Source organism: Molossus molossus, unplaced genomic scaffold (genome assembly GCF_014108415.1).
Source record: "Molossus molossus isolate mMolMol1 unplaced genomic scaffold, mMolMol1.p scaffold_m16_p_1, whole genome shotgun sequence".
Classification (NCBI taxonomy): Eukaryota; Metazoa; Chordata; class Mammalia; order Chiroptera; family Molossidae; genus Molossus; species Molossus molossus.
Genome location: NW_023425344.1, coordinates 236,716,818 through 236,860,996, shown reverse-complemented (window position 1 = coordinate 236,860,996; position 144,179 = coordinate 236,716,818). Strand labels below are relative to the sequence as shown.

Here is a 144,179-nt window from a genome sequence, read left to right as displayed (position 1 = left end):
AAGCAGCCTCATTAGGCAGGAAACCCTGGCATTTGTCTAATTTAAATAAAAAGGTGTGTTTAACAGAGAACAAACCCAAACAGCCAGCCACAGAAATTCCTTTCATCGGATCTATTTGCTTCTCTTTGGTATTCAACATGATCTTTTAAGCAACGGGCAGTTATAATGAGTTAAATGGTCCTCCAGTTTTCAAGTGGAAGTCAGATTTAGAAGGTGTTCAGTTTTTGCAGACCTGCTAAATTCCTTGGCTTACACATTTCAATAGTTAATCATGCAGTAGCTAAAAAAATGTACTCCTTTTTGGAAGTATTACATAACTACAGAGGATGTTTTGTTATTTTAAAACTTCTTGGAAATTGCAATAGGCAAAGCAGCTCATGAATTTAATTCTGTGGCATCATTTTCAAACCAACAGGTTAATAATTGAATGGTGTTGTCAAAAAAGATAGAATATGGAGTAGTTATGAATGTAGTTTCTCAAATGAACGTTCACTGTTGATAATTGATATAAAATGCTGAAATTGGTTGAGTTTAAACAAAAACAGTGCATTTTGAACTCAACCTCTCTCATTGTGTCACCCAGATATCTGCATGCCTAGGGATGCAGGGATTTCAGTGGCTTTCTCTACCCTGGATCAGAGGCTGGGAATAAGGGACCAGCTCAGTTCTACATGGTAGTGATGATGTGTAGTTTCCCTGCTAAATCATCCTAGGGACATTAAAAAAGAGGTTTCTCCCTCTCTGATTTCACAGGAGGCTTTTCCAACTGGAGAAACTAAAAAAGAAAAAGAAAAAGAAAGAAACTATAGATGGTCATGCTTTATTCCAAATCACACATTCTGTATGTTTCATCACGGATAAGTCTGATTGATTCTATGAACAAGTTGAACCACAAATGAAGATCACACTTTTTTAATACTTTCTGACTTGATAATATTTAGGGTCACATATGCAGAGGTTAACCTGCTGGCCCCTTAGAAACAAGGATGGACTTGAGCAGTTTAATTTCACGTGTTCCCATATTAGGCTCTTTACGATTTGCATGAGGTGGGTCTGTCTTTCTACTTCAGCTGAGTGCCTGGTTTGGAGAGGGGTCAGTCTTGTTTCGCTGATCTTTGCCGCACAGAGACATACCTACAGTTAACTTTCTTGCAGCTCTTGTACTTTTCCTTTTGTATCTTTCCTGTTCTGTTGGCATGAACACCTGAACTGCTGGTTTTCTTTTCTCATTACATTTACCAGATTTATAACATCCTTTAACAATAAAAGATAAGTTGGAATCAGCAAGAGGTCATTTCCTTAGAAAAAGAAGGGTATTTGGTTGACACTTACACTAAGGGATTGAAATAGAGGAAATGCAAGGATACATTAAAGTTTTCTTGGAACAATGGGATTCATATTGCTCCATCTCTAGTAAAGAATAGACAGTGGATAGCAGAATCCTATTATCTTGGTGGATTTTGCCCAACTGAAATCATAAAAATTTGATAGTGACCTAATCTGATTTCATGGGAAGTTGTTTATTCATTGAAGAATGGCATTGAACATTTGGGGTCCAGATTTAATACTCAGCAGCAATTGTAATAGAAAATACCACACACCCACAAATTGTTCTAATTGCCATGATCTAAAACAAGGTTGATGTGTTAAAAAAACAAACAAACAACAACAAAAAAAAACAGTAATCCCCCAAACTCTCTAACGGTTCACAAACTATGAGAGTTTTCCAGAGATTTAAAGGATGCTTATTCTTATTCTTCTAGTGAGGTCTTTGAGGCAACACCAAGAACATCAGACTCCTTGAACATCAGCGTTAGCTGACCCGTGCGACTTCCAACGAGGCTGGTGTGGGAAAGTTTTGTTAGCATTAGTAGTCCAGAGTACACCTCTCTGATTTGTGTCCCTGTTGTCCGTCTTGGAAACCAGTGCCCCTAAAATGAAAGATTGATGAGATTGTCCTCAGCCTGCTTTAGGCAATCCCATTTATCCCTCATCATTCTGCCTCCCCAGCCCTGACATTTAGCCTCGCCTCACACTGCTGTCTGATATTACAAATTGTGCTGGGTAATTTCCTGCAGCCAAAACAGGAGATTTAGAAGCACCTGGGAGTTCTGGAAATCTATCCCACCCGTCATGAAGTGCTTCCTGTCCTGGCTCAACAGCCCAAGGGAGAGAAGAAACGAGTCTACGTCAGGGTACTGGGACCACTACGAATAATAGAATCATAAGACTCACATAAGGAGAAAAAAAAAGTTTTCTTTGTATGAATTACTATCTTGACACCCTATAACTAATATAAGTTGGGAAATTTCTTGAACATTACTTAACCTACCTACCTTAATAGGACAAGATTAGTTTCAGCAGAATTATTTTCTGAAAGGAAAAAAAAGAAAAAAAAAAAAAAGGTTTTAGTGGGTAATTGATACTCCTAACCTTGGTATTAAAGAAGTTTTTGTTTAAAAAATAATAAAATAGAGGCCAAGGTGTGGGTGGGAATTAGCTTACTGGAGCCATTGCAATGTACACATAGTACAGTCCTTATGTGCAGGCTCCTGTGTCCCCACCAAATGCTGGAGGAAAGGGATTTATATTAAAGATTGGCTACATACCTATGGGAACTGATTATTTGGCTTGAATCAAGGAACATAAAAAAGGTTCCACTCATGTTTTATTCGCCCACCCTCAACCTATTTATATATTTGAGATTTAAGCTTAGTAGCTTGAAAAAATGATAAACTTTCTTTGGACAGAAACATTTCTTTTTTTTTTTTTTTGTAAATTCTGGTTTGTAGTGAAGTTGTCTGATTCTCCTCTTCAAGCAGAGGAGGCATGGGATGGCAAGAATCCTAACCACCACGGCCAAGGCCCACCTCCGTGTGGCCAAAGTTGAGGATGGTCATGAGTTTCCCAGCATAGGGAGTTTCTTTACAACTTCCAAACGGAGTTTCTACTGGAAACACGCTGAGGACTCTTTAGCCAGCCAACCGCTCAGTGTAGCAGATGCACACAGTGAGTTCTTTGCCTCCAGAAGAATTGCCAGTAGAACCAAGTATTATAAATATTGGGAATGTGGCCAAATTTATATTTCCCTCTAGCAACAAAGAAAATCAAATGTCAAAATGGTGAATGACTTTGAGGACACATAGCTACAAAGTAACATCCACAAGAATGTGCATGGGTTTGAACTACCAACATTTTAAGAGCAATTTCGGAATTCTTTGATGCCCTGTCCTCATTGCAAATGCAGGTTCTTATGCTTTTAGACGAGAATCTAAAACGAGTATTCACACCGAGGCATGAGAGGTAGAAACAGCTTAATGTGTCCCTCTTGATATGAATTATCACCCCCGACATGGACCAGGACTAAAACCAGTTACATATGTAAGAATGTACAGTGAGCTAGCTGACAGGTGGTGATGGTGCAGAGAAAAAGGTCACAAATTCTCTGGGCCCCTAAATTCTCATTAAGCTGATATGCCTCTTGTATATATGTGTTAGGAATAATCCCCTGGAAGAGAAGTCTAGAGGAGACTAAGTCAGAAGTTTATTTATCTTCTTGGTTCTATTAATGCCACTTCCCTACTTCACTTTTCCAGGTCTTCAGTAATAGAAAATTAGAATTGCCAGTCACACATTCACAGGGTGTATGTTATGAATTGACTATCTTCCTTCTTCCTTTCTCTCTCTCTCTCTCTCTCTCTCTCTCTCTCTCTCTCTCTCTGTCTCTCTCTCTCTCTCCTTTTTCTCCTTCTCTTTCTCTCAATGAATTACCTAGTTTTTCTAGCATTGCATAGACACAGTTTTGGCTAAATTTTCATGGGTCAACTTATCTTAGAACTCCCCTGTATGCTTGGCAAATAGAAACTGTGCTGTCCTGGGCTTTGAAGCAAGAAGACATGGACGCAAACCTCTTGATTCTGACACGTCATCACCTTTGGGAAAATTATCTGACAAAGATCATTTCCTGGAATAAACTTCGAGCAATCTCCTCTGAGCTCTCTTTCCAATGACCCCTCATCTTCGGGAGTCCATGACTTTCTTTGCAGAATTTCGCTTCAGCAAGAATCCTGCTAAGTCAGTTTGGCAAGTGTCCCCTTTCATGATATCTGATCACCCTCAATATCTGATCTATTTCCTCATCCCTCACCCTTAGTATCTGATCACCCTGGCCTACCTTCAGCAAGATTTTTTCAAGTAAAGGAAGTTTAGCCAGAATCTTTCCTTAACCCTAAGGTTTCTTCTTAGTGATTTTCTATCCACTGAAACCCCTCCCACATTCCCTGGTCCTTGTCTGCAATTCCTACATGTCTGTGCTGTTTCTGAGTTTTATACTGAGGTTTGTTTTCCCCTATTGCAATAGGACTGTTGTTGTTATGGTTGGTTGGTTGTTGTTTATAAAATGTACCTTCACTGGCTTTTCTTTAACACACTTACTGTCTCTTGCGCATCAGAGTTCTTATTCGTAAACGAGAAATCACACCCTTCATAAAAGGCTTTGTTGAGGCACAGGTGAGGTAATACACAGAAAAAAAAAGCCCTTTAGAAACTAGAAGCCATTACACTATTGTTAGCAGCTATTATCATTGTAGTTTCATAGCCCTTTCAGAATAGCTTCAAATTTTAGACTATTTTGGATTGTAAACGATTCACATTTTTCAGGTGAAATTTGCAGAGGAAATATATCTTAAGTGTTCTCACCACACACACACACACACACACACACACACACACACGATATGGTAACTATGTGAAGTGATGAATATGTTACTCGATTGTGGTAATCACTTCACAATATAAATCTATATTAAATCAGAACTTTCTACACTTTAAAAAATAAAGCTTATTAGCATCCTGAGGAAAAAATTATTCAGTATATATGCTAATTATTAGATTCATTGGCGTCAGGGATAATATCTTATTATTAAACGTGTATTTATTTGTATATCAAAATGCACTACTGTTCCCACTAAGTGGGATCAGTAAAGATTATGTTTACCTTTAAGATAGTTTAGGACAGGTTTTACTCACAACTGAATTACAAAAACTTTCTATTTCAATAGCTTCTCAGACTTTGCAATAGGTGATGAGAAATTGCCCACCTGTATTCTCACAACTTCAATATTAAATGACATGCCTTTGTGATTCGACTTTTAGAGCACATTTACTTAATGTCTTCATGTCTGGGACACTGTACTTACCCAGTTGTGTGAAAAATAGAGGAGCAAAAAAAAGATAAATTGGACTTCATCAAAATAAAAAAGGTGTTTTGTGCACTCAAAGGACATTACAAAGAGGGCGGAAAATAATTGCACATCACGCATCTGATAAGGATCTCGTGTCAAGAACATATAAACAAAGGAAGCCCCGAGAGTCTGAGACCCCTGGACAATCTGTATGTTTGGGCCAATAGACAAATACTGAGTTATCACAACTAGGTTAGCGTGAAAAAAAAGAAAGAAAAGAAAAACAATAAAAATTAAAAGATGAGGAAAAGGAACTGCTCAGTAAGAAATTTCTTTCGTAGCTCATAATTTTGAAATGCCTCGTAACCGTGTCCCGAGTTTACGTCAATTCCAGAACACAGTCATTCATCCTGCAACAACGGAAGCCTCATTGAGTTGACAGGCAGCTCCGCTCGTGTCTTCTCATGGCTCTTCATCTAAGCATCACTCCCCACTTCAGTTTTCCCGGCTTTTTGTGTCTATTGTATACTATAGGCAGCATTTCTAAACAACCTCTGAAGGAAGCCATTTGACATGCTAAATTAAACGAAGCTCCAGAGACATTTGTTTTAGGCAGCAAAGCAAACTCAACTAGACAAAAAAATGCTGAGCCCATCAGATCTGAAACCATATTTCTCCTTGTCTTCCTGTTAAAGGGCCATAATGTAAATGAACGCGAACCGCTTGGTGAGCTGCAAGGAAATAAGCTGCAAATTGCAAAGCCGGTGGGTGAACGTCGAAATGGGTGGGATGCAATGATAACACAATGGGTGGGGAGCTGAGCCTTCATTAGAGATCCTCATTTCTCACTCATTTCATCTCCAGTGATAAAGCCCAGTGAAATGGATCTTGGTAATTACAAACTTGATTGCTACATCAGCTTAGGGGGAATGAATAGGGCCGCTACTTGTTTTTTTCCCTTCTCTCTATCTCTTCTTCCTCTCTGGCTCTTTTGTTACATCCACGGGATTTTCAGAGAGCTTCTCTAAACTATCAGGAGGATCAAACTCTTAAGCGGTTTTGACATTTCTATGCCCTCTGGGTATCAATGTAATTTTCTCTTTTTAAAATGAGATGTGGTAGAACAGCAGATGATAACCAGAGCTGAAGCCTTGGTGTTCTGGATATCACAACTCTTTCTATTGCCTAGACATAAACAAACAAACAAAAACAAAGGGTAAGATTTTCTTCTTTTTATGGCTAAGTAGTTTTCCAATGTATAAATGTACCACAGGGCTTTTAGCCACTCACCTTCTGATGGATACCTGGACTTCCCATGAGTAGACAATTTTACCCTTTGCAACAGCAAGAATGGACCTGCAGAATATTATGCTAAGTGAAATAAGCTAGGCAGAGAAAGACAAGTACCATATGATTTCACTTAAATGTGGAATCTAATAAATAAAACAAACAAACAAAATAGAAACAAACCCATTGATACAGAAAAAAAGACTGACATCTATCAGAGGAGAGGGGGTTTGGGAAGCTGGGTAAAAAAGTTAAAGAGATTAAGCAAAAAAAAAAAAGAAAAGAAAAAAAGGAAAAGAAAACAAACTCATAGACACAGACAACAGTTTGGTCATTGCCAGAGGGAAAGGGGGTAGAAGGAGGAAGAAGAGGGTAAAGGGGGACAAATGGGATGGAAGGAGACTTGACTTGGGGTGATGAACATGGTATAATATACAATTATAAAACTATACACTTGAAACCTATATAATTTTATTAATAAACGTCACCCCAATAAATTCAATTAAAAAAAGAATTAAAAGAAATAAAATGCCTCACAAGAAAAAAAAAACAAACAAAATCTCTACTTATCTAAGTAAAGGCTCTATAAGGAAAAGATGGTGGCATGGAATTTTGTTGATATTATTGGTGACAGAAAATAGACTTTAAAACCATTCACATCACAGGTTTTTTTTTTTTAACTGCATTCAATGCTTTTTAAAAAATTATATATATTAAATTTGATAACCACTCTAAGTAGATATTGTGGAATTGATCCAAATGCCAGTTTTTCAAACTAAACCAAGGGAAAGAGCTATGCTAGGTGTTAACCTCTGTTTTCTATTATGCTAAGAAAGCATGCTAAGGATTGATTGGTTTATGAAAATCAAGGTACCGTTTACTTATTTTGTTTTGTTTTGTTTTGTTTTATCCTCACCTGGGGACATTTTTTTTCCATTTTTTGTTCAGATAGAGTGGGAGGGAGAGCGAGGAAGAGAGAGAGAGAGAGAAACATCGATGTGAAAGGGACACATTGAGTGGCTGCCATCCGCATGACCCAACCAGGGCTGGGGACAAACTGCAACTGAGGTACATGCCCTTAGCGGGAACCGAACCAGAGTCTCTCTGGACCGCAGGCCAATGCTCTAACCGCTGAGCCAAACCGGCCAGGGCCCATTTACTTTTTTCATAGGGAATAGTCAGATTTCAAAATGGCTGTTGCAAACTTCTTAAGATCTATTGGAGGCAAAAAATGGGGCATTTGAAAGGTTACGAGAACATGCATAGATTATGTCTAGTGATGATACTGGTAGACTTCCAGGTGAACTTAGGGGAAACCTAACAGAGTCACGTTGACAGACTAGCTGTCTGGGGAATCCTATTCTTCATGATCAAATTCCATTTTCCCTATGGGATTTGATCTTATATCCAGATTTTAGAAAGGCAAAACAAAAATTCAGGATGACAGTTTATTGCTATAACTCCAAGAGAATTTGACTCTCGTTGGCTATAACAATCAGGTTTAGGACATAGCAAAGTTCAGTAGGCTATATCTGACTTTAGAGTCAAGAGTGATTCTTACGTATTTCAGTTTACTCTGAATTGTGTGACTTCAGTCTCTGGCACTGCTGTCTCTCCTTGCAGCAGGCTTCTCATGAATTAAGTCATCAGCCACACCTGATTCAGGCACATTCTGGCTTTCTCAAATTCTGAGTATCTACAGTTTTGCGGCATGATGGTTAATTTTATGTGTTAACTTGAGTGAGCCACGGGCTGCTTAGATATTTTGCCAAATTTTACACTGCATGTGTCTGGAAATTTTTTTTCTCGATGAGATTAAGTAGATTGACATCCCCGTAATGGGTGGACCTCATGCAAGTGAGTGAAGGTCTGAATAGAACAAAAAGGCTGAGTTCGAGGGAACTCCTCCTGCCCGAGAGATCGAGCTGAGACCATGGCCTTTTCTTGCCTTCAGGCTTTAACTGACACCTTGGTTCTTGCTAGGCCTCCGGTCTGCCAGCTTTCGGACTAGATCTTACACCGTCATTTTTCCTGGTGGCATCAAATGTAGTCCATGCTTTTCCGAAAGGGGTCTCTTCTTTTAGTCACCTTACTTTTTATGATCTGTATCAATAATTAGGTACTTGTAATTAGAACAGTCATCTGGAAGAAGGTATACCAGTAATCCATTGAATTCACTCATTTAATAGAGTGTTTACCTGGTTTATCCAAAATGATCCAAGTTGTGGTAGATGAGAATCAAACTTGGGATTCCAGATCCTTAAAAACTACCTCTTTCAATCATTTTATATTGCTTCTTAATGCTTTATGTAAGCGTTGATTTGTTTTTATCCCAAATCCTGGACTATCAGAGAAATAAATGTGTCTATCTTAATATGATGTGATTAAGAAGAGGATCGGCTTTGACTCAAGGGTCTGAGTCTGAGTCTGTCCTCATTAGATACCCAAACCTTGGTTTCTTATCTGTAAGGTAGAACTAACATTCGTCACATCACTGCATTTTATTTTATTTTGTTGTTGACAGCATTACAGATATTCCTCAATGTTCCCCCTCTTTCCCTGCCTCCTCCCAAAGAACTTATATACATCACCGCATTTTTTATGTAAGGATGAGATAAAGCACTTCACATCGCTTTAGAGCCCAGTCCATAGACAGGATTCCATACATGTTAAGCATAGTTAGTTTTATGGCAATGGCATTGCTTTGAGCCATGCAATATAGCATCATGGTGAGGAATGAGGGCTTTGAGATTACAGAGGGCTGAGTTCAAAGCAGGCGTCATCTTTTTCTAGGTATGGAATGCAGACCAGACTTGTTATCAATACAGGAGCAAGACAGAGAGAGCCAAATGAGTACATTGATGTTTGCTAAATTCACCAAGTTCACTATTGGAAAACTCCCACCTACAATGACTGTGTCATTCTGCATTTAAAGTCTACTTTTTCTTTGATCTTCATAGTCATGAGCAAGAACTGATTTACAGAGGAGTCAGACCTCACCCCTCTCCTAAATGTCAGCATTTGGTAAAAACATTGGTTCTCAGGTACAAGTGACCGGGGCCTCAAGGCTAACGCAACTAGATTCCATTTTTATCATCAATGGACCTTCCTCACTATTTTTCCAATAATAGGTTAATTACCCCTAGAAGTAAAGGGATTTTGCCTATGATTATAGTTGCCCCACGTGTTGGGAGACATTTGCAGGATTAGTATTTGTAGGTACTTGTGAGCCCGGTGAATAATGCTAATTTTGACTTCTGTAATCGCTGTCACACCCCTTATTGTACCAGTCCCCTGTGGGAGGGGCAGGGGGGTTGGAGGGTAAAGGGGAATGGGGCTTCTGTCTTTAAAATTGGATGAGCAAGAAGAATGTGGTGCTGAGGACCTGGGGAAGCTGTACCCCGCAGCCCGCTGTAATGAAGCACTCCTTTACAATTAGGCCGTGCGTCTCTGATTATCTCGCTGACATGTTACAACATTTGGAGGCCCCAGCGAGATTCCCTGGTGTGTTGCTACACCAAGGGCTAGATGCCTAGAACGGGAAGCCTCTCCCAATCCAGCAATGGACCCCTATAGATCTGAGGGGAGGCGCCCCCTGAGTTCCAGGGCTCCGAAGAAGACCCTATTCGGGTTTCCCACGAGCGGCCAGGAGACGCCAAGACGTCCCCAACAAGATTGAAAGAGACCTGGTAGAAGCCTTCAGAGACAAGCTCTGGGTGACCAGTCCATCTGGATGGGAGTGAGAGGGCCAGACGAGGCGCAGCCTCTCCTCTCCTGGGAATCCCCCTAAGACGTTAGGTAGGGGTTCAAATCTGGCAAATTCTGGTTCAAATCTGGCAAATTCTCTTCATTCAGACCCACCACTGGGGTGGAAGGGGAGACTGATCACCTCCCAAGTGGCATAGGTACCACTCAGGATAGGGAATTTCTAGAAGAAAATTCAAATGGTGTGTGAGTGTGTGAATGTAATTGTAGGTGTCCACCAGCAAACCTGATCCGAGTTGGGGGCTTATTCCAACCTGCCACTTGCCAAGAGGCATCTGAAATCTCTGCGAGGGGAGCGGCAGGGGGGATGAAGAGAAAGTTTCTGTCTTGTGTATCTTCCCTTGTTTTTGTCCTCGTCTGCCTCCCTACTGTGTCTCCCTCAACTTTGTTACAGTTAGTCTCACCATGGCCAGCAGCCCTAGTGCCCAGAAGACCTCACTGGGTTGCATAGTAAACATTCTTAGAGAAGGATTTGAGGAAGGTTTGATTAGGGCACAGATACTGGTAGTGGGTCCCAAACTGGGCCCCAAGAGCAACCTGGGCAAAGGTAGGGAAGTGCCTGCGAGGCAGAGGCACAGCGAAAGGCCCGGCATGTGTGGCTCAGTGGTTGGGTATCGACCCAGGCACCAAGAGGTCGCCAGGGCACGAGCCCAGGCTGTGGGCCAAATCCCCAGGGGGAGCATGTAGGGGCTAATAAGGTGGGGAAGCAAGACATAGTGAAAGACCCCAGGAAAGCCGAGAAAGGCTGAGTCCTTAAAGACTTCCCCACCGACTTCCGCTACAGCTCTGATTAATATTTGTGCTTTGAAGGCCTAGAAAGAGCTCCCAACAAAAGAAAATAATTCGCTAGATCTTACATCCATCAGACAAGGGCCTGAAGAGCCATATCAAGATTTTGTAGCTCAGTTGCTTCAGGCAGTTAACAGAGTAATAAGTGATTCAGGGGCCGTCCCAGCCAGTGGGCCGCCCTATGCGTCCTGCATGGCACCGCGCATCGGGACTGGGAAATGGGGGTGGAGGCAGGCGCACAGGCACTTACCCAGCTATGACTAGAAAGAAATCAGGTATGCTGGGGCAGCAGTAGTAACTCAAGACTGTGTCATCTGGTCACAGTCCTTGAATAGGGGAACTTCAGCCTAGTGGGTTGAACTCATAGCCCTAACCCAGACTCTGCTGGGGCAAGGGAAAGTCGGTAACCATCTACACTGACAGCGGATATGCCTCTGCCACAGCGCACGTGCATAGTGTCATCTACAGGGAATGAGGGTCATTAACCCTCGCTGGGAAGGACATCAAAGAGGGAACTTCGTAGAGGCACAGGGAAATCTGCTGCACTAGAAGCTCAAGAAGTAGCCCTAGAGACAGCCGGGTCTCTCCAGATACATTAGGTCAGGAAATGCCCTAGCCAAGAAGAAACAAGTCATAAAGGAAATCAGTGGGTGGTGGACACTGCCTGATGGGAGGTTGTTAGTCCTAGGTCAGACTTTGGTCAATCAGCTGCACCAGACTGCCCACTTAGGTTACACCAAGTTTCCTGAGCTCCTGAGAGGCAGGTAATGTCCAGAAAGGTCACGGGGAAAGGGAGAAGGCGGAGGGAAGCAGGAATGTGTGGGTCTGAGTAGGGAGGAGAAGGAAATCCGGGGGATGTGCAGACAGCAGGTGGACTGAGCAAGCTCTCAGGTTCATGTCAGGGGAGGGACTAGGAAAGTTGCAAAGGGTCTATGCAAGAAATAAAAAGAGAAGGATTGTGCCGAGGAAAGAAAGGATAAAAGAAAGGGACATACATATTACAGGAAGACAGGACAGTGGAGGAATACTCAAGAGGGAAGAAAACAGGACACTGAGAGAGGGAGAGCTTGCCCCTGGTGGTGGGGTAAGTCTGGGATGTAGCAAAGGGAGTAACGGGTTTAGGCTACTCCTGACCCTTGGGTCACACAATGGCCCGCCTTTATAACAAAGAGATTATAGGATATCTCTAAAGGGTTAGATATAAATTGGAAGCTCAACTGTGCTTACCGCCCACAGAGTTCCGGGCAGATAGAGCACATGAACAGGACCTTAAAGGAAATCTTAACCAGATTTACTTTAGGAACCGGTGAAAACTGGACCACTCCGTTCCCCCCGCCCTCTTACAGTTCTTGCAGGCCCTGCAGTCTGCCCAGAAAGCTGTCCATAAACACATCTGCGACGCCCTGCCTGTGTCCACCTCGGACCCTGTGCACCCTTTCCAGCTCAGGGACTTGATATGAGTAAAAAGTTCACCACCCAGGGACTAACTCCGGCCTGGAAAGGACTATACACTGTCGTCCTGCCTGCACCGACGGCTGTCAAGGTCAAGGGCGTCCCGATCTGGCAGCACCATTCCTGGCTGAGGGGGAAAAAGCAAAATGGACGGTTCAGGCCTCTCCAGATAAGACCCTTGCATTTATGGGCTGTGATTTTTCCGGTTATGACTGTTCAGGGCAATCCTCATAGACCTGGGCCCCACTGGAACTGGGAACTTAGAAATGGTCCTACAGAACAGGAGACGATTTGACCTCTTATTTCTTAAGGAAGGAGGATTATGTGTTGCACTGGGAGAAAAATGCTGTTTTTATGCAAATGATTCAGGGATAATTCAAGAAAGTTGATCACTAGTTAGGAAAAATATCAAGGAACAAGAAAGAAAGGGCGATAATCTGAAAATTGGTTTACAACTCTATTATCCACCATTGCCGGCCCTCTCGCTATATTATGTTTACTCCTAGCCTTTGGGCCAAGTCTAACAAACGGCCTCATAAAAACTAAATCGAGTCAACGATTTGACTTGTCAGAAAACCAGTGGGGAATGACCTGGGCCCCAATGTTAAGGTGACCAGATTCCATCTTTATCATCAATGGACCTTCCTCGATATTTTTCCAATAATAACTTAATTACCCCCTAGAAGTAAGGTACTTTGCCTAAGATTATAGTTGCTCCATGTTGGGAGGCATTTGTAGGTACTTGCGAGCCCAGTGAATAATGCTCATTTGACTTCTGTAATTGCTATCACACCCACTATTGTACCAGTCCTCTGAGGGAGAGGGGCAAAAGGGGGATGGGGCTTCTGCCTTTAAAATCGGATGACCAATGAACATAGACAACAAAGCTGAGGATGGGGTCGGGGCGGGGGGGGGAAGGGGAGGAGGGTGTCAACGTGGGAAAAATGAGAAACATCTGTAACAAAAACAAATTAATAAAAATAAATACATAAATAAAGGAATCTGGTGCTGAGGATCAGGGGAAGCTGTACCCCCCAGCCCACGGGTGTAATGAAGTGCTCCTTTACAATTCAGCTGTGCATCTCTGGTTATCTTGCTGACATGTTACAACACAAGCAGCTTATTGCCCTATCTTTTTGGAATAAACTTTATATAACAAAAGTAACAAATGCCAGATGCCCCAGGATGATAGGTTCCAAGGACACTAAACTGAAGGAGATACAAGGGTGGGATGAAGGATGAGGATTGATACTGAGAATTTGGAAGGATTCTGAATAACACAGCCTGCCTATGACTGTATTTCCATTACCAAAATTATGCTAAAAATTCTATAAATTCATGTGGTAATTCAAATCCTCACAGCAAACTTTATTTCTTGTATAGAATTTGTCAAAGAACAACAGTGGAGCCACACAGACCTCTCTGAAAGAAGTGTTTTGCAAGTGTGTAAAAAATAAAATGAAAAAAATCCAAAGTTTCCTTCATTTGATACAGCAGTAAAAACTCATCTCGGCCACAGCCCCACTTTAAGCACGTGGCAGTAACTTGCCACTGTCATCCTGATTCATGGTTCTATAAGGTAGGTGTTATTTAGTCCGTTTTTCAGATGAGAAAGTTGAGTCAAGGAGAGGTTAAGTAATATGCCAATGCTAACAGGTGGTAGAGCCAGGTCTTGCTCCTTAGCCTTCTGAGTCTGGGTTCTATTACCTTTTGCTCTGCTCTAGACTGAAGTCTACAAAATCCAGGAGATCACTTATAGCTGACATCTCTCCTGACTGGTTGAGTTCTGACGGGTCTTCTGAAACAAATGCTGAATTTTAATATCAAAGTCAGAGTCCATCAAAATATATATATATATATATACACACATATGTGTGTGTGTGTGTGTGTGTGTGTGTGTGTATCTTGATGCTGACACCAAAAACATTGAATTGTTGGAGATAAGATAGAGACAACACATCTATTGAAAATGAGTTCCAGATTCATTTCTTTTGCCTCCCTAATTCCTGAACTTTCAGACAATATGTTCCAGACTTTCAAAATTAACTCCAAAAGAGCAAAAGAAATCAGAGAACTAAATCAAGGAGAAAACATATTGTTTGGGAACTTTGGGAAAAAGAAAAAAAAGAGTTTTCAAATTAATTTTCTAGTCCCAAGAACTTAAACTTCTTTCCAAAATTAGTGTCAGCCCCAGATGAGCTCATTACCTCTCACAAGCCAGGAAGGGGCAGGAGACTGGTTTCTCCTGTCCCACCTGTTTCAGAAGCTTGGGACCTGCTTCACCTCTAGGGACATTAGTTTTAACCTTTTGATCTCTTTGATTTTTATCATATAACCATGTAATTAAATTCCAATAGTCAAGTTTCAAGGGCAGAGAAGCAAGGGCTGGGCAGTTGCATTTAGCCCAAGCAGATGGCAGATGCTCTCCTGGAGCAGTGTGCTCAGATTCCACACTGCTAGCAGTTACCTTGAGTCCTCGTTCAACACATGTGACAAAAAGGTAGTCAGTCTGCCTAAAGAATGAAAGCCTCTTCACCTGCTTCCGTGAGATAAGGTGCAATGTATCTTGAATGTACACTTTTATCTCTCCTTGGCAGTAAAGATGGTTTCCACGTGATAGCCAAACCATAAGGTAAGCAAAGCTAATGGGTCTGATTTGTAGGCAGCATATGGACCCCTAGGTTCAAATTCTTTCTTCTTCTGTTGCCTAAAGCTTTTCAAATGTTGAGGAAGAGCTTTCAAGATTGAGTTTAAAGACATTTCTTCAATTTGTTTAACTGTTGTTAATAGCCAGGTGTTATTTCAACATCTGGTGGAAGTCTGTTTTAAGATTTTACCAAGAAGACATCAGCAACATCTCCAGGCTTGTTGAATTAACACTGTGTTGGCGAGGCTGGAATAAAATTGGGGTTTCCTACACTGCAGGTACATCTGTAAATTAGTACAGACTGTGGAAAGAATGTAATAATGTGAAATAATAGCTTAAAATGGCCATACTTGTGTTTCATTTTCCCAATAATTTGAAGTATATAAGCAAGAAGATATATACATTGCCTTGTATATAATATTAAAAGTAATAATCTTAATATTCTTTTTTTTTTTAAACAGAAAGCTCTCTGCTTTATTTATTTATTTATTTATTAATCCTCATTCGGGGACGTTTTTCGATAATTTGTTCAGATAGAGTAGGAGGGAGAGCGAGGAAGAGAGAGAGAGAGAGAGAGAGAGAGAAACATCGATGTGAAAGGGATACATCTAGTGGTTGTCACCCACACAACCCAACCAGGGCCAGGGACAAACTGCACCTGAGGTACGTGCCCTTAGCAGGAACCGAACCCGGGTCTCTCTGGACTGCAGGCTGGCGTTCTAACCACTGAGAAACCGGCCAGGGCTGAATATTCTTTATTGGATGGCTGATTAAATAAATGTTGGTACATCAATAAGATAAAATACTATGTTCTAAAAGTAAAATTTATAAATATTAATTATATTGAAGTAGGATTCAAACCTGTTTAAATAGATTACCCAAATTTCATTTTTCAAAATAACAATTATAGACAGAGATATGAAAATCATGACATTAATTAGCTCTGGCTGGTGAGGCAGAGGTCATTTTTATTTTGTATTTTATGTGTTCTTTAGAGTTTTAACAATACATATATATGACAATTACATACAGAAAGGTATTTACAAATTAATACCATACCATTTTCATAGCTGTCTCAAATCTATGCTATTATTTATAAAATGATAACAACAACAAAAAAAGCTGGTCTCTTTATTGCAGTTATTCCATCAGAAATTCATCAGGACAATATTTGGCACAAATATAAATGTCAATAAAATTTTGGTTTTTATCAGATTTTATTTTAATGTTCTTTGCATTTAGTGAGCACATTCTGATTTTCATCAGCTGACTTTGAATAACATGACAATGTGTGACACTAAGTCAGTTAAAAACAAAGTAACATTGATATGAGATGAGAAATATAATCTCAGAATCACACAATCTTAATACCTCAAACAATAATTAAAGGTATAGTTTGTATTTCATTTTAAAATAAAAATAGGCTTTTTTGTTTGTTTGTTTGTTTTTCTCATTTATTTCTTAGAAAGCTTGCAACACAGGTCAGTGCTCAGGTCTCCAGGAACAGCACACAGAGAAGAGTTCATACATATGGACATTCTCAAAACGTCCCTGCAACAGAGGTTAAGTAGCAATCAAAGTAACTCTGTGGCTGAGCTCTTAACCACATCCCTGTCTGTGTTTCAGGGCAGGTTTCTCCAAGGTGGTTTTGAAGAGAACACAGTGTACTTGGATCTGTGAGTATTTTTCATGTGCTTCTAGGGAAAGGCAAAGAGTTTGAGCAGCACTGTGAAGAATACTAATAGGTCCCCTTGCAGAAGCATTTTTAGCTTTGCTGGAAGTTTTTCTTAAATCTCCAAAGGATACAGTTAAATTGAGATTCTAGAGACCACTTGCTAGGCAGTTTGGTTTAAATAACTTAATGAAGCATTCTCAGTGACTCGACAGAGAACCTCCGGATATTCTTCACCCGGGTTTGACTAGCCAAATGGCACTCTATTGATGCCACCAAAAAGTTTGTCATCTAGGATGACCAAGTTGGTATCATTCTATGTTACTGCTAGCTGTTCCCTGGCAGAACTATTCTGTGTGTGTGTTGCAATTTTTTTTTTAATAGCCTTGTTTAAACATTTCATTTGTGTTTATTTTGTGTGTGTGTGTGTGTGTGTGTGTGTGTGTGTGTGTGTCTGGAACTGTATTCTGCCTATCTATGCAAATCATCAAGTGAATCACCAATTGAAAATATTATTCTTTTAATGTGTTTGAGTTCAGATGTGTCGCTCTAAATGTCTGGAATTTGTTTGTGTCCTATCTTCATGTAAGTAATGACCTTTATTGCAGCCATTACATATCAGCCAACCTGGGCTAAAACCTTGACTTTGCCTCAATTGTTCTCATGTGGTTAAAGTCAACTTCTACTCACAGATTAAAATATGACATTCCTCAAGAAGACCAAATCAAAGGGCTCTAATTTCCACAACATCAGAGTTGAATTATTTTAGGGTGTTTTAGGTCAAATAATAGCCAAAAAACCCCATGAATTTCTCTTTTCTTTCTTTTATTAAAAAAAAAAATTGGACAATTACATACTTTACAAAGAGTTCCCCCTGATATTTCAGTACCTAACTGGCATCATACATAGTTATTATAATATTATTGACTATATTTACTATGGTATACTTTACATCCTTGTGACTCTTTTGTAATTACCAAAACATATGATTGTTTAACCACTGAATGTACACCTGAAACAAATATAAAATAATATTAAATGTAAATTCTAATTGAAAAAAAAATTATTGAAGTTGAAAAAATTGAAAAGCAGAAACTGTTCAAAATAATAAAAAAATGCTTTGATGATTTTTAGGTTTTTGTAAATCACTACAAATACTTTTATCATATTAGTTTACTTAGGTTTTTATTTTGAGCAACTTAATTTGATATAACTTAACATGAACAAAAAATCTGTAATTAGCTCACTAATAGGTGAAGATAATATTTAAGTTGAAGCCTAATAGAAGACATCACTTTTTTAATTTTAAAAATGTTGCATATACTTGATTAGGAGACATAATCTAAAAATAGAGACAACTTTTGTATGATTAATCAGATGATGAACATTGCAAAAAGATATTTCTCAGGAAATATTTTCTGCAGCAACAAAGAAAACCTACTTTAAGGTGGAAAAAATGCACATTGCTTCTAAAATAAAACTTGCTATCTTAGATATTCTTCAATAAAAAGAAAGCATGTCAGGAAATTCAAGTCTTCCCCAGACAATTAGAAAAAAAGTTACTCCCCAGTATAGATGTTACTTCACATCAGAACATTTAAGAGTGCTATTTAAAGATTCTCCAAGTAATATATCAGCACAAATCATTAAAACATCTTCTGAGCCAAGATAATTAAAAACAGAATTCTAACTGACTTAAAAAAATAGGTTTATGAATCTCCAATAACATTAAACATACTTCAATAATATTTTGTTTGCCTCATGTCTAGGGAATATTTGCTATCTTTTGTTCATTGCTTTCCTTATAAACAGCCAATGTAATGATAATTGTCTAATCCAGACATATTTAGAATGTCATATTTAAATAGAAGTATTTTTTTTTTTTAGCTCTAGTATATGTGAGTTCAAAGCGTGTGCAAGTAGACAGGCAATGAAGGGCAATGATATGTTTGAAATTCCTCTTATTATTAAGAAGAAATGAGAAGTATTTATGAAAATATTGATTAATTTTAGAGTTTAAGTCAAATATGCATGATGAAATTTTCAGGGAGTCACTAAAAGGAGTAAAAATAGAACATGTATCTTCCAAATCAATTGAAGGAAAAAAAAGAACTCATAAGAGACACAATTTAAACATAAGAATAGATGGGATAAAAGGAAAAGGAAGAAAAAGAAAATATCAGCTAAAAGAACGTTGGTATTACTCTATTAATTATAATCAAAATAGAGTTTAAGATAATAAAACAAAATATTTCTCAGGGAAATTAAGTGTGACATACATAATTATAAAAGTCGTATCTCATCAAAAATATAACTATCCTAAAATCTACCTATTTAATAACAGAGTCGAAATATCACACAATTGACAGAAATTAACACATGCCCAATTACTTAACACATTATCCCAATAATTAATAGAATAAACAGACCAAAAAAAGTGACAATAAATAAGATGGAGGTAACTTTAGATCAACCTACTGGAGTTACATAGAATTCTGTAGAGAACAATTAGGAAATAAAATACTTGTTTCAAGAATTAATCCAGATGTACTAAACCATAAAACAAATCACAAAGAATTTATACTTTTTAGGCCATATTCTCTGCCTTAAGTGAAAATAAATTAGGAATAAGTAATTAGAAATATATATCTACAAAATCAATGTAGGCACTCAAAATAAAGTATGGATCAAAGAATATACGTGAATTAAATTAGAAAAGTTACTTTTACGTACTAAAAGTGGAAGAAGACAGATAAATTACTACTTAGAAGGAAATATATAGCTATATATTAAAATAAAAAAACAAAATTAAAAATTACTGCAGAGAATACAGCAAGCTAACATTTACTATTTAACATATGTGGAGGACTTGAAGCAATAAAAAAAGTGAATAAAATTCATGAACATATAATAAAAAGAAGCTCAAACATAACAGGAATCAAGGAAATATAAATTAAAACCAAAATGAGAGACCATTTCCATTTCTGAGATAGACAAACATTTAAATGTTTCATAACAGGAAATAGCAAGAATGTGAAAATGAGAACTCCCATATATTCCTGGTGGTAATTAAAATCTGTATAAACACTTTGGAGAGCAATTTGGGAATATATAATAAAGATGAAAATAAAAATTGAATGTTTAATCTAGCAATTAAAATCCTAAATATGTGTGCTAAAGGAATTCTCATACATGGCATGAGATATTAAAAGAATGTTCAGTGAAAGAAATTTTATGATACTGAAAATGTCAAACAGCTGAAATGTTCATCAATATGCTAAAATAAAATTTGAGTTCTTGTGTATTTGTAAAATGCTGTATTTATACAATAAAATATTAACTTCATTGAAATAAATGAATTAAAACAACCCTTCACAAATATGATCTTAAAGACAAAAATATAAAATAAAATAAAGCACAATGCAGACTGATTCATAATTTGAAACCACTTAGGTGTAAAACATGCAAAACCACACTATGTACTATTTTTTGACATGTAAACATAGCAAATATTTAAGAAAGGAAAGAGATTAGTTAGTGTCACAGGTGAGGTGCACAAGAACTTCAACTATATTTGTAATTTTTTTAATGAGTAAAAGATATGAAGCAAATTTAGGGTAATATTCAAGTCAGACAAAGCTAGTGAATGAGCACACGCATGTTCCTGTTACTACTCTGTACCTTCCTGGGCAGTTAATAATTTCTAAGCTTAAATTATTTCTTAATACAAAAAAATAGTAATGAAATAATAAAGCAAATAATTATATAATAACCAGGACAAAAATACTAACTTTTCCTCAGAAAACGAGAAAATATTCCATAAGTGTATCAGGTGTATATTACAAGAAGAAAAATGACTTATTACCTTTGCCCCAAACATAGCGTCTTCTTTAAAATCGTCGATATAATTCAAATAAAGAAAAATGGAGAACTCAAAGTGGACACAAAAATATTAATGATATAAGAAGGCTCATTCAATTTTATAATGAGGGAAAGTGTGAACAATATCAGAAATTGTGTTAGGAAAGAATTCATCTTAAAATTGTTTGCCTAAAACTAACATAGTAGGAACAAGGCTCTTGTTTTGGCTCTGAATTTTCTGTTCGATAAAATCAACTTGACACTATTCTTACACATTATTCAAAAGATGTAATCCGATGTATTCTGTGCCGCTGAGAACAAATGTGGTTAAGGAGTTCATGTGACAACACACTATGTACAACTGGGAATTAAGTTCTTCCTTAAGACACAACGTATCTGACTTGGTTCCTGATTATCCTCTTGTTTTTCCGTTTTCTAAAGTGTGTAAACCGAAAGACCGTTGGAGGAGAAGGGCAGTGACAGCATCTGCAACAGATTTTGTTATTCACTTCAGGCGAGTTCTTTCAAAGAGCCATTAAATCATCAAAATTTGGGTCAAATGATTTCTGCGCAAGTAAATTGTTACCCAAAATAAATACACTGGGGCTTTCTGGAGGAAACTGTAGAATAGAAAATTAGTAATTAGTACATTTTCAGATTCTTACATCATGTCTAAAATGTCTACTTTTACACTTAGGATTCTGAAGCCAGACTTCAGGACCATCATAAGTCACATTGAGGTAATAGGCCTGATGACAGGGACATGCCAAAATTCCCCCGAGACGTGGAATTTCTGTTCACATCACTTACGGGGCACTGTCTGTGGGCAGAGTATTCTACATAGGTGCTATGAGTTCAAAGGAATCAGTAAATCATAAAGGAGAAATACAAATTCTTGACATGGTTGCATATAGTTTAAAATCTATTCACTCAAATGCTTTTTATTTTAGGTCCTACTAGGTGTTACAGTCTCTCTCCATGACTGAACTTTAGACTGTCTCCTCTGAGCCCTTTATTCAACAAAACCTTGTCCTTGGGACCTGTTCTCAAGCCTACCTGGCCAAGTTGTAGCAAAAATCCTGCTCAGTCAGTTTAGAGAGACTCTCCTCCCATTGGTATCTGATCTCCCTGACCTGTCGAGGGGAAGAATCCTGTTCAGTTGGTTTAGCAAGACTACCCCCTATGCCTGACATTTCCTCTTAGTGTTTTCCTGTTACTAAGCCCTCACCCTGATTCGTGGCTATAACTCCCCACTTGCTTTGCTGTATTCTGAATGGGGCCCAGTTCTATCCTCAGGTCTCTTTGCCTCGTGGCAATCATTTCTAAGTACAATATGTTTTTAGCATTTCAGCTATCAGGCTCGATTCTCGTTGGCAGTGCTGAGTATTGTGCTACGTTCTGAACAAAACAACACCTGTCCCTACTTCAATGGATCATTTAGTAGGAGAGCAGCCTACATGACCACTTAGAGTCAGTATCCCTGATGTAGTTGGGGGGCTGTTGAGGAGGAAGACACACTTCACATCTCTATCTAGTCGGAGGTGCAGTTTAAGGAATAAAACTTACCCTGGGTATTTAGGCAAGAAGGGAAATTAGGTACTTAAAGAAAATTGTTGGAAGAATTAAAGGAGCAGAGAAAGGGGACTGAAAATGGAAACATTAAGTTCAAGAGCACATCCAGGTGATTGCTGTCTGGGAGTTGGGTACACACTGCTGCACTGCACAGCCTCCAACCCTGTCAAACTGCTCTTGACACTCAGGTGTCGGTGACCTTGCTAAGGGGATCCTCTGCCTCATTTTTGCCTTTCAAAATGTATATCTAATGGTGAAACCTAATTCCCATCTAGACCTCTAGCAATATACTAGGAAATGCATTTTTAGACTTACAACTTCTTTAACAGAGCACGGTACCCAGAAGGGTATAGAAATGGAAGCTGGGTGCCAATTGACTATTTCCCTTTGGATACTCAAGAATAACTTAAACTTCAAAAATAAAAAATAAAAAAGCAAATTTAATTTTAACATGAACCTGCCTATCAGAGAGCATTCCTTATATAAATAGAAAGAGGCGTATCCTTTCCCCAAATTTTATTAGTCACTGTATTCGTAGCTGGGTTATCATTATCCTTCAACTCCAGTCAAAATTGTAACCTGATCATCTGTAACTTTAGAACCAAATTAGAAACATCACAATTTGTATAAAATTATAGGGGAAAAGAAAGCTGGTACATACATACATGAACAAGGAAGAAAAGAAAATTCCTTATTCTGCACCTGGTCACAAATCCACAATTGTTGTTTATGACACCTTCTGTCCTCTTCCCATTCATGTAGCTATTGACCTCAGCCAAGCACTGTGACTGGCCAGGGTTCTTCGCTCTGTAGGAGACCCAAATGCTCATTCCTGAGGGTCTTACTCTTGGTGATTCTGCCTATATTGAGTTGTAACAGTTTCTCATTTAACTTTTGACAAAAACGTATGGAAGTACTAAGGGATGCTCCTAGAGTTCCACACATACATGTCCTCATCCATGTGGAAATAACTCTATTTCTCCTTGATAATCAGAATCCATTGTATCAGCTGATGCAACTGACGTTTTGCCAATGGGTTCAGTGGTGTGGAAAAAACAAATTATCCATTGATAAACTTAGAGTTCAGGGGAATCACTGGTATGTCCGCTTGGAAGATAGGCCTTTTCTCTTTGAGTAGTAAGACCTCTAAACCACCACAGCCCAATCATATGGATGGAAAGCTAAATATTATAAGTGGTCTTCGATGAAAGACAAATGTTCCCTCTTCCAGGTCTACCTCTTAGTTTCCAGAAATATGTTATGATTTGCATGTTATATTGTTAGACAACGTTCGATTTTTCTATAGAAAACATGAAAACAAAACTTATAAGATGTTTTAAGACAGTTAGTAACATATGAGACATTTTAACCATAAAGTATGTCTTGTGTATAGTAAACACACAGACATAGGAAGACCAAGAATTATCTAACATTTATAATATACTAAATATCCAGGTGGTACCAACTATTATTGTTCCGTTAAATGTACAAAGAGGCATATAAAGTACTCACAACTTATGCAGTTGCAGGTCAGCCATACATTAGTGGCACTCATTCTACGTATGTGTTCTATGCCACATAATAAATATATCGCTTTTCACCCAGTAATTGACAAGCTGCAGCTCTAGCCATGTGAACATTCTCTGTGCTCCCTGGATTAAGTGTGTTGGCCTCAGGCAACTTCTATCTCTTAGAAACCCCTCTTTAAACTTTAACTCTGGTTCCTATAACCATTCTATTAGAGGGAAAGGCTGATCAGTCAAGAGGCAGAACCTTCAAATATATTCAAATCAATATTCAAATACAATGTTCTCTCCAGCCCACTTGCACCTTATTATAAGAAGAGTGTTAACTGATCTCAGCTCTTTCCCCTTACTTCTTATCATGTGTTTTAGTTCAATGAGCCATCTGATGTGAATATTGTTATTTGGTTTGTGAGTCTCCCTGGGATAGTGTAAGGTGATCCCCCACATGGCATTAAACCATAGAATAAAAGTACCATGTATCAGTCCATAATTCAGATTATTTTTCTTATTCTGAAAGACAGTACCCTCAAACTCCAAGTGCATCTTTGCCAAAGTGGTGTTATAACTACTGAGTCTTTAATAGTACAGTAAAAGTTTTAAAAGGCTAGTTGCTTCGGGAACATGTGGCACATGATAACACAAGTGTATCTTATTGATTTCAGTCCATTTTTAAAATATTTTTACTATAAGTGAATCCACTGTTCAAAAATAATGTTGCATGGGTCACTATGATGCTGCCTCATTAAGTAAGTCAACAGATTCAGAGTCATGGTGACGAGAAAGGCAAATCCCTGTGCAGAGTGCTTGTTTGTTCCAATATGGATACATAGTTATCCTTCCCATATGGAAGGAATCCAGTGCCATCAGCTGTCATCAGATAGATTACTACTCTCCTGGTGAGTGGTGCAATGTGAGAATATCAGCATTTGTCTCTGAGGTTGGCGGCTTGGGTTCTTAGTATTGGCTCACCAAATAATCCATGTTGCTGAATCTCTGTTTAACCAATATCCTTATTGCTATGAACTCTTTTGAAAAATATTTTTTTTATTGATTTTAGAGGGAGGAAAGGAGAGAAAGAGTTAGAAACATCAATGACAGAAAACATCAATTGGCCGCCTCCTACATGCCCCACACTGGAGCTTGGGCCCACACCCGAGGCAGATGCCCTGAATGGGAATCAAGCCAGTGACCTCTTCTTGGTGCATGGGTAAATGCTCAAACAGTGAGCCACACGGGCCAGGCATTGCTATGAACTCTTTATTCATGAATCCATTGAGCAAACAAGGTGAGGTGGTTGGTGAAAGCAACTACTTAACATTCATTGTATTCACATAATTATTGAGAGAGTCCTCAGCTAGGAATGTCTTCTTAGGAGAAATCACACATAGGCTCTGCCAGTTCTGAAAGTTTCCTCCACGTATCTCTTCCTATACCTCCCATTACCAATCTTCCAAATCTTACCCATCCTTCCAGAAACGTTTGTTTCTAAAGTAAGCAACAAATGAGGCACTACTCACTTGAAGAGTTCTCTTTTCTAGTTTTTCTGGTAAATAGGTATTGATTGAAGAAGTGGCAATGCAACGAGATAAAATCCATTGGAAGGGTAAACAATTGTTCAAGCAACAAATTGGAGCGTTCAACCTGTCTTATATATACTGTTTCCAAATGTGTTTTGTTGCACAAACTCAAATGTATAGTATGGTGATTAAAAAAAACTAGATTTATTAGCGTGATCACTTTGTAAGTTATGTAAATGTCTAATCACTATCTTGTACACCTGAAATTAATATAATATTGCATGTCAACTGTAATTGAAAAATTTAAAATATATAAATAAACATAATAATTGCCACATGATCACTTAAGGGTCCAATGGGCAAGTGTTTGGCCTCTCAGTATATGTTAGCAAGGCAGAACCTTTTTCTCAAAAGGAGATTAATAATTTCAGGAAGAAGACATGATTTTTTTAAAATCCCAAAGGTCTACATTATTAATCTCCTACTGGATTTGCAAGATTTTCCAAACTGCATGGCCATCTGCGTCACACACTTTGGGCACCGCTGAGTTTGCTGAATCATTACAAGCACCAAGTAGCAGAGAGAACAGCCAGCACCACAGCCTGGATAAGCTGGAGAGTCTACTCTTGTTCTGGAACAAACAGAAAACTCACAGCTGTAGTGATTACTTGGTAAAAGTATTGAAGCAGCACATCCTAGAAAAGTGTATGTTGCTTTCAAACATGCAAGAAGCCCCAAGGAACTGGTACTATTAATTTGAAAGGGATATTCACCTCCACCCCACTGAACTCCCAGAAATTTGAACAAGATGGCAGGTCCTGAATTTTCATAGAGGGTTTTTATCCTACCTTCTGGTATGTGGATTATGAAGCTGTCTATATCATTTATTCCCAGCTCTTCAATTTCAGTCACAGGATGTCATTAAATAGTAGACCTGTGTAATATTCTCTGGTATGGTGAGATAATGAAGGGCCCAGAGGATAATTCATGCTATCACCATGAGAAATATTAATTAAGATGAAAGAAAACCCCTTTGGTGTTATTTGCTTATTGAGATGAAAATAAATACATTTCTAGGTTAAGAGGTTACGGTTTCTTAGCTCCGTCAGTTTTGTTCCAGCAGGAATCACATCTTCTACAACAGTAGCAGCTGGAGTCACCAGTTGATGAAGCATACATTGATCTGATATTTTCCAAAACATGCCAACTTCTTCTTGGGTGAAAGAAGAAAGTGAAATGGGGCTATCTCAGAAATCACCACCCCTGCACCCAACTCTGAGAATTGGGTGTGTATCTGTGACATTGTGATCAATTGTCTTACCAATGTTGTTTCTTCAGGTGTAAAATTTAATACAAGTTAAGTTGAATGAACATCTATCTTATTCATGAAATTTGGAAGAGTAATTATCCACTCCTAGAAAATGGGTCAAACCACTTTCTTACTACTACACTCTTGATGACTATAATCATGTCCTCTCTGTACCTGGCCATAATTGGGGTCATTTGACCCCTGTCACTCCAGGTTTCCATCCTCCCCTCTGAAACAGGAAGCCGATTTCAAGGGTCTACAGCTTCATCTCTGTCCATAAGAGGACAGCCCTCATCAACATATTGCTAAATGCCTTGGTGGAAGAAATACCCTATGGACTCTCTTACAAGACATAATTAGAGATTAAAGCGAGTCATATGACAGATAAATGACTCCAATGTTCTTATTCTCCTAAGTCTCAAATCCTTGATCATGCCAAGGAATTCCTTGCCTCCCCGTTTACTTTGGTGGGACTCTTGATTCAGTCCAGGTTTCAGTTAACGGACCCAGCAAGCAGTTATCACTCTGGGCAAGCACATTAGATGTAAACTCTGGGAGATACAACCACATTGCTTAATTTGGACTAGTATATTTTGATATTTCCTATCTGGTGCAGTTTCCTTCAAATCCAATGCCACCCATATTCCCCAGATTTCTACTGATAAAAACAACAACAAAGTCTTGCCATTTTTTCGTGTGTTAGCCTTTTCCTCACACTTTTCCCTCTACTGACACACTGGAAATCAGTTCTAACTCTGGTTCTGAAGGCAGTGAGTTGGTATAATTAGACCATGAGGAGAAATGGCACTCCTTACAATTAGTTACCTCAATGGAGTTAGTTGTCCAAGAAAGGAAGAATTAACCTTATACAACATGGATGAGAGGTTTTTATTAGCAAAGTTTAATGGATTTCTGATGTTCAGTATAGTCACAACAATTTAAATCCACCATAAATTCACATTCAAATTCTCTGGATTCTTGATCATTCTTAATTTTCACACACCAAAAAAACCTGGTGAGGCTGTGATTTAGCCCGAATTATAATTCAGCAATAAACAAGATTAGACATTGTACCTTTATTGCTTTCTTTCTTTTCTTTTTTTCCCAACAACAACCCTGCAGCAACAAGATATAAAAGACTGTGGGAAAGTTATGGATCCTGCTTAAGTCTCTGAGTTGTATTTAAAACCCAGATCTTGTGGTTTTCTTTCTCTGTACTCTTCAGTTCAGTCATAAAAAGTTAGCCTACCCCACAATTATGACACTTATATTCCCATCATAAACTTTTATTGAAGAAATCACAGTCCACCAAAACCTTAGCTTTAGTAGGTATTTAATTGCATGTGACTTCAGGTAATAATTTTAATAGTTTTTTTTTTCCCCCATTTTTTTGTTCAGATAGAGTGGGAAGGAGAGAGGAAGAGACAGAGAGAGAGAGAAACATTGACGTGAAAGGGGCACATCGAGTAGTTGCCTCCCGCACGACCCAACCAGGACTGGGGACAAACTGCAACGGAGGTACACGCCCTTAGTAGAAACCGAACCTGGGTCTCTCTGGACCACAAGCCGACACTTTAACCGCTGAGCCAAATTGGCCAGGGCAGTAGTTTTTTGTTTTTTGTTTTTTTTCACTGCAAGCCAAAAATTACCAATGTTCCATTATGCTCTAGTAGGTGTGTCTCTTTTTCCATACACTAAAGTTATATCTTTGACTAAATAGACCTGCAACCAGTGTTGATACCAAATATTTTATCTGATGTGATAAAATGCAAGAAAGAAAGAAAGAAAGAAAGAAAGAAAGAAAGAAAGAAAGAAAGAAAGAAAGAAAGAAAGGAAAGAAAGAAAGGAAGAAAGAAAGAAAGAAAATGATTTCAGTTATTTTAGGCAGGAGAAAATTTTATGCAAATATTAGGTTGGACAAAAATCAGTGAAATGGCTAAGAGAGGAGACATCGGAGGCCACCCCTAAGCTGTTGTGTTCAAGAATATTCTGCGATAGTCTTTATCCAGAAATCCGGGCTCTGCTCCTGATCCCCGTGAAGTTAGTGACCAGAAGTTAATAGGCAGATAACCTCCACTGCACTTCTGCCATCAAAATTCCTGCACATGCACTTCTGATCAGCAGAGCCTGATTCACATATGGAACCCTCCTGGCAGGGGGGGCAACAAATACGGTTGATTCTCCACAGAAACGAAGGTATCCAGGAGGAACTGGGAATGATGAGCAACAATCAGCCTTACCTAGGGCTTTATCTAAAAAGTTGACTCTCGCAGCTTGCCACCCCCAACATTAAATACTGGGTTCTCTTCTTTTATCCTTGAAGGTGGTCACGTTTAAAAAAAAAAAGAAAAAGAAAACCTCTCTATTGTTGGTTTTCACTTTAGTGGCATTTAGCAGGAATAAGTCATAGACTGAATACATTGAGGGAGGGATTAGAATATTGCCACCCACTTTATGGCAAACTGCACAGGATGTCCATGATTTCCATGCATTTAAACTCATTTAGTACTTACACTGAATCTACAAGGAACATATGGCTACAGGTGAAGCAACGTGCCTGAGTTTACATGACTATGATAAAGCCAGGTCAGAATTTCCACACAGGCATTTCAGTCGTGCTGTAGAAAAGCCTACAGCAGGATCTGCCCTTCAGAAAGCTTGACACTAATTCTCTCAAGCTATTAGTGAGACAGAATAGAAGGTGGCTTTTGATGATGTGTTTGCCAGGTTGTCTGAGCAGTTTGCTATGTTTTAATCAAGTGGCTTAAAAACAGAGATGCTAGACTCTGAACAGAGAAGACTAAGCCCGGCTAGTGAAAATTCAGCAATGTAAATGTAGGCAGACAGAGTAATATTCACAAGGCACATTTATTAAAATGTAGAAAATTTATGGCAGCGGATGGTTCTGTAATGGCAGAGGTCTTAATGAGAGAACTTGGTCTTTATTTTTATTATTATTAATGAATTCTGCCTCTTCTAATTTGCTTTTGGAGGGAAGGTTCTCAGTGGCTTTCCCAAGAATTAAAAAACTCTCAAGATCTCTAATACGTGTTCTATATACTTTGGTGACTAAATTTTACTTCCCAAGGGAAGTTGGGTCATGACTTGTATTAAAACTAGTAATTGCGTGATTCTAAATGTACTCAGCAGGTTGGTAGGGTCATTGATCCACTGAGTGCCTTGCTAGCCTGATGAAATATACATTTGGGTGAATAAAGTGTTCAGGTTGGTCATTTCCAGATTTCCTTAGCTTTTCTGCAGAATGGCCACCACAAGCTCACAGTAGAGTGAGCGTTAGGTAGGGAATTAGATAATAACAACAACTGCCAGAAAGTCTCCGAGTGAAACACTATGCGGTGCCTGATTTGAAATCCTAAGCCTTGTATTTCGGAACTTAAGCCATCACTTCCTCTCACATCATTCTCAATCCTTTCAGAAGGCTTCAGCTTATCCGTCTTTAAAATGTGTGTACAGCCTGGCCAGTGTGGCTCAGTGGTTGAGCTTCAACCCATACACAAGAGCTCATCAGTTGAATTCTCAGTCAGGGCACATGCCCAGGTTGTGCGCCCAATCCCCAGTGTGGGGCATGCAGGAGGCAGCCAATTGATGTTCTTTCTCATCAGTGTTTCTCTCTCTCTCTTTCTCCCTTCCTCTCTCTCTAAAAGCAATAAAGAAAAAAAAAATTTTTTTAATGTATGTACACTTGCCTGGCTGGTATGGTTTAGTGAATTGAGCTTAGTCTTACGGACTAAGAGGTCCAGGTTCGATTCCTGGTCAGGGCACATGCCTGGGTTGTGGGATCGATCCCCAGTAGGGGGCATGCAGGAGACAGTCTATCGATATTTCTATCTCTCTTCCTTCCTCTCTCTAAAAAACTCAATAAAAACATTTAAAATGTATATGTATAATAAAATGGGTGTACATTTAATGACAGCAAAGGAGTTGATAAGTATAAATTCTATTAACACACGCTCTCATCTAACTCAGATCTGAGAGAAAATTCAGCTGCTGTCCATCAGGGTTGAGACAAATTATTCACTGCTACCATTCCTTGGGCCTAAAGGGGAATCAGAAGTCTCAGCAGCACCGGTGGGCCCCTGTGGCTTACAGACATTATAGAAAGTAAATTTGGCACTTGGAATACCTGCCGGGCTGACTACTCATCGTTTTATCCACGTGGGAAAACTGGTTTCAAGAAAAGCTTTTTATTGTAAACCCATAAATCACTTCAGAAAGAGAATTCAGCTCTTTTACTCCTATCAAGATCTCGTGCACTGAAGGAGAAGACACGCTCATAAACAAATTGCCACCTGGTTAAACTGAATTTGTCAAGAAACGTTCCGGCTGGAGGACGGATGCAGGGCAACTGTGAATGAGAGTGACCATTTCCCCAACTTCCAGCCAACGACTGAGACTTTCTGGGGGTTCCAGCACGTATAATGAAATAACTGGATCATGACAGAAGACTGTTTCGGAGTAAAAACTGATTGACCTGGAACTTCTTTGGGTTTTAATCCAGCCTTTGTCTATAGGAGACTCTTGTCCTAACATACCAATCATTTTAATTGCCTTTTTCTTAGGCATTTTATTTTCATATAGAGCTGATAAACTTGGTTTCACACAGCTTCAGAGAATTGATTATTAACTAATTTTTGTGCTTTGTACTTCAAGTTTTTTTTTTTTTTTTCATGTTTCTGTTTAAGGTATATTAGGGTTATTTTCTTAGAAATTTGACAATCATAAGAGAAGGGTAAAGTTCAATACAGATTAACCAAAATAGTTTTGCCAGAAACACGTAGCAAAATTTAGTTCTGATGTGTGTTCATGTGCGTCATTCAAATTCATAGAATTAAAAGGCCAAAGGTTTTAACATAAAGTTAATTTTCCCTCTCTTTGTTCAATAGTAGGGGAACCTTGGGTCTCGGACTCACGCTTTCATATACTTATGGTCCTACCTCTGATGAAGTTGAAGCCAGCTAGAGCAGAAGGGCCATGCAGGCTGTGGCAGGCTGGGTTCCCAGGGAAGCAGACTCTGAGGCAGGAGTGCAGGAGGTTGATTAGCGAGTGTCTCTTACTTGACACCTGAGAAAGGGACAGGAAGGCAGAAGGACAGGATAAAGGGAGAAGTGAAGCCACAATGAAATCTCAAGAGAAGCCTAAACTGAGCCTGCAGCCCGTTTGCAAGATGACATGACCCTTCAGAGTTGATCCCAGTCGGGGTAAGCTGTCCAGGCCTTCATGCCTCCATGCCCAGCAGGCATCATGCAGGCATGGCCTGGGGAGAAGAATAGAACCTTGGTGAACATTCTCTGCAAACTGGAGCTTTCTGCCAATAGCACTAGGACACTTCCTGGAACACCAACCACACAGGCAAAGCGAGCTGTCCATGCTGCTGCCCCCAAACTGGAGATCCCTCCTGGTGGCGGACCATACTAGTGGCTGGCGCTCCCAACTCTTCCATTTCTCTTCCTGTGACCACACTCAATCTTCTGTTGCTCCATCCTCTACTGGTAATTGGTATATTTTGATAAGACACATATTCCCATCATAATGGCTGGTGAACTTTGCTTCTTGGAAATCTAGACAGCATGTACACATTTTGGTAATGATACCTGAAATCAAAGAAACGGAGATACTGGTGAGAATTTCAAGCACAGTGAAGGATGATACAGCAAAAAGTAAGGACAATAAGGAATGTAAGCCCGTTTTACATGAAATATGTGGGTACATAGAGTTAACCCTACTACTGTTAATGTTGAATGACTACATCATGAAAAATTTATAAAAGTGTGTGCCTCACCAGCTCTTCAAGAGATATGCACAAGAAGCTCAAGAAGAAACTACTGCATTTTGAGTCTTAATTTAAATCAAGCAATACATGAGCAGACCCAGAGAATGGTGGGATTGGTGGTCCACATTCAGAGCTGTGTCACTCCGGGTCCCATGAAAGAACATCTCTTTCTGAAGATCTGTGAGCTGTCTGTACTTTTTATAGGAGAACAGGAAAGTGCATCATTTACCAGGAGTGACAGAGAAGAGAAGAGCTGAGAAAGACAGGAAATACTGGAAGGACTGAGGACAGCTAAGCAGTGGCTATGTGTGCTGGTGAACTGAATGAATTCTCACATCAACACGATGGCACATCTTTTTATTATTCCATTATAAACATAAGAAACCATATCTTAACGTGGTTAGTTTTTTGGCTAGGAACTGCAACTGGTAAGTGACTAAGCCAATATTTAAACTCCAAAGGCAATACTGTTCCCACCCCTATATACCATGAGGATTCTTGAATAACTTTTAATAGCAGCAGTGCAACTTTGTAGTACTTGGAGAGTTAATATTTAAACTACTTGTTAATGCTTTTGATGACTTCTTGGTCTAGATGTAAATTTTTTTCACATATTCTAAACTAATCCTAATTATTTAACTTGTACTCATGCCACAATTTATATATTTAAATGTGTTTATTCATATATGCACAAAACATGTTGCTTATATTTTCCTAAAAATGTATGTCGCACCACAATTTATTTTCCTACAGTTTGATAACTCTTCTGTAAAACATGTTTGTGTGTGTGTTTTATTTTATTTTTAATGTTGGTTTTTTTTTTTTTTTGGCTGTTTAAATGTTGATAATTTTACATAAATATTTTTTTATGTCTCTCTTATGCTAGTTTATTTATTGTTTACTTTTCAGGTTACAGTCATTTATTTAAAAAAAAACATGCTCACTTTACAGTAATTATTTCATTATTCAAAGCTTTCTTTACTAAAGTAAATGATTTCAAAAGCATATCTCTGAAGTTTTGAATTTCCCTGGTTAAGATTACTAAGAATATATTTTTACATCAGATTTCACCTTTGATTTACTTATATTTAAGTACTATTAAAGATGTTTCTGAACTACCTAGTAAAGTTTTAATATTTGGAAGAATACTATTAAAATTTTTTATAATGTATACTTTGATAAATTCCTTTTAATATGCTATTTTGGACATTTACAGAGGTAGCATAGTACTAAACTAATTTTAAAAATAACTATTTTACTAATTTGGTTACATTTTATTAAATTCTCTTTATAAAATGAATAAACTTTTAAAAATTTCACAATAAGCTAACGAATGACTACCATAAATAACAGCTTGTAAAAGAGGTGAATAGATAATAATACCTCAATCTGAGTACCAAGCACTTTCCAACTGCACAATTAAAAGCTATTCATTTAAAATATCACTCTTAAGACTGTTATAAATCATTGGAAAGTCTGTATTATATAAACATCTTATTAAAACAATGTTCATTATAATTTAGGTGTATCACGTAATCAAATCAAGCTATTTGTTAAATAGAGATTCTTAGGCAACAACTTTAAGGCTAAACATTTGGAAATTAACATCCATTATTATCTTTGAAGATAATAACTCATTCTTCTAAAAACTCGTTCTTTATTTTTAAGACTACATTGTATACTTTTTCAAGGTCAATGATAAGAAGTGGCAGAGTTGAGTGTTGAAATCTGTTCTATTTCATCAAAAATAAACCACATTTAGCATTTTTCTGGATATTCTTCTCATAATTCCTTTTCTTTTGAATATTTAAAGCTTAATAGCTATTACATAAAAGCCCTGCAAAGATAGAAAATGCATTCAATATTTTAAGAAACAATTTTGCCTTATACAATTTTTATTGTAGAGAAATCTATCTTTGATACTTTTTATGGAAATAAAGTATTTTATAAACATGTCTACCTAGTAACATGGCTTGAATTGTCCTATTTTGAGGAAACATTAATTGAGTTATTAAGAATAAGTTTTGTTTCACTTGCTTTTCTTTCTACTCATTTGCAATTTTTCAGACATAATGGATTTAAACGATCCTTAGTCACTGCACTGGACACTTGACATAAATCATCCCACTGACTCTCCGCAAGTATCAATGCCCCATTTCACATATGGGCAAACTGAGGCTTAGAAACATCAAATCATAGAACACAGGTACAAAGTGGGAGCTCTCTGTGATCCCACAACTCCTGCTTGTAATGATTGAACATGATGCTTCCCAAACAAATCGAGCTCACTGTTGTGATAAATAACAGGGACAAACCAGTCAGTAGACTGAAGTTAATGAAACTGAGTGTTTGTATGCTTCCTTCTTTCTATCCCATAAACATCTTTCTAAAATTTACAAAAACTTAGCATATAAATCAGTCCAACTAACTGAAGCTAAACTTCATGGAAAATTAACAAGGATGAAACAGATTTAAAGTCCAAAAGGACTTACACAGTCAATCACTCATGTTTTTCACTAGAAGAAACATGCCAGAGAGATGAATCCTCTTACCCAAGATCCAAAAGAGACCTGAGCTATGTAGCCTGACTTTTGGACATTCCTTCCACATACTTTCAGAAAGTAGCTAACATCAGTGGAGCACTGGGTATGTGCTAGACATCATACTGCATTATTTTTGCTGAGGTGAATTTTGTAATTACCCAGGCACAGCAAAAGACACTAAAGCATAAATGTGCCCAAGGCCCCGGTTAGGATGGGTTGCAGCAAGGATGAATCCAGCTCTAGACAGCTTTTATCTCAGAATTAAAGGGCTTCATCATGTTTCCATAATTTAGCTCCCTATCCAATAAATTGTATGAAAATGGCTATTCTCTCTCAGTTGTGATTGACCTCCATTACAAAGCATGTAGTTCCCCCTTCACATACCCTAGAGGAGCCTACTATACTACAACTATGAGAGCTGATATGTAAAATATTTAACCATAGAAATGGCTGGGGGCCAATCTCTCAAAACAGACACTGGCCGAAACAGACTAGAAATTGGCTGTGGACCACAGGAAAGCCAGTATTGATTTATAGCAGCTCTGAAGCCAATTAAACTTAGCAGTCAAGGACTAGGAGAGAAAATAGGTTTTCCCTAGCATCCAAATATCCCATCTTCTGCATTTGTTGAACAACAACAACAACAAACAGAATAAAAAATAATAATAATTCTAACAGAGACCCCAAGGAGTGAGCTGCTTTGAGACTCTTTTAACTACCATCAACAGAAAGTGTACAGAAGAAAAAAATAACACGACCCAGGCAAAGAGGATGCATGTTTCTTAATTACCTTAATTACTGGATTTGAAGATTAAGAATGGTATTGATTGCAGAAAAGTAACTGTGTAACAGCTGGTGTCTATCACATCTGCATCACAGAGCCATGAAAATGTTCCTCCCTTTGGTTGCTCTCATTCCCATTATTTGCTAAACAAATGTAGAGTTAGACCTTACATCTCTGACCATGTAGTAGAAAGAAAGAAAACTCTCATTTTACATTAGAGTTATTGGAAACAAAGTTGTTCTCTTGGGTTTTTTTTAAATTAATTTATTTATGTTTGTTACAGATGTTTCTCCTTTATCTCTCAGTGATTTTGCCCTCCCCCTCCCTACCTGCCCTGTCCCCAGCTTTGTGGTCCATGTACGTTGTTCATGCATCCATGCATATAACTTCTGTGGTTTATCTCTCCCCCATCACCCCTTCTTCTGGGGATTGTCAGTCTGTACCCACTTCCACGTCTCTGGGACTACCCCATTCCTCAGACTGTTATGTTCATTATATTCCACAAATAAGTGAGATAATATGATACTTGTCTTTCTCTGTTTGGTTTGTTTCACTTAGGATAATACTTTCCAGGTCCCTCCATGTCGTCTTAAAGGATAAAAGATCTTTCTTTTTTACAGTTGCATAGTACTCCATTGTGTATATGTACCACTGCTTTTTTATCCATTCGTCCACTGATGGACATTTGGGCTGTTTCTAGATTTTAGCTATTGTAAATAGTGCTGCTACACACATAGGGATACATATATTCTTTCTGATTGTGTTTCAGGCATCTTAGGGTATATTCCTAGAAGTGGGATCACTGCGTCAAATGGCAGTTCAATTTTTAATTTTTTGAGGTAACATCATAATGTTTTCCATAGTGGCTGCACCAGTCTGCATTTTCACCAGCAGTGTACTAGAGTCCCCTTTTCTCCACACCCTCACCAACACTTGTTTGATGATTTGTTGATGGTGGCCATTCTGACAGGTGTGAGGTGATACCTCATTGTTGTTTTAATTTGCATCTCTCTGATGATTAGTGATGTTGAGCATTTCTTCATATGTCTCTTAGCCATTTGTATGTCCTGTTTGGAGGGGTGTCTATTTAGTTCCCCTGCCCAATTTTTAATTGGGTTCTTTGTCTTCCATTTGTTGAGTTGTATGAGCACTCTCTATATATTGGAAATTAACCCCTTATCTGATACATCATTGGCATTTATGTTCCCATACAGTGGGTGGCCTTTCCATTTTGATGATTGTATCTTTTGTTTCTATTGCCTTACGTGATATATCAGTAAAAATTCTGCTGCACATGATGTCTGAAATTTTGTTGCCTACATTTTCTTCTAGGATTTTTAAGGATTCATGAGTCACATGAATTTTAGGTCTTTTACCCATTCTGAGTTTATTTTTGTGTATGGTGTAAGTTGATGGCCTAGTTTCATTTTTTTTTTTTTTTTTTTTTTGCATGTAGCTGTCCAATTATCACAACACCATTTATTAAAGAGGCTGTCTTTACTTCACTGTATGCTCTTGCCACCTCTGTCAAATATTAATTGACCTTATTGTCTTGGGTCCATTTCTGGGTTCTCTGTTCTGTTCCATTGATCTATCTGCCTGTTCTTGTGCCAGTACCAGGCTGTTTTGATTACAGTGGCTTTGTAGTATAACCTGAAATCTGGTAATGTAATTCCTCCAAGTTTGTTCTTTTTCCAGATTGCTGTGGCTATTCGAGGTTTTTTTGATTCCATATGAATTTTTTTTTTTAATCCTCACCCGAGGACATTTTTTCCATATTTTATTCAGATAGAGTAGGAGGAAGAGAGAGAGAGAAGCATCAACGTGAAAGAGACACATTGAGTGGTTGCCACCCACAAGACCCAACCAGGGCCGGGGACAAACTGCAACTGAGGTACATGCCCTTAGCGGGAACCGAACCTGGGTGTCTCTGGACCGCAGGCCAATGCTCTAACCGCTGAGCCAAACCAGCCAGGGTCCATATGAACTTTTGAAGTATTTGTTCTAGTTCTGTGAAGTATGTGTTTGGTATTTTGATGGGGGTTGCAATGAACCTATAGATTGCTTCGGATAGTATGGACAGTTTAATGATGTTGATTCTTCCAATTCATGAATAAGGTATATGCTTCCACTTTTTTATATCTTCCTCTATTTCTTTTTTCAATGACCTGTAGTTTTCTGCAAATAGGTCTTTTATTTCTCTGGTTAAGTGTATTGCTAGATATCTTTTTTTTTTCTGCAATTGTAAATGGGATTGTTATTATAGTTTCTCTTTCTGTGAGTTCATCATTGGTGTATAAGAATGCTGTCAATTTATTGATGTTAATTTTGGATCCTGCTACTTTGCCAAATTCATTTATTAAGTCTAGTAAATTTTTGATGGTGTCTTTGGGGTTTTCTACGTATAGTATCATGTCATCTGCAAATAATGGCAGTTTCACTTCCTCCTTTCCAAACTGGATCCCTTTTATTTTTTCTTCCTGTCTGATTGCTATGGCTAAGACTTCCAGTACTATGTTACATAAGAGTGGTGAAAGTGGGCATCCTTATCTTGTTCCTGTTCTTAAGGGAAATGCATTTAGTTTTTGCCCATTGAGTATGATGTTGGCTGTAGGTCTTTCATATGTGGCCTTTATTATGTCGAGATATGATCCCTCTATTCCCAGATTGCTAAGCATTTTTATCAAAAATGGGTGCTCGATTTTGTCAAAAACTTTTCCAGCATCTACAGATATAATCACATGATTTTTATATTTCATTTTGTTTATGTGGTATATCACATTTATTGATTTGGGAATATTGTACCAGCCTTGCATCCCTGGGATGAATCCCACTTGGTCATGGTGAATAATTTTTTTGATGTATTGCTGGATTCAATTTGCTAGTATTTTGTTCAGGATTTTGGCATCTATGTTAATCAGGGATATTGGCCTGTAGTTTTTTTTCTTTGTAGTGTCTTTTTCTGGTTTTAGAATTAGAATTATTCTGGCCTCATAAAATGAGTTTGGAAGTCTTCCTTCTTCTTGAATTTTTTGAAATAGTTTGAGGGGAATGGGTATTAGTTCTTCTTAGAATGTTTGGTAAAATTCCCCTGTGAAGACGTCCAGGCCTGGGCTTTTGTTTGCTGGGAGAGTCTTGATTACGTCTTCAATTTCTTTTGTTGTCATTGACCTGTTCAAGTTTTCTATCTCTTTCCAGTCCAGTTTTGGGAGACTGTGTGTTGCTGGGGGTATATCTGGACTCTGATTGGGCTGCTAGTAAGGCGGATGGTGCTGGGCTCCAGGCTGTCTGCGGCTTCCGTGAACAGCACCTTGGCAGCTCCACTACTGTGCACTGTGCAGTGGACACAGAGTGTCCACTGGCCCGATGGTGCCAAGTGTGCTGGTGGCTCAGGTTGCTGGGCGCTAGCCGCTCCAACCGCCTCCTCCCAGGGAAGATCTGGGATCTTCCAAAATGGTGGGACCTCCCTGAGGGGCAGGGAGAAGCGCCCTGAAGGGCCGCTTACAGCGGTAGCCGGCTGCTCCGTCCACAGCACAGGGACCTTCTGCTCCGCATCTCTGCACTGCTGGAGTTTGGTCGTCCACCTTCATGTCCACTCACACCCTCTCACACACTAGCTCACTCTCTCACACACTCACCTTCCCTCCAGTCCTGCCCGCTGCCATCCTTTTATCTTTGGGTTTTTGTTTTATTTTAATGTTTCAATTTCCCAATGTGTTTGAACACTCATTTCTAGGTACCATTTGGCACTCACATTTCCTGAATTAATTTTCAACTATAACCACATGTGCATGTGCTCTGCATATCAGAGAGGATATAGAATGCACCGCAGAGATGTCTACTCTTTTTCTGTTCAACAATGCTGGGCAGTGACTACACTCACACGTGACAGAGGACCTGGTGTTCTGTGGGACCTCACTTTCTTAGCGGGGCGGCGGGAGAGACTAGGGAAAATGGTGAACTCCCTGTCAGATCTGTATTGACAATGTCTATACAGATATGTAGGATTTGAGATGCTAATTACCTTTAAATAGATGATCTTCATAAATGATTTTGATCTGAATAGGGAAGAAGTTTAGTTTTAACATGTAAAGTTAGCAGTATGTCACCCTGTGCTTGTGAATTGGGTTTGGCTGAAAAGCAAATGGTGCTGATATCATTTATTCAGTCTCAGCTACTGAGTTAACTGTTCTATGTGCCTTCAATTCTGACAACCACCCCATGTGTTAGACATTGCTTTCTCCATTCACAACAAAGAAATCAATGGCCATAAAGCATAATTTATTAACAAGGCCAATTGGCAGGTGTGTGGCAGAGGCAGCTTTCCAAAACAGTCAGCCGGATTCAAGTCTGAGCTCTTAATAACCACCACTGTCCACGGCCTCCGTTTTTACGGGGATATCATTTCTAGAGCTATATATTCTCATGGTAATAGCCCAGAGAGTACAGTGTAAACCTCTAAATAATAGATGCCGTATTTTAGACATAAGATATACAACACAGTGAATGATGACTGTCTCTTTGGATATGGCTGATAGAAACCAAAAATAATCTACCATTGCTTTTACATGTGAAGAATTCATTTTGACTAGCAAACTGTCAAAATGTTTGACTTTTACCTTTTGTCTACCATACTTCTCATGATTGTGACACTCGGTTGCAGTTCTTTAAGGTATTTCTCTATATGCCTTTCTGCAAGCTGGCTCAGAGCTTGAGCTTGTCTGTGAACTGCAAAAAGGATGTTCTTGAAGTCATTTGAATACTCTCAGCCTTCCCCGTGCGTGTAGACATATCCTGAGTGCATCTAATGCTTTCACGTCAGATAAATGTGTGGCCAGCCAATAATCCCAAACACAAAATCTATACAATAATAGTAAGGGGTAACCAAGAGATTTTTAAGAAAATGTATATGTTCTACTTCTTCTTGTAAAATGCATATTGTGGTGTTTGAACAAGGCTTATTCCGCAAAATTCAGAATTCCACAGCTTTTTCTGAGGCTTATTTTGAAGTCATCCAGCCAAAGGGATGGACAAAATAGCTGTTATTTGAGCTGCTGCTGTGGGTTGAGACCTGATCCCACAAGGAGCCTGTAGAGCCAGCGTGCTCCATTTACACTTCCACCAAAAACATGGGCTGGGTACCAGCCAGGGGCTGAACACTACACTCAGCAATGAATGAGACACAGTGGACCAAATGTGTGCCCTGTCTCCAAGGGGCCCAGAACGGGCATGAAACAGACCCATGAAAAATTATAACACACAGGTGCTATAAACAAAAGTATTTTAAAGTTACGTTAACTGCACCAGAGGAGTCAGATAATTGACATGTGTGATTCAAGGAGCTTTGGTGGTACACAGCCAGTGTGGCTCAGTGGTTGAGCATTGGCCCATGCACCAAGAGGTTCCCAGTTTGATTCCCAGTCAGGGCACATGCCCAGGTTGTGAGCCTGATCCCCAGTTGGGGGCATGCAGGAGGTGGCCAGTCTATGTTCTCTCTCATCGATGTTTCTATTTCTCTCTCCCTCTCCCTTCCTCTCTCTCTAATATCAATAAAGAAAAAAACATTTTTTTTTAAGTACCATGCTGGGTAATTAGCTGGGTTCCCTGCCAGGTCTGTAGGTGGTGACATCACGGTGGATCAGCTGAATCACAGGGTATTATTCTTTGGAGAGGTCGAATTGTGCCACTGACTGGGACCACTGCAAACTCTCTGAGTCTTTAAGCCAGACGATGTTCTCTCTCACTGATGTTTCTATCTCTCTCTCCCTCTCCCTTTCTCTCTCTCTAAAATCAATTAAAAAAAAAAAGTTTTGGTGGTGGGTGGGGGTTGACATTTGAATTGTATCTTGAAAGAGGAACAGTCACAAGGCAAAGAACAAAAGACCTTGAGCAAAAGTACAGCAATATGAGGATCTTGTGTTCTCTTGGAGATAACCTGAGCTTGTTTATTCATTGTAAGTATATATCTCAAAGAAAGCACATAATGACTGAGGAAGATATACTAGTAAGAATGCCAGGGAGAATGTGTGGGATGACATATATGTCACGCAAAGACTTTGAATTCTGTCTTGAAAATAATAGCAATGAAATAGTCTCTGAAACAAGAGAGTGTTGTAATTGGGTGTTCTTTATAGAAGACCTGCTGCCCCACAGTGTATAGGAAAGGTCCAAGTGATGACAAACGAGGGGGAGGGTCTGAACCAGGTCAGAGCTGGGAAATAGAAGCCAGAACACACGAGAGAGGCTGTAGTGCTGGGACCGTGGCAGTTGGCTGACTAAAATGTAGGGGGGGAGGGGGCGCTCGGGGAAGGCAAAACAGCCCAACGACCAAGGCCCTGTGATTGTTGAATACCAGTGGCTTCCAGAAAAGAGTTTTGATGATACAAAGTTAACTCTCCTTGGAAACAGTCTCATTCTGCTGCAAAGTTTACCTGGCCTCAGTAAACATTTGCTGAATGAAAAAAACAAAACTAAACTAAACTAAGGCCCTGCAGGTTGAGCGTCAGTGGTTGAGGGTCATCCCTTGCACCAGGAGGTCACTGGTTCAAATCCCGGTCAGGACATGTGCCTGGGATGCAGGCGTGATCTCCGGTGCAAGAGGCAGCAATCAATGTTTTTCTGTCACCAATGTTTCTCTCTCTCTCTTTTACCCTCTCCCTTCCTCTGTCTAGAATCAATAAAAACATATTCAAAAGAAAACTAACAAAATTTCATACTACTTAAACCAGGGAGGTTAGCAGACTAAGATAGAACATTTTTTTTGTATCTAATTAACAAAGATTGACCCAATATGGAGGTTTAATATATCATTGAAATAATAAAAATCCTTCTAAGGGTGTATTCAGATTTTTATCTAGTTTAGCCTTCATACCAAGATAATTAACAAATGGGATTATCAGTTGGTGTGCATGCTGAAATGACATCTGATGTGGAGTATAATATTAAAAATGCTTTATCCCTAACTTTCTATATAACTAATGATTATAAAGCTTGTGTAATATCCTCTAAAGGATACATTCTCCATTTGTGCTGCAAAAATAAAACAGTATAGCCCTGGCCGGTTTGGCTCAGCGGTTAGAGCGTCAGCCTGCGGTCCCGAGAGACCCGGGTTCGGTTCCCGCTAAGGGCACGTACCTCGGTTGCAGTTTGTCCCCGGCCCTGGTTGGTCATGTGGGTGGCAGCCACTCGATGTGTCCCTTCACGTCGATGTTTCTCTCTCTCTCTCTTCCTCTCTCTCCCTCCCTCTCTATCTGAACAAAAAATGTCCTCGGGTGAGGATAAAACAAAACAAAAAAAAAGAAAAAAAAAAAGAAAACAGTATAAATCCAGAAACTGATCGCTAATGCCCTAATAGATTCTGATGTGTGAGCATCTTCAGCAGGATCTACAAAATACTTAGAGCAACCTCTCAAGTATAAAACAAATTCATTGCTAAAAATAACCTGACTCAAGTCCTTTTAATAGTTCTCTCCGCTCACCCTGTGGGTGTAGACAGATCTGCATTCCATCTGAAGCTGTCAAATCAGATAAATGTGTGGCCATCAAATAATCACAAAAACAGCATTTCTATTAAAATGTGGGAATAAATTACCCAGGGACTGCAAAGACATAGCTATTTTGAGGTTTATAAAAATGATCCCTTGACTTGTCACAAACAATAATGAATATGTGTATCCAGAGTGAAGTTATAATGATGTCCATCATCAAAACCTTACATGTTGACTACAAATTTATCTTAATGGCTAGTCTTAAAGCTAGGAAATTTATTAAGAGGTAAGAAAACAGTTAAAAAATCCATGGAGTCATGCTTGGGGTTAATTTCTGACTCTGCCATTCTCAGGAAGCTGAGTTTTAAAATCTGAAAAATTAAGAGACTACACCTTACAGGATTGAAGACAAAATGCAATTACGGGTATCAGAGCATTCAGAATACAGTCTTACATGTACAGAAATGCTCAATAATAGTCAGGTGCCATTATTACTATTTTCGTTTGATTCCCAATCTGGCGTTCAATAGAAATTTAAGAGGTTGCATGTGTAATTACCAAATACAATTCTTACACTTTAAATTACTTGGTATAAATTTCAAAATTTTAATTCCAATTGAATTCTGAGTTTATCAATCCACTATCACTTTGTTTCATCTATTACACACCAAGAACATCTAATATATAAGACAGATGCACCATCAAATTTGCCAACAAGTATGTATGTCTGTTCTGTTACCTTAGATATGCTGTTGAGTTTAATGAGAGATTGTTAAGTCATTACATGGGTTGTGAGACACTAGAATGAATTAGAACATGAGTTTATTACATGATCTGTGAGCTTCTTAGCAGTAGGGTCATATTTTTCTCTAAATCCCCCATAGAACCTAACACAGTCTTCTATAGAAAGTGGATGAGAAGTAAATACATTTAATTAACAAACAGATTTCTTTAGGAACATTGTGGGATAGGATGTATGCTTGATTTGGCTAAAACTGTATTTTGTTCACCTATGAGACCTCTAAATTCAGCCCAGTGCCTGGAACAGAGCTGAACTTTAAGAAACTTTGTTGAATGAATGATATTCCTTGACTAAGGGTCTGGTCTTGATAGAATAGGGTATGTAACTCTTGATAAAATTAACCAAAGATGCATGAACATTATTTTGCATGAAATCTCCCAAATGTGATATAAATCATGTTACCACTGTCTTTCATAGTCATTTTTCCAACAGAGATCCTACAAAGAATGAATATGAGTTAACTGAAGTGTCATGATTTTATTTCCTGATTTAATCTCTGTCAAATATATTATTAGTGAACTGGCCAAGAGGGGATTTAAAGAAGGGGGCTGAGGGTTCTGGAGTATCGTGAGATTAACCCAGAGTCGAACTTGGGTACAGGAATTGATACTTTTTCATGAGTGCTAATTAAAAGTATAGGTGGACCCTGGCCGGTTTGGCTTGGTGATTAGAGCATTGTCACGCAAACTGAAGGGTCTCGGGTTCAGTTCTCAGTCAAGGGCATGTTATTTGGGTTGCAGGTTTGATTCCTGGCCCCAGTTGGGGTCATGCAGGAGACAACCAATAGATGTATGTACCTCTTTCACATTGAAGTTTCTCTCTCTCTCTCTCTCTCTCTCTCTCTCTCTCTCTCTCTGTCCCTCCTCTCCTCTCCCCTCCCTTCTATTCTATCTAAAATTCAATGGTAAAATATCCTCTGGTGAGGATTAACAAAAATAACAACAACAACAACAAATGTATAGGTTGATGAGTTATAAAAAATTCTGAAGTAGAAAAGGACCAAAAGAATTCTTAAGGAAAACTGACATTTAAAACAAATAGTATATAAGGGGAATGACTACACTGATCAAATAACGGCATCAGCATTCATCTATATACTAAACAACATAGATTTTACATATACAAAATAATATGCTCAAGGTATGTGTGTATATTTAAAAGATATTTGTAGGATCACACAATTAGGAAATAGAAAATAACATGAAATTCCATGTAAACCCCTCACATCAAAAGAGTCAAATGGTCTTAAGACACCAACGTTGTCTTCAAGGTAGGAGAAAACGAAAAATCTCATTACCTCCTTCTTCCCTGCCCTCCTTCTGTGTCCGCAGGAAGCAACCCTTAGTTCTCTGTAACCTTAACAAATATCGGCTATGACCCAATAAACTTACTCAGATAAACACAATGTGGTTTTCTTTTAAAATAAGCCTTTACTGAATATATCAACAAGGTACTGTATAGTGTAGAGTGAGTTTGTCATTAACAAAGTGTGCGACGTGATAATCTCAGAGGATGAGCGACGCAGAATCTTCCTCGTGGTCCCTTGTCTGCGAGAACGCGCTAAACACAAACCAGAAGCAAATCAACATGTGATTCAAACAACAAATCATCAGGATTAACTTTCAGTGAAGATACACGGGTCCTCCAGGGACACGCAGGGGCAACGCCTTCACCTTGCCTCTGACACGTTATCAATCTGACATCCCGCATCTCTGCAAATGCCCCCGAGCGTGTTCGTGTGTGCACACATGTGGGTGACAATTCTTTAAAAATGCCTGCTGCGATGGCCTTGCTTTGTGCTCTTCTGGTGAGTGTGCTGCTAGAAAAGCGAAACGCTTGGCAAAATAATCTGATAGGCGCGCTGTAACAACAATGTCCTACGTGTACAAAACCTCCTCCCCACTCTCAGCGACAAGCATCCCCTGTCACCAGCCTGGTCTTTCAACCCTGCTGAGGAAACCAGAGAAAGGTGTAAACAACAGCGTTCTGTATTGGCATGGGGACTTAAAAATAGGAGCCTCTGGCAAGGTGTGAAGAGAGGAAGAGGGGTCTTTTGTTTTGTGTGTCTTTTGACCAGTTGGGTGCTCTTTCTCGCTTTGCCTTCCCACGCAGCTGGAAAGGTAAGTCATGAACAAAACCTTTATTCTGGTCTATTCTCAACTTCTAATGTGAAACCCAACTTCTCGTTGTGATGGGTTAGAAAAAGGTTACGAACAAAGAACTCAATGGAAATTAACCACTTCATTGTCAGAAGTTGCCAGGGCCGGTCAAGGGCCACCTCTGCCCCCGTGGACTGCAACAAAACTGCGGAGTTTGGAATGGGTGCCCCGCTCAGGCCAAGAGCGTGTCCTCCTCAGTGGGGAAGGAGGTGCTGACTCCTGGAAAATGGCTGAGACCACTACAATCCTAGTAGGAAAGGGAGCTGTGATATTAGCTACTTTGTTAATACTTCTTACCAGACTGGTCACATTACACCTTTTTTTTCACCTCAGAGGAAAAATAAAAACTCTAAAGTGTTTTCAATCAACATCCAGAGAATTAGAAATTGCATTATTTCTCACGGGGTAGGATGAGGAAAACGCAGTTCTGTCTCTGCCTATGATTGTCCCATGTGATGGGCCACTAATGCATCAGATAGTTTCAGGGAAATCCCAGGGTCTCACCAGGATCAAACACATCTCCCTAACCAAACAGGTATTGATGACAACCCTCGGCCTGAATGATGGTCAATGACATCTCTATGATCACGACTATGCCTTTTCCTTATAGAAGTTCCTCTGCACAGTGGTGGCCTACTATCTGAAATAAGCATCAAGCTCTTTATAAGCCAGCAAGTCTGGCTTTGTTCATGGTCTGGGCCTCCGCGTTCAACCTTGACTGTTGGCTAAACACCTCAAAATGCATAATAATGCCAGCAAGGCAGGGCCAAACACATCAAAGCATAACCCGCCACTGCTGGTTGTTTAGCAGTTTCTTAAACCACATAAGGCATCACAAATCTCATGATGTGCTTTCCGTCCTGGTGTGGGCGAGAGCCTTGGGCGGGTTATTACAAATGGGGCCCTGGTTTTCATTCTAGCCATCTTTGTCATGCTGAGCCCAAGATGAAGGGACAGCCTGTACCCGGATTCCATCTCTTCAGGAACACCTTCTAGCGAAGGAACCTTTTCCCATCATTCTAAATATTTCACATGCCTAGATCCCCAATGGACCACTTATGCCCCAAATTATTCTGTGAATCCCATAAGACGTTAGAGACACTTCTCCATCCTTGGTCTTCTTGGCCCAGAGTAAATTATTTCAGCAGCCAAATATCCCACTAGGGGTTATACACAACACAAATAAATAAGACTGATTACTTTGTGGATAAAAGGGGGGGAAAAAAAAAAACACTTCTAAAGGCAAAGTACCATCATTTGAACACATAGCTTTATCTACACAGCCAAGGGAAAGAGGGCGGTGGAAGGAATTATCCAGTTGAATACACAAAACCCATGTCATTGTCCTGAAATTTTAGATGGTTCACTGCTTCACTGATCACCTTCACAGACTGTCTCATCCCTTCACTGTGTGGACCTAGCGCTAAAAAAGCAATAGCCAAAACTCACTAGTTAATCGACTAAAACAGAAACCAAAATCACTGTAGAATTAATTAAATTAATTCAGTTAATTTTGGCTCAAAGGACTGCACAGTTTCAATTCTTGTGTCTAGAACATTATATCTTCAGTTATATTTTCTGCTTATTCTGAGGGACAAGGGAGATTAAAACATATAAGTTGGGGCTATATTATTAAAGAAAATAAAGCTCTTACTATAAAGAAAAACTTGCATAGCATTTTACACCTAAAATTTTACAAAGAAGACACATCACAGTTCTATTTTGTTAAAAGTGAGTGACAGAGAGAGAGAGAGAGAGAGAGAGAGAGAGAGAGATTGCAAGCACACAATGATTGTGACATTAACTTTATGGATCCCTAAAATAATGGCCAGTGGTAGAGGAAATAGGCAACACAGAGTGAAATACCTAAATTTGACTTTAAAAACAATTTTCCAAGGGTGTAATTTTTAGATAATATATGTGATCTATAGCCCTTCTAAATCTAAGGGATGGGAAGGAGGAAATTATATATGCTTTCTGAAGGTGGGCATTGCCTCAAAATGATCTGGATTGAAGCCTGAACATCCCTCTCTTCTCTATGCCCTGTGCTCTGTGCCCAGCCCTACCAAGATTAGGGAAACAAACCTGGGCTCTCTGACTTGTTCATTTTTCATCTGTTATCCTGTGAACGTAAGATTGATTATCCCTCCACAATTCCCAAAGAAGAGGAACATCCAAGATTGAAAAGGAATAAATAAAATTTCAAAAATGGGACAGGATCAAAGTCAGTCCAAGGAGGAAACTCGATATTGCTTTAAAAAAACAAAAACAAAAAAACATTATTTTGGCCAGTGTTGATGTGTCCTTATAGAATTGTTAGCAGTGAAAACTAGTATACATTTTAAAGCGTAGATGGATATTTTTGTGCAACCAAGACTGGCGTCCATAATTTTCTTTTAAATTTTGAGCAGAGGGGGGAGAAAAACAAACACAGTATAAACAGCTAATTACGAAAATATATGTGAGGTGACTGGAAGACAAGAATTTGCGAGGGGGGTAAAGGTATTAATTCAAGCTATTTCAACATGATACTAACAAAGGCAGTTGACGGTACAGCAGAACCACCGATCACTTGATTTGTCTACATGGTATCAATAATTTTTAAATAACAAGTTGTTTGACTATATTCCAGACTTGATCTCTTGTTGGTCTTTGTATCATGTTGACATAGCTGCAATGAATCTACCCAAATAATTCTCATTATCAAAAATAATTCCATTCAATATAATCTTCCCATTATTTTTATTAGCCTCTTCTAAAAAAAGTATTCTAGCATATATCTCTGTTGAATGTGATTCAACCTGACATTTAATTTGAATAGCAACACTTTTAAAGGGAATTTTCTTGCGGGGACGTCACACCTGTCCCTGAATCAGACTCGGGTCCCTAGTTTGTTATCACATAGGGCCAGGGAGGCAGTGGAGTGATTTCTAAGTTCCTGGTCAGACACCAACCCCCAGGCTGAAGGGTCTTTACAAAACTCGCCTCACTTTCTTCATTCTGCCAGTTTAGGTTAACTTATCTCACAGGAACTGACTTCCTTGTGATGCGTCCTCCATGTCCTGTTTGGGGTCAAATCAGGGTAACTACCTCCCTTTCTTATAGTTTGGCGTTTTTAGCTTTTCTTCCAGACCAGGAAGAATAGAAATAGCATAAAGATCTCTGGGCCATTCTTTGTGTGGACCCATCATTTACCTGACCCCAGTGAGTCCGTCTTCATCTGCCCTGTCACCTGAACACCAGCTCTCAGAAAGGAATCTATCCAGACAGCTCAACTGCAACGTGGTGCATGTGTATCATAAGGAAGAATCACTGGTTCTTTCGCCTTGGCATTGGGTTCTCATTGTACAACCCTGTACAGTACTTCAGCAACTATTTTTTTTTTTTAAGATTTAAAAAGCAAAGAGTTACAAAACTGTTTGTAATTAACTTGAAATAGAAAAGATAGCACTTTTTTTAAATCCCATTATATAGTACACCGTATAAATTACAGAGTATTCAAATGCACAAATGCATCTGGGTAACATTTATCAAATGTAATCTGCGTGTCTTTCCGGGCACACACGAGTGCTCTCTCGGGAGTGTCACTGTCACGGGTGACGCCGGGCCTCGCTGTCACGTGTGGCAGTGCTCTAGGTCGGGCACGCTGCTGTTGCAGTATCGCATGTTGTTGGGGATGTGGCAGTCTGTGTAATTAATGCCCCCATTTGGGGTGTAAATGGGCTGCAGTCTGAAATCTCCTTTAAGGAGCTGATCGTTATTTAAGGAGACGATCTGAAAGCTGGTTTCTGTCATCTCCAGGATGGAATTGTCCTTCTTGGTGCCCGCCTCGCAGTAGTCGTCTTTCCGCCGGCCACGGTTGTATTTCCACTTCTGGGAGGTGTAGCGCCCCTTTTTGTGCATGTGCCAGCAAAAGACGCCCAGCAAGACCACGAGCACGAAGATCACGGCGCCCCCGATCAGGCCCGCCAGCAGGAAGGGGGAGCCCATGCTGTGGGACGTCGTCTGCTCGTGGCTGGAAGCGGTGTTGCTGCCATTGTTCAGGTAGGAGGCGTGGGTGGTGGCCTCGGAGCAAATGGTATCCTCCACCGCTCGGTAGTTAAACGCATCCAGCGGCACCAAACAAATCCGGTAGGTGGACCTGGGCTCCAGGTTCACCAGGCTCAGGTGCTGCTTCTCCCCGCTGACGATGCGTTCCTGCACGATGCCCCCCACCAAACTGTGGCCCATTTTCACCCACGTGAGTTTGTACGCCATCACGGTGAAGAGCGACAGCCAGCTGACCTGAATGGAAGTGTCGTTCACAAAGTGGACAGACAGCTGGATGCGCTCAGAAATCGGCGGGGTCGCTCTTTCTCGGCCGTCCCAGTCGGGAATCGTGGGGCGTCTGGAGGTGGTGGGAGTCGGAGGCATATAGCTTTTGCTGGGGGTGGGGACAGAGAGCGTGGGTGGCTGGGTTGTGGGAGCAGCTGTAGTTGGGGCCGGGGTGAAGACAGGCAGGCCGGGGGTGGTGGTGGGACAGGACAGAAGATTCATATTCAACTCCCGGACGGCCATGCCCCGGACTTGCTCAGGACCTTGGCACATGAAACCTCGCACATTGAGAGAGGAAGGGATGTATTTGAGCCATTCCGTGACCCATTTAATACTGCAGTCACAAAACCAAGGGTTGTTGCGAGCGGTCAGCTGCTTCAGGTTGGAGAGATTATCGAAGACCCCTTGCGTCAACACGCGGAGTTGGTTGTTGGATATATCCAGCCGTTCCAGCTTACGGAGGTTAGAGAAAGCGGTCAAGGGGATGTTGTTTATCTGGTTGTCCTGCAGATACAACCGGAGCAGATGCGTTCCTGGGAGATCAGGCGGCGGGTGGGAGAGCGAATTCCTCACGATGGAAAACTCCTTGAGCTTGGTGAGGTGGCTAAAAGTGCCCTCGGCGATGCCCTTGTTGTTCAGGAGGTTCCCGTCCACAATCAGACGCTCCAAGCTCGTGAGGTTCTGAAAGGCCATGTCTGAAATGACAGCGATTCGGTTCTCATCCACTCTCAGCTCTTGCAAGTCCACAGGAAGCCCCACGGGCACACTGCTCAGATGATTCTTGGACAGAAACAACAACTTGAGGCTGACAGCCTCCCGGAAGGCCCCGTCTTCCACCCCCACTGTGGATATAGAGTTGTCATCCAGGTGTAGCTCCTCAAGCTTCAGGAGCTGGGCCAGAGCCGCCCGTGAAATGGTCTGAATGTTGTTTTCCTGCAAGTGGAGAACTCGGACGTTCTTGGGAAGGTTCATGGGGAATTCATCCAGTTGGTTGCCATACAGGTAGACCGTGTGCACCGACTGTACGTTGTGCAGTTCTGCAGGAAATCCAGCATTATTAATTTGGTTGTTGTGGAGGTAGAGTACGGTTACGCCCTCCGGGATCCCAAGAGGCACTGAGGTCAAGCTTCGCTCGTTACAGTAGACAAAGTTCCTGTCGCAGCGGCACACGCTGGGGCACCCCAGGAGTTCTGACACTTGTGAGTAGAGCCCCAGAGAAATGAGAAGCCAAGATTTGAGGAAAAAAGCCCCATGGCTGGGCCACTGTGTGGTCTGCAAGCCCATCTCTGAAGTACAGAAATAAAATACAAAGTAGTGGTGAGAAGGGAAAAAAAAAAAAAAAAAGACAGCAAAACTGAAATGATTGGATGGGGTTCTGTCAAAGTCCAGAACGCCAACTAGAGGAAAGTCCCAAAGGCCCACGGTGAAAGAATCTCCCTGCGGTCTCTGGTCGTATCAGCCTGCGTTGCCCTCCTTGCTGTTGTGTTCCATGTGCAAAAAAGGAAAAAATTCAATAGAGAGAATTTTCTACACAGGCAACAAAAGAAGCCAAGTTATCAGCGCTCAACAGGGGGCCCCGATGGGCAGGCAGAACACCTTTCTTCGGCTGTAGGTCAGGTCAGCGTGTGTCAGCCTATGGACTTCTTGGTTAAGCTCAGTCAACAATCTGTTGGAGGGAAGCAGAGAGAAAAGGGTCAGTTCAATGCAGTAATGGAGGAAGTGTTGCCCTGACTACACACCTTTCAAGAGTGATGTGTTAGGGAGTTATTGACTAGAGGCAGGTGATCGGCATTAAGTGATGTAACAATAATTTAGTTGAAACGGTGGTCAATAAATGAAAATGACTCAATTACCTTCAATTACCTACACGGTTCTCTCTCACTGTCAGTGACCATATTGTGCATTTTACAGTCCCAGTCAGGACCTTCTCCTAAGTACTGTTTGCATGACCAAAGAGACAGACTGTTGAAGCCACCAATTGAAAGAACGAGATAACCTACAAATCCAGCTGTTTGAAGCGTCGTTTCAAAGTGAAAAAGGGGACCGAGGAACTAATAAAATTTAAGGGGAAAAGATGTGAATCTCTTTTGAGATATAACTAATGCAAAATGGAGACTGACAAAATCATTTTAAAAGATGTAGCCTTCATTCCCTGGCCGGTTTGGCTCAGCTGTTAGAACATCCACCCGCAGACCAGTCGAGGGTTCGATTCCTGCCAAGGCCACGAACATCCATTGTGGTTCATCTCCAGCCCTGGTCAGGGTCATGCGGGAGGCAACCAGTCTATGTGTCCCTCTCACATTGATGTCTCTCTCTCTCTCTCTCTCTCTCTCTCTCTCTCTCCTCTCTCTCCTTCCCTTCTACTCTATCTGAAGAAAAATAAAAACAATATCCTTGGGTGAGGATTAAAAAAAAAAAAAAAGCCACTTTTGCTCTGACACTGTGATGAAGCGCTGTAAATGGAAGATGCAGAAGCCTGTGTGAAGGCAGAAAGAAGACTTTCCTTCCCATTTCTTGCCTCCTCTCATCTTTTCTCTTTCTCCAAAATAGCTTAAATCCAAGCTACCAGGTAGAATAACCAAACACGGTCCAGGATGCATTTTCACTTATCCCCTTTTGGGACCTCCACGTACAGATAAGACCTGCCGCTGGGAACCCTTTGACAGCCGCACGGCTCATGACTGGGAATACATTCATTTTCAACATCACAACCTTCTTGCCATCTGTGAGCTGTTCCTGCTTTTAAAGGACTTCCGGCAAACCTTGAGAGAACGAAGACGCAGTTGCCACAGTAAAGGAAACCCACAGACAGCAGTCATCTCCGTGCCCCAGAATGTGTCCCATCTGTTTTTAGATTAGAGAGATAAAGAAGTTCATTGGAAGGTGCCAGATTTGATTTTCCTACAAAATAAGTTAACATGACGGGACATGGAAAGCTATGAGTCTCTTAATTCTCACCAATACCCGGTGATTGAAACAGCTTATATCAAAAAGCACAGAGGAACCATTTGAAGTGGCTCCCTTAGCTATGTTTATAAACATCATTTACAAAGAAAAAAAATTTAAGTGCTATTTAATGGTCAAGGATATTGTAAATTTGTTCTACAATTTAAAAGATGGTGCACCATCTAAAAAAATGCCTTTAATGACCAGAAATGGTAATATTCATTACTTATTGTTCAGATATCTTTTTTTAAAGGGGGGGGTGTGTGTGTGAAAATCTCTTTCCAGGCAAAAACAGGTGGTTTTTTATAAAAATAAACCAAACATTATTTAATTTGTTAAATTTACAAATATATGGTTTGCCATGGAATAGGATCCATCCCCTTAGCAAAACCCCTCTATGCTTACAGAACAATTCATAATACAGCAAAAAGCAGTATGGGAAAAACAAATTTAATGTAATAAGCTCGGTGCCATCCTTAGCTCCGGGTTCAAATTTTCAAACCATCAGTGTCCTCTAAAAGCTCACTACTCCAATGTGATCCTTTGCCCAAGAGCATACGCCTGACCTCAGAAGTGGCTGGAAACACAGAATCTACCTGTTAGCGAGAGCCTCAGGTGTGCATTAACATCTAAGAAGCACCGCCCTAAACAGTGTCATCTTACTTAATCATTCAAATGGCTTAACTCATGACATGAAAAATAAATGTAAGAGCATGATGTCAAAGGACTGTTTTGAGAAAAGTAAAGGCATAAGACACACTAGCCACTTCTGTCCCCAAGAGATAGCCTGAAATTGTATCTTACATGTAAATGACATTTTCCAGGGCAGAGCAGTGCCCTGCCTCTATATGTCACCTGGCCTCAGTGGACTCTTGAAAAATATTTATCTAAATGACAAGCACTAATGTCTGGTAAAAGTAATTTGTAGTCAGAGGAGACCACTTTTATGAAGCATGGTTTATTTATGAATAAAAAAAACTGTTTGGTGCTATTAGCATTTATTCTTCAAAAGAAGTAGAACATGGAGACCAAAATAATAGAATCTAGTATATTTTTGAGTACTCCACAGGAACCTTCAAAGTGTGATAGTAACACACAGTGAATAAAATTTCCTAAGGGGGAAAAATAGCTGCTCCGGGTAAGTTCCTAAATCAAGACAATAGATGTGCACATGCCAAGATTTTAGGGCTGGAAAAACAACAAACCAATATTTAAGGAGGACAGAATTTACTTGAAAAGTTCCTCAGCCAACAGCCTCTAGGTAATAATCACTGGGAGTTAACAAAGTGCTCAGGGATGGACCGGGGACTCTCATTAGGCATCCAAATTGTAAAATTTCCACATGCCTGCTGTGTCCTCTGGAGAAAGAGGTGTAAACCCCTCTGACCCAGGCCTTGAGCCCTTGCAGTTACAGGTTGCTTACGAGTGCTTCTTGCCTAGTTACGTAGGGAGAGGATGTGGTCCTGAAGAGGACCTCACAGGATTGCATGGGGCAGACCATTACTGTCTATCCACCTTCCTAGGAGCAAAGTCCCACCTAGATCACCATGTGTTGATCAGTTCTGACAAGTGCAACTTGGACTGACAACACACTCTAAGGGTTTTCTCTGAGCTACCTGGGAATCCCACAGCATACCAGCGCACAGATGTGTTCTCACCTCTGGATCAACCACAGCCCACAGAGTATGTCAGCCAATGCGCTGTCTCTTTGTTCAAAGTAGCACAAGGGCAAAATCACAAACTCAGAAAAAAAAAAATTTGATTTCAGTAAGCTAAAATTGTCCTCTGTATTTTCAGCTATAATTCCTGTCAATTACTGACAGCAGAAATCCTTTCAGACCTGAAGCTGGAGACTCTATTTACAGAGAAACTAGAACAGAGTCAACAGTCAGAACACTGAGTCCTGAGTTCTCAACCTACCTCTGACCCTCCATGGCCGAAGGACTCTGGATAAATTAACCTTTTTATTTTTTTCAAAAAAATTTTATTTTTCCTTTATTGATTTTTAGAGAGAGAGGAAGGGATAGGGAGAGAGAGATAGAAACATCGATGAGAGAGAACATGATTGGCTGCCTCCTGTACGCCCCCTACTGGGGATCGGGCCCACAACCTGGGCATGTGTCCTGACCAGGAATCGAACCAGCGACCGCTTGGTGCATGGGTCGATGCTCAACCACTGAGCCACATCGGCTGGACTGATCAATTAACCTTTTAAGTCTCAGTCTTTTCATGTGACAAACTAGTTCCTAATGCATGGCTCTCTTGAGAGGATTAAATTGGGTAATATTGTTACAAGCCTATGTGGTGACTGACAAATGGCAAAACATGATACTATAAATGGTTATTCCCTGTGTACTTGATATTATTAGTTCTGTCCAAAGAGGTGACCTCCAGGACGTAAAGCAAAATAAAATCACCTTTGACCTGCCAACGTCTAGGCCTTTCACTTACCCCAAAATTTCTCAACCTCAGAATTATTGTTATCGACACTTTGAGCTCGATAATTCTTCCATTGTGGGGTTCCCATAAGTACCTAACCATGTCTGCAGACACTGCCATATATGTGTCCCCTGGATGGCAAAACCTCCCCAAGTTGAGAACCATCGACCTGCTCCATCTTACATGCACCTAAGAAGGTTGACATTATTATTCTGATTTTATAGAGGAAGCTGAAGATAAGTTTCTAATAATCAGAACCTAAAAATGCTCTTTGCCAAGGACACAGAAAATGTAGTATGTTTTTCATTTGTTTCTTCAACCAATATTTGCTGGGTACAAGACTGAGGGTAGAGTTTTTTGCAGAGCTGATAATGGATTTTGGCTTTGTGAGGCTTAAAGTTTTGTGAGGGCAGAACACTGAATGAGCAGGGAATTACCATATGGTGTAAAGAGCACTAACCTATCCCATGAATTATCAGGAAAAACGCTGCAGGAAAAGAATTGTCTATGGGACATGCTGAAGGATAAGGTGCAAACAAAGGAAGATTTGAGAAGTTCTACCCACGGATCCAAGCTGGTTACAATGTGCATCAACAGCCCAGTTGCAAAAAAGAACAAAACTCAGGCTGCAGAGTACCTTGCCCAACCTCGTCTGCCCTCCCTGAGGGGGTCCCCTTTCTGGAAGATTATAAACAAGCCCATGTTTCACAATCACTAACCATTTCACTTGTAAGTTTCTACTGTGGGGAACAAGAAGATTTAGCTTTACAAGACGAAGTTCAAATACTGAGAGCAAAGGGGAGGTTTTCCCTTTTTCCTTCCTGTTTGTGTGAATGTGCATGGACTGCGTTTCCTCTCCAGGAAACCAGAGATGATGAAAAACAGCTCCATGGAAGGCGCTAGGTAAAATCAGAAATTTTTACTCCAAAGCAGAAAACGGTTTCAAAAGCCTGGGTGTAAATCAACATGCAGCCACCACTCTTTGGAGACAGCAAGACCTGGCCCTGCCAGTCTGTTGGAAGTGACGGGAACAGCCCACCTTCTTCCAGGCTACTTGACCTCTTTTTATCGGACTGAGCAACTCAGAGCGCACAAATCATGGGAAGCTTTCTGCAAAGTGTTTCTCTCCTAGTACTGCCTAAGGATAAAAAAAAAAAAAAAAAAAAGATTTTAAATTAATTCCAGGAGTGCTAAATAAACCCAGGCTATAAAAACCATAGTTCAGAAAATAAGAACTGTCAATATGCACTGTCGACTGCATAAAAAAAATGATCCTAGGACAAACCTAATGACATCTTAATGCTTACGGCATTGGCTGGATTGTGACCAGACAGCAGGAAGTGGCACCAATGTGAAATGTCACATGAAGAGAAATTCTAGAGAAGCTTCCTAGGGTACATCACAGCCAGAGCTTCTGGAGTTGCGGTGTGTGCTTAAAATCAGACGCACGCAGGCTCAGGGTCCACAGCCCTCACTACACTACAAATGTCTTTGTTGCAATCTGGAAACAGTAAAGTAATTTTAGATCTTGTGCACATTTCCACATTCCTGAAGACAGCTTATAAATACTGTGTGTACAACAATCAGGAGCATTCTATAGTTAGTTGGCCAAGATGTGGGGATTAGCAGAGGAATTTGGGGGGGAAATAGAACAATAGCCATCCCCTAACTTGAAATCATTTTTTCATCTCATTCACTAAAACGCAAATAAGCCCCTTAAAGTTTCTCATTAGACAAATATTTTCTCTTTGTTAAAACAAAGAGAAAGAAGGGAAGAAAGAAGGAGGGAAGGAAAAAAAGGAAACACTTTATTTAAACAGTTGACAATTTCCTGGCTCTAGTCCATCTAGAATTGAAAACATTAAAATTGGACCAAAATAAAAAAAAAAAAAAAAAAAGAAGCTTTCTCCTGGCAAGCATAAAACTCTCTAACACATTTCAAGAGTGGTTCTCTCAAGATTTCCAGTGCGGTTGGTTCAAGTAATAGGGATAAGTTTAAAACAAGCAACCAATGTTACAAACTCAAATGCATAAAAACTTGGAAGACAAATTCATTACTACCATTGGCTGCTTTAAATCTCTCAATCCACCAGGGTGCTCCCACTGACCATCCCTTAGGTCCATTAAAATCTGCATAATCTAAACTACAGACTGGACCTTCAGGAATTCAATAAAGCCAGTGGTGAACAAACACTAAAGAATTTTATTGAGACAGCAGCAATAGAATTAAAGGAAAGCCAAAAGTACATGGTCCATAAAAAATGGACCCCCTATGGTTCATATCTATACACTTTTAAACCATTTCAAAAGGTTTATTAAAAGTTCGTGTATTGATACATTCATTCATTTGCTGGAAGATACTGATACTGAGTACCTTATGTTTTGGGCATAGAAAGGGGCTAATTTCTTAGATTCTCAATTTGGGGAGAGATTTTTCCTACCATCTGATCCAGCGATTCCCCAACCCCGAGAGTCGTTCAAAACATGAGGGGAAGGTAATGAAAAAGAAAGCTGGGCGTGTACATTTTGTCAACTTTCCCCATTTAGGTCTGATGATCAGCCCCTGTAAGGTTCACTATCAGAAATTGCTTTCGGGGCATTGAGACAACTGGTCCTTCTTTCTTCTGGATCAAACCAACACGTGAGAGGTGTGTGCAAGCAAAGTGTCAGGCGTCCGAATTTCGCTTTGATCACAGCTCAGCCATTCATCAACAGCATGACAATGAGCCCTTGACTTAACCTCTCTGAATGTCACATTTTTCCATCTCAGGAGAGGACAACAAGCCTTGCTTATGACATTGTTGGGGAGACTAGTTACAATGCACGTAAAGTAACTAAGAGTGCCAAGCAGGGATTAAATAAACTCAATAAACTGTAATTTAAGGGAGGGGCAGATGATATCGGGAGAAGAGCTGGTTGTGAGGACAGTTGAGCTGAACAGCTTTCCCACGTTTCAGCTACGCTGACCTGGGCCAGCTCCCTGAGCCCAGTTAGCTCACACGTCAAGTGGAGACAATGGTAGTATTAGTCTCTCACTGTTGTTGCAGGGCCATAAATCACTTAGAATATCTCCTAACAAATGGAAAACATAAACTAATTATGTGCTGGTCATTCCTGCTATTGGCTTAAAAAACAATAACAACAACCATGGACTATGGTTTAGCCATTAAAAGAAGAATCTTGACATTTTTGACAACGTGCTAATAAATCAGACGAAGACAAATGTCACGTGATGCGGAGTCAAAAACATACTCATAGATTCAGCGAACGCTAATGGTCATTGGTGGGGACAGTGCTGGTGGGAAGAGACAGAATGAGTGAATGGAATCAACCCTATGGTGAAGATGCTGAGTTGACTTTCTGTGGTGATCACTTTCTCATGCATACAGATGTCCAACGAAATTTATATCATGTTATATACCAACTTTACCTCAGTAAAAAATAATGAAAGCCTCCTGCTTCAGGGAGCTTTTGTCTCTAATTTGGTAGAGAGTTGGTTTGTCTGAATCCTTTATATTTGACTGTCCTCTAACTTTTATCCATTGCGTTGATCATAGTTCTTCCCTTTGGAAATGCACACATATACCTTGCTCTCCATTAACCTTGCAAATACATGGAGATGTTTACCGGGTCTCTGAAATCTTCTTTCCTGTGTGAATGTCCCATTCCATTCATGTCCTCCAGACTCTTAGCAATACCAAAGCCTTCACTGATAATACCTTCCTTGCTATGTGTTACCCAGAATGGAAAACAAGACTTGCAATGTGGTCTGACCAGCACCAAATACAGCCCAGCAAATACTTGGGGAATGCCCACTTCCTGCCAGACATGGGGCTAGTTACTAGAAAGATAACTACTGTACAGCCCCTGGAAGAGGTTCATCCAGACCAGATAACTCTGCATAAAGCTCTTTCAAATCCCCAAATCATTTAAATGTTTCATTTCACTTAATCCCACAACAACCCATAATAAATCTGTATATCAACCTTGAATGAAGTCCACAGAAATAAAGTAACATGCCTGAAGCCATACAGATGGTTTGGGTAGGGAATAGTATTATAAATTTCCTGTAAGAAAATAGTAGCTTCAGGTATGATGTTATGAAGGGTGTTAATCATAATGGTATTAAAACCAACAGCTACTTCATTGCAAAAAAAGAAAACCCCTCCCCACTGCTTAAATTTATAAAACTAGCAGTTGCCAGGGACTCGAAGTGGGTAGCACTTCCAAGCTAGGCCTGTGTACAGAGGAAGAGTAATTAGCCAGGGAGTCATTACCCACTCTCCTCACACCATTGCAGGGCTCGGCAGGAGTGGGAAACCAAGTGGCTGCCAAACTGATGGGCAGCATCGAGGAGCCAAAGAACTGGGGTGATTAAAAGATTTGATGGCTATTTTACAGGATGGTAGCAGACAGGCAACAAAGTCCCCTTGCTACTTCAGTGTCAAAGAGTCCCAAGTCCTCTGCCACCACCTTCTACAGCTTGAGAAAGTCTTTGAGGCCACTGTGGAAAAGCTGTTGAAGGTGAAACTATTCGCCAACTGCCCAATGCATGGCCACCTTCTGTGTACTGATCACATGGGATGAGATGCTAGGTACCATGAGTTCTTTGAACTCCAAGGGGGAAAAAAATCTGTAGAAATTGGCATCAGTAACCCACCAAATAGTGCATTTAGGGAAAATCCTGCTAGATCTGCTTTCTTTCTGCAAAAGACAGTGTCCCGGCAATCCCATTAAGAGCACTAAACTCCAGAAAGTCTGAACAGTTTCTTCTTCCATGTTTCACCCTACAGTTCAGACATAGTGGTAATTCTGAATGTGAATGTCTCCCTGTATGCTGTCCCCCAGCCGATCATGCACCCAAGCGCCATCTCCCAGAATTCACCTGGAGTGGGGTAGGAGAGAATAGTCATCCTGCCTCTCTCTTTTTCTCGCCCTTCCTTTGTTGGAAGGCAAGCTATGCTGGCAGATAGAATAGAGATTTGAGCTTAATGTTCATATCATTATTTTTCTAAATGCATTTTTATTGATTTTTTAGAGAGGGAGAGAAATAGAAACTTCATGTGAGAGCGAAACATCGATCAGCTGTCTCCCGCACACCGCTTACTGGGAATCAAGCCCACAGCCAGGGCATGTGCCCTGACCTGGAATCGAACCTGGACCTCTCAGTCCATGGGATGAGGCTCAATCCACTGAGCCACTCCAGCCAGGCTATACGGTTCTTGATATTTAAAAAATGAAATAAGTAACTATACTCACATGATTCATCCCTAAGCTCCTGTACAATTTTTAACTTAATTTCAGATGCAGCTAAATATTCAAATATCTGTTGAGCATTAGCCACAGCAAGCAATGTGAAAAACAGAATTACAATGAATAAGAGATAATTGTCCCTAATTTCAAACGAGGAAACAACCTGGGAGAAATTTGACTTACTCTAATTCAAACAGTAGACAATCCTAGATGTAGAATTGCAACTCACTTTTCCTGGTTTAAAAAACAAACAAAAAAACACTCAGTCCTCTTCCCACTACATCACATTTCTCTCCTTTTTGGTTTAGAGTTCACAATCCATCATTTCACAGATTCTTCAACCCCAAGGTTCCTGGCCTTCTGTTCTTTCATTGCACTTATCAATCAAACATCGCCCACCCAGTCACAAACCCAATGTCCCCTCTGCTGCTCTGAGTCTCAAATTCCCAATAGAGAAAGTCATCTAACAGCACAGACTAGGTCTACCTGAAATAAGAAATCATTAGCCTAAAGTGAGACCTCCCCCATCTAGCAATCCTACTGCACTTCTCTGGAAAATCTCCACTCCCATGCTCCTCAAAGATGGTGTCAATCTTCACCCTCATAAACCTTCTTCCCTCACAGTAGTCAGCTGGTTTGAATCAGCAGATAACTAGAAGAGATCAGATAGCATCTTCCATGTCTTTCCATTGCCAAACAGACGAGTCTACCTGCACCTGCTCCCCACATCGTTTCTTCCTTCGAGCTTGCCCCTCAGGCCTGTCCAGAGCCTAATTCTCTCTCTCCTCCTTCGCTCTGTGCACAACCTCTCGCTCTCAAACTGGATCCACTTTTAAACCTTCTACCAAAAATCCCACCTCCAGCTGTTGTCACCGTTCTCTCCTCACTTTTAGCTAAATTCCTAAAAAGAATAGTGCATCATCCACATCTCTGTTTTTCCACCTCCCACCCATCTCTCACCATCACAGTTCACACCACCACCACAGTGCTTTCCCAGAAGCATCTCTCACTGACACCAACAGGCAACCCCAGATTGCCTAATCCAAAGGGTTCTGCCTGCCTTCCCCCTACCTGAGTTCACAGCACCAGTTAGACTTGTGCTTGCCCTTCTTGAAACATTGACATTTCTTGCTTGGTTGCTATGACATCAGCATGTGCTGGCTTTCTTCCTATTCCTCCTGCTATTTCCTATTCTGCAAGCTTTTCCTCTTCAATTCTAGCCATTCAGTGTGAGTCCAGTAAGCTTGAGTCCCGGCACTGGTCTGCTTTTTCCTTCAGGAAATGGCCTCCAAGCCTTAACCTTAAATCATCACCTTACGCAAAGGAATCAGACACGTACATCTCCATCCTACACTGTCCTCTCAGCAAGTTACCCATATATCCCAACACCCCTTTGACTTATTCACGTTGTTATTTCAAGATCACTTATAATTCAGCATTTATACTTTCAGAAACATTTGAGAACTTTCCATGCATTGACTCATATTAAGCAATGCATTATTTTAATGCTATTATTACCCCCAGAGAAAGAATGAGTTGTCTAAGTTAAGTAGCTTCTCCAGGGACACTCAGTGATAGGTGACGGAGATGGGATTTGAACTTGGGCGTGGGCTGGAGAGCCTTGCTCCTAACCTGTGTCCTGCATCCCTGTAAGCTCCCCACAGCCAGAGACAGCTCTGCTTCTGCTCACTGTTGTTCCCCCAGCACCTGGGGCAGAACGTGGCAGGCATTCCAGAAGTGTCTGTAGAATAAATGAACAAATCACAAAATGACCTTCTGATGATTACTTTGTTTGAAGAGGCCATTTGTAAAATATCATTGACATTTCAGTCTGATGTCCCATAAGGAATCATCAAGATAATATTTCAGAACAGACTTCAAGGGGCTTAAGCTACTCTAATCTATTCAGAGAGACTGAGGGGCAAATGGAGAAATGGATGAATAGTCCCCAACCTCAAAGCTCGATGACCTTAGAAAAAGGGGTAGAATTTGCAACTGGAAAGTAATTGCAATTATGACAGCACTAGTCTTGTTTTACAAAATCACATCAGGTTATGCGCCTTGACTGACCGACAGTACTGCTGACATGGGTCAGTCTGACCCACTGTTTCAGACTGCACTTGCTGACCGGCATGTCTGATCACACTAGACACCTCTCACTGCAGTTCTGTGATGGTTATGACCTGAATTCAGGTAAGTGCTTATGATGCACCTCACAAAAAACTACATGTTTCTGCTCATATAACACCAATGACATATATTTACAGAGATTCACCGTGACAGGTGAACTGTGCTTTACCACTTGTACGGCTCCACTGGGCTAGGATCAATACAACATAGGCCAGCATCTTTGAGAGCTATACAAACACGTATGCACTCGCTTGGAAGAAGGTATGTACCCCTCTGTTCATTGCAGTGTTATTTATAATAGCCAAGATTTGAAAGAAGCCCAACTGTCCATCAGTAGATGAGTGGATAAAAAAGCTATGGAATATTTACACAATGGAATACTACTTGGCTGTAAAAAATAAGGAAATCTTACCCTTTGTGATGGCATGAATGGACCTGGAGAGTATTGTGCTAAATGAAATAAGCCAGTCAGAGAAAGACAAGTACCATATGACTTCACTTATATGTGGAATTTTTTTTTATCCTCACCGAGGACATTTTTTAATTTTTTGTTCAAATAGAGGGGGAGGGAGGGGGGGAGAGAGAGAGAGAGAGAGAGAGAGAGAGAGAGAGAGAGAGAGAGACATCAATGTGAAAGGGACACATCGAGTGGTTGCCACCCGCACGACCCAACCAGGGCCAGAGACAAACTGCAACCTAGGTTCATGCCCTTAGCGGAACTAAACCCAGGTCTCTCTGGACTGCAGGCCAACGCTCTAAATACTGAGACAAAGAGGCCAGGGCTAATGTGGTAAAATAAACTAATAAAATAATTTTAAAAAAAACAAAACAGAAACAGACTCATAGATACAGAGAACAGAATGACAACTGTCAGAAGGGAAGTCGACTGGGGAGGGCTGGGTGAAAAAAAGGTAAAGGGATTAAAAAAAAAAAAAGAACAAACACCTCATAGATAACAGTAGGGTACTTACCAGAGGAAAACGGGGGTGAGTGGAGGTACAAGAGGGTAAAAGGGGATAATAAGTGATGATGGAAGGAGACTGAACTGGACTCGCAGTGTTGAACACACAGTGCAACATAGAGACAGTGTGGTATAGAACTATACACCAGAGCCTAAATAATTGTATTGATCAATATCACCCCAATAAATTCAATTTAAAAAATAAATAAAAATATGTGTTCATAGCTGAAAAAAAATGCTTATGGAAAAGACAAGCTGAATGCCAGAATATAAACATGACCTATTTTCTTACCAAAATATTCCACTATATATAAAATATGCATAATGAAACAGAAAGTCAGGTGTCTCCACACAAAAAGACAGATTTCAGTCAGCAGTAATGATTGGTACACGGGATGAAATTACACAGTGTGCATTTGCAGGTGAGCTATCTGATGTTGAGTCTAAAATATGAAAAATGTATTGCTGAAGCCTATTTCGGTGTCATAGGGTTGGTTGCGAATGTAAATGCTATGAAAGTTCCTCACAATAAACAGTTTTATAGTGCACCTTCTTGTCTTGGAATACCTGTTGTGCTGCCTGTCAGGCTATGTTCAGGGTACTATTTCTGGATTTAGGGGATGACAGGGGACAAAAAACAGAGTAAAAATAATTGTTTCTTATCCTTGACCCTCTCCTTCTCTCAAGGACATTTCTTCTCCCTGAAGCAGGATCACATGTAGGTTAAAATAAAATCAAGTGATTTCTAAGACATACTATAAAACCCCAGATGAGAAGTATCAGTATCATATCCAGTGTAGCTACACCGAGCACATGAGGAATAATTCAAAGGAAAACTGTAAAAAAACAAAATAGATTTTAAACACTGTCTTTGGAAAATCTATACCGGTGGCCTTTCTCATTTGAATGAATCTCGAAATATGTTCCCCAAACACAGAGGAGTTTGAACAAATGAGTGCATCCTTTCAGAGGTTTATTCACCATGGACTCTGCAGGTTTCAAACCTCACACAAATGCAAGATACTTGCATTTTCTTTTGAGCATCATCCCTGGGACTGGGAGGTCTCTGCTGTATTCCCGGGCAGGGCACATACCCAGGTTGCAGGCTTTATTCCCAGCGGGGGCCTTGCAGGAGGCAGCTGATCGATGTTTCTCTCTCATATCAATGTTTCTATCTCTCTTTCCCTACCTCTGTCTCTGAAAAGTCAATAAAAACATACTAAAAAAAAGAATATTCTGTTTCTTAAACAGAGCTCACACACACACACACACAAAAAAAAAAAAAATCAGAAAAACAACATTTTTTTCCAGTAAAGCAAGCTCCAGTATGACTCAGTCCCTGCCACTCAGGTCTCTGTGCACATAGCTGCCACCAGGGGGAAGCAACACAGTGGAAAGATGGTCCCTTAATACACACACACACACACACACACACAGACATGCACACACATTCGTACATACACCCACACAGACATGCACACACACACTCGCACACACACACAAGTCACAGGAGCAGACAGTTTTGACTGGCTTTTCGTCTGTGTCTCAGCTACTCGGTGACTGTCTGAGAAAAGAGTTCTAATTTTCACTTGTGAATAAAACTGAAATCTGAAATATTAGAGAATAAAGTGAAGTTTGGGGTGATTATCAGATTTAAAATATTGAGATTGAAAAGGGGAGCATCATCTGTTTGAGATCAGATTGGGTAGCTTATTCCTTCCATAGTTAAAATCACAACTGACTGACATGCAGGTCCCCCACCTCAGGAGTACTGTAGTGGGGCTAACACCATCCAACCTCCCAAAGAACTACATGGAAATGGCAGATCTGCTCTTGGAAAAGACTCAAGAAACAGGTCATGAAAAAGGCCATGTGAGTCAGCAAGTACGTCCCAATGGGCCTCTGTGCCTCTGAAACCTTCTTTCACCCATTCCCTGACACTTACAAAAATTTATAATTATAACCCAATTCCTCTGGATTACGGTGCCACCCTCTCTAAACAGGCACATATTCTTGGCAGGCAGTCTAATCAGGGGAAGCGTATCAGACCATTTCCGAAAGCTAGGACTCCACATTCATTCATTCATTCATTCATCGCACGCTCGTTGAGTGGCCACTCTGTGCCTGATACAAGGCCCTTGTGCTGCAATGTGAACAAAACAGATCTCCTACCACCAGGACGGTGATCCTTAGAAAGCAAGCCTGAAAAAATATTAAATAAAAACTACAGACTTGAGACTAAAAATAATAAATGTGTGAGCCATGTCATGAAGGATATCACAAAGCACCACAGAATATTGGGAGGTCATGGGTGTGGGTTTAGATACAGTCATGGATGGCATCATGGACAATGGGATTCCCAGAGAATGAGGAACTGTGACTGGGGGACCCAGGACCAGGGAGGCAATGCATGGGAGGAGGGAGGCTAACGCAATAGTCAGGACTTAGTAGAAGCAGGTGCACAGGTGCGAGGGAAAAAAAAACCTGACCTCTTCCCGCAAAGATCAGGATGGCTGGGGACGTCCTGTGCGGAATGGGGTGCGTGGAGGACCAAGGGTTCTGATGGGCCTGGTCAAGAAGCCCTATGGCTTTGTCAAACCCTTGGGTTCATTCTAAGGGCGGTGGACAGCCTACACTGAAATGGACTACAGCCAGAAAGGTGTGGTGAGAGAAGATACAGATCAAAAGAAACCACCCGAATCAGTACAGCGAAAAGCTGAAAGATGTTGGGGCGGGGAAGTAATGATGGACTTGAGCAGGACATTTTATCAAGAAAAGGAGCTTGAGAGGAAAAGCAGGCTCCAAACTCATGCTGACAGAATGTCCTGTCCTCAACTCATGTCCTCAAATGTCCTGTTTCAGAGACCCTCCCCAATATACCACACACACACACACACACACACACACACACACACTTTTCCAGCTGCCGCAAATATTCTTTGGAAATAAAGGTGTATGGATAGTAAATATATATATATATAGCTTTGGTTAAGCAAGAACTTTAACAACAAAGTGAGATACCCACACTGGGTAAAGACAGCCATGTAATTCATTAGAAAAGTCTGTCCCCTCCGCAGGGAGAGGTGAAGCTGGCCACCCTGCTTAGCAGAATGTCTCTCACCCTGGCAAAGGTGCAGACGACCGGCTGTTCCCTAACAAGCATACTGGTCCCTACCTATAAATTATTCTATGAGGCGAAGAAAAGCATTAGCTTTTTTTTTTTTTCCTGAAGCTATAAGCAGTCTGGCAGACAACCATAGACAGTTTGAAAAAGCGGCTTTTAGGGACCTAGTGACAAAAACTTTGCCAGTGCTGTGCAGTCCAGGGTTTGACAGGGCTGCATCATTTATGAGCCTCTGTCCCAACCCCCTTGCAGGTGAGGGTGGGCCTCCCTCAAGGGGTTCAGGAGCCCACCCATTACCTGCTTCTCCCTGAAACCTGTTCACACGTCTCTAGACCCAAGTCTCCTCACAAGTGATGCGGTGGTCTTTGCGGGGACTCATCGGTGCAGAAACTGTGGGTACCTAGGTTCAGGACTTGATGAAGTAAATTCTGGTGAGACGCTGCCTCTGCGAGCTGCCTTTGAATGTGGTAAAGCCCTGATCCATGTATTTTCTCAGAATGTTCCGTCCCCCCGACTCTCTCGCTCGCTCTTTAGGGAAACCAGAGCGTGGGATTAATCTCAAAACAAGTGGGAGCTCCTGAAAGAGCCGAAACTGACCACAGTACCCCCCTCAGACCTATGACCACAGCCTCCCATCAGGGCAAGGTTGCACAGGGCTAAGGTGGCATGCTCGTCTGCAGCCTGAGAGTCCCTTCCAGGCTGTGCTCTAAGGAGCCAGGTTCCAGACTTTCCTGCCCCAAACCTTGTCCCAGTGCCTAAGTGGACTTCTCCCCTGGGTCCTTCCTCCCAAGGTTAAGACTCCTCGAGTTCTGTGTGTTTAAGGGAGGGGAGTGCAGACCTGGTGTGTGTGTTCAAGCCTGGAGCCCCTGTGGGGGAGTGGAGGTTTGGGACCTGTTCCCTCGGTGCTACCAATTTCCATGCACAACTCGGTAGCGCGTGAGAATTCTGATGTCAAACCTGCCTGGAACGTTCTGCAAGACAGACCAGTCACAGGAGAGCTGTGCACACTGTTTAAACAATGTGTTGATAAGATTTACAACTTTTGGAAGATGAGACTTATGGTGGGCCTCTCTCTAACCCTTTCCCAGGACCCTACCAATGCCTGGGCAGTCTGCTGATGGTTGTGTCTCTTCATGGGATGAGTCACTGAGTAAATGAGAATAGCACCATGGAATTTTATCTCCTAAACATATATTTAGGCTGAAAGAAATATAAACATGTCAAGAAACTTATTAATAACACAGGTCTTGGTAGAATTGCTAATTTAACCAACTTAGCCCCCAAAATCATTCATTCATTTGTTCATTCATTCATTGTTGAATACCCACTACAAGACGGGTAGTTACAGACTGAATTTTGTCCCTCCAAAACTCATTTGTTGAAGTCCTAACTCCAGTACCTCAGAATGCTACCCTACATGGATACAGAGTTTTTAAAGAGGTGATTCAGTTAAACAAGGTCATTAGGGTAGGTCCTAATCCCATCTGACTGGGGTCCTTATAAAACTACAGAGATATATGTTAACTTCTGTAGCTCATTATACAGTGGAAAAGAAAAATATGCTGCAACTAATCATAAGACAAAGTGATTCAGAAACAGCTCACCTACATCCAATTCTTGTTCATAAACTGAGGGGAAGTCTTCCTTCTGGATGTCCACTTTGACCCTAACTGCAGTTTCCAGCCGCCCCGGAACCACTCTTGTTCTTGGAGCTGAAAATCTTTCCCTAGGTGCCATGGTCATACCCTGAGTAGTTCCAAGAATCCATCTGCCTCCTACTTTTCAGGCTAATGAATAATGACTTCATATCATCAATGACAACCCATTAGCAAAAAATGAAAACTGCTAAGTGGTTATTAAGAAATGCAGTAACCACTGACTCTAATTGCCTTCTCAGACTCTAAAAGTCATTGATGTGCCTCAATCCTTTCCTGGGTCCTCTAAGTCATTAACTCCCCAATCTAAGCATCTGTCTCAGGAGGAAAACATGCATGCGAGGAGAGAGCTTTGACTCCTAGGTCAAAGCTTGCTCTACCTGTATTGTCAAGAGCCAACCCCACTCTAACATAGTGCCCTGATACTTTGGGTGGGGGGTATACCATCTGAAACCCAGCAGACCATGCATTCTCAATAAGGGCAATATCTTCCCCAAGGGGTAAAAAACTGAGACTTAGGGAATGGAGAAGAATGTCTTAAATATTATGAGAGTTTATGGTCCTCCAACTGGTCACAGTACATTAACAGACACAATATTTCTACGGTATTAAAATGTCAAGCGTGGCCTGGCCAGTGTCGCTCAGTGGATTGAGAATTGTCCCAGGGACTGGGAGGTCCAGGTTCAATTCTCGGTCAGGACACAAGCCCGGATTGCAGGCTCAATACCCAGTAGGGGGCATGCAGGAGGTAGCCGATCAATGTTTCTTTCTCACATTGATGTTTCTATCTCTCCCTTCCTCTCTCTCTAGAAAATCAATAAAAACATATTTTTTAAAAAATGTCATGAGTGAAGGGGATCTCTAGGGAAAGAAATAAGCAACCTCTTTATGAGGGTCAATAATGTAAAAGGTATTTTCAGGGCACTGCCATAGCCTACCAAGCACGGAAGTAAGAATAATAGCTAACATGTACTATTATTATTCCTATTACTCTATGAAATGCACAAGGCCACATGCAGAGATATGCCAACTCATTTAATTCTCATGGCAACTCTATGAGATAGACATGCTTATCATATTATCCTTTTAGTAGAAATTGAAGCATAAAGTATTTAAGTAATTTTCCCAAGATGACACAGCTTAGATATATAGTAGCTGTCATACAGGTAGCAGAGAGTTCCTTACCAGTATTCCACCTGATCAATATTTTGATCACTACAGCAGAAAGTGCTGTCTCTCATGCCCTGATGAGGTACACAGACTGTACCCATGGTGTACACATTATAAGCAGCTGCTCAGGTATTCTGACACCTTCACGCATGCTCTTGATTGTCAAGTTCTACGCTTACCAAGACATCCAAACCATCTTATGCCAGTTATACTTTTGTACTGTAATTATATAATAAGAACACATTTATTGTAAAGCAATAAAATAAGAGTACTAAAAGAGAGTTACTTGTATGGAAACATAGTTGAAAGGTTTAGAAAAACATTAATGGCAAATCAGTTACAGTTGCTGGCAAATTATGGGGGTGGAGACAGCAGATGGAGAGGACAGAACCTTAACAATCTGTTATGATTCTACATACAGATTCCTCTCCAAGAGCTTCAAGGTTTCATTCCAATATAAGAAAGCAGGGAATCAGAATTGAAGCATTTGGTGGAGAAAATAATATTAATTCAATCAATGTTTCCATATGCAGACAATTACCTGGGCACTACATCAAAAGCTTGGCAAATCCAGGTCCACTTAAATGCTGTGTGTGTGTGTGTGTGTGTGTGTGTGTAAGTTAGTATTAAATATTTTAAATAATTTTTTTAATTTAACTAAAATAACTTCCCAATTATGTCCAAATGATATTAGATGACTTGCATGTTATACACATTTTCAAATGCATATTATGATTCTACCAGCCTTAAAACCTAGAAAACCTGTGGCTTATTGAGACAAAAAGTCATGGAAACCATCCAATGGAGAGAGCTACCATTACTGAAATAAAGACTGCTCCTTTATTTCCAACTCTCTTTTTGAATTATTGAAAGCAAATTGTAGCAGAGAGAAAACAAAACACTGGGCTCCCCAAGTGGTATTTCTTGACAAAGGAGAGACAGAAACAGACAGAGACAGAAAGGAGAGAAAGAGAGAGGGGGAGGGAGAGACAGAGGGATCCCTTGGGAAGGGGAGGTGTAGGTTTAAAAAGATTCAGATGGAAAAGCCTAGATCGATATCAAAGAGAAAGAAAGGAAAGCATTGTTGAAGTATTCTAGGTCTAGGCACTTCGGACTACCTGCAATATTTATCTGGTGCTCTGTAGTTAGACCCAAAGAACTATGGGTTCTTAGCGGCGCCTTCTTTGTGACCTGTGACGATTCTGAACGCTTCATGTCAGAGTCCAGCTTTTGCTAACCAGCACTGACAGCCAGACAAGGCTGGGAAGGCTGCTGCCGGTCTTCCCATTTCCTCCACTAATCCCTACATTCCAATGCTTGGGAGCTCACGCAGCAGGAAAGACTAATTTCTCCCGCTCTCTAAGCCCTCTTTGAAGATATTTCCTTAGCACTGCTCTGAGCTGCAGCTACTTGGAGCAATTTGGTTTATCTGCATTCTTCATTCCCTCTACCATTCGTCCCATCTCAACAACAGTAAGAACAACAAAAATTATTCTCCGTTTTAAAAACAATCTTTGTCTTATTTATCTTGCTTCTAATGTTTTCTTTTTTCTCCTTTCAAGTGAAGTTTTTGGACTCTCCATTTCTTCACCCACAGCAATTTGTGCAAACAAATGCTGCCCACAGCCATCATTAATCTTTAAAGTGTGACCTACTGTGAATAACAATGTTCAAAGACTTGGGCTTGTTTGTGAGAGATCCAAAGAAGTTAAAAATATGGAGTCCTTGAAAAATTTACAATTTAGTTGGGTAAATAAAATGTGCACATTAGAGAAGATCACCAAGCAACAGATAAACATGTGGAAAAAACTTGAAATAAGATACAACTAAAGCAGGACCTGGGTTTTGGAAGCATTTCGCTCCTGAACAGTGCACTGAAACAGGCTCACCACTTAACTTTCCTGGGCTTCCCGCCACACATCTCTTTGGAAGAAGATGGATTAGACTATATCTAAGCTTTTTTCAACTTTAAAATAAGTGACAATTTGCCACCCTCCCACCCCGCAAAATCAATAACAAAAATATCCCCACAAAAATGTTTTTTTAAAAACTAATAAAATGGAGCGGGATTAATTTATCAAGGATAGCACTTGAAGTTCTTGAGTTCATAGAAATATCTATAAAGAAAAGCAATACATGCAGACTTCAATGAAAGTGGTTCATTTTAACACATCAAAATGGTCCCATCAAGATGCAATGAAAGGTCACTCTCTTTGTTGCCCAGAAATCTGTACACTTTTAGTCTCTAAACTTTTATCTGTTCTTAATTCAAGTCTCAGTTACCTGCAAATATCCTACCAGAAGAAGAAGAAGAAGAAGAAGAAGAAGAATAAGAAGAAGAAGAAGAAGAAGAAGAAGAAGAAGAAGAAGAAAGAAATAAAGAAGGAGCCCTTCATCTTCTATCAGAAGTTATTTTTATCTGTCCTTATCTTGTCCTCAGCAGAGAGCTTCAGTCATCAATGAACAATAGACAGCATGATTCTCTACATGCTGTTTTTGAGCTATTCAGTTATTCAGTCAATGTCATTATCCTAGAAAGCATTATGACACAAGTCTTTTCCCCACTTTGAAAATCGATGCCCAGAGCCTCAACTTTCCTCTTCCCCACAGACACAAGCAAAGGGGTCCCTATCTATTGTTCTCTAGAGTTTATGTCATTGACCATCTAATAGTTACCAAGTCAGCACATACTAAATGGAAGGCTCCATACCAAGTGCCTTCACGGAATTAACAAATACATCAGTTCAAGTCCTTGCCTGCAAGTTACTTAGGAGAGAAGAAGACAAGGAAGATAAATAGATGAATAACTGAAGGCAGAAAGTCATAAATGTCATACATATAGGTATCCACAAAATTATATCCAGACATAAAAGAGAGGGAAGATTTGATTGGGAAGATCCAAAAGACTTGAAAAAAAAAAGTATCACTTGAGCTGTAAAAAATAAAATCACCTCAAGACTTCCCAAGCCCCCATAATAAACCTGAGAACAGAAAAGACCATTAATCTGGGGTTATGGCAGATCTTCTCTGCAATATATCTTCCAAATGGTTATTAGTTGTATTTTATACAGAAATGAAGGGACCCAACGCAGAACTCACATGCATCAAAAGATACACTGTCCACTTATGACATTCTAGCAGCTTGGTTCCTAATAAATAATTTGCCAGGTCCACACCAAGCAAATTGATCACTGTTGTGAATGAAATGACCGAAAGCAAAATGACGCCTACCCTTTCCATTTCCTTCTTCACAGTAACGGATGTTTTAACTAATCACAGTCGTCTGTACTGAAGGCAGAGCCCTCTTAAGCTATTCTTGCTCTGGAAACTCTAACTTGGCTTTGACCAAACCCTGACAAAGACAGAAGTAATCAATCCTGAATTCTCCAATTTGTTCCCCAAGCTGCGGGGTGCTCTCATGAACTCAGACATTCCACCTCGCCTTCCAGTGAAGAAGCTGGGTAGGGAAAAAAGCCGGGAGCATACCAGGAACAATTCCGCAATGGCCACTCCAAATTGGAGCAGAGACAGGCTGTTTGAGCAAGCAGCTTACACTGAGAAACTGGAATAAATGTTTCATCACTGGGAAAAAAACAGTTTTATTAGGAGTGAGCAAGGGAAATATGGTAGTTACATAAATATGTCTATGTAACACACATGTAGACTTTTATATGTATTTGTGTGAATATGGGACATATATATGCAAATACATTTATACCCACATAGTAAATTTTTTTACCTTTTACTATAAATAAGTAGTTAATGACAAATTTTAGATAGACTTTAAAAAAAAGTGCCTGTTGTATAAAGAACCTTTCCTCCATGCCAACCAAGAAGCACTGTTTGTCATAGACGATAAACTCTTCCACCTGTCCTGCAGGAGCAACCACTCAGTTAGCCTGGTACTCAAAACATTCCATGGTGGGCTCCAGGATACATCTTCCGCTCCCCAGTACTGCATGCCACATACCGGGCTGTCCTTTGCTAGTACTGCTTCTTAGCAATCCACATCTCTGTGGCTTTACCAATAATAATAATTACTAAACAGTCACTATCGGCATACAATTTACAATGGACAAAGTACTCACCCATACATCTCTATAAGGCAAGTCTTGTCACCAGCATTACAAAAGTGACAAACAGGCTCAGGCAATTCAACAGATTTGTTCAAGTTCATCTAGGTAGTGAGCAGAGCTGGGATTTACATCCAAGCAATTTCAGGGTTGTGCTCTTTCCTTTGGGGTAAGATCTTGAGGGCTTTTCTCCCCAGGCCATTAATTCACCGCAGCTCGCCATTCATCAGCTGCTAGGGCAGCCCGCTGCCTTCCATTTTCCAGAGGCTTACAGTCTCTCTAGGAAGCTGGTGATGTTGGGCAGAATCTTAGTCTTGGCAGCCTGGCTGTGCTCCAAGACCTCTTTATTAGGATCACGCTGTGTCATTTAAAGTTCAAACGGGCTTGTAAGCAATGCTGAGACAATGGCTCAACAATGGTCTGAGTCCACAGGGAGTCCACCCAGCCCTGGTGGGTTTGGACTGCCCTTTTACTGCCTGCCTTGCGTCACATTCTAGCAGTTGGTCTCTTCCACATTTGGCTTCCCTTCAATCTCATCCTGTACCTCCATCGGCACGTTAGCCTCTATCTCTGCATCTTTACTGCCTTCCTGAGCCTTAGCCCCTGCCTGGCCATCAGCTGAACCTACTCTTTATGAAGTTAACCTTGTATGCTACATTCCAACTCCTCCTTACCCTCCTACCTACCATAGGACATAATCTCCATTTGTTTATTTGATTCCATTTTTGATATATAGAATGAGGGTAATAGCTATCTTTCTGGACTGAATAAAATTAAAATTAGTCATTGAACAAACATCTACTAAGTACCTGGAGTAGATCAGGTGTGCAGCATATGCATAAGTCAAAGACTTGACCTCAAACTAGGACTTCCTTGATGACAAAGACCATCAGGTCTTCACCATTTCAAATCTCTTTCCCAGCACTTGAAGTTCAAGCTCTCAGTCCATCTTTCTCCTTGCGTTGATGTAAATTATCTCTATTTCTTACACCCTGGCTCTTTATAATCTGTCTTACAATGTTCTAAAATATTTTTATGACTCCTCCCAAAAAAGTCCACAATATAATTTCAAAATACAAAATACATTGGTCTGTTTCAACCTTCTTCATGTTGACTTCTTTGCAAGGACTGATACTCCTGACCACTTATCCTGTCCCTGACCTCTGCCCCTCCACCAGTTTTTCTGATATCCTCTCAGTCTTCCTCTTACTCTTCTGACCACATCTGTTTCCTTCCCAACTCCCATATGTGGACAGTCCTCATAGTTCTAGCCTTATACACCTCCGCTTCGACACATAATGAAATGCTACTGCTTTAATCTTACAAAGCTGGACCCCAAATCTTCAACCCATTTCCAAAGCCTAATCAGAAATTCAGCCCTACATTTCTATACCCATGGACATTGTCAGGCATCCATCCATCTGGAACTTTAAACCAAATCTCTCAGGCCCTTCTTCTGACTTCTCCATTTTGATCAACGGCATTGACATCCTCTCTGTTGCCCACAGTAGAGAGGTCATCAGTCCCCCTTTGTGCTGTTAACACACCACCCAAATGAGTCACTAGTGATGACAATTCTTTCTAGACAACTCCCTCTTCATATATTTACTGCTTCCTCCATAAATGAGCTCAACTTGCCTTTGCCTCATACCTCATTGTCTCCAGTCTCTCTTTCCTAACTACTCTCAACCAGTTGCAGGTAAACATCCTGACAGGATCATTGTACTGCCTGACTCAAAATTTTATTTCTCCTGCCTGAAAGGATAATGTCATCTAACTGTTCTATTGCTGGATGCAGCCGATCTTTTTATTGGGGTCTGGGATTTTTATCCCAGGTTTACCACTTCCTAGCTGTGTGACTTTGAGGAAGTTACTTAATCGTCCTGTGACCTGGTTTCTTCCTTTGTAAAACACACATGAATTTGTTAACTCACTGATGAAAGAAAGGAATGATTAAAATAAATGTCTAAGGTACAACAGAAGAAGGAGATAATTTCATTATGCATAGTATTGTTAGACCTACTTGATAATTCTTTAAATTTAATTCTTTAATTTTGTTAGTCCAATGTGGTACAGAGGGAAATATGTAAGCTTCATAGTTAGAGAAACTAGTGTTCAATTCTTGAATATTCTAACGAGTACTGTATGACATTTTGAAGTCAACTTCACTGAGTGAAGGTTTTCTCCTGATAACTAGGGATAACCATACGTAGCTTACATGGTTATTTTAAAAACTGGGATTAGCGGCTGGGCTTATGTGGCTCAGTGGCTGAACACTGACCTATGCACTGGGAGGTCACCAGTCCAGGTTTTGGACCAGGTCCCCAGTGAGGAGCATGCAGGAGGCAGCCAGTCGGTGTTCTCTCTCATTAATGTTTCTCTCTCTTTCTCTCTCCCACTCTTTTCCTCTCTCTCTAAAAATCAATGAAAATATTTAAAAAAATTATTTTTTTTTAAAGAAAAAATTGGGAATAGCAGCACATTGTATCTATGGTAGCCACCAACTCAATGGTAGCCATTAAGATTATTCTTGAGCATGGTTTAAGGACATAGCAGCCATCTTTGACATTGGAAAGTATTTTTAGCTCATTGGGTCAAGAGTGATTCATGGGGCCAAAAACTGTTTGCATTTCTCATCTGAATTTAAAACAAACAACAAGAAGAAAGAAAACAGTACCCTTATTTCATCCTAATGCATAGCTGCATAAAATACATTGTATATGATTAAATCTATTACTCAACACTGCTTTTTAAAGAGAGTCTATCTGAATAGTAGAAAGAAGTAAAACCATAGATTCCAGAGACCTGGGTCTTTGTCTAAGTTTTGTCACTGAACAGACGTGTGGCTTTGGGGAAAGTCATTTCTTTCTCTGGACATGAATAGAGAAAAAGTCCCCAAGTTTCTTGCAGCGTGGAAACCCAGGAGTTCCAGAAATGGAGTGCCACCCACTGTATCCAACTGAAATGTGTCTGTAAGATTTGAAGAATTCAGTGCATCTGAATGTCACCATCAGAAGCTAAGCTGTATAAGGAATAAAGTGGACATAAAGCATTGATGATGATGACAGAGAAGACTTGGTTTCTTGAATTTGCTCCCAGTATCTTGTTTCCTAGAGGTATCACTTATGAACTGCAACCTAAAATCACATGAAAATCTAAGAAAATGTAGAATTCCAGTAGAATGCCTATGCTCAATTAAAAACAACCACCACCACCACCACCACAAAAACCCTGTTTAATTCTAGGATGAATAAATATAGTCAGATAGACTTGTGTATCCAAACATTTTCTCTGCCATGAATGAACTATGGGCAAATATTAAGCAAGTCATTTAACTTCTTTAATCCCAAAATTTCTTACCACATGGTTATGAAGATTAAATGAGGGCACTACACAAAGCCTTTACTTAGTAAATGATCTGGATGAACTAAATGTCAATACATGGTCATCATTAGACTTGAGCTTTGCCTATATCAAGGAACTAGATTAAATTTTGAAGGAAAAAAATGAAGTGAAATTGTGAGGAGTGTAGACAAGCCATAAAGAGAGTCTAAAACTGGGGGAATCAAGGGTTTATTTCCCAACTGCAGATGATGATGTTTGTGACTGTAAATAAGTCAATTTTGCTGGTGTCAAAAAATGCTACCAGAGCACGTCATCACCGCAGTTCCACTCAACTGTAACATCCTGTCAGTCAGTATGTAGTTTTAAGCCCATCTCGGACTCTACGGTTCTCCAACACCTCTGGATTGCTCAAGAACAGAAATGACTGACGTGCAGAGAGGCATGTTTCTCTGTGAACAGACCAGTCTTCTCATGAGTCCTTTACACTCTCTAAATGTCTCAAAGTCAACTGCATTTTGTTATTTCTAGCATTAAGCTTTTAACTATAAAAATGGTGCAGTTTAAGGAAAAATAACCTCATAGACTTCTGTTGTTTAGCTGAGAGTGGCAGCCAACAAAACCAAGTAGAATACATTAAAAAAACCCAACAAACAAAACAAACCTCATAATGGCACCTCCATGATGTCTTCCCTCATGAAGAGGGCAGGTACCTCCTAATGGTTCACCTTCATTACTCGCATATTTCTCTCAGCTAGTAAGAGACTACGTGATGAGTAATATATAGAAATGGAGTTCATGCCTAAATCGCTCATATTTTCCTTCATTTTTCTTTCATGCCTCGACATGTTTTCACTCATTTTCCAGCTCCCTGAACTACATTTTCCCTTATTATATTTTAATTGACTTTTCATATTAGATTTTTCTTGAAAGGATGCTTTGAGTGCAAAAGTACCACAGTAGTCATTCGCTTTGAGCAAAGCCTTACGTCATATTTAATTTGATCCAAATTTCGATAGCAAATTCCGATTTGCCTCTTTATTTTTTCCTATCAACACAATACAATATAATAAGGGCATAGCTAAAAATAATAGAGAGAAGAAAATAGTGTCTGTCATTCAAACACTGATTTCACCTTGACTGACGCTATCAGGAAACTCAATCATTTTCAAATGTCTGTTGCTTTTTTAGAATCCAGTGGTGAAAGCCATATGCTACCTTCTAGTCCTGCATCCTCCTTACCATGTAAGTTGTGCTTAAAATCAACTGACTGTCAACACAGCACATAACAAGGCACAGTTAGCGTGTTCTGATCTGTGCAGTAGCCAGTTAAATGCTCACCAATAAGAATCTAAATTCTTCCAGGTACCGTGGTGATCCCAGGCAGAAAGAGCTTCAACAGTGAAAATGTTAAAAGAGAGAGAGAGAGAGAGAGAGAGAGAGAGAGAGAGAGGGAAAGGGGGGGAAAGTCCTTTTAAAGACAATGCATTCAGCTACCTTACAATTTCTAAATCTGAAATTCCTCTATCTTCTTGCACATTGGACAAATCCAGAAAATAAATTCTCACATTAAAGTATTTTTTTTTCACAGTAAACAAGAAGAGTTACTTAAAAAAAAAACAACCCTATTTTATGTTTGTGTCTAATCTGTAATTTAGTCCATGATTTAGATGGTGTAGGTGTGACAAATAACAAACAAAGGTACTGGAGCATTTCCAAAAGATTTAAAAATCTGTGTTAAAAGGCATGTGTCTAACTGTTTTAATATTTACAGAAACACTTTGATTCATTGTAAGTTTCTTATGAAGATGAGGGCTGGTGGCTAGTTCATGGACCCCACCTAAATCCGTGAGGACAGGTTCTATGTCATTCTCCAAATCAGGAAGAGAAGATAGCGTGTGAAAACAAACAACTGTGAGATTCAAAGGAGCGTGTTTCCTGGCCCCCGGGTGAGATGTGTCCTCTCTGCCCTGAGCAGAGAAGGAGACTGCTTGTTGGCTGGACACCAGTACTCTAACAGGCTCTTCCTGAACAGTCAAAAATGAACTGTAGTTTCCTTAAAGCTGCAGCCACTATCCCATCCAAAGACAAATGAAAAAGAGCCTGATCCCTGATGCAGAAATCTCAAAGACTTCACAGCCCACTCCAGGGGACTTGCAGAGGTTGACTCTGAGCGATGCACCAAGCCAGGAACATGCTTGCTGCTTGCTAGTTAACTGAATCACTGTTCTAAACCTTCTTCATGGCACCAAGAAAATATATATGTGAAACAGGAAAATACAGTGAACCAGAAATTGCCTCATTTTCCCACTGAGCCTGTTATTTGACATAGAGAACTTATCTCCCTATTAAAATAGCTATGGGTGTTTACTTGCAGGGTCTTCTATATTAGAACTTCAAAGAAAATTCTGGATATTAATCCTACTGATGCCCTTTGAACACGATAGACACTTATACCTTGGATAAAAGCAAGACATTAATGCCTAAGCTCTTTTCATATAGACTGCAAAAGGCTCCTCCATATCTTTGAAAGTAATCATGATTTCTCATAGCTATGTGCATATATACATACATAATAAACAAACATAAATGCACATTCCAAATGCATGCTCACCAATGAGCATGTTCTCAATGCCAAGTACATTGTTAGGCACTTCTTTACATCTTATTACTAATGCTCACAAAACATTGGTAGGTCATTATTACCAATCCATTTTTCAGACTTGTTTTCAAAACCTAAATTTAAGAAAAGTAAAATAATTTGTTGACATTCACACATATTTTTTTTTTAAATCAGCTCTTGGCCTGGCCGGTGTGGCTCTGTGGTTGAGCGTCGACCCATGTACCAAGAGGTCGCCAGTTCGATTCCCAGTCGTGGCACTTGCCCAGATTATGGGCCTGATTCTTTTTTTTTTTTTTTTTTTTTATCCTCACCCGAGGATATTTTTCCATTTTTTGTACAGATAGAGTGGGAGGGAGAGAGAGGAAGGGAGAGAGAGAGAGAAACATCGACGTGAAGGGACACATCGAGTGGCTGCCACCCGCACGACCAACCAGGGCCAGGGACAAACTGCAACCGAAGTACGTGCCCTTAGCGGGAACCGAACCCGGGTCTCTCCGGACCGCAGGCCGACGCTCTAACCGCTGAGCCAAACTGGCCAGGGCATGGGCCTGATTCTTAATGAGGGGCATGCAGGGGGCGGCCAATGGATGCTCTTTCTCATCAATGTTTCTATCTCTCTTTCCCTTTCCCTTTCCCTCTCCCTTCCTTTCTCTCTTAAAAAAAAAAAAGAAAAAAGAAAAGAAAAGAAAAGAAAGAAATCAATAAAGAAAAAAATTATAAAAATCAGCTCTTGAATTTCAGATTATGCAATTCCTTTCACTGAGGGCAAACTTGAAACACAGGTAGGAGCTGAGCAAGATCCTTGCATCATCTCCAGCCGCTCCATCACGACCTGCATTTCCAACCTCCTGCCAAACAGGCACTTCCTTTCATAGACTTGGAACTTTCCTTAGAGTCAAGGCCCTGCCTCGTGTGTCTATGGAATTCCGTCTATTATTCCTCTGCTGTCTCCTCCTTGAGTCAGATGGATTGTTCCATCTGTCTTCTCCTTTCCCCAGACACCTTTCCTGGGCCTATTCTTATTCTAAGTCAGATGTCAACAACGTCCCATTTTAAGCGATCATTAATATTAGGAGACCCTCTCTAATCAAGATAAATTATTTTAAAATGTATTCTTATCTGCAGAAAAGCCCTGGGGATGCAAAGGAAGGAAGCCATGCTGATGGGTAACAGACAGGGGGGTTGGTGTTTGGGGCATGACAGGCAGCCCATGCGTCTCCTCCCACCCGCCCATGCCTCATGTTCTCAGCCACAGGAAGGTGCTCATCTTGGTCATGTCAAGACAGAGCCTAATCTGTTTTTCACATGACTGCTGAGTTATCTGGGTCTAGCGATTGCAATAGGAATTTTTCTAGAGAGACTGGATTGGGGAGTTTAAATCTAAAGTTGGTTCATGAAAATATTCTGAAGACCACAATTTGAGCAGACTTAAAATCTCATCACTGTTGAAAATGTAAAAATTTAGCTAAAATTATTTTAGGTTAAAAAATATTTTTGGTCATTTGGTTTCAAAAGTTTAATATTTGTTTAATATTGTTTAAATAAAAATGTTTACATATAATAAAGGTATATTGGGAATACATTAATAATAGATACTTGGGACATGAATATTCTAAATAAGCAGACAAATGATGGGATCCACAGAATGCAAAATGAATAGGAAATGTAAAAACATTATTTTTAACAATCAGATGCTGAGTACTTTTAATGCTCAAAGCCAGATGTAAAATTATTACAATTCAAGAAAGAAAAAAAACCCACAGGAAACTAAGAGCTGTATAAACAATGCTATACAACCAAAAGAAGTTGTTAGGGTTGGCAATGACGTAAAGAGTTCAGGATCTATAAAACATCATTAATTGGTTCCCAGGTAGACTATAAATACCCAACAATATCCCTTGGTTTCAGTCCCCAAAAAGTACATGACATATTTTAAATCCTACCAGCACGTACTAATTTTGGCTCAACACGTTTTCAATCAATTTGAATCAACAGGGTTTCACTAGTACTTAAAAAGAAATCATATGAAAGGTAGGACAAGCCTTAAATTAACCTACTAGCTATGGAGACAGAAGATGAAGTACAAAAAAGAACTGGACTATCATGAGGAAGAGGCTGCCGTTAGCTTCATGGAATTTCAAAAGCAACGCAGAGTGAAGCTACAAAGAAATCATAGAAAAACTTAGACATTATAGGAAAAGTTTAAAACTCATTAATTAACCATTTGAAAACCAGGTTCAAAGTAATGAAAAGTCAATCTAGAGATATTATCTAGACATCTAGTAAATGATCTTTTTCTCCTTTCTTCTGAAGTTAGCCTAAATGTACTTAAAGAATCATAGTCTAACTCAGTGGCAATTATTTAGCACAAAACTGAAAGAAAATGTTATACAGATGTGAACTGAGATTTAGTATGTACAGTGGATGAAAATGTACTTTGTGTGTTTTCCACACACTAATTTAAAATATTAAGCAAAATATCCATGTCATTTGAAAATATTATGAATTGACTACAAAGAAAGCCCTGTGCTCATGAAACTGCCAATGCAGAATGTTCTCCATCTCTGGATCTCCCACGACATTGTACACCTGCATGCCAGGTACAGACCTGATGTGCTAGTTGTTGACTGAGCAAGTAATGCCAATACTTCTTTGCACACACCAGACCCTATTTATTCTCAGAGCTGATACACTTTTATCACCAAAGAGACAAGGGTGTACCGGTTCTCTTATCCAATAAAGAAGGAATGGCGGGTCTCCACCTACCTGTCTCAATTGTTACCAGTTTGGGAAAGAACCCAGGGATGTGACTACTGGGATGTAAGGAGCAGAAAAAAGGAGGAACTACTCCCTCCCTTCTCATTTCCTTCCTTTTCTGTTCTGTCTTCCATCATCACAAAATATATTGATTAACATTAAGAAATATAAAAGCCATCTTTATCCTATTACTTGCTTTTTTTTAAATTTTATAAAAGATTTATGTTCTCTTCTTGTCACATCTATTTTAATGATCCATCTCAGAAGGATGAAAGAAATTTAATTTGACACTTTAAATCAATTTGTAATTTACGTTATTATTTAAATCTAGCACAGTGAATCATTCATTTCTTACCTGTTATATGTGTTTAAAACAAAAAGATAAATGCAAATTAAAGTTATATGGCATTCCATGTAAGCATAATGCCCCTTTATTTCCCAAACCCATAAGCGTGAGGGCTTAGCTCACAAAATATTTATTAAGTAATAAAAATGCTATATATTTAGCAGACAGAATGCCAACTCATTTATAAATTAAATAGCCATGTACTTCTGTCACTCAGTAACGAAAAAGCAATTAAGAAGAACCATTCAGTTGCCTACTAAAGTAGATATATAAGAATTCATTTTGTGCCCAGCAAACTATTTTGTACTAATTGGCAAAAATATATATGTATGTATGTATGTATATATAGATATAGGAGGGCTGTTTTGCAGGCCCAATGTGATGGGATTTCTGATCACTTAAGTATTCTCCTAAATTATGTTTCAAGTGTTTAATCAGAACCAGGACTTCCGCAAGCAAGGGAAAGGGCTGTGGTCTGTCCTCTGCCTGTGTGTCTTCAGGTCTTCAAAGTCCAAGCTCTTTTCTTTTTTTTCTTTTTTTTAATCCTCACCGGAGGACATTTTTCCATTTTTTGTTCAGGTAGAGTGGGAGGGAGAGAGAGGAACAGAGAGAGAGAGAGAAACATCAATGTGAAAGGGACACATCGAGTGGCTGCCACCCGCACAACCGACCAGGGCCAGGGCCAAACTGCAACCGAGGTACACGCCCTTAGCGGGAACCGAACCCGGGTCTCTCGGGACTGCAGGCCGACGCTCTAACCACTGAGCCAAACCAGCCAGGGCAGTCCAAGCTCTTTTCTACTGCACACTTTCCAGCCCGGAGAATGGATTACCATAGGACAAGGCACACAGACTGAGAGAAAGCAAGGTGTACCCTCAACTTATGTGAAATGAATGGATGAAGCCAACATCAAGGCACCATTGATGGGTGCTATCATTCTATTTTCCGAAATGTTTTTCGTTCTTTTTAAAATATGTTTTTATTGATTTTTTTAGAGAAAGAGGAAGGGAAAGAGAAATAGAAACATCGGTGTAGAGACACATTGACCGGCTGCCCCCTGCATGCCCCCTCACTGGAGATCGATCCCACAACCTGGGCATGTGCCCTGACCAGGAATCAAATGGGATGATCAATGCACTGAACCACTCCAGCTGGGCATGTTTTTCCAAAAGGTTTGTATTTCTAAAAGTACTCGGTGACCAGAAAGGCTGAGAAAGTATATACCACTGAGAAAACCGAAACCAACGTGAGCATGGCTTGAAAACGATTTGTGTGTTCCCTCCTGACTGTCTCATTACAGTATTTTGTATATTGATGGCTGACCAATGGAATACTGATCAATTTCATCTCAAAAATTAATTCTAATGAATAATATTTTTTTATTTTCAAAAATTATAATTACTTTTCAGTAAGTGGAATGCCTTAGAATTCCTCTCAAAGTGTTTTGCCATTAATACCCCTGCCACTCTGCAGTCAAAAGTCAGAAGGAAAATTGATTCTCATTTTGTCAAAAAGAAAGAAGTAACACAGATGATTCAGTGACTTGCTCAAGGCCACTCACAATTCAGAGGAAACAGCGAAGGGACATCTGCCTTAATGAACACATGACTGTGTAACGCAAGGACTTATTCCGCAAGGGAAGAAGATGAGCCATTTAAAAAATGCTTACTGTCTGCTCCCTCATCCATGGCACTGTTCATGAGTGTCATTGTCACAATGCACAGACCTCTAAACCAACTACACCCACAAAGATAATAGAAAGGCATTTCTCAATGCACTTAGCTCTTCTTCCAGATGAACAAGCTGATGGTGCTGATCACTCATGAAGGGCTAGAATTCTCTGTACAGAAAAGAGAGAGAGAGAAAGAGAGAGATGGAGAGATAAAAGAGATGATAGCTGTAGCTATGACTGTACAAACAGAGAGAGAGACAATATCAAGAGTTAAGAAGAAGAGAATTTGTCCAAGGCAAGCTGTGCCCCATAACTAATGCGATGGCTCTCAACAGAACCATTGGGGACATTGGCCATGTTGGAGAAATTTCTGTCACAACCGGGCGTGCTACGGGCAGTTAGTGGGTAGAGACCCTGAGTGCTTCTCAGTCTCCTACAAGGCATAGCACAGCACCCCACAACCAAGAGCTACTCAGTTCAAACTGCTGACATTGCTGTAGGGAGGGACCCCCAAACTCATCACATGACACTGAACAAGTTACTGAACTTCTGGAAGCGCTAGTCTCCTTCTCTGTTTAATATTAATAATAATACATCCATGCCCTTCTCAAAGGCTGGGTGAGGGCACCGCAAGAGACGATTCAAGCAAAGCAATGTATCCAGTTCCTGGGATGCTGACTGAGTTGCAATTATTTTTATTATTTTTACCACTAATAATGCCCATGTTCTTCACTGAACAAATACATGAAAAATATAAGACACCCCAAGAATAGAAATAGAAAAGAAAAGAAATAGAAAAGAAAAATATAAGACACCCCAAGAATAATCACTTGTTTTACATTGACCATAGTACTAAAAAAAATAAAATTCGCTACTCAAAGAGTCACATTTGGTTCATTCTAGAATATTTAATCTAATCTCATCATCACCAGTGTATGTGTGTGTGTGGGGGGGGGGAGGCTAAAATAAAAGCAATCTTCCAGAACATTCCCTCATCATTCACTGTGGGAGAGCGCCGGCGATCTCAGTAGGGTGACAAAGATAATACAGCCTTGTGGGTAGTTTAATCAGGAGAAATGTATGCTAAAAGGAGCTGTTAAAAATTATTATCATTTTAATAGCTTTGAAATGTGAGCTCTCATTCCAAGGATGAGCTTTTAGTTCAAGTCTTGCGAGTTTTGATTTTGCTCTTTTGAACTGTCAACTGTGACGGCCACTTCTAAAGGGGCAGTTTGCATTTGTCCGCTGCACGTGTGGTAGGATTCGAGTCACGGCAAAGTGTTCCCTTCAGGGGAAAAAAAAAAATAGAATGTCCACACTCAGGCCCTTTGATTTGTTGAAAGAGTTAGAACTTGAAGAGCAAGTTCCAGTTCAAACGACTGAAAACCGAGTATGTTTTTCTGCTTTAGGTGGTGAAGAGGGCCAGAAACCACGAGATCATACATGAAGTGAGCTAACAAAACAAACGGGGGAAATCGAGGAGGGCAGAAGCAGCCCTGCCACAGGGATTCTTTGGAACGGCTGGCACACTGGGGTCTGCTGTCCCTGCCGATTAGTGGGACCTCGCTGAGACCTGCATTTCCCTCTCCAGCCAGCTGCAAACTGATGACACAGCAGTCTCAAGGCTGAAATCGACTTTCGCCCATTTCCTGAAACGCGGAAAGAATGTAAATGTGGTAAGTTCCTGTTTTAAAATACCCTTTAGAAAACAGACTAAAACTGAGCTTCCTCGTCTGATGGAAACACTGGAAGTTACAACACGTAACCGAGATACTGCTTATATTTAAAATGGGATCGATTTCCCTATGGCTAAACCAGAGACTACTGAGCAAAGCCAACTCCAAACTTTTTTTTTTTAATGTCTATTATTTTTAATGTTCGCATGCCATGTGGGAGTTTCTTTGACTTACCTTAACTTTGTGAGAACTAGCTGACCTCCCTGTGTTGACCTCTCAAGGCGAACCTCTTTCCTGTGACTTTGAGAAACATGTCCTCACTGTGCAGTCCTGGTCATGACAATTTCCCTGGCTGGTGTTCTACCTTCAACTGATTTTTTTTTTTAATTTATTTTATTTTTTTTAAATGATGTTAAACAAAGACTCCACTTTATCTTTTACCTTTTATTTTGAGACATAGACCAAACAGTCTATTTCAAATTCCAAAACAGGTGAGTTTTATCAGGATTATGAAACACCAATCCGGGGCGTTATTTATTTTCTTCTTTTTAAAAATTTTATCGTTTGGGGTAAGAATACTAAGATGTAGTCTCTGAACACATTTTTAAGGGAATAGTGTTGTTACTACAGGCAGAATGCAGTGCAGCGGGTGTCTCGAATTCGTTCATCCTGTGGGGCGGGACATCTGGCCTGGGACCGAGCGGTATGTCTCACCCCGCACTGTCTCTGCAGTAAGCAGAAGAAGGCCCGAGGTCTACAGCCCCCGGACGGAAGCCTGGCTCCTCTGTTTACTGGGACTTGTAGGCAATTTCTTAACCACTCCGAGCTGCATTTCCTCTCCTATGAAAAGAATTAAATAAACCACTTATATGTTATATATGTCTATGTGTATATAACATAGATGGTGTATGTATGTGTTATATGTGTATGTGTGGCACATCTCACCAATGCCGGGAAAATACATTATGTAGAAATAGTTGCTGTCATTATCACTGACAGCCAGCAAACCTGAAGCGTTGGTTCTGAAGAACATTTAAAAACATGTACATACAATTACATGTGTCAATTATTCCTCAATAAAGTTGGGGGGCGGTAAAGAAAAATGAAGCACTCAGTTTGGTTTCCCAACCCTTTACCTAGACCCTCTGAAAGGTGCAAGGACCAGGTGGAATTGTCAAATCTCTTGTGATTTAGATATACCTAAATATAAAGAAAGTAAAACCCATCCATCCTTAACCCCAAAAACCTTTATTTTGCAGAACCCAGACCTACGTAATATATTAAGTAATATAGTACATGTCAATCAACTCTCATGCATGTATAATACAAATACATATATACAATGATTCGTTGTGTACTGAGATCATAATTGCTGGTTATTTTACTCTTTAACTTCGGATTTTCCCGATTATCTGCAATCAGCTTGACTTACATTTGTGATCAGATAGAACAAAGGGTGTGTTTTTAAATTTTAGCATTTAGGAGATGACGTTAGAATCCTCATGGTAACTGGGCACCACTGACCCTCCTCTGAGTCGAGGAGGCAGCAGGAGCACACTGATCACATAAACGAGCACACTGATCACATAAATACTTCCCTGAGAAATGACAGTCTGGAAACCAAATGTAAAAAAGATTAGCAAGAGAAATAGGACATTTGAGCAAACAGTCTTGTTCTTTCCGCTCCAAGGGCAGACACCGGTGCAGTCAAACCCAAGCAGCGGTGGCCACAAAAGGCTTTGGGACACTTAGTAACTGTCAATGACAGCTGACTTGACAAGCGTCATCTTCCTTCATCTCATCTCCATCTTGTAGGGAGCTCTTGGGACCCTCATTTTGCAAATAAGAAAACCAGCGTTCAAGGTCACCCAGGGAATCAGCAGTTGCGGGTAGAGGGCCAACCACACTCCCAGGCTCTAGGCTGAATATCCCTTAGCAGGCCTTTCCCTGGCCCTCTCCCATCTTTATTCATTGCCTCTACCATGCTCCCCTTCACGCCCACCCCCTTTCCACGTCTTTTGGATGCTGCCCCACTTGCAATGGAAAGTTACAAAAGCCTCAGAAGGCTCCGCACGAAGGCCCGACTAAGGGAGGGCCAGAGACGCCTGAACCACCAGCTGCAGACAGGCACACCGACCAGCACCACTTAGAACCCAGTGTGAGCCGGCGCCGGCGACGCACAGTCAGGAATCTTAGCTGAGCCCAGGCAGGACTGCTGTGCCAGCAGAGACAGGGGCACGGGGCCCAGAGAAGAATGTCTGTCCTCTGTGGCGCGGGAGGGCATCTTGTATGTCCTGAAAGGCAGGGAGGGAGAAAGAGCTGCAGAAATGTCCAGATCTTCCCCGTCTGAGCGGCTGAGTGTCCCAGCTGAGGCACTGCATGTCTACTGCTTTACGCATGCAAAGAATGAAGACATCCTAGGACAGGCCCTTCAAGGCCCCCACATAGTTCTCATTTATGCTTTTCAGCATTTTTTTAAAATGTCATTTCCTCTGCTAATTATTTAAACAAGAACTAAGTGCAATGCCCTGAGTCAATACTCTATAGTCTGGTATGTGCTCATTTCATTCCTAAAAGGCATTTCCTAGTTCTGTGCAAATATTAATCGACTCTCACATTTCATGAGGCAGGTAGCTGAGGGGGACCTAGTTCACCAGTGCTTAAGTAGAGAAGTTAGGACAGCCGAGCAATGGAATTGCAGAGCCTTCCTGACCTGGAGAGATAGCTCCCAGGTGACAGCAAGGGAGCCCATATCCCCTGAGGAATGAAGAACCAAATCCTATCGCAGGGATAAAGACAGTCTACTGCACCACAGGAGGCAATCAATACCAAAAAACCGGTGGTGATCACCACCTGTTCTTAAAACAGCCATGTAATCCTCACCAGTTTCTGATGGGCTTAGAAAGGCCTATTTTCTCTTCCTTCTCCCTGATTTCCAGGAGGTAGCTGTGTTACCAGAGAGCTACGATCAATATGCAGCACTCATGGCTAAGAACACGAGCTGTCCTTTCTCTGCGCACCACGCGGTAAGCAAGCCGGGGTGAGACCTAGTCTGATCCCCACAAGGATGATTTCAGAGCTTCTCCCCTGTCTCCTACTGCCTGACTCTGCATATATCTGGGGCTTCAATAAGTGTTGCCAAAACAGGGGTATTCTTCTAAAGTTTGTTGCTGTCACCCACATTTGAATTAGGTTCAGGGGACAGAGCGCCCAAGCAGTTGCTCCAAGGATGAACTCCTTGGTTGCTGCTGTTGGGGAACTCTGCCCACCCCGGCTTCTCAGCTGCATGGATTCCAAATGAGTTAAAAATGTTTTTCTGTGTTTCTGCTCTAAGGAAAATGGATGAATCTGATATAGTCTTTCTCCTTACCTCTGCTTTTTTTTTTCATCCTCATCCAAGGATATTTTTGCATTTATCTTAGACAGAGTGGGAGCGAGAGAAGGAGGAAGAGAGAGAGAGAGAAACGTGGACGTGAGAGAGACACATCGATCAGTTGCCACCCGCACAACCCCAACCAGGGCGGGGGACAAACCGCAACTGAGGTACGTGCCCTTAGCAGGAATCGAACCCGTGGCTCCCCTGTTCATGGGCCACACTCTAACTGCTGAGCCAAACCAGCCAGGGCCACCTCTGCTTCTTTAAGTAGTATGACATAGCAGAAAATGAGTTATCATACATAAAGGAAAGTGCATTCAGTATTTACTGTTGGAAGTATTGGGAGAGATGGTCTAACCTTCAGGGTGGACCTCTCTCAATAATGTTCAGCATCTTACAGAGATTACCTTTCAATCATTTTCTGCTCACAGTTTCTAGGGCTCAAAGCCTTCACAAGGACAATGTCATTCCTCACGTGGGAATTTCCTCTGGGTTCTTCTCTTTCAGATGGCTTTCTATTTCAGATCAGGGCAGGGAGAGGGGCCTGGGTGGAGAAGCTTATTTAACATCCAAAGTTGTGCAATGAAACCATGTGAACATTTTTATTCTAAAACATTCTAAAGAATATTATAGAAATGTATGGTACAGAACTAAGATATATCTAACATACACAGAGCCCTATAAAATGATGCCCTTTTTCTGAGCCACTACTTAATATCTCTCAAAATTAGATGCTTTCATCACAAGTTACCAATAAAAACAGCTAGATTTTACTGAGCACTTGCTCTGCAAGACAAGTCTATGTATGAATATCTCATACATAGGACTATTATCGCCATTATACATATCGTGGTAGGATCATAACAACAGCTATGATTTACCTACTGAGTGCCTAACTGTGTGCCAGGCACCTTATTTAAGATGTTTCATTTAATCCAAGCATTATACTGATAAAGAAACGGAGCCCGCAGAGGTTAAGTAACTTACCCAAGATCAATACTAATGCATGCTAGGATTTCATCCCAGAGTGACCTGATTCTAAACCTCCTAACTACTTTGCTATGCTGCTTCAAACAAACACTAACTAAAATGAAAATCAGGAAGTGGGGCTGAAAAATATCTCTAAGATATTGGGCAAATAATTTTTAACTTTAGGCCCAAATTCAAGCTTTCTAGTCCTTTCATGGAAATTCCTAAATTGAAAGAAACCATTAGTACATCTCTCTCTCTCTCTCTCTCTCTCTCTCTCTCTCTCTCTCTCTCTCTCTCTCTCTCTCTCTCTCTCACACACACACACACACACACAAACACACACACACACACTCATAAGGCCATATTGCATATGTATCAAAATAATGCTCCTCTATCTATTGAATAGAATGATGTCCAAACTCCATTTATTCTGCCTTCCTATCAGCCTATATATCTAAGAGTTTATGTCTTAAACCTGGTATGTCACACAGAATATGGAGTGGTGGGGTTATTATCTTCCATTGTTAGCAGTACTCTTCCCTATAAATACCCTCTCAGCCAACTCCATGAGACACAAAAGCCTAGATTCAGAAAAACAAAATCAAATAAATATTTAAGATTAGTTCTTTCTCCAAAGCCTGTGCTCTTTCCACAGACAGACTGAACCCACGCTGCTACCCACCCCAAGAAAAGAACAGCCAGTGGAAACTCTGAACCCCATGAAAGGAGAGCCATAACACACGAAGTTATACCACAGCCCATAAAAGCAAACACACGAGTCAATGCCAAGCTGTACCCATCTCCGCATATAGAGCTGTCAACTATAATCAAGACTTCATCTCCTCAAGGCTATGACTCAAGCTGAAATAAAGACCAAATCACATTTATCATACATCCTAATTGCACTGCAAAATGACCCCAAATATTAGACCCTTTTTTTCATTCAAGTAAAATGTAGAAAAAAATTTTTAGGCATTATCCCCATCGCCCCCATAAATAAACACACTTATTTTCTGGATAGAAAATTTTAAATCTATTTCTATAAACTTTTAAATAACTGAGAGTATAAAATGAACTTTATTAAATGGATGTAACGTCACCGTTGCATGGGAATGTTTACTGTTTTATTCCAGAAGAACATGGAAGACGTCCTCCTGGGGTCAATCTCCAATGCGAACGTTATTGAACTCGTGATGATGGGTGCCCCTGAGGACTGGGGCTTTGAACCTCAGGGAAAGGAACAACTGCCATTTTGTTGCAAGTGGAGACGTGGAAGAATTTTCTAAACTAGTTGAACGAGAATTCATTGGTACCGTCAAACTACTGCTTTCCTTTCTCTGACCACTAAATACAGAGGCTGGTCTTTTCTGGGGATAAGTAGCATCCTGTAATGAGTCACATGAAGCCACAGGCTTGTCATTCAGAACACTGCTTGCTTGGTGCTGGAACCTGAAATACTGGGTGACTTCTGCTGCCTCCTGACCACCTCCAAACAAATGGGAAGCTAATTTGCATGAGCCTCATTTTCATTTTATTCATCCTCTGCCCAAATCTAGATCTGGATGTTTAACATCATCTCACCGTGGGAGGTTGAGGGAATTTAAAGGGCATTTGTGGTCAACAATCAGAAGGCATGGGTTAGACCGTTGAGTTTCTTGAAATTAAAAGCTGAAAGAACTTCTGCCCTGGCTGGTTTGGCTCAGTGGTTAGAGCATCAGCCTGCAGACTGAGGGGTTGTGGGTCCAATTCCCCTGGTCAAGGGCAGTACCTGGGTTACAGGTTCGATCCCCAGCCCTGGTTAGGGTCTACATCGGTGTTTTTCTCGCCCTCTCTTCCCCTTTATCTAAAAAAAAAAAAAAAAAATCCATGGAAAAATATCTTTGGGTGAGGATGAACAAAAAAATAAAATAGAAATAAGTAAATAAAAGTTGAAACAAGAGAAAGCCTATTGCAGGATACAAAGGAAGAAGAACAAAAGATCAGCTCAAGTATAGACAGGGAAGAAGTCAGAATCATCACCACGTTCTATTGCTACCAGTGAGCTACAAAGCCACTACTGAAGGAATGACTACGTGTACACAGACCTTTTATTTGCTTTTCCACATGTAATCTTTTTTTTTTTTTTATCCTCTGATATACAAGTAAAGATCCAGAAGAAAAAGAAAGTCAAGAGGCAGGTGGTTTTTTCAACCTGAAACATCCTCTAAGCAACAGAGGCGAGGTTCCTGCAGCAGTGTCTGCCTGCTTGGACCAGTGCCCTCCCACCTCTCCAGGGGACCGCCTTCTGCTAACCGCTTGTTTTCTGAAATCAGCCCTTTGTGTCACAGAAATGTGTCCTGGGAAGTGTAAACAAAAACTTCAGCGATTCACTCAGCACTTGAGTGTTTTCTTCTCCTTGAACATTAAACAGACTGACAGAAACTGTTACCTTACACTGAACTCTATCCCGGTTTATGAGTCAGATTTTTCGGTGTGTCTGAGTATTCTTTTCCAAGAATAAATTGGCTCAATATCATAATAAACGTATACACACACAAACACACGTGTGTGTACTTATCCATGAACATGTATTTCTCGAGCAAGCGTGATCCCATTAGCAGAAAACACAGTTACTTCTGAAACGCTACCAAAATCCTGCAGTACACAGAGCACCTTCCATGGCTCATTAATTCTGGCCTAAATTTGCTCCTGTCAAGCAAATCAGAAGACTGGCCAGCAGACACCCACCTGCTATTAGGCTGAATGTGCCTGGCATCTTGACATGCTATTGATTCCAATCCAAAGGTTATGTAAAAAAGGCAGCTCAAAGTCCAAAAGGAATTTTAGCCACAAATACTTTGGGAGAAATCCAAACAATTAAAACAGAAAGAAAGACTAGATGCAAACCTGAGAGATCAAACTGAAACAACCCCAACCAGACTGACGAATGTTCAAGGGCAAATCTACACATGATCCAAGCATCCTCCTCTGATAACTAATTATTTTGGGAAATACCAATAGGCTACGCATTAGATGACCACCCCTCCCTAATTTGGACTATAGTGTATATGTTCACAAGAGTATTTGTTATTAATCCAGCACTGTTGTCTTGAAAGAGGACCCTGTCAATCTTTGTGCTCTAGACCATGCTACAGATTCAGAAACATGTTATACTATAAATACAGTCCTGGTCATGAAAAAGGATTCCAATGAAGCATTTAAGATGAACCAGAAACTACGCACAGTGCTTAAGAATGTTGCATCCTCTCATCTTCAAAACAATCCTACCAGCTGAGAGTTTTATTCCCATTTTAGAGGTGGGAAAGTTGAGGTTCTGGGAGTCAAGTAATTTTCTCCAGGTAGCTGGGGATGAAACACTAAGAAGTGAGAGCATCAGGAGTCATTTATAGAATTTCTGACACCTCCCAGTCCTTCTCCTCTCCCGAATCACTTAAGCCTAAATGAAATGGGTATACACCCCATTTCCAAATCCAGACACTCACGGCCTTGGCAGCTGCCTATCACTGTCAACTCTGAATACACAGACTGGCGCTGGAGGTGTTCTTAAAACCAGACCAATTATCTCCGTCTTACTACAGTGAAGAGAAGGCATACATTTAGAAATAAAAGTGAACATACTGTTTTTTTTAAGGAGGAGAAAGAGAAACCTGTAATCCTATTGAGCAGCGTGAAGTTCAGCTGCCCCCCCCACTCCTCGCCTCCAGCTCCCCACTCACACCTGCCCCGCACAGCTCTCCCCGACTTCAAAGACAGCCCAGGAGAGAGGAGCATGAGGTCTGTCAGCACTCGCTGGAACGAGGACCTGGTGCCTGGGAGAGGGGAGGAGAAGACTAGAGATACACCGCAGACACCAGTCATCTCAAAGAAAGAATGTCAGTGTTTTCAAGAGCTGATTTCTATCAGGGTTGCCGGGGAGGATCAGAAGGCGTGAGGATCTAACTGGGAGGGTTGTGCTTCTGCTGCTCAGATATTTCCCAGGTTTGCAAGACGGTTCCAGGTTTTCGAGTTGCCAGTCTGGGTTTGAGGAGCAGAGACAGCCATCTAGAAGTCAATGAGACTCAATTTACCCCCTTCACCATGCCAACACAGCAGTATTTCACCGTCCGAGAGTCTTCTGTGACTTTGTGCATTTTTATCATTTGAAGCAATGCTCTTTTTCTGAAAGAAAGCTCCTGAATTGAGCCACACAAAATAAATATGTCAGAGAACCAAAAAGTTCCTGAAAATAGTTTGTTCCATTCCCAACCCCCATGTGCCCCGCTCTGTGGCCATGTCTGTTGTCTTTGCCTGTAGTGGGGGGCGGCGATGGGGAGGAGACAGAGGCTCTGCCTGGAGGGCTGGCCAGTGCGTCCTTCCCTCTGCCTCTGATTTACAAGGTGACTTTCTGGGACACAGCCACTTAGCCATCTAGTCTTGGTTTATCATCCATCGGTTATCATTGTTACTGCTGCCATTATTATTCAAAATGATTATAGACTTATAAAGATGTTCCCATCTGATGATAATGTTTGCAATATGCTTTCACACTGCCGAGTTAACAAGTTAACTCAGTGTGCTCGTGGTCTTTGTGCCGCCACAAGTCACAAAGCGGATAGAGTGGAATGCTGGCAGTTTTCTGAATGGTCACACGAAGAACTGGGGGTGGGGTGGGGACAGGTGCCAACGCACTGTTTGGAAACAGAAAACTGGGTGTCCTTTTGTGCAGAAATGACAGCAAAAAAAAAAAAAAAAAAGCAGCAATGCACACGACATTTACAATATTGGGCTCTTTGCTCCTCAACTCGCAGTGTGACCAACTTGCTAAGGGAAGTGATTGCCATTTGCAGAATGGAGGCCCAAGTCGGCCCTTGACCTTCAGCCTCAAGTCCTACTGACAGTAGGGGAAGTAGAACACACGCATACTGAAGTCAGGGCATGTGTGGTCCTTGGAGGTGAATGAACTGACCTAGAGAGAGTACATGCCCAGAAAACGGGATATCCAAGTGGAGTGAGGCTGCAGAAAAGAGATGAAAACCCACGCTTCTTTACACCCACAGGCTGTGAACCTGTGACTACACGCCTGCACTCATCCCTCCTTGACACAGACAGGAGTGCTGTAACGGCACCGCGGGGCCAAACGGAGGCACACCACACTGCAAACGAATGCTCTCCTCCATCTGCATACGTGTTGACAAAATATAAAAATACATTTTTAAGAAATCAATTCAGCTTTGTAGTTTTCTACTCCAACAGCAAAAGCAGACATCAAAATAAGATCCAATAGCCGCGGAGTCATTATTTAAATGGGGTCACCCACAATAGGTTTCCAGGGACCTCAGATTTGCCAACCCAAAGTGAACAATGCAAATGGCAAAGTGTTGCAAATCGCTTGCTCCTTATTTATTTTGAGGTTTCAATCTCCATTTTATTTTTAACGAGAGCTTCACAGTTCGCTGACAAATGTCCAGAGCTATATTTAGAGGGGTAACGGTATTTAAGATCAGGAGCACACATGGCTGGACCTGGCTTTTCGTTCTTTCTTAAAAGAAACACAAGCATGCGCACACTGGGCACATTCCACGTCAAGGATTTGGGTCTGCCCTCAGAATCTCCGCTCCACTCTGAGCTGGGGTGGCATTGCTCTTGGGGGAACATCTGGAACTCCTCCTAGGTATGCCTGTCATGCTCTTTCTCCAGTGCAAGAAATGATTTCCACCATCAGCAAGCAGTTAGTTTTAACATGGAGAGCTAAATCTGAAATGAGTTTCAAAACAGAAGGACAAATGGCTTATTAACCTACCCACAAAAGGTACAACCAGTTTGTGCTGCCATTGCTTGAGGAATTAGGTTTTGAGAAATTGGAAAACACAGTCTTTTGGCTTTCCTTGAAAGAAGGCCAGAGGTGAGGAATATGCTGATTATTTTTCAAAGGAGGAAAAAAAGGTGTTGAAAGCTCTTAATAGTATATAAAGTTCCCAGTTTGCAAGTACCAAACACAAAACAATGACAATGCATTAGTGCTTTATAAACGTAAGTCACTCTTCTATTGTTTGTCACCCATGGTGATAAAAATACATAGTTCTAGTCCTGAAAGTAAAATAAGAAAACACATACAATTAAATAGCAAAAAATCTGCTAGAAACCTGAAAAACTGAGAATTTAATCAGGAATTTCTTAGGCTGCCTCTAACAAGCAGAATTTTAAATATAGCATAACCAACTCCCCATTACAAAATAAATAAGTTATGGGAATGTAATGTACAGCATAAAGAATACAGTCAATAATATTGCAATAACTTTGTGTGGTGACAGATGGTTACTAGACCTATCGTGGTGATCATTTCATAATGTATATAAATATTGAATCACTCTGATGTACACCTGGAACTTACAGGATAGTGTATAGCAATTATACGTCAATACAAAATTTTAAAAGAAATGTTAATTGCAAAAAAAAAATTTATTCTTTGTCTCCAGTGTGTGTGTGTGTGTGTGTGTGTGTGTGTGTGTGTGTGTGTGACATTGTTTTAGAGTAAAGGAAGATCATTTTATCTCAAGATTGGTCATTGGTGAACTCCATGGTAGATTATCAATCAGAGGAAGCACAGAAAATAAATAAACAAGTCCATGAATAATTCCTTAAAGAGTTAGTGTAATAAGCTTCCTTTCCAATTCTAGAATATGCCCTCACAAATGGCGTTTTACAGCAGGAGGGAATTAAGGTTTACTGACCTCCTTAAAAAGTCATGTCCTTCCCAGACATTGTGCTAAGCACTTAACATATATTACTTGCTTTAATCCTCTGGAATAGCGCAGCCAAGTAGGTGGTATTATCACTTCTTCACAGATGAACAATTGGACACTCAGAAGGAAAGTGCTTCGTAGTGGAACTATGGTTAGGAGGTGGCTGGGGGGGACAAAGGTGGCCCCTTTCTGCCTTCCCTCTTGCACACCCTCACGCTCTGCAGCTCTTGTGGAGACTTGAAATTGCTGTGGCAGGTTGTTCATTCACTAGCCCCGTGGCCTTACAGGAAGAAGTACAGTCTAGGGCAGGGTTTCCAATACTTGTCCACAATGTTGGTTTGGGGGCTCCAGGTCCGAACCGTTTGTCTCCGACTATTCCATTCAGCTGCCCTTGGCATGAGATCACCTTTGGGAGGCTATTTCTTTTCCCTAGTTCTCACTTAGCATGTACTTACTAAAAAGGTGATTTGGGGGCACTTATAATTTATTTCTTGAGCTGCCAAACACTTAATTCATTCTAAAAAAAATGTTCTGAGTCTAAGTCAGACTCATTTATTCTGCTGACCCACACTCCTCTTCAAGGTGCTGAGACATGTCACACACACCTTCTCAGTATTTACCTGCCGTGTAGCATAGGGCCTGTCTTAGAGAGAAGGATTATGAAGGATGATCTGGGTTCAGGTTTCAAGAACTCAGTGAGATGGTTAAAGTTTGGGGGGACAAAGGCTGGGAATAAACAACCATCAGACAGATGATAAGGTTGGGTCCGATTAGCTGAACTTGGAAATCTCTGCCTCCTAGTACATGCTAGTATCTACTACAGTCACAAAACAAGTGTGTCCATTCAGTGCATAGAAAATTCCAGCTATAACTTATTAATAAAAGCCAAAGCCAAATTATTGCTTACTAATAGCCACAGGGCTTTTCTGCTGAGTCAGTTTATAATAAACCGAAGAGGTAGGTGCCCAGAGATCAACTTCGGTGGAAATGAATCTTAGCATTGTTAGTGCGGACCTGGTCTGCTCTTGAACAACGGCCCATGCTTCTGTTTCTTACCTTCCCTGGTATGTCTGCGTAAAGGTTTTCCAAAGGAGACTAAAGAGATGTGGTTCAATGCCAGGGGAAAATATTCTACTTGGAGGAATAACTATTTGGGAAGACAACAAATTGGTCAATAGGGAGGTCTTAGATTCCACATAAAGCTTCACATCAAAATAGAGTTGTGTAATTTAGGAGAAGGTGGCTGTACCCACAAGAGAAATGCTGGAACAAATTTCCACATGAAGTGATGGCTTAATAGAAGCCATGTGGCTAAATTCCTTTGCGCTCTAAAAAAAAAAAAACTCCCTTCAATTTATTTAAGAAATAAAAGTGAATGCAGTCCTGGCAAAATGCAACATAAAGGGAAAAAAAAAAACGAATGAAAGATGTAAAAAAAAAAAAAGCATCTTCGTATTCCTTTCTAATATAATGGTCCTCAAAAGGATCAAAATACCATTAAAGGGCAGGACCAAAGCCTCCACAAACATCTCTTTGTCTCAGGATCCGTTCTGACCACCCCCCCCCGCCTCTTGGTATTAACACTGTGAAAGAACCAGAGACTGTCCTGGCTTCCAACAGCATGAAAGGTGAGAGAAAATAAGACAGTGCATGGGAGATGGGTATGTAACCCAATATGCATTGTTTATCAGAAATGCAGAATTGACTGGGTATCCTACATTTGTATTTATAAAATCTATTATCCCTATAATAGAACAATCAAGCAGTCATGAGCAAATTTCGAATGAACTATTTTTGACCTGGTTAATGGTGTAACCAGAGGTCTTTAATCACGAGTGTACTTCATGGTTTCCTGGGAAGCTCTTTGAAAATACAGACTCTTGGGACCTTCCCCTCAGGGCAAACATCACTGTGTTTACAAGCTCCTATGCGAATCTTAATACACACATTCACGAATGACTGTTTTAATCCAGGGTAATAAAAAGAAATGAGAAAGACACAAGAAGTCAGATTTCTCTTACGGCTCAAATTACTCCATTTAAGCCTTTAGAAGGAGTTCAGATGTCTTAAATCTTAACAGGGTGTTAACTTGAGAATGTCAAAAAGAAATAATGTAAAAACTCAAATACCGATTAACCAAGTACTGTCATGGACCACTTCTCCATTACCCAGACGAGAACGCTGAGGGACAATCACTCACTCTAAATTAGCAATCCAGAGGCCCAACCAAAAATAGAATCCAACACCTGATGCCGAATTCACCCCATGCTGTCATTTCTAAACAAGTCCTCTTCACATCCTGTTCCTTGAACAGCTGAAAGAGTTGGCACACCCAGCAGAAGGAGCTGAGACATTCTTCTGCCCTTAGCTAGTGGGTAAGCCCCCCTCACTGCAAAGTAGCTGTCTAAAATACAACACGAAAAAATCCACAGTGCATTGGGAATTACCTCAACAGATGTAAGTTGCTTCTTCATGGTATCAGTAAATGCTAATGATATAGAATTAAATGTGAATAAAGAAAAATCTAGTTGCACTTCACTGAAAACAGAACTCAATTACTTTTTGCTTCCAAGGCTCTGTGTGTGTGTGTGTGTGTGTGTGTGTGTGTGTGTGTGTGTTAAATAATGACAGAGAAGGGAGTTTTTTCTTCTCTTATCATCATCAAAAGCTCTTCTCTGCGATATAGTAGCCATTTAAAATAACTCCCCACTACCATTCCATTTACAATTGATAAGAGAACTTCCCTCCCATGGAGGCTATGTTTGACAATTCTGGGTTGCTAACTCCAAGGTCTAAATGTCCAAAAGGATGACTCAACCAAGGAAAGATGTTAACACAGAACCTGTGGATAATCATTGATAAAATAAGCAAGAACTGGAAAACAAAAACTGATGCTTGGGCCTATATGCAATAGGATTTCAGCAGAGTAGGGGACCACTGTGTGTGTAAAGTACCTACCACAGGGTACGTGGCTTACTACATGGGAAGAATGAGAAGCAAGAGTGCATTTCTGGGGGCCCAACAGGTCAGCAAGCCACCATATATTTGCCAGTAACGAGGTACAAACTTACTCTGTGTCTAGCTACGTGCAGAAAAGATGAGCTATAAAAGAATAACAAGACCTACTTACTGTCTGCACATAATTGTCTTATAATCACCTATCCACTTAAGCAATTAACCAATGCATGCTTAATAATAACCCCTGCCGTGATCATGAAATCTGATTAATTGATATACATAATATAAAAAGTTCTAAGACATGGCCTTGCTCCCCATGTCTTGGTTGAAGAGATAACACATACCTGCTTCAGAAGCTAATGGAAATGATGGTGAAATAACAACGAAAGGACACATAAAAATGTAGGTGACAGTTGATGAATAGCGACTAGTCAGAGAAGATACTGCCTATAAGCTCAGAAGAAAGGCAACCACCTTACGTTAAAGCAGTCTGGGAATTCTTCACAAAAAATAAGTCACTGGAGATTGGCCTTGAAAGAGGAATAGAATTTAGATAAGCAGAGAACAGGAAATCTTCAGTTTATGACACAAGTAAAGTCACAGAAATGAGAAAACGGAGTAAGTGATGACTTAGAGTTACAGGGTATATTATCCAGGTCCTTTGTAGCATAGAGAACCAGGCACAAAAGTTGCACCATTGCTATTTAGGCCCATAGTTCTCAATATTTTATTGTTTGTCTCACCATTATGGAACTATCAGATAATAACAGTGTTCATTACCAAGGGTCCACTCCAAAATTTGGGGGATTGCATAAGATTGGTTGTAGAGTATGTGAAATCCTAGTAAATCGGCACTAACACCCTCCTCCCTCAAGTATTATCAGTGATCATTAACAAGGGTCCACTCAAAACGTGTGTGTGTGGGGGGGTGCATAAGATTGATTATAGATTATATAAAATCCTAGCAAATTGGTACTAACATCCTCCTCCCCAAATACACATACATACATACTTCCATTTGACTAATTGCAACACGATGGTGTCTCCTGGCTGCCTTGGGAAACGGGAGCCACTAAGAGCTTTGGTAAGCCAAATCAGGAGATAGTGGAAATGGAAAAAAGGTGCAGTGTTCTTCTACAAGTGCAGTATGATGTATCTCCTCGGGCTCTGCCCCAGGGGCCTTAGCCCAGCCCACCTTGTGATTCCTCCCACTGCACCCTGGTAGGGGAGTCAGGACACATTCAGTACTGGATGAAGACTGATTACTTCTGAATCCATTTATTGGAATCAACCTTCAATCTAACCCCTGCACATTTCAATGGAAAGGAAGAGCCCAGAGACTGGACAATCCATTCTTCCTTTCTCATGCCCACATCAACCCCCAATCTGTTGGGTTATACCCTTTTAAGCTGCCCATTTTGAACCGTTAAATAAAAATGTCATAATATGCACAAGTGGGCCACCTCATAAATCCATATCCTTCCTCCTCCAGAATGTTCTTTTTGCTTATAGTTGGTTAAAGTTTCTAAAACTAGTATATGAGTGTGAAAATTTCCATTTAAAAAAAAAAATTCCAAAACAGAAAAAGTTTACAGCAGACCCAAATATAAAAACATTATAGCTATCAATATAAGAAACATTTGAACCTGTAGAGAACTTTTGTAAGAGTGTATTTGAACCAAATTGATAACATGCTGGAGAGAAAGTCCCTAAATTCTCTGGAGAATAACAGTTTTGCGGTTTCTTTTATACATTAGAAATTAAGGAGGTAATGTAAGGAAGACTACAGGAGATGGGAGAAAGCAAGGTGGGGATTGAATCACAGGAAAGTTAACAAGGTTATATACTTTCTTGAGGGGAGTCATGCTTTAGGAGAAGAGGTCTAAAAAAAGGCATCGCAAAGATGTGTTAACCTAGATACACAAACAGAATGGTTACGGCTTGCCTAAAGCAAAGATAAACCTTTCACTAAAAAGTTTTATGCCGAGCCTGGCCAGTGTGGCTCAGAGGACTGAGCATCATCTCATGGACTGAGAGGTCCCGGTTGGACTCCGGGTCAGGGAACATGACTGGGTTGTGGGCTCCAAACCCAGTAGGGGGCGTGCAAGAAGCAGCTGATCGATGTTTCTCATCAATGTTTCTCTCTTTCTCTCTCTAAAAAATCAATTAAAAAAAAAAAAAAGTTATATGCCTAGGATATGACTACCCACTACGACCTGCCCAGTGAGGAATGTATGATTTATTCAGCACCCTGTTTTCATCCACATAGCTGACCTAAGCAAACACCATGGTGACTCTTAAAATGATGAGATCTTCTACAGAAACACATTAACAGACAGCATCCTGTGCTGGAGTCAAGAACATCCATTATAAACCACTTCAGCCTTGATTAAAACACATGAAGCAAAGCCTTGGGTTTCAAATCCTTCAGATGTCATGGAGGCTCGAGACACACCATTATCACCTTGCAGCACTGCAGCACCAAACCATTGAGAATCGCAAGCACAGCGCCTTAGACACAGGTCTACAGACACCAAGAGTGACACATGCTTGAAAATCCACTCTCGACTCACTGTTGAGTGCAATGAAAAGTATGATGGAATAAGTAAGCTACCAGAAATCTTCTTAAAGAAATAATGACAATTTAAGGAAAAACAAACATAAAGAATCCCTTAAATCCGGCCGGTGTGGCTCAGTGGTTGAGAATCGACCCCTGCACAAAGGTCACTGGTTCAATTCCCGGTCAGGGCACATGCACAGGTTGTGGGCCCAATCCCCAGTGGGGGGCATGCAGAAGGCAGCCAATCGATGCTCTCTCTCATCAATGTTTCTATCGCTCTCTCCCTCTTACTTCCTCTCTCGCTAAAATCAATAGAGAAAAATTATTAAAAAAAAGAAAAAAGAATTTGCCCTGGCTGGTTGCTAAGTGGTTAGAGCATCGGCCCATGGTCCAGGTTCAGTTCCTGTTAAGGGCATGTACCTCGGTTGCAGTTTGTTCCCAGCCCTGGCTGGGTCGTGCGGTTGGCAACCACTCGATGTGTCCCTTTCATGTTGATGTTTCTCTCTCTTTCTCTCCCTCTCACTCTATCAGGACATACAAATGGCTAAGAGACGTATGAAGAAATGCTTAACATCACTAATCATCAGAGAGATGCAAATTAAAACAACTATGAGGTATCACCTCACACCTGTCAGAATGGCCGCCATCAACAAATCATCAAACAACAAGTGTTGGCGAGGGTGTGGAGAAAAGGGGACCCTAGTACACTGCTGGTGGGAATGCAGACTGGTGCAGCCACTATGGAAAACAATATGGTGTTACCTCAAAAAATTAAAAATTGAACTTCCATTTGACCCAGTGATCCCACTTCTAGGAATATACCCTAAGAAGCCTGAAACACCAACCAGAAAGAATATATGTACCCCCATGTTCATAGCAGCACTATTTACAATAGCTAAGATCTGGAAACAGCCCAAATGTCCATCAGTAGAGAAATGGATAAAAAAGCAATGGTACATATACACAATAGAGTACTATGCAGCTCTAAGAAAGAAAGATCTCTTATCCTTTGAGACGACATGGAAAGACCTGGAAAGTATTATCTTAAGTGAAACAAGCCAAACAGAGAAAGACAAGTATCATATGATCTCACTTATTTGTGGAATGTAATGAACATAACAGTCTGAGGAATAGGGTAGTCTCAGAGACATGGAAGTGAGGTACAGACTGACAATCCCCAGAAGAGGGGGTGGTGGGGGAGAGATAAACCACAGAACTTATATGCATGTGTGCATGAACAATGGACATGGACAACAAAGCTGGGGACAAGGAGGGGAGGGAGGGGGAGGGGGGAATCTGTGGGGGGAAAAGGAGAAACATCTGTAACAAAAATTAATTAATTGATTAATTAATTAAACAAATAAATACAAATATCAAAAAAATAAAATTAAAATAAAAAGACAAAAAAAGTTTAAAAATAAATAAATAAATAAGTAAATAAATAAATAAATATAATTCCTCAAAACCACACACTTCCCTCTTTGTTTTTTTCATTAGGTATACAAATCAAAACACATCTATACAATGTTTGAAAATAACTAATTGGCCTCTAATCATTTATCTGCTTCCAAAACTGTGGTCAGATTGAGGAAAGAAGGTAACCCCAATGCCGGAAATGAAAAAGAAGGTGAATTGTTCCATGTCTAATTTTTGTGTGTGTCTACTGAGTTATTTACAACATTCTCACATAAATTTTAGAGTTGGAATGTTGGAATTTGAAACCTAGGGAAACAATGGCTTTCACCTTCAATACTCAGTGCAAGCTTGACAAAAGAATGAGAGACCATCCTTGAAGGAGCTAACTTATAATTTATGTGTCAAAATGACAACCTCTTGGGTGATGGTTGTCAATAATGGAAGCTAGAGAATGAGGGTGGTGGAGAGGCACAGTCACATTTGGTGTGAAAGCCTGTCACTTTCTGCCCTTAATTTTTTTCCTAAGGCCGAAAGATGATATACCCATTTGGAGAAAACGTGTTTAAAGAATACTGTGGTGAAAGAAATGGACGTACCAACATCTTATAACTGTCACTAAGACTCAATGTCCCATTTAATTAGCATGAGCCCCAAAACTGAACTGGTCAAAACTTATAAAAGAAATAATCTTATTATGGCTAATGTAAAATTGTTATAAAAGCACAAGGGAAAAAAAAAACAAAACATTTTAATAACCTTTCAGGATTGGTATTCTGCCATTGTGTCATTGATGTTTGGCTAGATAAATTATTTTTTACTAACTCTGATAAAACCAAAACAAACCATGGTAACCAAAGAGCTTGGCAACAAAACAAGCCTCATCTGAAATTCTTCAAGCACACTCCTTCTGTGACTGTCTGCAGACTTTTCTTAGAACTCTAAAGTGCACTCACAACGTCCTGGTTCTAATGGTTCCTTGTCTAACCTTCGTCTCTAAGGGCTAAGTTGAATGTATCCAATGCTGTGTTTGCTACAGGAAATGATCTCTTACTCTTGCTTTCCCTCCTTGCCCTGGTCCCACAGTCCTGGCACAGAGGATTCCACACTGGGTTCCACACTCCTGTTGTTCCTGATGGCGTTTCCTGGTCAGCCCAGGCCCAGACGACCTCCAATGTCCCCTTCAACCCATCCCAGGCAAGGCAATGGGAGCTTCAGCAAAAAATGGTCAGCTGCCAAGAATGTGGGGTAATGACAAAGCTGCTTTGGGCAGACACATTTCCTCTTTCCTTTCTAGGGGAAGTCAAGGAGCAGTGCCCAAAGGCAAAATGAGAATAAAGAGTAGTGGTTAAAAGGGCCCTCCATTGGCCCCACAGAGCCACCACTAGTTTACCACAGTGCCCCACGAGTCCACAGGCCTTCTTTTCAGCGAAGGCTGTAGTTGCTAAGAAATCACTGTTAAAATGTTACTGTTGATCATGAAAGGATTTACTGATCCATAAGCATCATAGCCTGAATCCCTAAGGTAAAAGATAGACTGGCCTGCAATCCTTAGAAGAAGAGGAGATCAGAGAGAAAGGGAGATCGAATGAATGGCAGCAGGGAGAGGCTGCTAGAAATGCTGGGCACCATGCTGGACACACCCCATGCCCATTAACCTCCGAAGTCAGTAAAGGCATCTCCATTCTACAGAAGTGAAACTGAGTTTTGAAAGGTTAAGGACCAGACAGGAGGAAGGTAAAGATCCCAAGAATAAAAGGAGAACGCCACCGTGAGATGTCTTCATGAACTGGGAGGGGAAGCAAGAGGGGACGCTGGGCCCCTGATGCAGGTCACGGAAACAAAGAAGAAAAGACAAAGAAACTGCAGGTGAACAGGGTGTGAACCCTAATCACCATTTCGGGGTCCTTTGGTCCACAGATGCTCCAGGCTTCCTGAAAGTGAGCACGTTTTTAAGGAGAATGCCCATCTACATTATTTAACAGAAGGAAAATTAGATTCAGTTGGAAATATACCAGGCAATGACCATTGTCTTGATACTAATGCTTCACACAGGGTCGTTAGGTTCTCGAGTCATTTTTTAATTTGTGCTCATTCTCCTTACATAATCTTTTCCACTGAACCATCAGGGCAGACTCTTCAGGGAGGAACTGAGTGACTTGTTAGGGCAGAACCGGAAAAAAAAATGTGTTCTGCCTCACAGACCCATGCTCTTCCCCCAGGACCCTCCTTCCCACAAGTCTACAAGCTTCTCTGAATAGAGGCAGTGCTGATTACCCTTTTTTTGTCCCCTTATGTAACAGGAAAAGGGACAAATCCTCGAGACCCACCATAAGAAGAACATGATAACTAATTTCCAAATAAGCAGTAAGACTCCTTGCTAGGGGGCTCTGTGCACTGTGTAACTCACCTGCTGGGAGGCGGGTAAACCATGCTGTCCAAAAGAAGTTCATCGAGCTAAACCTTCTACTGATCTCCAACAGAGGAAAATACATCTCACCGATCATTTCTTTACTCCGTGCTAGGCCTCATTCCAAGCCCTTTACAGACATTAACTCATTCAATCCTCACAGCAACCCTATGAGTAGGTACTGTGTCTGCATTGTACAGAGAAATCTCCTGAGGCAGACTGATAAAGGAACTAGCCCAAGCTCTTCAGTAAGTGGCAGAGCTGAGGTCTGAGCCCAGACTGTCTGGATCTGAAAACTGTGCTCTTAATGGATACAATATGGAAATAGAGCAAACACATGACCTACACAGACTATATGTTTTTCTAGAAAGCTCCATTTTGGTGCAAGAGAGTAAATGTGCAGAAGGAAGTCTAGAGGATCCGAGTCACTTGGGCATTTCTGTTATGTGCAGACAGCATGGCAGTGATGAAAATATCTGGGTGTTCAAGCCACCACCCATGGGGTTTTTGAGGCACAGGTCAAATGTGGCAGCTGACCTGGGATAGTTCCAACCATTTCTGCAAAGCTCAAGTCTGCCACACCGCCCCCAATATATGGATATATCTGCGCACACCTTTCCCGACCCCACCTCTTAAAAAAAAAAAAAAAATTGGCCACTGAGCCCAAGCATTATCCTATTTTCCACTGAGATAATTTCCAATAGCTGTGTCCTTTCTCCAACTTGCAATGACACTGGTTGAATCATGAGAAATTCTGTGTGACCAGCAGAAACTACTTTCATTACTGTTTAGTCAGAACACAAATATCACTGCTATTTGAAAGTTCTACCCTTCATCTGGCAGGAATGGATTGTTTTCTCATCGTGAGTAATTCACAAACGATCAAACTGAAAAATATTTACTTTTGCTTCATTCCTGGGAAGCTGATACATAGAAGGAATATGTTCCTTGTTATTCGTGCCAAAGATTTAATAGTACTCAATACTGAGAGTATTTTTTTCAGCCACCAGATGACATTCTCTTTCCCTGCAACTAGGCCAGGAATACAAACTCTGTGTGTCCTGCCATACATATTTGGATCAACTATTGAACAATACCAAATACTGTACTTTCCAAAATGTTTTCATCAAAATAGAAGCAGAAATTTACATCTTTCTTTTACACACACACACACACACACACACACACACACACACACACACACAGAGTGAGCATAGCTTCTTCAGGATCAGACATGAGAATTTTCCAAGTATGATCTTATGCGCTGATGAATCAAAAGGATCCTCTCGATGCCTTTAAGAAGACACTCTATTCTCGGAGAAAAGTTCCTGGTTTCAGTCTTGAATGGAGTAATAATGCATTACATTTATTTCTCAATGAAACTTGCCTTGTACATTTCTATAATCACCCAATGATACCATCATTCTTGACCCAAGCATGCGAATCTGGTCAGGGTTACTTCAGCCACAACAGTGTTGACTTTTTTTACCCTTCTAACACATCTGGAAACTATAGTTTGATGGCTCATGGCCACTCTTGAAGGCCCTCAACCATTGTGAATTATGCCAGTGAATAATGGGAGTGGGTTTCCCAGGTCTCTTCTACTGTGTCCTCCGATCTCCATTGCAGGAACCCTCAGGATGACTCATGTGAAAACTGCTGCTGGCACAAGAGCATCTTCAAATTTCCCTAAATGTGTCATCTTCCTATTCTGGCTCATCTGTCAGCATATCCTAGATTTGGCCGAGGACAAAACCCCACCTTTCTTATTCTAACGATCGGGGGGAGGGGAGAATCCTACAATCACTGGTGCATTTGGCTTGTTCATCCTCTACTGAAAGGCATCTCCACGCAGTGAGGTTTCTGTCTAGAGGAATGACCAAGAAATGGCTTTTCTGTCTTAAGATATGGCCTGTTGGTAGGCATTTTGTAATAAATTCCATTATCGGTTCTAAACCTTCCCAAGGCCCCATGGATTCATGTAGGTATGAATACATCAGTCACCTCAAATACATTTCCCTCATGAATTAGAACAGCTCTTTCAGTCTGTGAGTCTTTTTATGCTATTTCCAAGTGTCTTTTAATCCAAAAATAGCAACTTTTTTTTAAGCTAACAACCTGTATTTTAAAACAAAAAGAGCACAAGGACTCTCAGGCATATACATCTTAATACATATTGATGCCTTTGGTTCCTGAAATATCTTGAAAAACATTAAAAATAAATAAATTTGGACACTGGCCATGTATGTAATAAAGAGGTACTGATATTTCTATTAATAAGAGAAACTACTGGGGTTCCAGAGGCTACATATTACTCTGAATAGATCCATCAAGGTCATTATTTTTACAGCCAGCCCATTAAAACAAATGCAGAATCCACTTGTCTCATATCTTTATTTTAACTTAAAATAAATATGACAGATTTCTTATGAGAAAAGTAACTGCACACAAGAAATATTATGACAAAAGCTATTTTTATGACTCCATATATACTGAGGATATTAATATCACTCTTCCTATGGAAAAAAAAAGAAAAAAATATATATTTTTTGGGTCAGGAAGATTTTTATTATTCCCATCCTGAAATAAAACAAACAAACACATAATAAAAACAATTTCTAAAGTAAGATATTTCATTCATTTTTCTTAAGATCTCTGAAAAGCATTGAGATGAGAGAATTGAAGTCCAATTTAAAATAAAACTTTAGGATTTCTGGGGCTTTGTACTTTTACTGTTCTGTATAAGAGCTTACAAATTTTGTTCCTGTAACTGACGTTGTACATAACAACAGTCCTCATTTCTTGCTGTCATAAAAATGGTAAGACAGAGACAATATAAAACTAGTGATTATATGATAAATACATCTTCTTACAGACCAACCCATGTACATTCAAGAGCTCCCCTTTCAATATTATATATAAATTAGGTAGAACTCATCAATTCAGAAAATTTCATTATCTTTAATACTGAGAGAATAATATTTTAAAATCCCAAAGACTTCACTGAATTATAAAATTAAAAATTTTGGTAAGCTCAGAATTGCACTTGAAAACTGATTCAAGGCCATACAGGAAATATGAGTGAGTCATTTATTGAAACAAAAGGAAATACATTTAAATTGGTTATTATTATATACACTAAAGATATGACAAGATAAGCCACTTGAAATATGGCATAATGTATGAACTATCCCACCGAATCAGAATAATAATCACCACTAGGATGTACACATGAATAGTAGCCTTCAACTTGCAAATTACTTTTAGATATAGTCTCACATCTGATCACTGTAAAAAAAACCCTTTGAGATTAGTGCTATTATAATCCTCATCATATAGATGAAGAAGCTGATTTGCAGAAAGAATGTAGAGTGGCACAATTTAAGGACTATTACATTAAATTACATGTCATTTGTTTCAAGCTTCACAGGCACAATAGTAGTTTTCTGTAATAGTATTACCCATGTCTATAAAAGACAGAGAAGATGGGTTGTATGACAAGACCTTACTTTCAAATACTTTCTTTTATGTTATCCATGAGTCTGATGGCACTCGCGCAAAACCAGCCTTTTTTTCCAGTCAAAATGTCTTCCCATAGATCCTCCACAAATACATCAGGAATGGTCTTGATTGGCCCAACAGAGTTGGAATGATTTAAGCTTTTAAGTATCTAAATATGTTTCTAACTTAGGTTATTAGTAATTGCTTTCATTTATTTTTTATTATCTTTTTTTTTCTAAGACAATTCTTTGGTAAAATGAGAGAAACCAGTGTTTCTTTTAACACTACACTCCCAGTTACTACTCACCATAAATGTTTAAAAAAATTGAGTGAAGCTTGTGAACCTATCCAGACAATTCAAGTAATATGTAGTCATTGGTGTAATCAATTCATGAGATTAAAAAAAAAAAAAAGTCAATTGACTAAAGTATCCTCCACATAGAGCCATAGAAGAGCAGGCAGTTGGGTACCACTTTGGCTTCTGCCACGTAAAGATTGAAAGCCACTGAAGCATGGAACCCCCTGCTTGACCTACACTTCCCTGGATAACATCTTCTCATAATAAATCAAAACAATGGACCAATGCCCTGACTTTTGGCCAATGTAGTCCAATGTAGGACAGCTTTTTAAGGGCCTCTCCATGCCAGGATTTTATACATACACATATCAACATCATCACCTTTTTAACTCTAGTATCTTCAAGGAGAGTTAGAGCCAAACAACTCTCATATCTACTAAGTTATGGACATACATAAGACACATCCGTGCTCTCTACCTAGGAGAAAATGGATACAACATTTCATATTTATTTTAGAAACCTTTTCATCTGTGTCTGTTTTTCTTCCCCAAGATCACGCCAAGTACTGGGGTTTGGAAATAACAGATCTGAGCCATGTCAGTCGTAAAAGTCATGGCAGGAGAAGGGGCATTCAATGCAGCTGGCATTTGATAAATAGCATAAACTTTGGTCCTGTTCCCATCTTGTCATCACTTCCTGGTTGTGTGACCCTGCTGGTAGGGACAACTGCTGTACTATTACTTGGGCATAACCATGATATGATGTATACCCATAAGGCTTCTGCAATGATCAAACTATGTAAGGCAACAGTGCTCAGAAAACTGCAATTCTCAAAAATGATGTTTCTTTTAAGAAGTGGATATTCTAAAGATTCTGGATATCTAACATTATATAAGAAAAGGCACAGATTTTAGAAATGCATTCCTTTAGTGTTTATCTTCATATTTAACACTGTGGAGCCAGTCATGGAAAGCAGAAAAGAAAGTCTGGCTCTAGGGCTCACGGATTCTCAATCGCCTCTAGGTCTCTGGGGCTCGAAAGCCTTTGCTCTTCCTGCATGGTCCTATTACAATCTATCGATTTTTCCTCACAGTCTAAAATTTCCTTAGCTTAATTTCATTGGGTTGTTTCCCCTGAGTCATTCTGACCAATTATGTTCCTTGTTGTTTACACTGTTCAACCATCAAAAGATTTCATTTTGAAGAACATGATGCAATCCTGCGAGGGCATTCTTTCCTGTTATTGAACTTGTGTTGCCTGAAGAATGACATAAGAACAAAGATAATTGATGCCCATGAACATCGTAACCTTTAAGACAATTATGAAACAAATTAGGATAGTTGGGAATTAGCCTCAAGTAGCTGATACTGTATACCTGTTTACTCTCTCCCTCACTCCAAATACTGACCTCACTTGATCCTCAGAATAAGCCCATGAGTTATTATTACTAAGCTCAGTTTACAGAAAAGGAGACTGGGTTTCCAGGAAGTCAAAGAACCTAAGTCTTCACAGCCAATGAAATGATACAGAGAGCATTCAAACATGGACTTCCTGATACCAACTGTGACACATCTTTCTTAGAAAATCCAGAAACCAAAACAAAACTTAATTTTCTTACATAACAGTCTGATTACTTTTACTTGAACTGAAGAAAATATCTAATATCTGTGTGGCGTGAAATGTCCTTTGGAGAACCTAAGTCAGATGGCCTCAACAAGCTGAGCAAACATACAGTAAACTTTCAGAAGAACACGATGACTTTCCTTTGATGAGAATTCTTCCCAGTTGTCCTTTAGCTGCCAAACGTTCCATTTCCGAAACTACTTGCGTTGACTACAATGCCTCGCTCTTACTTTCAAAATGTAAATACTTTCAGAAAACTAACACTTAGCATTGGTGGCAGTCATATTCACTGTAGTAAGAAACAGTTTCCCACTTCTCTTGAGACCAGTTTTATTTGTATGACAGCTGGAGGACAGAAAATAAATGTGCTGACAGAGGTGTCCCATAGATGTGAGGATGGGGAACAGTAGGGACACTGGAGCCAAACAATGAAATACAAAGACAACAATACCAACAATAGAAACAATTTCATGATTTTGCCAAAGGCTGGGGCTGTCTCAACAACTCAAGATTTTAAGGCTACATTATTACCCATTTTAAAATAAGGGAAATTTATGATTCTATTTGGAAAGACTTTGGTTTTATCTCACTTCTACTCCATCACTGTGTACTAGGCAGTCATTCCGCCACTTCATTGGCTGTCAACAATTTCATCCCCTGTAATAATGGAGGGAGGATTTCCACGCAGGCAAGATCATGCGTCAGGAGGTTTTGTGGTCTACCTGCCAGGGTTCTGTGAGTGTGCTAGTATATTTCCAGGCCTCATTCTGTAGAATTCATAATCTAACAGATGGCACCATTAAACAAGTGTCCCCGGTAGTCAGTCTTTTTGAAAATAAGGGCAAAAAAAAAAAGCAGAATAAAATGAAGTTGACTAGAATAATACACACCCTCATTCCTTACAGTATGTTGACAACGGCTGACAAATTTCTAGCGGATGTAATCTCACAGAACATGCACAGTAACGTTTTACAACAACATAAACTGAGATTGTAAGATACCTTGATAAATAGCTACTTTTTCACCCCAGGCTGTACTCTACACTCTCCAGATACATGCACAGCTCCCATTACCATCAAACAGCCAGGGGAGAATTACATACTGCTCAGGAGATAGCTTCTGAAACACTGAGGAGATGTTAAAAAGCTGCAATTCAAATCACGGGGCGGTGGAATACAAACATGGTGTACAGAATGTAATACCATTTTCCGAAGCAAAGAAATATACAGTACACCTTGCAACAGAAAGGTAATGGGGGAAAAAATGTAGTGTTCTCCGTGCTGACAGTGAGCCGTTAACAAGGTAGAATTACCCAATATTGGTGCAATTTGGAGCTTGCATTCTGTGTTTGGGGAATTATGATAATGTGACAAGGTTATCGTTATAATTAGGAGAGTAATTAAAGTAACGGAGTAATTGCTCTTCTGCATTTTTCTTAGTCAAAAAGATCGCATTGTAGATAAAAAAGAAGAGAAAAGAACATTCTTCTTCTTTTTTTCTAGTTTCTCACGACCATCACAGAAACCAAAACAGTGAGACTAGTCGCAGTGGTACATAGCACCTTTCAACTGCCTTCTCATGAACAACTTTTTTTTTAGATATCACGGATTCCTTGTCACACTGCACAGATTCTATGTGTGAAGACTATTACGAGTCAGTCTTCTTTTATGCGATAGTTCTAATTCTGATAGGTTAAAATATTTTCCTCCTTCAGGCCTCCCGGTTCTGGACTTAGTTTCAATTAATTGTATGTTCACACTGCCTCACTGGGAAAATATTAGGAAATGCAAAATTGTTTCACCCGGGTCAAGTATAAATCCACACACAGACAAGTACCAATGTAACAATAAATAAATCAACCTACCCCGCCCTGAGGAATCGAGCTGGAACAGACAAAGTCTGCCTGGCAGAAACGTTTTGAAGAACAGAGATGAGTAGCACGGAGAGATTTGTTTAAACTGGGGGATTCGGGGTGGTTAACACATAACACAATATACAGATAATATATTATAGACTTGTGCACCTGAAACCTGTATCATTTTTGAAAATATGTTTTTATTGATTTTCGAGAGGAGAAACACGGATGAGAGAGACACATCGATCGACTGCCTTCTGCACGCCCGTTGCTGGGGCTGGAGCCCACCACCCAGGCAGGTGCCCTGACCCAGAGTGGAACTGGCTACCTTTTGGTGCACGAGATGACGCTCAACCAACTGAGCCACACCTGCCAGCGCTGAAATCTATATAATTTTATTAATCAATCTCACCCCAATACATTTTTTTTAAATGAATTCAATAAATAAATAAATTCTTGAGGCAGGAAGGAGCAGACCTGGAAGAGTTGTGAGAACATCCACATATTTGTTCAAATTGTATGGGTTTCCTGAAACAGATAAAAAGCTCCGTCCACTCAACAGGAAGTGAGAGTGACTGAAACAGGCCCAGATAAGTCACTGACTAAACACTGCTAGTGCCCAGAATGATCCTGGGGTCAGATCTCACCTGTGAACAGCCACCTAACCTCATGTGGCAAGGACAGCAGAGACCCGGGTCAGAGTGGTGAGTCCCAAGAGCATTACTGGAGGGGGACTGAGCAAATGACCCTGAGCAAGTGTTGTTACTTTTGTGAGCCTCCCTTTCTGTACCTGAAAAATGGTCTTGTCCATCAAACTGGCTGAGCTGCCATGAAGTAACGAAAGAAAATGTAAAAGGGCTTTGTAAACAACACACATATTACAAGTATTCATATAGACCTATAGTGCGTATCGTCACCATTACCGCACATAACTACAGTTCAGCTCCCTGGCTCCCTTTCTTCTGGGTGGTAAGAACAGCATCATCAAAGAATACCTAAACTCTTTGGAGACAAAAGAACTCATATTCACCTTAGTGTAACTTCAGCCCCAAAGTGATTATTTACTGCACCTGGTAGACTTTTCTTGGCTTATCTGCTTATTTCTGTTCCTTTATCAGGGGCCATCTCAAAGGTTACCTCCTCCTGGAGTCTTCCCAGGGTTGCAGAGGGGGAATGAGCCCCATGTCTACTCAGCTCCAGGCTGCTGCCAACACCCCCACCATCGCTGCTTATGACATGTGCTCCCTTGTCTGTCCACTGCCAGAACATGAGCAATATGAGACAGGGCTGAGTCCTCTGCACCCCTGTACCCCTCAGCTGAGCACGTGCTCAGCAAGGATGTGTTCACTGGGCTGAATAGCAAAGGCTTTGGCATGAGTAACTCTGACAGTAAGAGTCTATACACATGTGTGTGTATATCTACTTGTATGCATATGCTTACACGTTCATTTATCTGTCCATATGAATATATTTTATTTTATATTTTTATTCCTTTGTTTTTGTTTTGTCTTTTTGTCTGCTTCCTCAAGTTAATTTTTTTTTCCTTTATTGATTTTTAGAGAGAGAGGAAGGGAGAGGGAGAGAGAGATAGTAGCATCAATGAGAGAGAACATTGATCAGTTGCCCCCTGCACGCCCCTTACCAGGGGTTGAGCCCCAATCCAGGCATGTGCTGTGACTGAGAATCGAACCAGTGACCTCTTGGCGCATGGCACTGTGATCGATCCAGTGAGCCACACCAGCTGGGCATATATAAATATATTTTAAATACAGTTTCCTCTGACTAAGATACTAAACCCTGAGGAAGCCACCACACCAACTCGCATTACCAGATCCAGACAAGGTGATGTGGATAACTGTTCCCTTATCTCAGAATTCATTAGTTCCCAAGCAAGCCTATTATCTGCTACGGCAATGGCAGAATCACAGCAGACCCTCTGAAGAAAAACTGTGTCCAATAGGCACGGTACAAAAACACTGGAAAAACAAAATGGAAATCTAGAAAGAAATCATGCAGCAGGAATTCCCTGGTGAATAAACACCTGGACGCGGATGCTACCACGGCTGTTCTCTCGGCGACTGCATGTGCCCCTCTCTCTTGTGATGCGACTTTAAACCGAAAGCATTAGGTAGGAAGGAGCACTGTAATTAAAGCTTCAAACAGAGAATGATTGAATACTGAAAGAGCCTTCTCCTTTGAAAGTGCATTTCAATTCTCCCCATGTCTCTAGAAGAAAAATGCTTCTGACAGTCTGTATTTTACCCTTTTCATTTAATAATGCATATCGACATTTATCCAGGAACATCGGCCGGTGCTTTACTTCTCCTTTTAAATCAGCTAAGCATCAGCCAAACCCATGACTCCAACTCTCCATCCTCCCGCACCCACCCGGTTTGTTTTCTTTGTTTTTTCTCTCTTTTTTTTTTTTATCCTCACCCGAGGACATTTTTCCATTTTTTGTTCAGATAGAGCGGGAGGGAGAGAGAGGAAGAGAGAGAGAGAGAGAAACATCGACGTGAAGGGACACATCGAGTGGCTGCCACCCACACGACCAACCAGGGCCGGGGACAAACTGCAACCGAGGTACGTGCCCTTAGCGGGAACCGAACCCCGGTCTCTCCGGACCGCAGGCCGACCCTCCAACCGCTGAGCCAAACCGGCCAGGGCTGTTTTTTTTCTCTTTTTTAAAAATATGTTTTCATTGATTTTTTTTAAAGAAAGAGAGATAGAAATGGATGTGAGAGAGAAACATCGATCTGCTGCCTCCTGCGCACGCCCTACCAGGGATCACACCACAATCCGGGCATGTGCTCTGACCAGGAATTGAATGGGACCTCTCAGTCCATGGGACGATGCTCAGTCCACTGAGCCACACTGGCCAGGCGTCTCTGTTCTCTTTACTTATTTTTCAAATTAACTTTTGAAGTAAGGATAACTGTTGCAGGGTGAAACATAAATTCCCTGAAAATCTTAAATGTAACTCGGGGGACAAATGAGAGCCCTTTGCCTCTTGTTCTGCTTATAAAATGACAACGTCGTAACCCAGCTGAAAACAGACACACACAGGACACATGTACTGTACTCCAAGGGCAAAGCATGCTCCGTGCTGAGAACATCCTACGAGACACTCTCTACAGAGTTCCATCGCTTGCCTCCCTGAATAACCCGGTTTAACTTCTGTCTCTACATCCCCATTTAATCCCTTCTAATAGGAATGAATGCCGTGTGCAAAATCGTTCTCAAAATGTCTCTTTTTGTTTTGCTTTTATTTTTTTTCTTTATTGCTTTTAGAAAGAGGGGAAGGGAGAGGGAGAGAGAGATAGAAACATCGATGAGAGAGAATATCAAATGGCCGCCTCCTACATGCCCCTCACTAGGGACTGAACCCATAACCTGGTCATGTGTCCTGACCGGGAATTGAACTGGGGACCTCTTGGTGCATGGGTCAACGCTCAACCACTGAGCCACACCAGGCGAGCCTGCTTTTATTTTGATAGAGTCTGTGTAGGGACAGTGCCCTACTAGTCTGCCTCCCTTTTGAAAATTGGGGTACCCTACTCATGAACCCCACACTCATAATGTAGACTTAGAGGAGAAGTTGTTCAAGCAGGGTTATCTTGCACTTCGTTCCATACTCTGTGAGGAGCTATGGAAGATGACAATATGATATGAACCTTGCTCTCAAGACATCTGTAATCTAGTAACATAGTTACCTAATTAAAAAAAAAAAATGCTGTAAGAGCTCGTGAATTAGAGCTTTAAGCTTCCAACTGAATGAGAGGGTCTGTGTTTTGGGGGGTCTTTCACTTAGAAAACAGGAAGAATTCACAAAGTCGTTTACTACAACAATTACATATAGAACAGAAACTGTGCTGGTAAAGCATCATGTATAGCTAACACCTGCTGTGCACATTGTATGTGTGAACTTGTTCAATCCTCTAAACAACTTTCTAAGGTAGACACCACCTCCGCGCTCCCGATGAGAAGACGAGGCACAGAGAGGCATTCACTTGTCCACAGCAGCTGAGGTCGGAAGAGATGGTATTGAAACTCGAGGCAGTCTGGCTCCAGGACACGCTTAACCATTTCCTCGGGGTGCAGGCACCCCCTCGCAGGGCAACATTGCCGGGTGGAAGACAGATGCTCCTCAAGGAACACGTGTGGTCCCCAGACCAAGCTCAGGCTCTGATTCCATTTTTAAAGCAACAACATTTTTATCAATAGAATTTTATCACCAGCTTTTAAAAATCAATAGAGCACCACGTGTCGGTGACATCTGGAGAAAGAAAGCAAGGTATTTGGGATGCAAAATAGTGTTTGTCAATAGGTAAGCAAAGCCATAATCAGCATGTTTGGCCATACCACCCTGATGTAAAAAAATATAAGTAAATGTCTAAAATAAAGTTCCTACCAAAGAAAGTACCCTGCCTTGCGCATGCCCTTGGCAAGGCTCGGTGGGCATTGTCACAGAAAGGCAAATACTGCAGGAGAATTATATGTAATTGTCTCTAAACTATCAAACCTTTTTGAAATTGTAAATATCCAGACAGCATTGCTTATTACTGTTGCTTTGATTTAATTTTAAGGGAACCATCTGTATATTCCAGACGGTTTTATGTGAGAACAAAACGTCTATATTCACAGAACTAAATTTATCAACTTAAACGATACATTTCTTAATTACATACCTTCTATCCATATTTTGTTAATATATCACTGCTAGAAAATACAAATGTGTTCATCTTCCTCTAATTGTTAAACATTTTAACAGTTACCTCTTTTCTAATTTTTATTTTATTCTTTTATAGTTTTAAAAAATTTGTTTTCTCTTTTATTGATTTTAGAGAGAGAGAGTAAGTGAGAGGGAGAGAGAGATAGAAACATCGATAAGAGAGAAGATCGACTGGCTGCCTCCAGCATGTCCCCCACAGGGGATCAGGCCCGCAACCTGGGCATGTGTCCTCACCAGGAACCGAACTAGCGACCTCTTGGTGCATGAGTTGACACTCAACCACTGATCCACACTGGCCAGACTTCTTTTCTAATTTTTAATATAGTTGGCTTTCTTGTCATTTTCTTCTATTCTTACCAGATCCATTTTAAGATTTCAGATAGGGAAGACATAGTTATGTTGCTGATCTGCAGCATTTTATAGGAATCTAGGCATATTCTGACATGCCAAGGAGTCATTTCTGAAGGTATTAGCAAGATTATTAAGGCTGCTAACTTCCTTTGGCCCCTTAATCAGGATCTCAATCTACTATGAAATTTGATGTGAAAAGACTGTAATACTTCACCACCTGTAGACTTTCCGACTCTCCCTTCCGATAAAGACAGCTTTTACACGAGGGGTAAAATCGAATTTCTAACTTGCATACCAAATCTCTAAGGACTCAAATTATATTGCCAGAATGATGTCTATGTCCATTAGATAGACATTATTAGATGATGTTATAGCTCTTTAATTCACATTGGAGCCTTCTGTGGGGCGTGATGTATACCCAAGGGGGTGGGGGGAGCTGGCATGTGACAGAGTGCCACCTCAGGGAAAAGCAACCTCAGAATCAGACTAAAAAGGTCACCCCGTAGTGACAGAGAACTGTTCAACAAAACAAGAGAGTGTATTAAAATCCATAGCAACAACTCTCTATTTTTCCAATAGCTAAAAGGGTCGTAAGCATTCCCTGAATGCAACACTTTACCCATATGCACAATGCTAATTGTTTAGGTCAAAGCTAACAAGTTAACTTTTACAAATAATGGTTCAAGTAGTCATCTGTATGCCATTGGCAAGCTTCAAAAAAAAAAGAGAGAGTGTTGACATCCTGGACTGCATTTCTCAGGTGTACTAATATGTCAGGAAATGAAGCACAGAATACTTCCCCTCTGTGGGAAGGGCATTTGCAGCCTGTGATCATTCACTGTCAAATGTTTATCTTCTCCAGTGTCCTTTTGCAACATGACAGTTTATTAAGTCCCTTAGGAAGGCCACTAAACTAGCACTTAGGACTTTCTAGCATTTGGGACTTCGATAAATACTTGTTGATTGCTGGCCCAATGATGAATCATTTTTACTTAAATATATGTGGTGTCCTGCAGAGTGTAATGAAACTCTTTAATCAGTTAAGCTCTTTGAAAAAAACAAACAAAATGAAATGTTTCCCCCTTTCTTCTTCTATATGAGAACAAACAGGGAAGAAGGCTTGGCTTTCCATTCCTGATGAGACGGCCTTTCTAATTGAAACCCTCAAAATCACCTTTGAAAAGTAGCCACCTCACCCTGTAAGTTAATGAATATAAAACTGAATCTATTCTGTTTTTATAGTAATCTAAACAACTGTGTCCAGCACACAGGCAGAGATGAGTGGGTTTCAATGCATTCCTCACCTCATCTGTTATGCTATTTCTTCAATTGGGACAAAAGGGCTCTGTCCGCTTCCAAAATTGCAATTCAGAATCACCAACAGAGAAACTAGTTACAATCACCTATTAGAGGTAACCTGAAATCTTCCTTTTATCCTTCTTTTCGCTCTTCCCTTCCCTTCTGCTCCCTCTCTCCCTACTTCTTTCCATAAATATCTGTTGAATCCCTACTGGGTACCCGATCAGTGCTGGAATCTGAGGCTGAAGGTATGAATCAGATGGCTCTGGTTCCAAGGGGTCCAGTGAAGAGAAATGATCCTTAGATGATCCTACTGGCATAGCCCCTTGGAACAGAGGAAAGAGAGAGGTAGAGATAGAGTTAGAGACAGAGACAGAGAGACAAAAGATAGATTTAGAGAGGGGGGAGGAGAGAGAGACAGAGAGAGAGAGAGAGAGAGAGATGTGTATTATGGGGGTAAGGCATTTAAAAGTTGGCCACTACTAAGTACTCTGCATTCTGAGAAGATTTTTGTCATCACATCTGTCCTCAGCTCATGTTTCTTGGCCTCTCATCCTTTACCACTGCTCTACCCACTGCATGCCTTTGCTCTCTCTAAACGTGGCAAAGAGAAGGTGTTGAATGTGTACGGAAGAGATGGTATTGACACGCGAGAGTGGGTGTGCATTTCATAGCAAGGGCTCATGCAGGTACCTAACAATCTTACCCAAATCAAAAAAAAAAAAAAAAGAGCCAACGGTAGAAGGCGGCCACTCTCTAAGCATCCTCTGCCTTATTCATTGCATCTGTTTGCCTGCAAGTCTTGAATTTACAAGAATCCCACAGTTAAAATCTAAAGTGAGTGTCCTATACTGAATACTGCATATAAAAAGCAAACAAACAAACAAGCAAACAAAACCCATTGCCCCTGTAGTCTTCTGAAACTAGATCCCAGTGGTTAGGCTGTTAAATATCTCAGAGACTTAATGCAGTGGAAGGAGCATCAGATATATGAGCAACAAGAATCCTTATTTACAGTCATGTAGGCCTCTTGGAAGGATTTCTGGAATAGCTCCTTCAGATTAAAGGTTTTACAATCAGCCTTCTAAATCCTGTCAATGAGCCAAAAGGTCTGCTTGCCTTACCTGTCTACACCAGGAAACTTCATGTCATCTATAACAGAATCATTAGTGTCACCCTGCAGCATTTCCTGAGCTCCTAGAGAGACCGCCTCTCTTTTAAGAGGCCTGTGGGATGTTCCTCTGTGATCGTCTACACTTGGTAGCTTTGAAGCACATGACTCAGGCTGTTGAGTCAGTAATATAGGGTCACACTGACGTCTATTACTTTCTGACAACATCAGTGATGCCTTACCTATTTTTGAATAACTCATGTTGGAAGACTTGCTAATATTCATTGAGCCCTTAACTGCACCAGGTACTATGCCAAATGCCTCACAGGGGTACCCTCACTTAATCCTCATGGCAACTCATTAAGGAGATTTTGATGTGGCTATACCCACTGCACAGATGGAAAAAGTGAGGCCTGTATGATTAAGTCCTTGCCAAGATGGCAGAACTGTAAAGCTGTGAAGGCAGCTCAAGCCCAAGCTGACAAAATCCAGAGTCAAGCACCTAACCATGAATGCTAGCTTCCTAGATTCTGATCACTAAAGAATCACTGGAGATGCTCAGTCTTCACCAGATAAAGAAACTGAAGCTCAAGAAGGTGGAGGAGATCGGCAGAAATCAAAACTGTCTGAGGCACACTAAAACCCAGACCTGCTGCCCAGCAACCTACTGATCTTTTACGTACCCCACACCACGTGTCCAACTCAATCCATGGCATCAATTATTATAAGATGACTATTGGCACATAGCCCCACAAAACAGAAAGGAGCATGACGTTGAGCATTTCACATTCCTCTCTGGGAACGTATGAGACAGGAATAACTAAGGGCACGTGCCCTACCTACCATAGGAGACAGGAACGTAAAATGGTAAACCCAAAATAAAAAATAACAGAAACGTGAGTTACCAAAATGGAAAGAATTATGAAAAATGCTTCCCATCTGCAAGTTCCTCACTTCATACCATATTTTCTCTCTGGCAGTAATTAAATTAGACACCCCCCCTCATTAGGGTCTACTGCAATCTTAAACAAAATGAATCTTTTAGGTATGTTAGGGCAGAATTACTATACATATTTATCCATTCCACTTGTGTCTGCATGCATGCATCCATCCATTTGTTAAAGAGTTTAAAATTCAGTGGTAATTAGCCTAACACACCTAAAACAGTGAACGAAGAACATGCTATGTGTAATATCTTCCATAACTTATCTCACTTCATCTTTATAAGAACACTGTAAGAGATTAATGTCTTCATTTTACAGAAGAGGCTGGTAAAAAATGCATAATTTGTCCAAAGCTCTACAGCCAGATAACAGCAGAGCTGGGATCCAAACTCAGTTGCACCTCATGCCACCACTGAACACCCAGGCAGTACTTGAGAGCCCATCGACTTGGACCACAAGCCCCTGACCTCCCATCCCTTCCTGTTAAACAGAACGAGTGAAAGTGACATTAGAACTTTATTGTATCACTGGGGCATTAGAGTTAAATCGTGAGTGACATGAAAAAAGGAAACACACCCTTTTTTATGAATCCCCAATAAATACCCTTTGGAGAAGGGTGAGAGACACTGCGAGAAGAAAAGGAATCTAGAAGGTTGTCTCTACCAGGGGCACTGCTGCACCCTTCTTCAGCTTCTACCCCACTGACACTTCTTAATTTTCCAAATAATCCCATTGCTTATATCGGCTCCGTTATAACGTAATGGTCCTGTTCACATTTCACACACGCCAACCACCACTCCTCCACCAGCAACGTGCTGTGAATTTTGAAGACAGAAGAAAATGGGACTTGAAGTTTAAATCCCTTCATCTTTCTTGTTAAGTGTTCAGTACAAAAGGTAGAGTCAGAATCAAACCCAAATACCAGTTCAATTAAATTACCTAGCCAGTGTGGCTCAGTGACTGAGCATTGACCCCTGCACCAAGAGGTCACTGGTTTGATTCCTGATTAGGGCACGTGCGCAGGTTGTGGGCCAGATCCCCCAGGGAACGGGGTATGCACGAGGCGATCAATTGATGTTCTCGTTCATAGATGTTTCTATCTCTCTCTCTCCCTCTCCCTTCCTCTCTCTCTAAAAATCAGTTTAAAAAATTTTTTTAAATTAGCCATGTCTCTCTAGATTTCATTATTTAGAAGTCTCTCCATCACTTAAGGACAAAGAGTTATCTGAATACTCTTTTTCTCAGGAAGCTACTTGCTATATATTTTCATAGTACTTTTTTTAATTACTTAGAAATCCACAATTGTGGAACAGGAAAAGGCAATGACAAGCCATCTTGGTCCCATGCCTGTCATCAAGACCAAATTTAAGCTAAACCATCAAGATAATTATTTTTGCTCTTTTTAAAAATTGCTAATTGTGGCAATGCTGCCATTATCCCTCGAAACCCTTTCTAGATCTCCAAAGCATTTTATACAAGATTAGTATTTCCACACATAGAAAAATATAATCAAGGAGAACCTCTAGTATCTGTCTGTTAAAGGGGGAAAAAATCATGCTCTATCTATCCTTTATGTTTCTAGACTATGGATACTCCTTTAAACTGATACCTGAATAGCAGCTAAAGCAACGCTGACTCTTCACCAGAAGAACAGCCCATAAATATAATTGAGCATGACTGTGGGGTTTTGATATGCAAAATACCTTCATCACTTTAGATGACACTAATATTATGCAGAAAAAGGAAAAAAAATACTCATTAGCCAATTATAATTACATCCGTCATTCATGCTAAATGAAATGTGTCTCGTATCACTTCATTTTTTCCACAGTATGTTCTGCAATGAAATCATTTACTTGATGTGCCTTTCTGCGCCCCTTCTCCGTAAAGGCTCTCGCTTGTTGTTCACCTGTTTCCCAATAGACATTCCCTAGGGTTCATTCAGAGTAAACGCTCATTCTTAGAAGCTCCTACTTGAGAATGTCACCCAGTGGAAACACTCACAGCATTGTCCCCGTAGAATGTATCATGAGCGTTGCAATTTTCATGTTTATAAGGGACAAGTTAAAATTCAGCAGGAAAAATTCCTTTGTGCTTGTTGATAAGTCAGACTCCTCTGCAGGCAGTTGTTGTTAAAAGCACTTTCTTTGGGCGACTATTTTCTAATGACTCGTGATGCCCACTGTTTTCGAGGGGATGAGACTGCTGGAAAGATTGCCTTTTTTCCCAGAAAGAGAAATGATTTTAAGAGTTCTTCAACAGTGAGTGTCCTAATTGAGACAGAAAGATGACTGTTTCTAGGGTAGCCTATCCTCCTCTGGACCCCAGAAATACATGATGTTATGGAGAAATCAGGCAACAGGCATCATGGTCCCTCAGAGAGCTCCTTTGGGGAAACAGTGACACAGTGTTACAGATCTGCCTTCTCCATGCAGAAATAACCAGCCACTTATTTGTTTGTTTGTTTTATATTTTTTCTTTATTGATTTTATTTTATTTTTATCCTCACCCGAGAACATTTTTCCATTTTTTGTTCAGACAGAGTGGGAGGGAGAGAGAGGAAGAGAGACAGAGAGAAACATGGATGTGAAAGGGACACATCGAGTGGCTGCCACCACACGACCAACCAGGGCCGGGGACAAACTGCACCCAAGGTACGTGCCCTTAGCAGGAACAGAACCCGGGTCTCTCTGGACCGCAGGCCACGCTCTAACCGCTGAACCAACTGGCCAGAGCTTCTTTATTGATTTTAAAGAGAGAGAGATAGAAACATCAATGAGAGAGAACATCGATTGGCTGCCTCCTGCGTGCCTCCCACTGCGGATTTGGCCCACAACCTGGCCATGTGCCCTGACCAAGAATCGTACTGGTGACTTCTTGGTGCATGGGTTGAAAGCTCAACCGGTGAGCCATACCCGCCAGGCTAACCAGCCCTTTATAAACCACAGCATTCATGTTATTTCAAGGTGGAGGGCAAAGGAGAAGCGAGCCGATGCTTACTAGTACTTGACATGAGGCGGGAATCACCTAATCTATTCGCCACAGGGATGCTATGAGATACATAATATTTTTCCTCTCTTTAGAACTTGAGAAAGAAGACAAAAAGACACAGAAACATGCTTAAGTTACCCTAGTTTGTTGAGGCAGAACAAATCCGGTCCATCTGAATCCAAACTCCATGGACTTCCCATTCTCCACACCCTGCATCTTTTTGCAGTTCCTTTTTTTTTTTTAATGCCATTATGAAGATAACAAAAAGCAAATGATTTCTGTATTTTTCAAAACATCCAGATGTCTTCAAAGATTCCAGCAAGCCAGAGTCTAGGGTTTTGCAATGTTGCAAGCCCTCTTTCAGTTTCAGTGTAAGCTACCAAGCCACTCATTCTTGCTATCAAGCCTCAGTTATAAGAATCCGATTCAACACGATCAAGTTCTAATGCCTGTGATGATTTCTGTTTGCTCTTGCCTTGAGGCCTGGAGAGACTACAGGATTCACAAACATAAACAGAGGGCTCGGGAGGCTGCTGGAATGCTCCACCCTCCTGCTGCCCAAGCAGGGGTGCTTGCTTCCACCCAGGGTTCCACAGAGGGAACAAAGGAAGCGTGGTCTTCTGTAAGCTCATCTTATGATTCAAATACTTCAGAGTTATTTGTGCAAAGTTTGTTAATGTTAGCTTGCTCAATATTTAAAATCTGGGGGAAGTAGCATAGAGAGAGGAGACAAAGACTTTTGCTGTGTGCGCCTTTCGCAGAGGAGGTTGGAGTCAGAGACGGGAGTTCCACTTAACTCCTCAGACATTTATGGGGCATGGCCTCTGCCCGAAATGAGCTCACCGATAGGTGAGTGAAGACAACACATTTGGTGAAACGTTACACCCCCATGAGACCACTATAAAGATAAAAGTAAGGACACACCCTAAATTTAGTTCCATAAGAGAAGATAAACTTTGGTGGGGGGAGAGGGGAGCTTGGGAAAAGGTATGGATGGAAAGGCCTAGAGTGTCAAGCTGACACTTGATCCCGTAAATAATGGAGAGTAATCTCATCAGCACAGGAACCAGGAACGAGAAAGAGTAACAGAACTGTGGTGTGAAGGTCAGGAGCAGAAAGACATATGAGCTCGACTACTATGGACACAACACAACCAAAGCGTAAAGGCAGGAACAGAATTTTTTTTTTTTCTTTATTGATTTTTTTCTTTTATCCTCACTCTACGACATTTTTGCATTTATCTTCAGATAGAGCGCATTTATCTTCAGATAGAGCAGGAGGGAGAGAGGGAAGAAGAGAGACAGAGAATCATCAATGTGAGAGAGACACATGGACTAGTTGCCACCCACACGACCCCAATTGGGGACAAGGACAAACTGCAACCAAGGTACGTGCCCTTAACGAGAGCCGAACCCAGGACTCTCTGGTCTGACTACCCACTGAGCCAAACCGGCCAGGGTAGGAACAGAATTTTTAAAGGTGCATAGAACTAGTGTTAAAAGATAGTAAGAAGCCAGGAAAACTCCAGGACAAGTGAAACTGGGAAACAGACAGATAGTTAAACAGCAGTTTGCAGCCACCTAGTAAATCCTGTCTTCCAGAGAAAATGGAAGACATGTCTCTCCAACCAGAGGATACATATATAAATCACCCGACTCAGGGAGACAAATAACAAAAATCAAATAGTGACATTTTCCAACCATACCCAAGGACAGACAAATTAAGAGAATAGATCTCACTTTGGTATATCAGCATAAAGCTGATGAATATTCTATTGATCTTACCCTAAGACCTCCCCTAAACACTCAGCCCTTAAAACCCCTGGAAATAAAGTTCCCAGGGTGCTCTTTCTCCAGGGAGCATGCCCATGCCATTCCCTTCCTCCTTTCCTTCCTCCACAGGCACGTGTCTCTTAACATCTAAGTGACCATGGGAGACTTGCAACCAGGGGAGCAATGGGCAGCAGCAGCTCGTCCAGGCCTAACCCGCTGAACCTGTCTCCAAGGCCCCTTGTCTCTGACTGCCCAGTGAGCCAAAGCAGCCCAGCCTGGGCTCTCCTATTGCTTCATCTGTGCCCTTCCTCGTTCCACTGTCTTAAGTGTGTTTTTGCTGCGGTCAATAAACTTTTGCTTGCTTTTCTATACTCTGTCCCTTGGTTAAGATCTTTCCTTCAAGAAGACAAGAACCGAGGTCTCATTTTACTGCTAACACTAGGAATAGAACAGCTGAAAATGAATGAAGGAGTGTAATCAAGATGATTCAAAGTAGAGGTTCTAGACAACATATTTATTTAATAGAGGAATATACTATAAGCAGAATGGGACTTTGTTGGGAATGATTACCTCCTTCTCACACACATAAACGCTGAAGTCCAACAGGAAGTCCAAGCGAGTTCAGCACTCGAGTGGAGAAGAACGAGTAACACTGGGTACCAGCCTGATACTTCACAGATGCGCGTGGTCCAGACACACCAGGCAGCCATTTCCAGTTAAAGGGACACTGGCATGTCTAGGTTTCTTTCCCATGGCCTCATCACGTCTCAGTTGCAAATTACAGAGAGACATGTTTTGGTTCCACCCAATTCAGCTGGACTCCTACTGCCATAGACAGAAACACCACAGAATTCACTGGAGGCCACACGGAGCTGGTGTTTTTATGTGGTTGTGGAGCTGGCTGGCTGTGGAACCATGTGGAATCTGCTACCACACCTGGGCAGAGCCTGCTTTTACAAACAACTACATCGACAAACCCACCTAGACAGACCTAGATCAGTAGAAATCTTACACCACCCCATCCACAGCTGCCGCGTGACAGATCGTGGGCATAAAATGACAAAGGGTCATAGAAATAATAGTAGCGATGGTCTAGCAGCCTCAGAGGAATGAAGAAACTAAGGAACGGGTCACTTAATTTTGACAGCATCAATAATAGTTACATGGAACTAGGAAGGACAAATAATTGAAGGACCTCAGTCATGATCTCTGAAGTCATAAAAATACAAAAACAGACCTTCACACATGCAGAGACAAATGCATCAACAGAAAGTGAAAAGAAAGAATGATGCTTAAAAATCAAATTCAACAGAGTGAAGACCTGCAAGCACATATTGTGCTTCTTTTCAAGTTATCGATGCGGAACAGCGTTCTCCAGCCCATCTCTGGGTCACTTTTTCATCCATAAAATCTACTGCCTGAGCAATTACACAGATTTAGAAAAGGAGGGACTCTGACCTATTTATAACACAGTCAATTCTCCATTATTTCCAGGCGCTCTCTGAGGCCACTCACTTTATGTTATTGTCTCATCTCTGGTCATTCCATTGTGCGTTATCACCTCCACAGGGAAAAGGAAGTGCATCTTAAATCCATCCATCTAACTATTTCTTAGTAGTGCTGGTAAAAGGGTAAAGGCAAAACATGGCAAGGGTTCTCTACAATCAAGGCACTCCTCAATCATTAGGCATGTATCCACAGACTTTCATTAATACTGAAAACATGCCAAAAATTGTCACATTTTATTTTCAAAGCTGTGATTCTTCCATCTTCTCATTTTATAGAAATACATTGAAAGACCCAAGAATCTTTTTCACTCAAAAATGGCAGAGAGCAAACAATGACTTTTAGATTATTACCTATTAAAAAGTCAAATATAAAAAGCTGGACCGTCCTGGCCAGTTTGGCTCAGCGGTTAGAGCGTTGGCCTGCAGTCCAGAGAGACCCGGGTTCGGTTCCCGGTAACTGCATGTACCTTGGTTGCTGTTTGTCCCCGGCCCTGGTTGAGTCATGCGGGAGGCAGCCACTCGATGTGTCCCTTTCCCATCGATGTTTCTCTCTCTTTCTCTCCCATACTATCTGAGCAAACAATGGAAAAATGTCCTCGGATGAGGATTAAAAAAAAAAAGCTGGACCACAGGTTACCCACTAGACAGTGAGCATTCACCGAGTTTGATTTTTAGAGAGTGGAAAATAAATTTAGAGTTGATTTTGAAAATTACCAAGTACTCACCTAGCCTATAAATATAACTAACAATAGTTACAAAATAAGATAAGTAACCTCAGGCAATTCTCTCTACTTTAGTTCCCCAGTGTGTAAAATGGGGTCAGTAGTAATATTACTAAACAGAACCTACTTTACAGGGTTTTGGTGAAGATTTAAACGTGATACTATACATGAACTACATAAACAGCACTCTAAATGAACCTTCTCTGTGATCAATGCCATTCATTTCATGATGATGATGATGGTTACTATTACTCCCCCTGGAGGAGAATGTGGCCTTGCTGATACTCAGTGCACTTCAAGAATCAGGAGACACAGTTTCTAAACAGTCCTATAAATTAACATTATAAGCTCTGCTGGAGTGGTGGTGTAAGCCCCTACTATTAAAGCACAGTCACTTATCAGAAATCATCTCAGATGTTATTCCATGTGTTTCCTGTTGGCATGGAATGTGCTGCCTACACACAGCCCAGAGGGCACTAGGGGTTAAGGTAGAGATTTATCAAAATATGCTCCACCATCATCTCTTTTTCGCCACTGAAAATTCTGCTGGCAAATGGGATGAAGAGACTAGGGTGTTACATGGGTACAATGGCCCCACATGCACACAAATCATCTCTGTCCATCACTGATAATCCACCATGAAAGCAGCAAGGTGTTGTTAAAATGCTCTTTTGGAGAACAAGAAGGATTTAAGGTCCAACTCAGGCATTGTCACGATCACATTAAACCCTATATGTTTAAGTTGTTGTGACCTTCACGTGATCGTTGCCGTATTCGATGGCAACCTGTGAAAACTAAGGGGGATCCTGTCTTGCAGAGACAGAATGATTAGGGGGTTATTGTTTCTAGTCTTCTCTTCTCCTCTCTGGAGGGCCCTGGCAACTCAGATATCTCCATGAGGAAATCACGTGCCTAGGATAAAACAAACAAAATAAAAACACAGAGCAAAAAAATGAAAATAAAAAAGAGAAACCGCACACATTTTTTCACGAGTTCTCGGCTCTCTAATTATGCCAAGATACACAGAGCTAATGGGATGAGTTAAATGTTTCGTTCCATGAAAACCACATCTGCATGAACATCTCCACTGATGGCTTTGTTCGATGCCAAGAAAGATACATCATCCAGCACAATTATTTCTCCTTTAAACAGACCCTCCAGTATGGCACCGGAACTGCCTCGTGTGTGGTTTGGAGAGCGTGATGCTGATCTGGGTTGGGTTCCCCAGCAAGCGAGTTTGCCTGACCAACCTGCTTAGGGGAAGATAGAAAGGCGGCAGGTGTATTTTTTTCTCCATACGGAAGGAAAAAGCCCTTCTGAGGAAACACTCCCTATCACTTGATTATGAATCTTCAGGTCTTCCAGGACTGGCCACCACAATTACTCACTCGATTACATTTGCGCGGAACCTACTGCTGGCGCTGGGAAGGATGAATGAATGTGCCAAGGTTCCTGGAGTCTAGTGGGAGAGAGGCAGACAGACACGGGGCAGAAACATTACAACACAACACAGACCAGGGACTACTAACGGTACAAACCAAACGCTATAGGAGCCCAGAGAGAGGGATGATTAATTTTGACCAGGAGGGAAGGTGACATTCACGAGGGTCTTAAAGAAAGGAGAAGGATCTGCCAATGGCGAGTAAGCAGATAAGAGGCTACCCGGAGGGCAGGCAGCAGGGCAAACGCTCAGGAGGAAGAGGGGCATGCTCTCTCATCGTTGGCACATGGCTACACAGGACGAGTGCTTGAGAATGAGGCTTGAGTGAAGGTTTGAGACCCAGGCTGTCAAAGATCTCATATGTCATAATAACAAGATCAGATGGGCTTTATCCAGATGGACAGGGAGTAAGGTGATTTGTCTTTTTCGGAAATTAACTCTGGGGACACGGAGAACAACAGAGTAAAATGGTCTAAGAGATACTGATGGATGACGATGACAGAAAGATCAAACAGAGGGCCGTGGCTACCAAGGGTGAAGCCAGCCCTGACGCTGGCCCCTCTGAAGCTTCTTCCCTCAGAGTATTCCTCTGTGGCAAAATACACAGGAAAAATACCCTCAGAAATTCACTAGTGACTGTAAACCAGATGACTATAAAAGCATGGAGTCTCTGGGTAAGAAAAAATTCTAAAAATTATCTAAGTTAGTGATCTCCCATCCTGGGAGCTTTTTTAAAAAAAAGTATGTTTTCAACCCTGGCCAGTTTGGCTCCGTGGTTAGAGAGTCGGCCTGCAGACCAAAGAGTCTAGGGTTAGATTCTAGTCAAGGGCACTTACTTTGGTTTCAGTTCATACCCAGCCCTGGTCGGGGTCGTGCTGGAGGCAGCCAGTCAATGTTTTTTTCTCACATCGATTTCTCTTTCTCTCCCCCACCCACCACTCTATCTGAAAATAAATGGAAACATATTCTGAGGTGAGGATTTAATATATAAATTTTTTTATATATATATATATATATATATATATATATATATACACACACACACACACGCACACATATTTTCATTGACTTTTTTAAAGAGAGAGGAAGGGAGAGGCAGAGGTAGAAACATCCATGAGAGAGAAACATAATTGGCTGCCTCCTGCACGCTGCACGCCCCCTACTGGAGATAGAGTAGCAACCTGGGCATGTGCCCTGACCAGGGATTAAACCTGACTTCTTGCTGCATGAGATGGTGGTGCTCAGTCCACTGAGCCACACATCCTGGGCATCCTGGGAGTTCCTGAGCATCCACATTCCCAGGCTTCATTACAGATTTCATGAGTCAGAATCTCCAGGCCGGAGCCCAGGTACCTGTTTCTTAAGCACTCCCTCCTGTTGATTAAGAAGGATGAGTTAAGTTTGGAAAGGATGACTATGGGCCAACCCTTCAGACTTCTCAGTGATCAGGAATGAGTTCTTCTTTGAAAGACTATCCCAAATGTCCTACAGGAACTTAGCACAGAGCTGGCACAGGGTGAAGGACCGATCTCTGTCCAATCCCCGGTTCCAAGCTCGTGACTTGAACGGATGTCTGCCTTGCATTCCTCTGGGACTCAGAGATTATTAGAATTGAGTTTTAAATTCCACTGCTGTCAGCACTGTTGGACTTGTTCCTTACCTATTTGAGTAAAAAATTCTAAACCATTTTCCAAAGAATTTTAATCTCTCCTACATGCTCTAGAAAAACAAAATAAGGTCTTATTGTTTTATGTTGGGGAAAATGTTGGTTCAGAAGCTACTTCCTAAGATGTTAACAATTTTCAAAATACACACTAGCAACTGCTTCTCTTCACTCCAATTGATGATATATATGTAATACATTACATTACAAATTATGTGATCTTAACAGAAAAAGTTTCTGTGCTAATGGACTTGGAGGTCTGGGACATACCTTATATCTTGTTAAACTTTCTACATCAATAAATGCACAGATACATAGTGTCAAAAAATAATCACATTTCAATTGGTGAGTAGAAGGAGAAAATTATATCATATCTACATGCAATTATAATGATAAAAATTAAGCCCAGTGTTAGGTATCTTGAGCGGTACTTCTGAGCAATGCACTTGTTCGGAAGTATCTGTCATAGAAGCACCTTCACTTACATTCATTGAAAATTATTTTCTGAAAGAAATGTTTTCACACTGTACTGATAACCCAAAAGCATCATTCTGATTCTAACATCCATCATCAAACAAGCCAGGTATCTTCTTTCTCTAAGTACAGAATAAGAATTACATAAATATAACAATAATTTGCGTTAATCTTCTACAATAAAATATTTTCAGGACTCTTACAAGAATCATGCATGAGATGAATTGGGTGAAGTGTTTTACATTCATTCGTTCTGAGAAAAATCTCCGGACAGTAGCAAAGACATAATAACCAGAGTTCACTGTGCCTCGTGTCACCTTCTAGACCAGAACGTGTAGCAAGCTACAGGTATTGGTCACCTGTAGAAGGGTGAATGGAGGTGAATGGGGGTGCATGGAGAAGAACCCCTTAACTGCCAAAGGTTATGCTTTCAGTAGTAAAAAAAAAAAAAAAAAAAAAACCTCCGGTGAAGCAGGACCCAGCTGACACCATTTTCTGATTCCCCGAGCTAAGACAAGTGTGCCTTCTGTGCTCCATTCCTCTTCTCTGTCCCCACTCACAGCATCGGCTAACAGTAGGCACCACCAGCGATGAGCTCATTCTGCCACTGCGTGGAGTGCTGATTTCCTTTGCTGTCCTTTTATGCTCCGTCACACGCATAAATAATGACATTTTATTTTGCAGAAGAGGCTGTATCCTATTAGTGAACAGGTTCAATGAGTCAAAAGCTTTCTTTGGGATTCCAGAGACATGGCAGAAATAATATTTGTAGCGGTCTGAGAAGACAACATAATGGACTCATTATCATTTCAGAGACAGAATGATCTGCAGTCAGCATTTATTAAGCCTCTACTGTGTGCCAGGCAGGTAGACACTTGACATAATGATCTCAATCCTCAGAAGAACAGCTTTGGAAGTAGAAAGTATTTCCTCCCATTTTATACTTGAGAAGACAAAGACTAAAAAGCATTTAAAATGTTGCCCAAGTTTACTGAATTAGCAACAGCCAGCGTTAGAACCAAAGACTATCCCTTTCCAAACATAAAGCTCTTTTCATGAATGCTGTGTATCCCCAGCATACTTATTGGGACTGACTGCATAGTTTTAAATCAGGTAGAAATCTGCAATGCAATACCTCCCTCTCCTCACCAGCCTGAGTAGCCTCAAGTGGATGGATCCTACATTATCTGTTTGTCTCTCCAGTCTTACTTTATGCCTGGTACAGTTAGTGCTAAGAATCATCTTCTGAATGAATGGAAAAGTTCTCTTCATCATCTGGTGTATGCCTTATGCCTCTACAAGAATATTATCTCCTTCATGAGTACCAAGACATTCACACGACAATATATTCTCTCATTGCATTGTGTGCTTTTATTTAGAGTTTCCCTAGGACCTACTTGGAAAAGAACATCTCCAATTAAAAATAATTGGGGTTATCACATTATTCTATTGCACTAGAGATATGTGGGCTAAATTAGCACCACCTAGCTGAAGGGTATAACAGTACTTACTCCTTCCCCACAGCATCAAAGACTTCGACTTGTTTGTGCATTTCAAAGGTGCACACAGGCACACACTAACTCCCCCCCACATACCGACAGATTCACCCTGTTTTATTAGCAGAACTCTCCAGAGTAGTAGTATACATTTTCCTTCTTCAGATATCCTTATTATACCATTCAGCAGTGCCAGAACCCAAGGTATTCAGATTCCAGGAAAGTAATTTGTCATGTTAAAACACACTGCTATGGCCAGATCGTTTACAATGTACTACTAAAAAACTAATCAACTTAAAAAAAAAAAAAAAGCATGTGTCAGATCTCTGGCAAATACAAATTAGAAACAGAAAAGAACATTGTCAGATACAGACTGTCCTACGTTCAAATGACTGAGAGAAATATTCCTTCTGACCGAGAATCGTGACCTAACCTCACATTTCAGAAATACACATTTCACTTGGGAATGTTTTCTGCAGGCTTAAATTAAGCAACCTTAAAACTATTAAAAATTAACCTTGACAAAGGCCTACATGTACACAAATTACAAAAATAAAATCAACACACTGGCTCTTGGAACATTTTAAATTAAAATGTCTCAGGTTTGACAATTATAAAACTAACCACTGGACAAAATACGGAGAAATGAATGGTAAAGAATGTCCCAAAAGGGTTTTGTGACACTAACAAAGTTAAATAAGGCCAAGCTTTGCAGATTATGTCTGTGTCAGAATAAATCAAGTCTTCCCATTTATTGGTACTGGCCTCAGGACATTTGCCAAACTCCTAATAAGACAGTCTTTTGCCCTAACTTGGCTGTATTTTGCAAAACAAAAGTATTTAAAAAATTATCATATAGTCTATTAATGACTGTGTTTTTGCAAAAGGTACTTGAATGTCTAAAGTATAAACCCAGTCAAAAGGGAAAATGATTTTACTTTAGGGAACCAACGAAACGTTGATGGTTTCTTCCCAAAAGATGCTCGGTGGAATCCATGTGTGATAAATTCAGTCTCCAACATCAAGCTGTCAGGAAAAGAAAATGTGGCCCTGGCACCCAACTCACCCCATGTACCCTTGATCCCTGGAAAGAATACTTGTATCAAAATAGAGCAAACTCAGAAAAGGAGACAGTGTACCGTTGAGTGAACAAAAGAAGTGATGAAGAGGGCCACCAGACACTTTAGTGGTTGGGTGCTGTACCAGAGTACCCGCAAAAAGCTCCGGGAGGCAGGGCGCTCTGTCTTGGTTATCATCTTATTTATATAAAACCTGGAATGATCCTAGCACATGACAGTCATGAAGTGATAAATGGTATCAATTTGAATAATGCCTCTTTATGGGAATATAAAACTGTACTGTTATCAAGGTATTTTCACACACATTAATCTTATCTGACCCTGGAACAACCCTGTTGAACTCCGCAGAGAGGAAATTAAGTCTCCAAGAGATTGAGTAATTCGTCCAAGGTCATAAATGTAAAAAAGAGTGTGCTGACATGAGAATGTGGGTTTTCTTTCTAGAAATACATCCTTTCTTTCCCCCAAAACAACCTCCCCATGGCTCATTCCCCACCACAATGAAGGTCCCAAGTCACAATGCCGACATCATAAAATTATCCTCATCCCAAACAGGCAAACTTGCATCTTATATAATGTTGGAGAGAGAGTTAAATCCTAGTTTTTAAATCTGAATGTTTGTAAAATTGCTGTATGTTTCTTTACTCTTTTAGTTAACAAAAAAAACAACTCTGTCATTTTGGGTCACTCCGTAAAGGAGAAAACTTCTAAACTGTATCTGGAGAGTTGAACATCTATGTAATAAAATGTAATGTCCCCCATTTGTATAATGTCAAATGGTTTCAAGGAGAACTCTGCAGAGCCTCAGGTAGCCTTCAACCTCTTCTGGATCCAGTAACCTGGTGCAAGGCTAAGTGAGTAGGGCTTTCTCACACCAATACTTTGTGAGGCTTAAATAAAATTGGAAAATGCAAGCTAGAAGGTTCATACATGCTAGGCATGAATGCGTTTTAAAATCCATTTCATTTCTCGGGTCCTAAACAGAATTTCCTAGAACCTCCGTGGCAAATGCTTAACCAATTCTACTCCCTTAACTTTCCCCTCCACTTTATCTCCTATCTCTGAGGACTATTAATATCTCCTGTCTTAGTTCCTTCTTCAAAATAATAGAGTCCAAACTCTGGAGCAAAGTGGGAGAGAAAACTCTCACAGAGGCTATTTTGACATTGGATTTCATGAAAGTGATGCCCCCAGGCAGCTGGGGCTCAGAGTGACACCCACACGTGGACCTATTTCGGGACTGATATGAGTCTAATGTTTTCCATTCAGCCACATGACCTCTGTTGACTTCAATGGGCAATAAATGTGTGAACCAATTTTAGGAGCCACTGTTGAAACAGGTTTCAGTGTTCCGAGTCCTAACAGCATCTCTAAACTTTGGTACCTGACAGCTTTCGGTGGGTTTAAATCCAAAAGCCCTAAGGTTCTTAAAAGGTTCAGATAGAAGATGCTTTTATCTGTGACTTGAAAGCTCAAATAAAGAGAACTGAAACATAACGCATGACCTGTGACCTGAGGGGAAAGGGGACCTTTTGCCACGTTTCTTGCACATTCTCTTAAAAGCGACCAAGGAAGAAAGTGAGAAACAGCTCAGTTCTAACGAGCACCTAATGGCTAAGAACACCAGATAGTATTTATTTTGCGAATGCTTCGAAACACGGCTCAGGTCTTAAACCATTAACCAGCCAGAACATGTGAGCCCTTACCATCCGCAGAATAACTGACCAGTGTTTGAGAATCATGAATGTGGCCTTTTGACTTCCCAAATTACACAAGGATATTTTCTTTGACCTTCCCTTATTACAGATCTGTAAAAATGACACTGCTTTGTTCAGGCGACTCAGGACACATGGTGCGCCATGCTTCTGCAGAAACACATCCCACATTAAATTAAGTTAGAGGTGGTATTTGAAAAATAAATAAATAACGGAGTTCCAATTCACTGCAAATGGTCCAGGAGGCCAGTAAGTGGGAAGCTTGCAAGAGAAGGCCTTCTTTTAGAAAGATGTTTTACAGGATTTTTTCTGCATCATTAACTCTTCTGGAACCCTGAGCATAACATGATGAATTTCCCTAAAGAAGTAGCTACTGTTTAATTTTGAATCACTTCAAAGAGCCACAGTAGAAGAAATCAAAGAAAACCAAAAAGACCAGTAGATGCGAAATTCGCCAAGGGAAGAAAAAAAACCATGAAGGTTCTAACAGATTTTGACCATGTACTGAAAATGCCACTGATTATTTTGCTAATACAGTGTTTTACTGTTCCATGCCACTGAAATAAGTCTCTGTATTCATCGGCACACAGGATATTTTTATTACAATATTTGTGTCATAGTGCTTTAAAAAAGAACATATTTTAAAACCTTGAAAAGAATCTCTGTCTTAAAATGGTTCTTGATGTATATGTATGTGAGTGTGCATGTTTTAATATAAACAGATATTTAATTGGAGGGCACATTGCTGAAGGAAAGTAAAAAACAAGAACAAAAAAACAAAAAACAAAAAGAAAGCAATAGTCTTACTTCAAATACCAACATGTAGTTTTTAGAAAAAAATAATAATAATAATTTTTAAAAAGCAAAGCAATTTGGAGGGTGGAGAAAAATAAAGTTGGCTGGGATATTATAATGGCTATTTGACTTTAATAACAATAATAATAATTGGTCTTTAAAAATGTCTTTTGCACAAAACCTGCCCAAGGGAACAGAAAGAAAACCTCCTAAAAATTCCATATCCCCAAATACTACTACATCAAAAACCATCTGGAAAATGTCTGATAATGGTATCCACCCACCTAAGAAATTCAGCAAACTTTGTCGTCCAGGACCATTTAGAATAATCAACTCAAACTGAAATTTCGACTTGAAGACGCTGAGAAGACAAAGCTGGATTTGGAATCAGAGTTTTAAAGTCTCCTTAAAAGACCATCTGTTTATAGACACCTTCTCACACCCCACCTCGCCCTTGATCTGTACCATAAGTTCACAGCTGAATTTAAAGACATACACACACTGCCACTCTGTAGTCTAGTTACCACATACATGTTCTGGGCTTGAATCAAGTTTCCCTTGTTATGTAAGCACTTAGGGGCAATAAAATTTCACTGACATCTAGCAGCTTTGTGAGTCTCCAAACATTAGTCTACCTCACCGTACAACTCTTTTATTGGCAGTGGATAGCAGTAGTGTTTTATTTATGGTGATCATATTGTCGATGCTCTATGGAAGAATCATCTACTAGCCTATTAGCTCGTAACATTTTCATTACTGTTGTTAAATATCATTACTTGCACTGAGCTCTGTATTAGAAAAATCAAGTTCGAACATCTAAATATCTGGAAAGAACTCCAGAGCTGCTAGTTTTCTTCCCTCTCCGGTTCCCCCCACATAATCTGTAGACTCTGATGAGAAGAAAGAAAAACAATGAGTATTCACTTCTCGCAGACAGAGGTCACTAATGGACTGAATTTGAATCACTGTGGCAGTAACCACAAAGTTATTAAAGTAATCTAGTGAAAAATGAACTTGAATTAAAATTAAAGTGTAGACACCAAAAGATGATTATCTAGGAAGGTCTGACCTGAACGGAAATAAAAGGACATCACCTTGACCTTTTTGGAATCTGCTAAACAGCAAAACCAAGAGCCACAGGCATCGTTGCTGTTTTTTAACTTCAGACACCGCTGATCTTAGAAGCAGCAATTCTTCCTTGTAGAATACAAAGCTGAAGGCTCAAACTAGACCCATGTTCACGCAGAGTCTCTACAGTTTAAGGTTTCTGGTCTTGCACATACTTGAGCCTTTCTTGAAACCACAATTTCAAACTGGAAAGATATAAGGTTGCTTTAGGGAGCTATGTCTAAATCCTAAATCAAACTCTCCAGCTGACCAGAATATAAATGTAACAGGCATCAGAGGAGCTTCCAATTAGATCCAGCCGGTCAAAGTCAAACTCAGATAAGATCACATCATCTGAAACCTAGCATACAGGAAAAGCCAGGGCTATCTTGGGAACTCCAAGGCACCTAACACGGTGTCACTTGGGAATCTCAGTTTTTCTGTCAAAAGCAGCCCCTGAAATTTCTAAAACTGCAATGAAACTACTGAGGTGTTAAGAAAGGTATTAAAAGAAAAAAAGAACAACCCAGCATTCTTTCCATGCAAGCTCGGTTTGTCGTAATAGGTTCTGCTACAGTACAGCTAGCCCAATTCTTTTATACAATGTCTTGTACCCACTGGCAGAGACATGGAATCATGTTTGAAATTTCTTCTCCAACCTCCTCCAGTCATAGATAGTAGCAAATCAACATGACAGTATGGTGTTGCACTGTCAACCTTGATTATTAGAAATCCTTAAATGGTTTAATTCTATCCTGCTCGGGGCTTCTGAGTAGGGGAGGAAGAACAGTTGTATTCTGGGGAGCAGTAGCATTGTGGGGAAATAAGCAACTTTTTATAGTGTGTGCATTACCCAAGGATTCATTCTCTTCTAATATGGTGGCCTGTGGAGCTTATGGATCTGACTCATGTTGCTTAGTGATTAAAAAAAAAATAAAGTCCAGTTCTAACATTTAGATACTGAACTAAAATTTTACATTCATACTGCAACCACCATATATACCCCTGGACAAATGCCAAGCTGCATTCTATTTACCCCAAAATATTAGGGGGATGCTTTCACTGGAGATTTAATAAGGTGTACTTCTTAAGTCCACAGACAGTACCTTACCCATATGGAAGCTAGCCTTCCCATTAGCTTTTGGCTGGGAGAAATTAGACGTAATAAATGTAGCCATAAGCCCCGGAGCCAGTGGACATGCCCCAAAGCTCCATGGAACCCCGAGTGATGAAAGAGCCTCCCAGCTGAGTGAGGTGCAATAGATCCCATTTAGGAGAGGCTTTGCATAGCAAATGCAGCATGTAAAGAAATCTAATCAGCACCTTGCACTCCTGGGCGAGCATTTACACGGATTTGTGCCTTGCACTTGATTAGCTTACTGTAAGCTTTACAAGAGAGTCCCTCCACTGAAATTAATCAAAAGCTCTTGGAGACTGATTTCCACTTACAAGAGAAGGCATGATGAGTTTCCAGGTGAATTAATAATGATCCTAATAAAAATGAGAGCAGCAGCAAACCTGGAGCCGCTTAGAAAGTAAAAACTGGGGGAGAGGGTACATTGAGGAGCTGGAGCTGAATCTTTTCGCTCCCAGAGTGAACGGCAGAAGCTATCTTCTTAGCCTAAGTAAGGTTGCTGTTCGGGGAAACATGAGCGTCTTCTCTTGGAGGGCCCCCTCCTCAGTGCACACAGGCGACTGCGACCACTCAACCCCCCACCTCTCCAGCACTCGAATGCATCAGGCCACCAAGGAAAACCTCTCTGCAATACCATTCACTGCGCCCCCCTCTTCCCCCAACACACACGCATTGCAAATTCACGTCACCAATGGCCAGTGTTTCATCTTGCCCTTCGATCAAAATGTGACTTCCAAAGTTCCTATTTTATGATGCTAGAAGGTGAATGGAAGGAGGGAGGGCCCTGGGCATCTCAAAAGGGGGAAAGATAATTTTCCCCCTTTCCTTGAAATGTTCACACACACACACACACACACACACACACACACACACACACCGCCCCCTCCCCTTGCTTTCCTGCACCAGCTAAACGCGGTAGGCGAATGCCAATGGGTTCATATCCATATCGTTTTTAAAATATGTTAAACGAGAGTGAAAGGGTCAGGGTGGGAGTGAGTGAAATCCATCCATCATTTCCCTGGACTGAAGAATACTAAAAGCCTCTGAATCCACATTCTAAATTCTCAACGACCTGCGAGATCCGGCACCAGCTGGGGCCCAGGGTCCTCCTCCATTCCCAGGAGAGATTCGTCTCGCTGCACAGCTGCCCACCGGGCGCTGAGAAGCGCCAAGGGTCCCTCTAACGTGACTATAGATCTCCCAGTGCAAGGTGCCCATCCTCAGGATCCTGAACTTTGCCTGTACTTACTTTCAGCCAGATCTGGTGAGCGTCAGGAAAGGCGCTGGGAGGGAGCAGGAGCCCAGCGTAGGGACGTGGAGAGAGAGAGAGAGGGGGTTGAGGATGCCCGTTACCTGCGAAGGTTCTCGAGGTATCCTTCTAGCCCTGGTGGTAATTCCGCTCAGCACCGTGTCCTCCCCCAGATCCAAACTTTTGCTCTGTCCTCCGGGTAGCGGCGGCGGCGACGGTGGCGGCTGCCAGAGCCCGGCCCTGTCGCTCGCAGCGTCGGGGCGCGGGGATGCGGAGGCCGGAGCCTCAAAGAGCGGCGCGAGCCTCCCCGCAGCCGACTGGCGCCCGGGCGCCCCGCTCGCCTCGCTCGCTCTCGCCTTTCTCCCCTACCGAGCCGCGGCATCGTCTTCCCCCGTCCTCCGCCACCTCCGCCTCCAGGGCTCGGGCATGCCACTTTCTCTCGGCTCAGGCCGCCGCGGCCCCCGCCTCCTGGGCTCCTCTGCCTCCCCCTCTCCGCCTCAGCCAAGCCAACGAGTCCCGAAAGAAAGAGGGCGAGTGGGGAAGGCGGCGATTAGCAGCCCAGTAATGCCGGGGCTCCTCGGAGACGGAGGACCCGGAGGGGGAGGAGGCTTCTGGAGAGCCGGGCGGGCGCGCCTCCGACCCCCGGGTGCCGACCGCGCGGAACCCGGCGAGGCGCGCTGCGCGGGGCTCGCTCCGAGTGCTGCGCCGGTCCCGCGTGGGGCTGGAGGCTGCTCCGACCTCACTGCTGCCTGGATCGGACGCTGCCGGGCTATGTAGGCGCCGCGGCCCCCACCCCCACCCCTCCTGACACCCCCGGGAGATGTTTACAGTAATGAATTCGCGGGATCGCCTCTGCCGCTCCTGCACTCCCCCTCTCCCTGGTCCCCGGCGCTCTGGCGCGCTCCCCTCCTCTGGCCGTCTTTCTCTCCCTCCCTCTAGTACTCCCTCCCCCTCGTTGTCCCTCCCACATTTCTGGTTTAAAGAATGCTTGGGAGGCGCGGCCGCAACCCAAAGCTTTCCAAGAGGCAAAGTCAGACTAAGCTCTTAACCCTGTCCTCCCTGAAGAGAGTTGCAGAGCACCGGGCTAACACCAGGGATGCCACAGTGACCGTGCACGCCTCCTCCTCTCCCTCAACCCTGCACCAACGCCCCCGCACCCCAACTGTTAGGGACAATGCCACCGTTGGAACGCTGAAAGTCAATTTCTCCCTGCCTGCTCGGTGCAGTACTTCCAAGCCAGAGGGTCTATTACTTAGACACTGAGAAATGTTGGAAACGTGAGATTAGAGGGTAAAAAAAATATTACAAATCTCTCAACCAAGATGGCGTTATGTCAAATGCAAGCAGTCTTGGTGATTTGCCCCCCACCTCATCAATCGTTCCCTGATCCCTGATTTTCTAAAATAACTTTAATTGGGAATATAATCCAAAATTCATTATGTTTATTTTAATCACCCCATTTTCTTCTTTCACTCTGGCCACTGGAAAGAGCGTTGTTCACGTTGCCCGTAGATTACAAGGGACAGACAAATTCAGCCTCAAAGACTTAGGAAACAGGCTTGACAGCTAAAGAAGCCTGATTTGTAAACAGGCAATGTTTCCACTCGCAATCTCTTTGTAAAGGTTAAAGAGTAATATAAGAAAACTAGGTGCGCATTTCTGTCTTGGGGGAAAAGGGGTTCTGGTATCCTCCTTTTTTTCATTGCCATTGCTCCTGCCTCCAGTAAGTTGCTGTCATGTTTTAACAAGTCTGTAGAGAGACCGAATCTGAACAGAAGAGGGAGAGCGAGCTCGGGCCAACCGCTGGGCTGCGCTCAGACGCGCCGTCGGTGGGGCCAGGCCAGAAGCACCCGCGAGCTTGACACTGGCTCGGGACCAACTCCCCATGGAGCCGCTCCGCTAGCTCCGCGGGAGAGTTGGGCAGAGGCGGTGGCCACGAACGGCTCCGGATGATTTCCCCGTCCTCAGTTCACAGCCTGAGTCACTTGGCACCACTTTCTCAATTGTTTTTATTTCCTTAGCATCCCTGTTGGGTCTATCGCCTTCAAGAATTGGAGCGCCTAAACTGTGTTAAAACGACTTGGAAAAACGCCCGATTTGCTTCCAAGCACAAGCCACGCACGGATCCACCCAGACGCACGCCCGGGACGTACGCTGGTAAAAACGCACAGCCGACCTAGGTTCGTGCTCGCGAGTAACTGCTCTTGTTGCGTTATGCAAAGGTAGCTAGGAAAATCCTTTAACTGACTTATACACAGCCGTTTTTCTCCCCAAACTCAG

General features: G+C 40.9%; 1 protein-coding gene across 1 annotated transcript; it reads right to left on the bottom strand.

Moving 5' to 3' along the window:
* Positions 1-48,439: 48,439 nt before the first annotated feature.
* On the bottom strand, positions 48,440-142,050 carry FLRT2 (fibronectin leucine rich transmembrane protein 2). The gene is made up of 2 exons (XM_036267472.1): positions 142,004-142,050; positions 48,440-52,126 (listed from the first exon to the last, which is right to left on the bottom strand). Exon 2 carries the CDS (start codon positions 51,742-51,744, stop codon positions 49,762-49,764), a length of 1,983 nt encoding a protein of 660 aa, XP_036123365.1. The 5' UTR covers positions 51,745-52,126; positions 142,004-142,050; the 3' UTR covers positions 48,440-49,761.
* Between the last annotated feature and the right edge of the window lie 2,129 nt (positions 142,051-144,179).

Bases quoted from the DNA above. Each gene is read 5' to 3' on its own strand.
- FLRT2 (XM_036267472.1), bottom strand. From the start codon at position 51,744: ATGGGCTTGCAGACCACACAGTGGCCCAGCCATGGGGCTTTTTTCCTC.